Source organism: Heptranchias perlo, chromosome 21, assembly GCF_035084215.1.
Source record: "Heptranchias perlo isolate sHepPer1 chromosome 21, sHepPer1.hap1, whole genome shotgun sequence".
NCBI classification, from domain to species: Eukaryota; Metazoa; Chordata; class Chondrichthyes; order Hexanchiformes; family Hexanchidae; genus Heptranchias; species Heptranchias perlo.
In genome coordinates this window covers 16,186,500-16,308,395 of record NC_090345.1, presented here as the reverse complement: position 1 = coordinate 16,308,395, position 121,896 = coordinate 16,186,500, and the positions used below count along the sequence as shown (strand labels likewise).

At 40.5% G+C, this 121,896-nt stretch overlaps 2 protein-coding genes across 2 annotated transcripts; both read right to left on the bottom strand.

Moving 5' to 3' along the window:
- Positions 1 to 1,221: 1,221 nt before the first annotated feature.
- Positions 1,222 to 72,197, bottom strand: atp6v1ba (ATPase, H+ transporting, lysosomal, V1 subunit B, member a). Its single transcript, XM_068002143.1, has 14 exons — positions 72,056 to 72,197; positions 55,826 to 55,881; positions 55,034 to 55,132; positions 46,639 to 46,732; positions 43,733 to 43,810; positions 41,540 to 41,679; positions 32,901 to 33,002; positions 25,268 to 25,365; positions 22,845 to 22,968; positions 8,093 to 8,243; positions 6,983 to 7,065; positions 5,751 to 5,855; positions 4,627 to 4,756; positions 1,222 to 4,331 (listed from the first exon to the last, which is right to left on the bottom strand). Exons 1-14 carry the CDS (start codon positions 72,171 to 72,173, stop codon positions 4,189 to 4,191), a joined length of 1,521 nt encoding a protein of 506 aa, XP_067858244.1. The 5' UTR covers positions 72,174 to 72,197; the 3' UTR covers positions 1,222 to 4,188.
- A 22,930-nt stretch (positions 72,198 to 95,127) lies between these two features.
- vax1 (ventral anterior homeobox 1) lies at positions 95,128 to 101,037 on the bottom strand. The gene is made up of 3 exons (XM_068002711.1): positions 100,797 to 101,037; positions 97,758 to 97,945; positions 95,128 to 96,381 (listed from the first exon to the last, which is right to left on the bottom strand). The coding sequence occupies exons 1-3, from the start codon at positions 101,035 to 101,037 to the stop codon at positions 95,896 to 95,898; spliced, it is 915 nt and encodes a 304-aa protein (XP_067858812.1). The 3' UTR covers positions 95,128 to 95,895.
- Positions 101,038 to 121,896: the final 20,859 nt, after the last annotated feature.

The following is a 121,896-nucleotide window of genomic DNA, read 5'->3' as shown; positions in this document are numbered from 1 at the left end:
TCAAGAACTGTATGCTTGATAGACCTCATTTTCCTGAATCATAGAACACATAAAATCATTCAGCCCATCATGCCTGTGCCGGCTCTCTGAAAGCACTATCTAATTAATCACACTCTGCTGCTGTCCCCCCAGCCCTTCAAATCTTTCCTTTTCAAGTACTTATCCAATTCCCTTTTGAAAGTTACTAACGAACCTGCTTCCACCACCCTTTCAGGCAGTGCATTCCAGATCGTAACAACTCGCTACATTAAATAAATTCTCATTTCCCCTCTGTTTCTTTTGCCAAATACCTTAAATCTGTGTCCTCTGGTTACCGATTCTTCTGACACTAGAAACCATTTCTCCTTATTTACTGTCAAAACTGTGCATGATTTTTTTTTTATTTGTTCACGGAATGAGGACGTCGCTGGCAAGGCCAGCATTTATTGCCCATCCCTAATTGCCCTTAAGAAGGTGGTGATTAGCCACCTTTTGAACGTCAGAGGGTGATTAAGGATCAACCACATTGCTATGGGTCTGGAGTCACATATAGGCCAGACTGGGTAAGGACGGCAGGTTTCCTTCCCTAAAGGACATTAGTGAACCAAATGGGTTTTTAACGACAATCCGCTAGTTGAACACCTCTATCAAATCTCCCCTTAATCTTCTTTGCTCTAAGGAGAACAATTCCAGCTTCTCTAGTCTCTCCATATAACTGAAGTCTCTCATCCCTGGTACCATTATATTAAATCTCCTCTACACTCTCTCCAAGGCCTTGACATTGTTCTGAAAATGTGGTTCTGAGAATTAGACATAATACTCCAGCTGAAGCCCATCCGGTGATTTATAAAGGTCTAGCATAACTTTCTTGCTTTTGTACACTCAGCCTCTATTGATAAAGCCCAGAATCAAGTTCACTTGCTTTGTAAGTATTTCACCTTATTTGGAGAATTAGACTTTGAACAAGTGTAACTTTGCTTGTGAGCGTATTGTCTTGCCATCATTGAATGAACTAACATAAAGCTAGCTGGCTAACTAACAGTAATGAGATGATGCTACAGTTAGTGTTCTGGAAGGATGAGATCAATTTGGCTGCAGGGCCTTCTTCATTCAAACTGATTCTTGTGAAACAGGTGCCAGATCAACCTGAACAGAATTATTTTAAACCAGTGGTGAACAGATGCTGGAGGTAATGCAGAATAGGTGGAATATCACACAAGACAGGACCAACAGCCATTGAAAAACATTTTTCAATATAAGCTTTACTAGTAGATGCTCTTCAGGAATTGGTCTACCACAAGGAGCAGGAAACCCTGCTCTCACATAGTAGCCTGTTAGTAGCCAGGCCATTAACTACACTATATACAGGTTTGGATGCAATATTTGACATCTCCGTCAGACTGATAGGCAATTGTTTGTCGGACCAATAGGTAATTACTGGTCATCTGCTCCTATCCTTTGAACTACACATCAGATCATAGGACACAGACACAGAAACCCTGTTGTATAGAAAAAGTTCTTGCACAGTCCAGCTGCTGTGGCTTCAGTCCTCCAGCAGAAACACAGGAGCTGTTCAGCAAAGCAAACATCTAGCTCCAGCCATCCTCTGCTCTTAGCCTCAGGGATTGCCTACTTTTTTTGCCTCTCGCAGATTATTAGATAACTGATAGTGGGTACGTGTGCTATTGGGAATGGGTGCCTAATCATGATGCTCCAGCCTGTGGGCCAGACTTGATGGACCTTTCTCTGCCCGTCAATTTTGTATGTTCGTATGAACCAGTGACAGTATGGATCTACGTATATAACCAATCTCTGAGCACACGGCACAATGTCAAGGCATTTTGATGTACATGCTCACTACATAGATTCCTCAGAAGCTACATCAAGCTAGGCAATAGTCCTGTGATAGATGCAAAATGAAGAGCATTTTTTTGTCAGAAGTTTTTTTTTGTGGATAGAGTTGGGTACTTGGCTCCATAAATATATTACTGTAGCTTTTCTGGTTGAATCTCAAGGAGCACTTGGGCTGGAACTTCTAAATGCAGTGATTTGAAATTTGACCTTAACTGCTGTAGTATTAGACAATACAATGAATGCCAGGTCATTCCCCAGTGAGGCAGAGGATACATTGTTTTCTAAGCACAGGGTTATAATGTCACATAACATACAATGTAGAAGTGTATACTGGGATCAGGTAGGAAGCAGCTGACTGGGAAATAGTAGAACATGTGAAAGTTACTGGAGTACTGATGCTATAAATTTAACAGCAGTGGGGAATTCCTGGAGTTTTTAAGCATTGTGGTGGTACTGGGCAATCATCCTTGAGCTTGGTTGGGAGAATTGTGAGCACAAGGGAATTGAGGAGTGAAAAGAAAAGGGGATCCTAGGATTGGATAACAATGCAGAGTGAGAAAGAGTTTCACACACGTAGGGGGCGGAGGGGGGTTAGTATGTGAGCACACAAATAAGCTCAAAAGTATACAATGCTGCATCTTTAAAACGTCAATAGATCACTCATAATTATTGACTATGTATATGATAATAATTATAAATGTTATGTTCTTTCTTTTAGAACAGTTAGAGAACATAATTCACATTTTTAACCTAAATTACTGATAAAAACCAAAACAAGCTCAATATTCCTCAGATGCTTCAGTCAATTAATTTTGGCATGAGTCTAAAATGTGGTAATCAGCAATGGCATAGAAACAAAGTCTAAACACTCAGGCATGCAGATTACATGTATATTTACAGCATTTAAAGTACCAGTACATTAAATAGTTGCATTATCTCAAACAACAGTGCAAAGGCAAAATTAGATGCACCATAGTGCTCCAAATCAGAATATCACAATGCACTAAATTAACAGTCTAGTTCTACAATAATCAATATGTTCACACAGTATGTTTTATATTATATCCACTGCAAAACAAATTGCACTATAGCAAAGTTTAACATTTTTTGATAAGGGTCTGGAAGTCTAACTTTTTATTTAATGTCAATTTAAGTTGCACATATATATGGAATAGAACAGCAGTGTACACACAAATTCAGTCCTCTACAATCTAGCTTTCAAAACAGAAGTATAGATAGAAATACTCAGTAATTTTGACACTTTTATTGATGAGGTTCAATGGGTAAAAGTTGGTTTTTAAAAGAACATTTAGTCAGAAGGAATGTAAACTTAGTGGAATATTATTTTCTTGTATAATGTACACAGATCAAAAGTTACACAAATTAATTTCGATCAATATTCAGAGTGTTATCTGATCTTCCAACACTGAAAAAATTAGAGTAAAATGTTAAAGTCCGTCATACTTACTTTTGCAATTTTCTACTTTTAATTGTAATCAAGTGGAATGCACCTCCATACCATATATTTTGGCACAATCAAATATTCAAGTCAATCATCAACTTTGATTCAAATAATTTTCAATGTAACTATTTTTCAGCACTATTATAGCTATAAACTGCAGAAGTTAAAACAATCCAATTTCTGAAGATTGATACATTAGGAAGCAAATGCAGGACACAGTTAATCTATTTGCTTATATTAATTAATTTCTCCATAATTGATCAAGAAAAAAAACTTTATGCAATGCCATGCCATCAAAACTTTCAGAGAGTTAATTATTTTTGAAGTGCATTCCTTATGTAGGCAAACACACTTTAAACTCGTGTGTTGATTTTTTTCCCGCTATGTTCTTGGTAACAAGTTGTACTAGAATAAATTTAACAAAATGTTACCAAATTTTCTGATTTTAAATTCCCTAATTAAGATAAATTACGCTTGGTTGGCCGATGCAAATTGTTACATTAAATCCTTCAATATCCAGTTTCTCTTACTTTTGAGATGAGGATGTGTGCCTTTTTGATCAGTTGAACTGATTGATCTCATCTCCAATGGATACGGATAATAAATCTAATTATGTTTTATTCACACATTGACAGAGAATGTAAACAAATAGATTTCAATCACTGAACTGATTTTTGAAAGTTTCAGCATTCTCACAGATCAACAAATTAAAATCCTTTTTGCAAATAGTTGGATTTTGTGGACTCCAATAATACTTCGATCTTTATATCTTTACAATACAAAAACATGGATATATGTAAACAATTGCTGGAGTGTGTAAGGTTTAGAATGCTCCATTACTAAATGTGCTCTTATAAAGTTTGAAAATATCTTCCACTCTTGAATTCGGAACTTTACTGATGCTTAGCAGAATCTCTTGGGTAAAACTCAGCCAGTATACTTTGAGGAATACGTTTCAACATCTCCTTAGGGAAAATTCGGAGCAACTGCCAGCCAATATCCAAGGTTTCGAATACGGTCCTGTTGTCATATGAACCTAAGTAAAGCAGAACAGATATTTTTCCCCTTATCTGGACTGTGGTTTGTGTGCTTTTATTTAAATAAGAAACATTAAATTACAACATATTTAAGTGCTAAGCATTATGCATTTAAAATGTCACTTAAAACACAATAAAATGCTCTTGCCAATTCTTTTCAGTTGATAAATATATACTATTCTAAAGCTAAATGATCCATACAAATTATGTTAAGAGTTAAATTAATTAATATTTTCGTGTGTGTGTGTGTGTGTGTGTGTGTGTGTGTGTGTGTGTGTGTGTGTGCACACATACCTTGTGCAATGAAGTTCTTCTCAAATTTCTGCAGAAATTCTAAATATAATAGGTCATCAGGTGTGAGAGCTTCCTCACCAACCACAGCCTTCATTGCTTGGACATCTTTGCCAATGGCATAGCAAGCATACTGTGGAGATAGAACATTTTACAGTCTACTCAGTAATGCTTAACTGAAATTGGTTGCTTAAGATATAAAAATAAACAAGTTAATAGAACATTAAAATCTAGATACAGCGAGGCTAGGTTTGAGTATTCCCTAACTTCAATGCCTTCACTCTTGAAAACAATTTTACAACACCAAGTTATAGTCCAACAATTTTATTTGAAATTCACAAGCTTTCGAAGGCTTCCTCCTTCCTCAGGTGAATGTTGTGGAAATGTTTCCACAACATTCACCTGAAGAAGGAGGAAGCCTCCGAAAGCTTGTGAATTTCAAATAAAATTGTTGGACTATAACTTGGTGTTGTAAAATTGTTTACAATTGTCAACCCCAGTCCATCACTGGCATCTCCACATCTTCACTCTTGAAGGCAGACTTAAACACTTAGGGGTGAACTTTATGCTTAATGTGGTGGTACCAGTCCTGGGGAAGTAGTTCCATTTATGTAACAGTACAAGTGGGAAGTACAGAGTTAGTCAGGCCATTCTCCTCCTACAATTTACTCTAACCTCTACCGTTCTTTTACATTTATGGACAAGTAACAAATTTGAGGCAGTTATGATGTGGACTCTCATTCACTGGAAACTAGGCCAAGACTGGTTAAACTCATTTTGCTTATTATGCCCACAGCTAGCATATAGTGGAAACTTTGATTTGAAACTCAGGTCCCAGAACTGAAAAGATAGTATTGTAACCCATTGAGCCACCTGCCAAGCAAGCTATTATGTAAAATAAATCAGTTTGATTCACCACACCGCACTCCCCCCACCCCAACAAAACTTAAATCTTCTTTAGCTGCATTAAGTGCTGCATAACTTTTTTAGAAAATTCAATTTTAATTCTTATTCTGCCACATGAGCAGCTCAAAAAGTAGCATGAAGTATTTGTTCAGTAATAAGCTAATATCTCAATTTTGAAACCACTGATTTTAGGCATTCATTTAACATTTTAAAAACCTTACCAGCTGATTAGACACATCAGGATGATCTTTCCGTGTCATACCTTCTCCTATGGCAGACTTCATTAATCGAGATAGAGATGGTAATACATTAATAGGAGGATAGATCTGTAATATAGTTGAAAATTTGTAAATGCATTTCCTCTCAAATAGATAGGAGTTTGATAAGAACAGTTTCTTCATTGAATAACTAGAGATATTTTTCCATTAGTATTTTAAAGACAACCTTATGGGGACACGTTCATGACAAGTATGTTGTTGTATATAATAAGGTATGTGCCATAGCATGTATCCTTTAACAGCATAAAATATTAAAGTCAGAAGTGTTCTCAAAGCAGAATCACAGCCTTTTAAAAATTAGAGTACTATTAATTTTTACACAATTGCATCTCCTCTTTTCAGCCATGACTTGAACACTTGCTTCCTTTAGCTAGGTGTGTCCAAGTGTCTGTTTCACTATAGGTTATCCATGCACCAAGTTTCATTTGTCCATTTCCTCCAACCCAAAAAGAAGTTTAAGCCAACCCATGTAAAGGGGAAAGGAGTTGCATGCAATCACAAAAAAAAAGAACTTTAGCCACGGTAGCAATGAAGTAGCACACAATATAATTATACCTCTAGGCAATCAATACCACCGCAAGAAAAAATTATTAGCTCCCATAAAGTCATCTGTTTAAAATATAGAACAAAATAATCTCAAGATTTCAGGCATCCTGAAGAACATTTCAGCTCTTCCCACATTCTTTGCAGATGTTCAAAGAAGACCTCATCAATTACAGTAACTGGCATTTGTTAATTATCTTAAATGCCTTCACTTCCATTTCAGCTAGATTTATACTATGCTCTCTGGCAACTCAAATGGACACGAAGTGGCCTCCTAAAGGGACCACCTGAAGGGATTCTTGCACCTTAGGGCTTAAGAATTCAGAAGTCTTCTGAGTCACATTCCTACTTTTGCTCACCCAGAACCACTTTTCTAGAGGCTAAAGTAGCAGTATAAATCCAGGCTCAGATAATTATTTGTACAAACTCTTTGGAATAAATGCAATCTGAATTGTACATGTGAAAGAATTTCTAGTATCCATCTAAATAGATTTATTTAAAGCCATAATTATAAGCTTCTAAATTTATGGATCCATAATCTGAATACCACTAAATCAAATTTCTCAAACTTGTGCATTGCTTGCAAACCCCTTTTTAAAAGGCACCTTCCAACTGATTACTGTGCATCTTACCTGTCTATTGTGCAACTGACGGTCAACATAGACCTGTCCTTCTGTGATGTATCCAGTTAAGTCAGGAATAGGATGGGTAATATCTTTGAGGAAAAAAAAAGTAATAATATTAATTTACTTTTCAATAGCAAACTGGCATTGAATGCACACTTCTATTTAATTTGATAAAGAAAATTAATTTGAGATAAAACGGTAAAGTGGCATGATTTTGTGTCAAATCTAATATAAAAAATCATACAGCACAGGAGGCCATTCGGCTCTTCGTGCCTGTGCTAGCTCTTTTAAAGAGCTATCTAATTAATCCCACTCCTCTGCTTTTTCACCATAGCCCTGCAAATTTTTCCTCTTCAAGTATATATCCAATTCCCTTTTGAAAGTTACTGCTGAATCTGCTTCCACCCCCTTTCAGTCAGTCCATTCCAGATCATAACTTGCTGCGTAAAAAAAATTCTCCTCATCTCCCCTCTGGTTCTTTAATCTTTAACCTTAAATCTGTGTCCTCTGATCACCAAACCTCCTTGCCAGTGGAAACAGTTTCTTCTTATTTACTCTATCAAAAGCCTTCATAATTGTGTTCACCTCTATTAAATCTCCCCTTAACCTTCTCTGCTGGAAGGAGAACAATTCCAGCTTCTCCACTCTCTCCAGATAACCGAAGTCCCTCATCCCTTGTATCATTCTAGTAAATCTCCTTTGCACCCTCTCCAAGCCCTTGACATCTTTCCTAAAGTGTGGTGCCCAAAATTGGACACAATACTCCAACTGAGGCCTAACCTGTGATTTATTAAGGTTTAGCATAAACTCCCTGCTTTTGTACTCCATACCTCTATTTATAAAGCTCAGGATCCCGTATGCTTTTTTTTAAAAAAGTCTTAACTTGTCATGTCACCTTCAAAGATTTATGTACGTGAACCCCCCAGACGTCTCTGCTCCTGCATTCCCTTTAAGATAGTACAATTTAGTTTATATTGCCTCTCCTCATTCATCCTTCCAAAATGCATCACTTCACACTTCTCTGCATTAAATGTGTGGCATTATCTTAAAAACTTGTAGGCTATCTTTCAGTCTTGTTTTTATAAATCAAATAAAAAATACACCCTTTTTACTCACCATCATTAGGCATTGTAAGGATAGGAATCTGTGTGATGGACCCATTTCTGCCCTCAACACGCCCAGCTCGTTCATAGATAGTAGCCAGATCTGTATACATGTAACCAGGGAAACCTCGACGACCAGGTACTTCTTCTCGAGCTGCTGAAACCTTAGATATAAAAGATGAACTACTTGTATACATTGTTAATACCAAATATTAATTTACAGAACCACTTCAAGCTGCTGCTTGATGCCATTAATATTCACTGTTTAAACAAAAAGGACAAGTGATAAAATCTTGATATTTGAAGCCTACTTATAATGCCAACAACCTTGGAGTCCAAAGTAATAAATCATATGCATACATATTTTTATATATACATACACATTTTATATACTAAAACAAGGCCAAAATTCCTGGGGTGGAAGGAGGGTTAACTCGGGCTGATCGCCTGCAGGGATGGGTGGGAGGAAGGGGCACAAATTTGGTAGCAGCAGTCGAGACTATCAACTTTCTGCCCCATTAAAGATGGGTCCAAAATCCCAATGGGGGGGGTGGGGGGGGGTGCACGCAGTCAAGTTTTCCATTCATGCCTCTACATCCACATTCTCAGGCTACCCCGTAATTCTACCCTGAGAATACAAGGTGCCATTCTGATTTCCCAGCACTTCTTTGGGGAAGGCACATCTGTTACACCTCTACAGGTGTAGGTCTCCTAGCCAGAATATTAAAATTACCCCATCTCCAGGATTTGGACTGGGTCAATGCCCTTGGAGTCAGCAGCTGGAAGTCCTGTCCTGCCCCACTTCAGGCAGTAGAATGGCATCCTAGCAATCTAAGACCCCAAATGTATACCCTGTTAACCAGCAGTATTAAAATGGGTGGGAGAGATTAAACTCAGTGAATTGCTGGACATTCAGTTCTGCAAACATCTACTCTACTCCAATGATTGCTTTATATTCTATGTCACTTCTGAATCAGAAGCTTTTGGGTTTAAGATCCCTCCAGGACTTTAGCACAATGTAGGCTGACACCAATGCTTCAATGCAGCACTGAAGGAATTGTCAGGGGTGTTGCAATTTGGATGAGACAGAGAGCATGCCTATCTGTTCAAAGAGGAGCAAGGAGTTTTCCTGGTGTCTGAGCCAACATTCCTCCCACAACCACCACTACACAATTTCAAATTTGCTGCTTATGAGATCTTGCTGTGGTTAAATAGGCTACTGCACTTTACTACAACAACTTTCATTTATAGTCAGAAAATCAGGACAACATTTAAAGTAATTCATTCAACATGAAGCTCCATGTATAGTGGCAGAGAGGACATCACATAGCTTGGTATAGATTCCAACTTATGTCCTTCCTGCCAAAATGCAACGTTCGGCATAGATTAAAACTCTTGTTTAAAAGGGGGGCCGGAGAGTGTGAGCGCAGTGCAAAAGGAGACTCTAGCGAGGTGAGCGCAGTGCAAAAGGAGAGTCCCGCGAGGTGAGTGCAGTGCAAAAGGAGACTCTAGAGAGCGGGAAGAGAGTCTGAAAGGTGAACGCAGTGTAAATCTAAGGCAAGTCATGGCAGCAGAGCTCGCACCCGTGATATGCTCCTCCTGCACTATGTGGGAAGTCATGGACACTACCAGTGTCCCTGGCGACCATGTGTGCAGGAAGTGTGTCCAGCTGCAGCTACTGGCTAATCGCATTTCGGAGCTGGAGCTGCGGGTGGATTCACTGTGGAGCATCCACGATGCTGAGATCATCGTGGATAGCACGTTCAGTGAGGTGGTCACACCGCAGGTAAAGATTACGCAGGCAGAAAGGAAATGGATGACCGCCAGGCAGAGTAAAAGGACTAGGCAGGTAGAGCAGGAGTCCCTGGAGCCATCTCCTTCTCAGATATACCGCTTTGGATGCTGTTGGGGGAGATGGTTTATCAGGGGAAAGTAGCAAGAGCCAAGTTCGTGGCACCACGGGTGGCTCTGCTGCCCAGGAAGGGAGGAATAAGAGTGGCAGGGCTATATTGATAGGGGATTCAATTGTAAGGGGAACAGACAGGCATTTCTGCGACCGCAAACGTGACTCCAGGATGGTATGTTGCCTCCCTGGTGCTAGGGTCAAGGATGTCACGGAGCGGCTACAGGACATTCTGGAGGGGGAGCCAGTAGGCGTGGTCCATATCGGTACCAACGACATAGGTTTAAAAAAAAGGGATGAGGTCCTGCAAGGTGAATTTAGGGAGTTAGGAGATAAATTAAAAAGCAGGACCTCAAAGGTAGTGATCTTAGGATTACTACCAGTGCCATATGCTAGTGAGTGTAGGAACAGGAGAATAGACCAGATGAATGCATGGCTGCAGGGATGGTGTAGGAGGGAGGGATTTACATTCCTGGGACATTGAGACCGGTTCTGGGGAAGGTGGGACCTGTACAAGCGGGACGGGTTACACCCAAGCAGGACCGGGACTCGGGGGAGGGGGGGGGTGTTTGCTAGTGCTATTGGGGAAGGTTTAAACTAGAATGGCAGGGGGATAGGAACCTGAGCAGGATCAGAGGAGGGGGAAACAAGGATATGAACAAAAGACAGAAAGGGAAGAAGCAATAGTGGAACACAGAAAAAACAAGGGCGAAAAACAAATAGGGCCATAGTGCAAAATAAAACTAAGATGACTAGCAATCTTAAAAAGACAAGTCTAAAGGCATTGTGTCTAAATGCGCGGAGCATTCGCAATAAGGTAGATGAATTAACTGCACAGATAGATATTAACAGTTATGATATAGTTGCGATTACAGAGACATGGCTGCAGGGTGACCAAGAATGGGAACTGAACGTCCAGGGGTATTCAATATTTAGGAAGGACAGGCAAAAAGGGAAAGGAGGTGTGGGTAGCATTTTTAGTAAAGGAGGAAATCAATGCAATAGTGAGGAAGGATATTGGCTCGGAAAATCACGATGTGGAATCTGTATGGGCGGAGCTAAGAAACACCAAGGGGCAGAAAACGTTGGTGGTAGTTGTCTACAGGCCCCCAAACAGTAGTGGAGATGTTGGAGGGCATTAAACAGGAAAATTAGAGACGCATGCAAGAAGGGTACAACTATAATCGTGGGTGACTTTAATATACATATAGATTGGTCAAACCAAATCAGCAATAATACTGTGGGGGAGGAATTCCGGGAGTGTGTACGTGATGGTTTTCTAGACCAATACGTTGAGGAACCAACTAGAGAACAGGCAATCCTAGACTGGGTATTGTGCAATGAGAAAGGATTAATTAACAATCTTGTTGTGCAGGGTCCCTTAGGGAAGAGCGACCATAACATGATAGAATTCCTCATTAAGATGGAGAGTGAAGTAGCTGAATCCAAAACTAGGGTCCTGAATCTAAATAAAGGAAATTATAAAAGTATGAGGTGCAAGTTGGCTGTGATAGATTGGGGAACTTTACTAAAAGGGATGATGGTGGATAGGCAATGGCTAATATTTAAAGGACGTGTGGAATTACAACAATTATTCATTCCTGTCTGGCGCAAAAATAAAACAGGAAAGGTGACTCAACCGTGGCTTATAAAAGAAATTAGGGATAGTATTAGATCCAAAGAGGAGGCACATAAAATTACCAGAAAAAGTGGCAAGTCTGAGGATTGGGAGCAGTTCAGAATTCAGCAAAGGAGGACAAAGATTGATTAAGAGGGGAAAAATAGAGTATGAGAGTAAACTAGCAGGGAACATAAAAACTGACTGTAAAAGCTTCGATAAATATGTCAAGAGGAAAAGATTAGTGAAGACAAATGTAGGTCCCTTACAGTCAGAAATGGGGGAAATAATAATGGGGAACAAAGAAATGGCAGAACAATTAAACACATACTTTGGTTCTGTCTTCACAAAGGAGGACACAAATAACCTGCCAGAAATGTTAGGGAACCAAGCGTCTGGTGAGAGGGAGGAACTGAAGGAAACCAGTATTAGTTAAAAAAGTGCTAGGGAAATTAATGGGTCTGAAGGCTGACAAATCCCCAGGGCCTGATAATCTACATCCCAGAGTATGAAAGGGAGTGGCCCTGGAAATAGTGGATGCATTGGTGACCATCTTCCAAAATTCTATAGACTCTGGAACAGTTCCTACAGATTGGAGGGTGGCAAATGTAACCCCACTATTTAAAAAAAGGAGGGAGAGAAAAAACAGGGAATAACAGACCAGTTAGCCCAACATCAGTAGTGGGGAAAATGCTAGAGTCTATTATAAAAGATATGATAACAGAACACTTGGAGGGCATTAACGGGATTGGACAAAGTCAGCATGGGTTTATGAAAGGAAAATCATGCTGAACAAATCTACTGGAGTTTTTTGAGCATGTAACTAGTAGAATAGATAGGGGAGAACCAGTGGATGTGGTGTATTTGGATTTTCAGAAGGCTTTTGATAAGGTCCCACACAAGAGGTTATTGTGCAAAATTAAAGCACATGGGATTGGGGGGAATATATTGGCATGGATTGAGAATTGGTTGACAGACAGGAAACAGAGAGTAGGAATAAACGGGTCTTTTTCCGGATGGCAGGCAGTGGCTAGTGGGGATGCTAGTACCGCGGGGATCAGTGCTTGGGCCCCAGCTATTCACAATATATATCAATGATTTGGATGAAGGAACTAAATGTAACATTTCCAAGTTTGCAGACGACACAAAGCTGGGGTGGAATGTGAGCTGTGAGGAGGATGCAAAGAGGCTCCAATGTGATTTAGACAAGTTGGGTGAGTGGGCAAGAACATGACAGATGCAGTATAACGTGGATAGATGTGAGGTTATCCACTTTGGTTGTAAAAACAGAAAGGCAGATTATCTGAATGGTGATAGATTGGGAAAAGGAGAGGTGCAACGAGACCTGGGTGTCATTGTACACCAGTCACTGAAAGTGAGCACTCAGGTGCAGCAAGCAATTAGGAAGGCAAATGGTATGTTGGCCTTCACTGCAAGAGGATGAGAGTACAGGAGCAGGGATATTTTACTGCAGTTATACAGGGCCTTGGTGAGACCACATCTGGTGCAGTTTTGGTCTCCCTATCTGAGGAAGGATGTCCTTGCCATGGAGGGAGTGCAACAAAGGATTACCAGACTGATTCCTGGGATGGCAGGACTGACGTATGAGGAGAGATTGGGTTGACTAGGCCTATATTCACTAGAAGAATGAGGTCATCTCATCGAAACATATAAATTCTAACAGGACTAGACAGACTAGATGCAGGGAGGATGTTCCCGATGGCTGGGGAGTCCAGAACCAGGGGTCACAGTCTCAGGATATGGGGTATGCCATTTAGAACCGAGATGAAGAGAAATTTCTTCACTCAGGGTGGTGAACCTGTGGAATTCTCTACCACAGAAGGCCATGGAGGCCAAGTCATTAGATGTATTCAAGAAGGAGATAGATGTATTTCTTAATGCTAAAGGGATCAAGGGATATGGGGGAAAGGCGGGAACAGGGTACTGAGTTAGACGATCAGCTATGATCATTTTGAATGGCGGAGCAGGCCCGAAGGGCCGAACGGCCTACTCTTGCTCCTATTTTCTACGTTTCGTTGAAAACCCAGTGCGCTAATCCAAGGCACCACCTCGTTCTTTTCCCCATTACAAATGTACACAAATGTAAGTCACTCTTTATTCAAATTTCAAGCAGCAAAACAAAACTTCGCCAGAACTCAAATATAATTAAACATGTAAAGTCTAAGAACTGAAAAATTAAAAAGGTTATTTCATGATCCACCAAATAGAAACAAAGAAAGTTAACGGCAGATCATTCAGCCCATCGTGTCTGTGCCAGTCAAAATAGAGCTACCCAGCCTAATTCCACTTTCCAGCACTTGGTCTGTAGCCTTGTCGCTTATGGCACTTCAAGTGCATGTCCAAGTGTGATGAGGGTTTCTCCCTCTACCATCCTTTCAGGTAGTGAGTTCCAGACTCCTACCATCCTTTTGGTGAAAACATTTGTCCTCAGCTCCCTTCTAATCCTTCTACCAATCACTTTAAATCTATGCCCCCTGGTTATTGATCCCTCTGCTAAGGAAAATTTTATACACCGCAATTAAATCACCCCTCAGCCTCCTCTGTTCCGAAGAAAACAATCCCAACCTATCCAATCTTTGCTCATAGATAAAATTCTCCAGTTCTGGCAACATCCTCGTAAATCTCCTCTGCTCCCTCTCTAATGCAATCACATCTTTCCTGTAATTTGGTGACCAGAATTGTACTCAAGCTGTAGCCAGGGAGAATCAGAACATGATGGTCAGAGCCTCTGCTGTTTCCTCCCTTGCTTCTTTTTACAGCCTGGGATACATTTCACCTTGGCCTGGTGATTTTTCTATAATCAAAGATGCTAAGCCCCTTAATACTTCCTCTCTCTTATATTTATCCCATCCAAAATTTCACACTCCTCCTTAACTACAATCTCTGCATCGTCCCTCTCTTTTATGAAGACAGACACGAAGTATTCATTAAGAACCAGACCCACATCTTCTGCCTCCACACACTGGTTACCTTTTTGGTCTCTAATAGGCCCTACTCTTTAGTTATCCTCTTGCCCTTTATGCATTTATAAAACATCTTTGGGCTTTCCTTAATTTTACTTGCCAGTATGTTTTCATGCCCTCTCTTTGTTTTCCTAATTTCAACCCTGCACTTTCTATTCTCCTCTAGGCTTTCTGCAGTATTGAGCTCAGTGTCTGACATAAGCTTCCCTTTTTTGCCATATCTTACCCTGTATGCTCCTTGTCATCCAGGGGGCTCTTGATTTGGGGTTCCCACCCTTTTTCTTTGTGGGAACATTTACCCTGAACCCCTTGAATGCCTCTCACTGCTTTGACACTGATTTACCTTCAAGTAGTTGTTTCCAGTCCACTTTTGCTAAATCACTTCTCAGCTTAGTAAAATTGGCCTTTCCCCAATTTAGAACTTTTACTTCTGTTCTATCTTTGTCTTTTTCCATATCTATGCTAAATCTAACTGAATGATCACTACCACCAAAATGCTCTCCCACTGTACTTCTTCCACCTGCCCAGCTTCAGTCCCTAAAACTAAATCCAGAACTGCGTACTGGCTAAAAATGTTCTCCTGAATGCAATTTAAGAATTCTGCGCCCTCTATACCATTTACACTGTTTGTATCCCAGTTCATATTAGGGCAGTTGAAATCTCCTACTATTATTGCCCTATTGTTTGTGCACTTCTCAGAAATTTGCCTACATATTTGCTCTTCCATCTCCCTGACTGTTTGGGGTCTATAGTACACTCCCAGTAGTGTGCCTGCCCCTTTTTTGTTATTTAGCTCAACCCATATGGCCTCATTTGATGATCCTTCTAACATATCATCCCTCCTCACAGCTGTAATTGATTCTTTAACGATTATTGCCACCCACTTCTTTTTTTTAAATCTCCCTCTCAATCTCGTCTGAAAACCCTGTAATCAGGAATGTTGAGCTTCCTTTCCTGCCCCTGTTTAAGCCATGTTTCAGTCATAGCTAAGATATCATACTTCCATGTGCCCTCAGCTCATCTGCCTTATTCACTATAATCCTTGCAATGAGGTATATACCATTAAGCACTGCCAATATTTAATGTACTTCATTTATTCTGCAGAGCCTGAGTTACTACACCTCAGTAATATTACACCGTGGAATTACTAACCAGTTATGAGCAAATTCCAGTTTCCTTTACATAATTGAAAAAAAAAATCAAAAGTTTGACCAGGCACATCTGATGTAACCAGGTCAAACAGCATTAAGTCCAGGACTGATTCGCTGCAAAACAGGTCTTATTTCTTTCCCCCCCAGTTAGATACATTTTTTTAAAAAGTGAATGCTGACTTCAAAATAATGGGTCAGTAGATGCAGCAACAACTTGCATTTATATAGCGCCTTTAACATAGTAAAATGTCCCAAGGCACTTCACAGGAACGTTCTCAAACAAAATTTGACACCGAGCCATAAAAGGAGATATTAGGACAGGTGACCAAAAGCTTGGTCAAAGAGGTAGGTTTTAAGGAGTGCCTTAAAGGGGAGAGAGGTAGTGAGGCGGAGGAGTTTAGGGAGGGAATTCCTGAGCTTAGGGCCTAGACAGCTTAAGGCACGGCCGCCAATGGTGGAGCGATTAAAATCGGGGACGCGCAAGAGGCAAGAATTAGAGAAGCGCAGAGATCTCAGAGTTGTAGGGCTGGAGGAGGTTACAGAGATAGGGAGGGGAGAGGCTGTGAAGGGATTTGAAAACAAGGATGAGAATTTTTTAAAAACGAGGTGTTCCCAGACCAGGAGCCAATGTAGGTCAGCGAGCACAGGGGTGATGGGAGAATGGGACTTGGTGCAAGTTAGGATATGGATTGCAAAGTTTTGGATGAGCTCACGTTTACGGAGGGTGGAAGATGGGAGGCCAGCAGGAGAGCATTGGTATAGTCCAGTCTGGAGGTAACAAAGGCATGGATGAGGGTTTCAGATGAGCTGAGGCAAGGACGGAGATGGGCGATGTTATGGAGTTGGAAGTAGGCGGTCTTGGTGATGGACCAATGTGTGGTCGGAAGCTCATCGGAGTCAAATAGAATGCCAAGGTTATGAACGGTCTGGTTCAGCCTCAGACAGTGGCCAGGGAGAGGGATGGAGTCGGCGGCTAGGGAACAGAGTTTGTGGCAGGGACCAAAGACAATGGCTTCGGTCTTCCCAGGGAAAAATGCACAAATTTTTACTAAATAGAATAATGAAACAAGTTAAACAGCAATATACAAATAAAAAATCACAATGCATGTCAAACTTGTCTATCCTCTAAAAGTAGTCATGCAGATAATCACCTTCTACTAACAGTTTACTAAAACTTACTGAAGAGGCTGCTCTGCATCAAGGTCAACGCTTTTTCAAAGTTTTGTTAGCAATCAATTGCATTTAGTTTGAACTATGCAGTAATGGATATGATCCTTCCTCCAGACAACAGCAACATTCATGTTATGTCCACAACCATCAGTGAATAAATGAAAATACTCTACAAGCATCTTAGCTGAACAAAAATGGATTTTCTTGAATGACCTCTTAAGCTTGGATAATAGTGTTGCACTAAATTGGTTTTCCATACCAAAATTGGTTTTGGAAGCAGTGTGGGCCCGTTCAACATAAGGTCAAAGAGCAAATACATCTAACAATAAACTAAATCCAATCTCCACTTAATAATTTCCATTAAATAAGCACTACAAACATTAAGCGAATTCCGTCTATCACTGTTTGGAGAATATACAATCAAAAAACTATGAACAGTACTCGTTACATTCATGATAGAGCAGAGAGATTTTCTCAGTCTGTTACCTGAAGTGAAATTCAAGTTAATAAATAGCGACAGGAAAAGTTTTCAAACTGGGGTCTTTGGACTCAGGGTTCATGTGAGGAGATTTCTGTATTTGTTGACTTACAGGAACATAGGGTGTGATTTTAGCATGGAGCCAGGAACTCAGCATGTGGGTAGATGCTCGTGTGGGAACCCGGAAGTCAAGTGAGTGCGTCGGATTCTGCGTTCAGGAGGGAAAGGAGTCATGAATCAGAGAGGAGGGAGGGAGAAATCATGGGCTGTGGATTAGCTTGTTGGGCCTGGATGATGCACTCATGGTCCTCCTGGCCCACAAGCAGTGCAGTAAAGGCACAAATCTCATGGATCCAGCCCTTCTCGCCTGCTTTCACCTGACATGAATCAGAAGCGATGGGAAGGTTAAATTCGTTTTACCTTTTTAATAGACAAGAAATTAAGTGTCTCAACTATCACAATGAGGTACATTGCCCATTTGACAATCCACCCGCCGGCATTAAGTGGGGACGGGACTGGAGTTTCAGATGCGCGCACAGCCAAACGCACCTGGCATTGGAGCCAGGTTGCAGTCCCACTTCAAAAAAAAAAAATTTTTACTTCCCACCCGCTCTTTGGGGTTAAAATTACCCCCATTAATTCTGTTGCTGTAAACAAACATTTTCAGAAATGATTTTTCTCCTGCAATTGAAAATGTCTTTTGGAAGATAGAACGGGGGGTCCTTAAGACTGTTAATATTTGCACACAGAAAAGTTTGCAAATCATTGATCAACAGGACACAAACAGCAATTTAGATACTTCCTGCAATCCTCCGGGACATGAAACAAAATAAGCAATTTCAATTAAAAAATTTTAGGAGCTCTAAAGATGCACGACTTGTACTCCAGGACTGGAGAATAGTGCATGGTATCCTGATATACAAGGTCACAATATAAGATTGGACGAAGACAACCCTTCAGCCCATTCGATCTCATCCTTCCAGAATACAACCCTACCTAGGTGTTTATTAAATAAGTCCTGTGTCCTGGCCTCAACTACCTTTCTTGGCAATCTATTCTAGCTGCTGTTAACTATCAACATAAGGAAATATTTCCTGATGTTTGTATTAAATTTGCCATTCACAACTCTGATCCTTTGTCCTGGTATAGCAAAAAAAAGTATAATTTCAGTTTACTTTTCTATCCAGTTACGCAGCTTGTCTCAAAGATAGAAATGTCAGCTAAATCAAGTCATTCCTAACTCTCCCTTCCAACACAGGGATTTGAACTCTGCAAATTTTGCAGTATAACTATTTGCTTTGTTTATTGCCATCCAACATGATTTCCCACTTGCCAACCATCCATTAAGTACACACCACCTATATTTTTCTTCCAATACACAATTGCATTAATCTGAATCGAACTTGATTTGTCACCAATCAATCTAGGTGCAAAGTCTATCTTTGTAATATTACAGCTACCTTCTGAGTCAACTATCCCTCTCCCTAGTTTGGAACCATCTGCAACTCCGATTCCAGGTTCATTTGCGCATGTAAGGAACAGACAGGGTCCAAGCACAGACCTTTGGGGCACCCTACTCAGCACCTCCCCCACTGTGACCTAGCTCCCCATTCAACTTCCCTCGGCTTCTTTCTCCTGTGACTCGGCCAACGTTGTCTACCTCATACGTTGCAGGAAAGGATGCCCCAGAGCATGGTACATTGGCGAGACCATGCAGACGCTGCAACAACGGATGAACGGACACCGCGCAACAATCGCCAAACAGGAGGGTTCCCTCCCAGTCGGGGAACACTTCAGCAGTCATGGACATTCATCCACCGACCTTCGGGTAAGCGTACTCCAAGGCGGCCTTCGAGACACACGACAACGCAAAATCGTCGAGCAGAAATTGATAGCCAAGTTCCGCACCCATGAGGACGGCCTCAACCGGGATCTTGGGTTCATGTCACGCTACACGTTACCCCACCAGCAAACAAATGTTATCTGTTTTTAATATAACGGGTCAGTTGCTGTCTTTTCTATGTTTCTACCTCTCTATCTCTGTTTTTTTTTTGTTTGTTGTTTTTTTTGGTGATTTGTATATTCTGAGACCTTGCAGGTAACACCTGTCTGTCTGCACACTGATTGCCTTGGCAACGGGCAGTTGAAAAAACTGTCTGTAATCACCAAGCATTGTTCTGTGAATTATAAATGCGATTTCATTTCGAGGATTTCATTTCGACATCGTTCACCTGAGGAAGGAGGAAGCCTCCGAAAGCTTGTGAATTTAAAATAAAATTGCTGGACTATAACTTGGTGTTGTAAAATTGTTTACAATTGTCAACCCCAGTCCATCACCGGCATCTCCACATCTTTCTCTTTAACCAGCTGTTAATCCACCTTTGAACATGGACCTTACTCTAGGAACACTAAATCATATGGCTTCCCTCTTCCCCCAATATCAATATGTGATGTCCCCTCCTCAAAAGACCGGGCCCCTTACTGATTACATTATTTGAAAATTAAAGGAAGGAGGGTAATTGTGGTATAACAAAATTTTCCAACTGACACCAAGCTGTGTGGCTAGGTGATTCCTATAAAATAAATTGATAGCTCTCAAAAAGAACCAGTTAGGTTAAGCCATGACAATATGGATAAATGCAAGGTTACATACATTGGAACAAGAAACCCAAATCATGCATGAAATGTGCAAGTATGCATTAACAATGGCTGGAGGGAAAAAAATTCTGGTGTAAATATTTACTGAAAGCATTCAATATGAAGCTATCAAGTCCAACTTCAAAACTTAGAGGCATTTTTAAAAAATTTGTTCATGGGATGTGGGCATTGCTGGCGAGGCCGGCATTTATTGCCCATCCCTAATTGTCCGAGAAGGTGGTGGTGAGCCGCCTTCTTGAACCGCTACAGTCCGTGTGGTGAAGGTTCTCCCACAGTGCTGCTGGGAAAGGAGTTCCAGGATTTTGATCCAGCGACGATGAAGGAACCGTGATATATTTCCAAGTCGGGATGGTGTGTGACTTGGAGGGGAACGTGCAGGTGGTGTTGTTCCCATGTACCTGCTGCTCTTGTCCTTCAAGGTGGTAAAGGTCGCGGGTTTGGGAGGTGCTGTCGAAGAAGCCTTGGCGAGTTGCTGCAGTGCATCCTGTGGATGGTACGCACTCCAGCCACTGTGCGCCGGTGGTGAAGGGAACGAATGTTTAGGGTGGTGGATGGGGTGCCAATCAAGTGGGCTGCTTTGTCCTGGATGGTGTCGAGCTTCTTGAGTGTTGTTGGAGCTGCACTCATCCAGGCAAGTGGAGAGTATTCCATCACACTCCTGACTTGTGCCTTGTAGATGGTGGAAAGGCTTTGGGGAATCAGGAGGTGAGTCATTCACCACAGAATACCCAGCCTCTGACCTGCTCTTGTAGCCACAGTATTTATATGGCTGGTCCAGTTAAGTTTGTCAATAGTGACCCCCAGGATGTTGATGGTGGGGGATTCGGCAATCGTAATGCCATTGAATGTCATGGGGAGGTGGTTAGATTCTCTCTTATTGGAGATAGTCATTGCCTGGCACTTGTCTGGAGCGAAAGTTACATGCCATTTATCAGCCCAAGCCTGGATGTTGTCCAGGTCTTGCTGCATGCGGGCTCGGACTGATTCATTATTTGAGGGGTTGCGAATGGAACTGAACACTGTGCAATCAGCAGCAAACATCCCCATTTCTGACCTTATGATGGAGGGAAGGTCATTGATGAAGCAGCTAAATATGGTTGGGCCACGGACATTGCCCTGAGGAACTCCTGCAGCAATGTCCTGGGGCTGAGATGATTGGCCTCCAACAACCACTACCATCTTCCTTTGTGCTAGGTATGACTCCAGCCACTGGAGAGTTTTCCCCCCGATTCCCATTGACTTCAATTTTACTAGGGCTCCTTGGTGCCACACTCGGTCAAATGCTGCCTTGATGTCAAGGGCAGTCACTCTCACCTCACCTCTGGAATTCAGCTCTTTTGTCCATGTTTGGACCAAGGCTGTAATGAGGCCTGGAGTCGAGTGGTCCTGGCGGAACCCAAACTAAGCATCGGTGAGCAGGTTATTGGTGAGTCAGTGCCACTTGATAGCACTGTCGACAACACCTTCCATCACTTTGCTGATGATTGAGAGTAGACTGATGGCGCGGTAACTGGCCGGATTGGATTTGTCCTGCTTTTTATGGACAGGACATACCTGGGCAATTTTCCACATTATCAGGTAGATGCCAGTGTTGTAGCTGTACTGGAACAGCTTGGCTAGAGGCACAGCTAGTTCTGGAGCACAAGTCTTCAGCACTGCAGCTGGGATGTTATCGGGGCCCATAGCCTTTGCTGTATCCAGTGCACTCAGCCGTTTCTTGATATCACGTGGAGTGAATCGAATTGGCTGAAGACTGGCTTCTGTGATGGAGATATCGGGAGGAGGCCGAGATGGATCATCCATTCGGCACTTCTGGCTGAAGATGGTTGCAAACGCTTCAGCCTTGTCTTTTGCACTCATGTGCTGGACTCCGCCATCATTGCGGATGCGGATGTTTGCAGAGCCTCCTCCTCCCGTTAGTTGTTTAATTGTCCACCACCATTCACGACTGGATGTAGCAGGACTGCAGAGCATTGATCTGATCCATTGGTTGTGGAATCGCTTAGCTCTGTCTATAGCATGTTGCTTCCACTGTTTAGCATGCATGTAGTCCTGAATTGTAGCTTCACCAGGATGGCACCTCATTTTTAGGTACACCTGGTGCTGCTCCTGGCATGCTCTTCTACACTCCTCATTGAGCCAGGGTTGATCCCCTGGCTTGTTGGTAATGGTAGAGTGAGGAATATCAAGCCTCAGAGGCATATATTATACAATAGATTTATTCTAACTTTATACAACTTCTTGAAAAACCATATTTACAATATTATGCAGAGAGAAGAATGGTTCCTGAACGTATCTTAATTTTAGACGGTCAATAGTGAATCCATTTTTATCGGAGAAAAGACAGATTGAGGGAGAATGCAATTCAAGTATTTAAAATGCTGCACTGGAACCAGAAAATGTGGGCTTCACAGCTATATTGATATCCTGGATTTTTACTTAGTTACCTTTGGGGAGTGGAGGTCAGTGAAAAATGTAATGCTTTAGCAACTTTGAAGCTTTATTTGTGGTTGTTACCTCTATCAGAAGATAGAATGGGTTGGTCAATGACAGGGCAAACTAAGTAGACTCTAGAAGAAACACACTTGATCATGGCTTTTCCTCATTCCATTCTTTATAATATTCCTAGGTTATCCCCTCTCGGTCTCATGAGCTGCATTTATGGACAGTTACACTCATTCAGCAAAAATCTTTATATCAGATTAAATTATATTTGATGCTTTGCCTACCACTGAACATCTTATAAATGACATTGTTCCTTTATACAAGATAAACATTCAGGGAGAAAACAAAGAGCACGTACCTCTCTCAAAGCCTCTGCATAAGAACTCATGTCTGTTAAAATAACCAACACATGCTTTTCACATTGGTAGGCAAGGTATTCTGCAGTAGTCAGTGCAAGACGAGGAGTAATAATACGTTCAATGCTGTTGAAAGAGACACCTACCCATCAGTATTCAGATCAGTACTAGCCTCAGAATGTAAGTATTTCAACATTTTTTTTTAATGCACAGTATTTCTATTGTGGTTGAGCTAGTTAAGATCAAAAACACATGCTCTGCACCTTCATGGCTAACCATTCTGTCGATTCATTCATTTTAATCCCAGTTCAAAATTTGTTCCATCAGGATGGTCAATTTTCTACAGAAATTAAATTATCAAAAAGTCTTAGTTGGCAAAAAGCAGATGGTTCAGCAGTAAGATTATCGGTTGTCAGATTTTAAAACAGATTATATGTGATCAGCACACCTTTAACTGTAATGCTGTATTTGTAACTTATCTAGTTTGATTGAAGAATTAATCTGCAATCTTCTAATTTTTAAGTCTAATTTTAAGCTTGTCAGCTTCTTCTGGTTCTGTGATTATAATTTAAGATAAATAACCTGCTTTCATTATCTACGCATCTTAGCACTTTAAAACCCTAAATAGTCGTGTTGTCTCACAATCTTTTCTCGAACAAAAAAGGCTGAACTCTGGCCCAGAATCATCTGTCACTCTTAGCACAGAATCAAAGAAATTACAGTACAAGAGACTGCTATTCTGCCATTTAATTTATGCTTCTTAAACTCCTTCAGTACATTAATATCCCTTTGAAGGCATAGTACCCAAAACTATAATTTTCTAAATGTGGTCTTACCAATGAGATATCAAGGCTAAAATAACATGTTTTGATGTTATAATGAAATGCCCCTCAGATGCTCCAAGTACTTAACCAGCTCTATTGATAATACATATTGTGTAAGGCCAATAATCATACCAAATCTTTTTCTTTTCTCAATAATTATGCTTGCATATTGCACTATTTTCCATTTGTTGTGTTTTTACTATTTCTTTTACCTAGTTATTAATGGCTGTAGACTATAAGCTTATGCTTTGTGTAGCAATATTCACCATCCTGAAGAGATTATGGGTAGTGTAGCACAAGATTACTTTGAATTCAGTAGGTAAAATGAAAAAGGAAAGAACTTGCATTTATATAGCGTCTTTCAGGACCTCAGGATGTCGCAAAGTGCTTTACAGCCAATGAAGCGCTTTTGAAATGTAGTCACTGTTGTAATGTAGGGAAATGAGGAAGCCAATTTGTGCATAGTGAGGTGTCACAAACAGTAATGAGGTACATGACCAGATCATTTGTTTTAGTGATGTTGTTTGAGGGATAAATATTGGCCAAAACACCAGGAGAAATCCCCTGCTCTTCTCTGAATAGTGCCATGGGATCTTTTACGTCCACCTAAGACGACAGTCAGGGCCTCAGTTTAATGTCTCATCCAAAAGATGACATCTCCAATAATGCAGCACTTTCTCCGCACTGCACTGAGGCTTCAGCCTGGATTTTGTGATCAAGTCTCGAGTGAGGCTTGAACCCACAACCTTCTGACTCAGAGGTGCTACCACCTGGGTGACACCTAAATAATAACAGATAATAAGCAGGGTAATTGTTAGTCCTTGAATATATACTTCAACGTGGACAGAATAAAGATTTCAGATCATAGTTGCAAAGACCTGCTTACATGAATTGCTGTTAAGACAGTTGAGAGAAGATGATTTGACAGGATGTAATGAGGATAATGGAGTGTTTTATACCAATAGTGCGATGATATATAGCAATTACATAAATTTCCTAATCAAACATTCAATGTAGACATGTACACAAAAATTGTTTTAGATTAACAGTTTTAAAAAAATAAGCAAACCATGTACATTATACAAGTGTCCAAACATGGAATGATGTTACACGATTAATAGAGGTCAACTCGCAGGACAGCAAAAGTAGTCCCTTTAATTGGAAAGTTGCAAGAATTATAAAAATATCAAGCTGCAATAGCTTATCTGCAAACTACAGTTTCATTTGAATGTTTCTTTACAGATCGTGAATGCCAGTATTTAAGTTTTTAAAAATGTATAATGGAAAAAGATGCATTTGTCAGATAAATTCAGTGATTACTCTGATAATGACATTTTCCAAATAAAATGGCAGGAAAAGGGATACTCTTTTGTAAATTGATAGTTTTTGTAGGCCAAGGCATGGATGACTGATGAGTATCAGTATATCTGCAATTTCCTCAAAAGCATGTTTATTCACTGGCTGTAGCACCTGTGTTGCAAAAATGTGCTATTTTCATGAATTGCAGAAGCCTGTCTAATTCATACACACAAATACACTATTTTGGTTTAACTGCTGCAAACTCATTTCCATTTCCTGATTTGTTATTTTGAGTTACTTACGTTGGGTCATTTGCAAGATTCAGAAACAGACAAACGTTGTCCATTGATCCATTTTCTTCAAAGTCAGACTTGAAGAATCTTGCAGTTTCCATATTAACCTGTTATACAGAATACAAATGCTCAAAACAATCAACCCAATTTGGTTACCCATATATTAATCATAAACGTATCTAATGTTTAGCTCAAAAACAGAAGATAAAGGCATATAGACACTTAAAAAAGGGCAAGGAACCCAGTAAAGATTCACTGCATAACGGGGCACTTGAAGTGGCCGACAAAATGTCACATGCTGGGGATTTCTTTACAGAATCACTAAACCAGAGAGGAAGTGGAAGGATTAGAGAAGGGCAAACGTAATGTTGATTTATAAAAAGGGGTATTAAAATAGTTCGTAACGACAGACCAGTAAATCTGGCCCTTGGGTAATATACTGGAGGACATTCCATTGGAAAGAATAAATGAAGCTGTAGAGAAATATAAAATAAGGGGGACCACGTGGGTTGGCTTTATGGGAAATGGGTTACTTTTGAAAAATTTATTGGACTTCAAAAAAAAATGGACTTGGCAGGCATAGAGAGAAAAAAAGACTTCTTTATAATGCCTTTTGTGGCTCTCAAAAAATATTTCAAAGTATTTCACATACATTGAATGACTTTTGAAATATATTAACTTGTGTAGGTAAATGCAGCTGCCATTGTTTGCACTGCAAAGTCCCACTGGTAGCAATTGGATAAATGACAAGTTAATCTGATGATGTTGGTTGAAAAAGCAATGTTGACCAGGACACTGGGAAAGCTCCCTGCACTTTGAATAGTGCCATTAGATCCTTAATCTCCACCTGATCTAGTGAAACAGGAAGATAGGGCCTCAGTTTAACACCACATCATAAGGACTGCTCTTCTGGCAACTCATTAGTCCCCTAGTACTTCATTGGAAATATCAATCTAGATTATATACTCAAGTCCCAGAATGCAGTTTGAACCCACAGATTCAGTGGTCAAAATATCAACAAATCAGCCAAACTGACACATGGGAAACTCAGTAGATGTTACATACTTGGATTTTAGCATGGCTTTAGACAGTGCCAAACAAAAGATTGATCCACAAAGATGAAAGGAATGAAATAGGGAACAGAGGGTTTCTGAAGTGGACCATAAATTGGCTGAGAAGATCAAAAGATAGTTGTGCATGGAGTCATGTTACTACATAGACGTAACTAACATGTTACATGACAAATTGGAAACTTGTCCATGTTAACGTCATAAGAATCTTTATACTATATTTGTATTAAAGGTTGGAGAGAGTACGATTTTAAATTGATTACTGTAATTGATTACACAGCTTCTATATATTACAAAAGAATCCACTGTGACAAAAATGAAGCACTTTTGTCCAAGGTGTAGCACAGTAGTGTTTTTTAAAATTTAGTCTCCGTAAATGCCAACTTCACTCAGAAAAGAAAATGGATCCAAACCTTTTACACATTACTTGAGTGCAATTATTCTCCGTGTACAAATGTATCAAGCAAGCTATGCAACCACGAACTCAGTATAATAACATCAAATGAGCTGGGATCTCTATGATTTCAGCACCAGATTCACACATTAGTACTGGTGTGTGTCACAGCATGCAGCAAGTTCCAGAGGAGCATTAATACTACAGACCAATAGAATGCTGCTATCGTGAGCAAGACAACACTTAATGGGCTCGATTTTAGCACCCGCGATCGGGTGCGTTCCTGGCTGGGGGGCTACGAAAATCAGGGATTCCCGGGGCGGGTCGGGAGCCCGGCTCCAACCCGCCCCATTTCCGGGTTCCCCACTGACGCGCTGACATGCGCACGCAGCCCCCACATGTGGGACTCCCGCCGGCAATTAAAGCCGGCAGGATGCCACTTAAGGTATTTAAGGTCGTTTAGAGAACTGATTAACGTGATATTTTAGGAGGGGTGGGATTTTGCAAACAACTGGAACTGTTTCCTGTACTGGGGGAAACACTTCCAGTTCAAATGGACGTGTTCACCATCAGCCCGTGGCAGCTGCAAAGGTCCATTTGACAGGTCGGGGTGGGGGGGGGGGGGGGGGGGGGAGAGAGACCCTCATTCATTGCTGGAGGCCACTCTGTCACTTTGGACAAAGTTTGGCCTCCACCACCCTCCTCCTAACAACAAAATTCACCAACTTGCACACTTACCCCGGTGTCCAGACGCATGTACCTACCTTGCGGACCCCCTCAGATGTACATCGTCCGGATGGGGGCCGCCGTAGCTACACTCATGACCTCCTCGGAGGGCGAACAGCATCACCAGCCTCACCGTCTACCTCTGACACGTGGAGCTCCACAACACAGTGCTGTGACACATCCACCTGCACAGCAGGAGGGAGGGCAACCAGAGAGAGAGATGCATCGCAGAGGGCGCTACCCTCGCCACAGGGTCCACAGACCGAGGCTCAGCTTCCTGGACCTCTCTGAGCAGCAGTGCACACGGAGGCTCAGAGTCACTCGACATGTAGTCGTGGACATCTGCAGCCTCCTTCATGCCGAGCTGTTCCCGGCTGGCCCAAGCACCATCATCTTACCTGTCGCTGTCAAAGTCACCACTGCCCTCAACAACTTTTCCATCGCATCCTTCCAGGGTGCCACCGGGGACATCGCCGCGTCTCTCAATCGTCTGCACAAATGAGCCCTGGAAATACACCTACACCCACTCTGCAGTGACACAATGGGTGTCATCAGTTGTGGGTCTTCATTGTGATCCTCAGGAAAGGGCATTATTGCACAAACCAGACAAGATTCGCAAAGACGTGGCAGTAGTGGTGCCAATATATGTAATGTGAGTTGATCAGAAATTAAGTAAAAGTAAAAACCATGACACACCCTCAAACACCCTTGTGCATCCCCTTCATGCTCACGACATGTTTGCCTTACGCTGCCTACTGCACATATGTGATGCATGCCCTGTGTCTGCAGCACAGGTAGTGGCAGGTTGAGTGAGGCTGACCGTGAAAGAGATGCATGAGAGGGTGAGTATGAGATAGAGCCATGAGATTGTATGAGGATTGGGTTGAGTGGTAGTAGCGGGACGAGTACTGACGAGGTGGGTAAGTGCAGGTAAGATGACGATGAGGTTTGAGTGGGTGTGAGGAGTGATGTGACAGGGTAGCATTGGCTGTGCAGAAGGAGATGTGGGGTGGGGGCGGTGATGTGGCAGACGGAATGTCGGGGAATGAGTCAGTGTACTCACTTTGGCTGACCTACTTAGGTCATTGCAGCACCTCCTGCACTGTATGCAGGTGGGTGGTATGTTGGTGGTGCAGGTGACCTCCTCTGCCACCTCAAGCCAGGCCTTCTTGGTGGCAGAGGCAGGCCGCTTCCTCCCGCCCGCCGGGGGGGGGGGGGGGGGGGGGGGGGGGGGGAGTTCTCGGTCCTCCCCACCCCATCCAATAAGAGCTGGAGTGAGGCATCAGTAAACCTGGGAGCAGCTTTCCCCCTGGGGTGCTCCATGCAGTAATTTTTTCTATTTCTTGCAGTAGTCAGTCAGTGGAGGACTGCCCCTTTAAATAGAGCTCCTCCAGCTGACAGACCTTACTGCGCATGTGCAGTCCGCCCGCCGCGCAGCTGAGCAGCGGGGAACCCGGAAGCAAAGGTAAATGGATCCAATCAGCCTGTGATTGCGCGTGGGGCAGACTGATTTCACCGGGCGCGTGGGTATCGTCCGTCCCCCCCCCCCCCCGCCGCAAAGGTAATATCGGGCCCAATGTGTCTCATTCATGTCCGTATCCTTATCACAATAGCAGATTTTTTGCCGTTTCATGCAGTGCAGTATCCCTCCCTCCTTAAACTTGCAAAATTTTGTTCTTTAATCCAGAGGCAATAATGCAATATTTCATTATTCCTCCTCACCTTGCCTAATTTATTTCAAGGACAAGGGTGATTTTAAATTATACAGCAGTTTAAGCAGGAATTTTGGGTGTGGGAATAAGAACACATATTTCTCAACACAAAAGATCTGGCAGCCACAGCCAAAATCAAAAAGCTATAAGTGTGGCAGTTTTCCAGGGCAAGAATTTCACATCAGTAGTTGAATTTAGTTCAAAAGAATATGCCAAACAACTCAGGTTGTAGGCAGGATCTCTATAGATTTAAAAAGCATTCAGTCCTTCCAATATATTTCATATAGTACCAAGAAAGTTCTTTCAAAGAGATTTTCCCCCAGAGAGATGGACGACACATTTAATCATTATTTAGTCATAGATGGTGCTTGGTTCATTATCTTCCTTTAGTAAATATAAAAATTGTACACCATTTTTCTTCGATATGGACACATTTTTATTCTACGGTTCCTGCATATTAAGTTCTCTGTAGGTCACAGCTGTAACACAACAATAACCTATACAACAAAACCCTTGGAGCTCGGTCTTAACCTTCCAAAATAACCATCAGACTCAAATTATTTTTCAAGAGCAAGAACACCCAATTGGCAGTGAAGAGGACTTTGATGAACTGTACTTTTACTTCAAATTAAAAGCGAAGTTCAGCAGAATTTTGGAAGCCAGCTGCACCTCTATCATTTATATCCAAGATCATTTGCTTACATCCAACCATCTATAGATGTAAAGCAACATTTTCTGCTCTTGGAGATAAAGACCAAGAAGGAGAATCAGCTCTATTAAGTTTACAGCAACAGCCACAGACTCCTACTTCTCAAAGCTAGTTATTAACAATTAAAGGTCAAATCTTTTACCAAATCAGATGGATGCTCAGTTGCTGAGTATATTCAATTGTAAACAATTTTACAACACCAAGTTATAGTCCAGCAATTTTATTTTAAATTCACAAGCTTTCGGAGGCTACCTCCTTCCTCAGGTGAACGATGCGGAAATGAAGTCCTCGAAATGAAGTCGCATTTATAATTCACAGAACAGTTCTGTGAATTATAAATGCGACTTCATTTCGAGGACTTCATTTCCGCATCGTTCACCTGAGGAAGGAGGTAGCCTCCGAAAGCTTGTGAATTTAAAATAAAATTGCTGGACTATAACTTGGTGTTGTAAAATTGTTTACAATTGTCAACCCCAGTCCATCACCGGCATCTCCACATCATGAGTATATTCAAGACTGAGATGGATGGATATTTGGACACTAAGGGAATCAAGGGAAATGGGGATAGGGTGAGAAAGTGGAGTTGAGGTAGAAAATCAGCTCTAGGGGCTGTATGGCCTACTCCTGCTCCTATTTCTTACGTTCTACGTCAATCACAAGCATTATTCTGAACGCTTAAAACTTGACTGCTTTATTCTAAATGTTACACTGAAATGTGTTTTATATTCTTATGGCTAAACCTTTGTACTTTTGAACGTGGGTCTTCATGATCCTATTCAGTGCTAAAGTGTCTTTGAACTGGATAAAGGATGAGCACCATTATGCTAGAAAATGGCACACAGTTCAAATTTATTATGCCAGATGGGTTAAACTCATCTGTCGGCTATGGTGAGCAGCCAAATCAGTTAAGGATACATTTGTAACCATTAGTGCTGGTAATATACAGGCAATAGAGGCCTGATTAGGAAAAATATGGTAGAACATCACAAAGTTTTCCCAGAAGCTGCAGCTGTATTATTTTGTAGAGAAGCTCAAACTTCAATATGAACCCCCAGTGAGAACCATTTTGTGGATGGAAAAGTATGCAACAATGTTTATCTATACTTTAAAGCCAACGATGTGATGTAACTTACTCCATTTAAGGAACTATAGTTAACTTGCTTTGAACATTTTTCTTTATATGCAAATTATATTGCTAATTGGTTGGGAGATAGGAGACAGAGAGTGGGGATAAAGGGAATGTACTCTGATTGGAGTGATTTAACAAGTGGTGTTTCCCAGGGATCTGAACTGGGGACTCAGCTTTTCACCAAATATATCAATGACTTGGATGAAGGAATAGAGAGTTGTACACCCAATTTTGCAGATGACACTAGTTGTACATCCAATTTTGCAGGAGGCACAGTAAGCTGTGCAGATGGGAGAAGTTACAAAGGAACAGGGACAGATTAAATGAGTGGACAAAACTGTGGCACATGGAATTCAAAGTGGAGAAGTGTGAGGTCATCCACTTTGGATCCAATAAAGACAAATCGGAATATTTTCTTAATGGCGAAAGATTAGGAACTGTGGAAGAGCAAAGGGATTTGGGTGTCCAGGTACACAAATCACTAAAAGGTAGTGCTCAGGTACAAAAAGTAATCAAAAAGGCTAATGGCATGTTAGCCTTTATCTCAAGGGGACTGGGATACAAAGGGGAGAAAGTTATACTTTAGTTGTACAAAGCATTGGGTCAGACCCCATCTGAAGTACTGCACCTCAGGAAGGATATAATGGCCTTGGAGGGTGCACAGCGCAAATTCACCAGAATGATACCAGGGCTTAAAGTGTTAAATTATGAACACAGGTTTCACAAACCTGCCTTGCATGCCCTTGAGTTTAGGCAGTTGAGGAGTGATCTAATTAAAGCTTTTAAAAAGGATAAAAGGGATTCAATAGGGTAGATACATAATAAACATTCTCTCTGGTGGGGGAATCCAGAACAAGAGGGCATAATCTTAAAATTAGAGCGAGGCCCTTTTAGGAGTGAAATCAGGAATCACTTTTTCATACAATGGGTTGTAGAAATTTGGAACTCACTCCCCCAAAAGGTTGTGGGTGCTGGATCAATTGAAATTTTCAAGTCTGTGATTGACATTTTTTTATTAGCCAAGGAAATCAAGGGATATGGATTAAAGGAGGATAAATGGAATTGAGGTACAGATCAGCCATGATCTAATTGAATAGCGGAGCATGCTCGAGCGGCTGAACTGCCTACTCCTGTTCCTATATGCATATTGATATAAATGCAAGTTGTTATTGTTTGATTAGTAAATTCTGATGATCAAAAGTAAGTTTCAAATTGAAATTTAGCTGTCTCAGTCTTCATCTATATTAAATCTAAATCCGTATCAGTCATGTGTCAGGACTGCCTATTCCATATGTGTATGATTATGCAAGGTCACTGTGGCTGATTGTGATGGTTTAAAAACTGAAGAAACATTGAATACAAGATTTAGTAAAATTTCCAAGTTACTGCAGCATTACCAAAATGTATGCTGATTTAACCCTATGGTCTTACATTTTTATAGTATTTAACATGAAGGTGAAAAATGTTGAAATTCTATCCTTGTCAGATGACAAAAAATATTCAGTAACTTGCCATTTTTTATAACTTCATGAATTTGTATATATAACTATATAACAGATGTGTTAATTTATGTTACTTTTACAATGAAGACTGAGAGTTCTACTATCAGATCGATCATCTCATTTAGCCACAGCACTGCATGCTAATTACTGCTCTTTCCATCTAGATTACAAGCTCCATTCTGGTTAGTTTGGCAGGATTCAAGACAATGTAAACCAAATCCCTCCCTTCACATGACAATCTACTGACCTTCAGTGCACAGGCAATTGTGGACCACCAACAGCTGCAGCCTGGGGAGCTGTATCTGCCACTGTACTCTTTCATCGTTAATAGCAACACAGTTAATTGGCACACCAATTAACAAGATCTACACAGCTATAGTCCTCTTTCTAATTCACTTACACCCATAGCAGCAAACACAATGGCAAAATTCTCTGCACTGTAGTCCATGACATCTTTGGATTTTTGAACCAGGCCAGCTTGACGACAGATCTGGGCAGCAATCTGGAAAACAATTAAAATATGTTAGCAGATTTATGTTCTATAGGTAGCACACCACCCCAACAATATTTTTTTTGACTGTGTGAATGAGAAAGTTTTCAGCTTGTTTTTTTTCTTCCATTTTTTGTACTTCAAGTTGAGTGAAACAGTCTTCTATGAGACCACCTCTATCCCTGTAAAGATTTATGGGCACCATGGTATGTACTCACACCTATTAGCTATGTAGTATATGTTCTAGGCAGGACAAAATCCTGTTCTAGCATAGCTTTCAGAATTTACTAACAGCTTTTAGTCCCAATCAAAACAAAGCACAAAAAAGGCTTGAAGTGCTTAAAAAACAAAAATAGAAGCCTGCCCTAAACTGAATCGTGCTTACCTGAGCAGCTGATTGTTTGTTTAATAGAGGCCAAAAAAAAAATGCCAACTGTTGACATATTGGATGTGGAAGCATTACTGCATTTTATTTTTTTTGTCATACAGGCAAAGAATGTCTCCTTCTATTAGAGATAGTTTTGAAAAGGACATTATTCTTGTACAATGATTTAATAGACATTACTAACTCAACCAAAATGTTTTCTCAGCGATATTTTAGGCCTCTTAATCCTAACAAAATTGAATTACAGTAGTTTTTTTTAAAAATTCATTCATGGGATGTGGGCGTCGCTGGCAAAGCCAGCATTTATTGCCCATCCCTAATTGCCCTCGAGAAGGTGGTGGTGAGCTGCCTTCTTGAACCGCTGCAGTCCATGTGATGAAGGTACTCCCACAGTGCTGTTGGGTAGGGAGTTCCAGGATTTTGGCCCAGCAACGATGAAGGAATGGCGATATATTTCCAAGTCAGGATGGTATGTGACTTGGAGGGTGCAGGTGGCAGTGTTTCCATGCGCCTGCTGCCCTGTCCTTCTAGGTGGTAGAAGTCGCAGATTTGGGAGGTGCTGTCGAGGAAGCCTTGGCAAGTTGCTAAAGTGCATCTTGTAGATGGTACACACTGCAGCCACAGTGCGCCAGTGGTGGAGGGAGTGAATGTTTAAGGTGGTGGATGAGGTGCCAATCAAGCAGGCTGCTTTGTCCTGGATGGTGCCGAGCTTCTTGAGTGTTGTTGGAGCTGCACTCATCCAGGCAAGTGGAGGGTATTCCATCACATTCCTGACTCATGCCTTGTAGATGGTGGAAAGGCTGTGGGGAGTCAGGAGGTGAATCACTCGGCGTAGAATACCCAGCCTCTGACTTGCTCTTGTAGCCACAGTATTTATGTGGCTGGTCCAGTTAAGTTTCTGGTCAATGGTGAACCCCAGGATGTTGATGGTGGGGGATTCGATGATGGTAATGCCATTGAATGTCAAGAATAGGTGGTTGGACTCTCTCTTGTTGGAGATGGTCATTGTCTGGCATTGTGTGGCGTGACTGTTACTTGCCACTTATCAGCCCAAGCCTGGACATTGTCCAGGTCTTGCTGCATGCGGGCATGGTCCACTTCATTATCTAAGGGGTTGCGGATGGAACTGAATACTGTGCAATCATCAGCAAACATCCCCACTTCTGACCTTATGATGGAGAGAAGGTCATTGATAAAGCAGCTGAAGATGGCTGGGCCTAGAACACTGACCTGATGAACTCCTGCAGTGATGTCCTGGGGCATCATTGTCCAGAACATCCAGTAGTTCTGGAAACCTTTCAAAAGTTTGAGTTTAGCTTATTTTTGTATGAGTGCTTATAGATTCAAAGTAATACAACTAGTAGGCACATAGGGGTTTTAAAATAATAACTGCAGCCTAAGTGAGGTGATCACAAATCAGATTCAAATAAAATTAGTCATTAATATTTCATACTGGCACTTTTGTAGATTTGTGATGGGCCCACAATCAAAAGAATTTCAGTGTTTTACAGGAAATCTTGTTAAATCCTCCATGGCTGTGGTGCATTTACCCTCCTTGACCTCTGCATCTGTTGACGTGGTCGCCAACACCATCCTCCTCCAATCCTTTTTCCATTGTCCAGCTCAGCTATACTGCCCTCGCTTGGTTCCACTCTTATCTATTCAATCGTAGCTAGAGCATTTCCAGCAACTGCTTCTTTTCCTGGCTCTGCACCACTACCTCTAGACTGCCCCATGGATCCATCCTTGCCCCGTCCTCTTTTTTCAACTATATGCTGCCCCTTGGTGACATTATCTGAAGACACGGGGTCAACTTCCACAAGTACGCTGACTACATTAAGCTCCTAACTCTTCACTGTAACTCTCAACCCTTCAGCATTTTTAGACTGCTTGTCTGCCATCCAGTCTTGGATGAATTGCAATTTCCTCCAGTTAAACACTGGGAAGTCCAAAGCCATCATCTTCCCTTGGCACAAATTCCATACCCTTGCCACTGATTCCATCCCCCTCCTCAGAGACCGTTCACGGCTTAAACCAGACCGTTCACGGCTTAAACCAGACCGTTCACGGCTTAAACCAGACCGTTCACGGCTTAAACCAGACCGTTCACGGCTTAAACCAGACCGTTCACGGCTTAAACCAGACCGTTCACGGCTTAAACCAGACCGTTCACGGCTTAAACCAGACCGTTCACGGCTTAAACCAGACCGTTCACGGCTTAAACCAGACCGTTCACGGCTTAAACCAGACCGTTCACAACCTCAGCATAACTATTTGACCCCAAGCTGAGTTTCTGCCCCATATCCTCCCCATCATCCGTCCCACCTCAGCTCATCTTCTGGAATTCTCATCCATGCCTTTGTTACAGGTGTGGAGATTGGTTCTGTCAGAATAGAATGTGAGCATTGGCTGGGCAATTGGGCAGGGATTGGTTTTACTAGATCCCTTCCCAATTAGCATAGTGAGCAATCTTCTCCCTTGTCCTTTCGGCCAGGCTAAAGCGCTTCATTTTAATATTGAACTTCACTCCAATGCCATGTCCAACACAGTCTATATAACCTGCCACAGGTAACTTTAACAAGAGATAGATATTGAAAATATCTGTTTAGTAATTTGTGTCACAGCCACAAAGGAGAGGTTAGACAGAGGAAGGAGAGACTTACAGAAAGTGAGACAGAAACAAAGAATGATATACATCACAGTGATCAGTAGACCAAAAAAAAAGGTAAAGACAAGGAGTGATATAAAAAGAATCAGAGTGGGAAAGAGGCAGACAGTGTTACAGGAAGAGGGGAATGGTTTTGTCTGTAAGCAAAGTCATTGGAGATTTTGTCTATATTAGAATACATTGTGCGTTCACTCGTTATCTTACTGCGAGCAACAACACAGGAGACCAGTTAGTAAAACTGTTATAAGTTCTTACAAAATAAGAGTGAACTGTTTAGGGATGTTGCATTCCAGATCATAACTTGCTGTGTAAAAACATTTCTCCTCATCTCCCTCTGGTTCTTTTGCCAATTATCTTAAATCTCTGTCCTCTGGTTACCTACCCTCCTGCTAGTGGAAACAGTTTCTCCTTACTTACTCTATCAAAACTCAATGTGCACAAAAAACCCCACAGATTTTGGGTTGACATGTAGAAGTAAAAAAAATTGCAAGTCAGAATTGTAAAAATAGGGAAGAAGTCTTTGGAGGGAGGAAAAAAAGTGGACAACCACATGTGCAGGAAGTGTCGTCAGTTGGAGGAGCTCAAGCTCAGGGTTTCGGACCTTGAGCAGCAGCTGATGTCACTGCAGTACATCTGTGAGGCTGAGAGTTTTGTGGATAGCATGTTTCAGGAGGTGGTCACCCCGCAGCTTAAGAGTGCAGGCGGAGAGGGACTGGGTGACTGCCAGACAGACAAGGAGGACCAGACAGGTAGTTCAAGAGTCTCCTGAGGGCATCTCACTCTCTAACCATACTCAGTTCTGAATACTGGTGGGGGAGAGGGTTCCCCTGCAGAGTGCAGCCTGAGCCAAGACCAGAGCACCATGGGTGGCTCAACTGTATGGGGGGGGAGGGGGAGAGAAAAGGGGAGGAGACAGGTCGGGAGAGCAATAGTGGTAGGCGATTCCATAGTTAGTGGAGCAGACAGGTGTTTCTGTGGCTGCAGGCGTGATTCCAGGATGGTATGTTGCCTCCCTGGTGCCAGGGTCATTGATGTCATTGAGCGGCTGCAGAACATTCTTGGGGGCGCGGTGGGGGCAGAGGGTGAACAGCCAGAGGTCGTAATCCATATCGGGACCAACAACATAGGTAGAAAGAGGGATGAGGTCCTGCAGGCAGAGTTTAAGGAGTTAGGAAAAAAGATTAAAAAGCAGGACCTCAAAAAGATAGTAATCTCCGGATTACTCCCAGTGCCAACTGCTAGTGAGAATAGAAATATGAGGATAGAGCAGATGAACGTGTGGCTGCAAAGGTGGTGTCAGGGCTTTAGATTCCAGGGGCATTGGGACCAGTTCTGGGAGAGGTGGGACCTGTACAAGCCGGACGGGTTGCACCTCAACAGGGCCGGGACCAATATCCTTGTGGGGAGGTTTGCTAGTGCTGTCAGGGAGGGTTTAAACTAGCTTGGCAGGGGGATGGGAACCAGTGTGGATTCAGATGGGATAAAGTCGGAACTGGAAATGGAAGGCAGAAAATTAGTGAGTCTGGAAGGCAGAGGGAACTAAGGTTAGAAAACAAACAGAGGAGTTTGGCGGTCCTTAAATGTATTTACCTCAATGCAAGGAGTATAGGAAATAAGGCAAATGAGCTGAGGGCACAGATAGACACATGGCAGTATGATATCTAAACCATTACAGAAACATGGCTTAAAGAGGGGCAGGACTGGCAGCTCAATGTCCCAGGTTACAAGGTTTTAAGATGCAATAGAGAGGGGGATAAAAAAGGAGGGGGTGGCAATTTTGGTTAAGGAAACAATTACAGTTGTGAGGAGGGATGAAATTTTAGAAAAAGAGCATCAAATGAGGCCTTATGGGTTAAGCTCAAGAACAAAAAAGGGGCAGTCACACTACTGGGAGTGTACTATAGACCCCCAAACAGTCAGAGGGAGATAGAAGAGCAAATATGTAGGCAAATTTCTGAGAAGTGCAAAAATAAGGCAGTAATAGTGGGGGATTTCAACTAACCTAATAGTAACTGGGTTACAAACAATGTGAATGGTATAGAGGGCATAGAATTCTTAAATTGCATACAGGAGAATTTTTTTAGCCAGTATATAGCAAGCCCAATGAGGGGGGGGGGGGCAGTTCTGGATTTAGTTCTAGGAAATGAAGAGGGGCAGATGAAAGAAGTAGCAGTGGGAGAGCATTTTGGTGGTAGTGATCATAATACAGTTAGTTTTAGCAGAGTTATGGAAAAGGACAAAGACAGAACAGGGGTTAAAGTTTTCAATTGGGGAAAGGCCAATTTTACTAAACTGAAGTGATTTAGCAGAAGTAAACTGGTAACAGCTACTTGAAGGTAAATCAGTGTCAGTGGGAGAAAGTCAAAGGGGTGATTCAAGGGGTTCAGGGTAAACATGTTCCCACAAAGAAAAAGGGAGGGGCTGCCAAATCTAGAGCCCCCTGGGTGTCAAGCAGCATTCAGGGTAAGATAAGGCAGAAAAAGAAAGCCTACGATAGTCACTGGGAACTCATACTACGGAAAGCTTAGAGTATACAAAGTGCAGGGGTGAAGTTATAAAGGAAATTAGAAAAGCCAAGAGAGGACATGAAAAAATATTAGCAGGTAAAACCAAAGAAAACCCAAAGATGTTTTATAAATATATTAAGAGCAAGAGGATAACAAGGGAAGAGTAGTGCCTATTAGAGACCAAAAAGGTAAACTGTGTGTGGAGGCGGAAGATGTGGGAATGGTTCTTAATGAATACTTTGCATCTGTCTTCACGAAGGAGAGGGACGATGCAGGGATTGTAGTTAAAAGAGGAGGAGTATGAAATATTGGATGGGATAAAGAGAGAGAAGTATAAAGGGGATTCGCATCTTTGAAAGTGGATAAATCACCAGGGCCGGATGAAATTTATCCCAGGCTGTTAAAAGAAGCCAGGGAGGAAATAGCGGAGGCTGTAACAATCATTTTCCAAACTTCACTAGATACAGGCGTAATGCCGGAGGACTGCTAACATTGTACCGTTGTTTAAAAAGGGAGCGAGGGATAGACCGAGTAATTATAGGCCAGTCAGCCTAACCTCGGTGGTGGGCAAATTATTGGAATCAATTCTGAGGGACAGGATAAACTGTCACTTAGAAAAGGCACGAACTAAGTTGGGGGGGGGGGGGGGGGGTGTCGTGTCTGACTGACTTGATTGAATTTTTCGAGGCGGTAACAACGAGGATCGATGAGGGTAGCGCAATTGATGTAATCTACATGGATTTTAGCAAGGATTTTGACAAGGTCCCACATGGCAGATTGGTCAAAAATATAAAGGCCCATGGGATCCAAGGGAATGTGATAAATTGGATCCAAAATTGGCTCAGTGGCAGGAAGAAAAGGGTAATGGTTGACGGGTGTTTTTGCGACTGGAAGGCTGTTTCCAGTGGGGTGCCGCAGGGCTCGATACTAGATCCTTTGCTTTTTGTGGTATACATTAACGATTTGGACTTAAACATAGGGGGCATGACTAAGAAATTTGTGGATGACACAAAGATAGGCCGTGTGGTTGATAGTGAGGAGGAAAGCTGTGGACTGCAGGAAGATTGCAACGGGCTGGTCAGATGGGCAGAAAAGTGGCAAATGGAATTCAATCCGGAGAAGTGTGAGGTAATGCATTTGGGAGAGCAAACAAGGCAAGGGAATACACAATAAATGGGGGGGTACTGAGAGGTGTAGAGGAAGTGAGGGACCTTGGAGTGCATGTCCACAGATTCCTGAAGGTAGCAGGACAGGCAGATAAGGTGGTTAAGAAGGCTTATGGAATGCTTTCCTTTATTAGCCAAGGCATAGAATATAAAAGCAGGGATGTTTTGCTGGAACTGTATAAAACACTAGTTATGCCACAACTTGAGTACTGCGTACAGTTCTGGTAACCACATTACAGGAAGGATGTAATAGCACCAGAGAGGGTACTGAGGAGATTTATGAGGATGTTGCCAGAGCTGGAGAATTTTAGCTATGATGACAGATTTGATAGGCTGGTGTTGTTTACCTTGGATAAGAGGAGGCTGAGGGGTGATTTGATTGAGGTGTACAAAATTATGAGGGGCCTAGATGGAGTGGATTGGAAGGACCTATTTCCCTTAATGGAGGGGTCAATAACCAGGGGGGCATAGATTTGAAGTGATTGGTAGAAGGATTAGAGCGGAAATTAGGAAAAAATCTTTCACCCAGAGAGTGGTGGGATCTGGAACTCACTGCCTGAGAGGGTGGCAGAGGTAGAAACCCTCAACTCATTTAAAAAATACCTGGATGTGCACCTGAACAGCCGTGACCTGCAGGGCTACGGAGCAAATCCAGGAAAATGGGATTAGGCTGGGTGGCTCGTTTCTCAGCCGGCACGGACACGATGGGCCGAATGGCCTCCTTCTGTACCGTAAATTTTCTATGATTCTATGAACAGGCATTGGGAACAATTTTTTTCTGGGATAAAAAGTGAACAGATGTTTGAAAACAAAGATTGTGTGGAACACATTCAGAAATAAAAGATCTTGGGAAATAGATGTTTGGGGAAAAATCAATGTGAAAGAAAAAATAAAGAGTAATAGGGCCTTAAAAAAAGGAAATAAAAGACACAAAACAGAGTGAATAGATTTAATAAAAGTAGGGCCATGAATCAAAACAAAAGCCAGCTAGCCAATGGCAGGTAAGTATATAGTATGGATTGGTGCCACCTAGCCAGGAGGTTCTGCTAGGCGGCCTGAATCATTAGCATTGAAACAAATAGGGAAAATAAGTAACCAGGTGTGAAAAAAATCATGACACAGGAAGTGTAACAAACAGAAGTATGTACAATCTCAAGGCTTTTACTGTCTATATAAATAGATATTTATAGAAATAAACTAATTACCTTATCCCTTTAAGGGCCGATGACACTTTTAGCCAAATGTAGACTGAAGAATTTAGTAATACTTTTTTTTTTAAAAAGTCATTAATTCACACTAGGTATATTTCTACAGGCACTAACTGCCCTCAAGTACCCTGTGCACATGACTACACAGCCTAGAAGATTGTTGGCAGGATATTTAACCATGGGAATGAAGGAGGAACATCAAAACTTAGCCAGAGCTTGTAATCCAGATGTCTATGTATGTGCAGTTTCCACTGAGACAGTGGATTGTGATCAGCAGTGGGAACCCTGACAATTTATAGTCCTCCCTAAATCAAACCCAGAAGCAAACTGGAGCATCACAATTGCTACTCTGATTCAGATCACAGACTGGGGACTTAGTTTCATAGTGGGCAGCAAACTTACCAACTGAGCTTTTGGAGAGCTATTGAAAATATATATTTTATATATATACACACTAGTGTTACTGACATATTCCATACAAAAACAGAAATAATGGAGCAGAAAAAGTTGAACAACAGATGTCAGTTAAATGGTTAAGCAACCTCACCCCAATAAAATATTCAGTGTTAACCAAGCCTACTATCTATGATGTGTCCATTGAAGATTTTTACCAACCTCATTATGTGGCAAACCCGCTGCTGAAAATATCGGAATTTTCTGTCCTCTAGCAATGCTATTCATACCATCTATTGCCGAGATTCCAGTTTGGATCATTTCTTCTGGGTATATACGACACTGTGGATTTATAGGCTGACCTAAAATGCAATCCAAGCAAAAACGCTCTTTATACAAATTAGGAATGATATTAGCAGTAGCATTATATTGTGTTTTATGGTGGAATATGTGACCAATTCAAGCACACTGCTTAGTCTTGTACTCTCAATTTGAGATACCCAATTCAAGTTTACTCTAACTAGAATCTGTTATACCATTAGAAAACAGATTCCTCACTTTGAGAAATTTAACCAAGTGCCTGCAGAGCACTATTCAAGTTCAGGTTTTGGCAACTGACTGGGATCACGCAGAGCTGCAGTAGTTGGCTGGCTCATATTCTACAAATGCAAGCTTTTACCACAGAATTATTAGGATTTGAAAAATACCAGTAGATAGCAGCCAACACAGCTTCAGAAAGTGACCTGACTTTTTTTTGTGAGGAAACAATATTTCAAATGAACTTTGATGCCTTTGAAAAAAGTTCTGCACAAAAGACAAAATTTAAAGCAATAGGAAATGGATAACAAATTGGTCAAAAAGAAAGCAGTGAGAGTCTTTGTTACAGGAATGATGGAAATCTTGATTGGAATGCAGGGACCCCAAGTTTTATGTTCAGAAAATGAATGCAAATTGAAGGGGGTGCGCAGTATTGCCTGATGCGGTAGCCAAGGACTTACAAAGCAAATTAAATAAATTATGTAAGCGGGCAGGATGGCAGATGAAATTCAATATGGATAATTGCAAAAAACTTCTCAATGGAAGAATAAATGAGCGACATACTCTATGAATGGTGTTGAACTAGCCAAGAATGAAGTTGAAAGAGATTGAGAGGTATTAGTAGACTTCGCATTTCATGTGTTCATTCACTGAAGCAGCAGAGTAAATAGAATGCTAAACCAAATAATATCAGTCAAAGGACCTCATTCTAAAACAGTATAGTTCTCTGGACAGACTCACCTTGACAAAACGGTGTCCAGTTGAAGTCACAAACATAGCAAAGACATGCAGCCTCAGAGGCAATGCAGAAGATCCATCAAGCTGTTCCCACACAGCGCAAACTCATGCAAAGCTCTGAATAGGTATTTAAGCTTAAATGACCCCCAATCTTCTACAGACATGTTGATCGATTCAATCAAATCGATTATGGTAGTACAACCAGCACTTCTAGCATCCTACCACTGGCACCAGAGAACAAAAGTTGGAAACCAGGCAACCATTCCTGGTTACTACCAGCAAGAAAATCTAATTTGAAAATAGACAGTTTTGCTGAGATCAGTGCTGCAGAGGCTGTATTCAAAATGCACTCTACTCACTGACACAATATTGTGTTTAAACAGGTAGATTCCTCTGATGATGCATTTATACCTCAAATGTATTTGGTTGTAACAAAGAGGTGAATCCCAAGCCCTGCCAGCAGTTTATTCGCTACTTACATGTCATTTATATCTCAAAAAAAGTAGCTAAATGAATCCAAAATACATAGTTTACTCCTGATAATTTTTGAATTAGCCAATAATTTGAATTAAGCAATGTAAATAATACAACAAAATGGAGAATTTAGTGCTAAAAGAATTGAATTATCAGATAATTTGAATTAAGCAACTTTGAACTGAGAGTTGATTGTATTGCTGGGATGTGACTTTAGGATTAAAAATTCAGAGTTAAGGAAACTCCTTAAGATTAGCTTGAAGATTTATGGATTAATTGAAATTTTCAGAATACAAGCACAAAAATTAATTTTTCTATACATTTTTGGTTTTCTTTGCAGTATAAATTTCTTAACTTAAAAAGTGTGGCCTAAAAATACCTCTCCAGGCTGATCAAGGAGCATCTATAAACTGATCATTTCAGTGCATGTTATTCTCCCAAGGAATCCACTCACTGCCTCGCACCAATTGCCAACTGAGATCAGGATTTGTGTATGCAGAATTCAACGCCTACAACTTACTCTCCATAGTGGAGTTTTCCACACTAATGCACTACATCAGGCCAGGCCACATTTTCTTTCATAAAGATTGGAATATTAAATAGGTGAATTTTCAGGAGTTCAACCCATAATTCTCTCAAAATTTTTGTTTATGACTATCAGCTTACCCATAATATCCAGATAATCTTCAGCCAGTACTGTAGGTCCTCTGTCAATGGGTTTCCCTGATCCATTGAATACTCTACCTGCAAAGTAGCACTGCTATTATTACTCATCAATAGCAAAATTACAAATATTATTTGATACAGATGTATTCTTGGTGGTTAGGTAATTCACACTACAGTTTTATGAAGTGTAAATCGAATGTCAAGGCCCAAGTCAACGTTCCTTCCCTCTGGTGTCGTGTCAGGCCCTAACTTCAAATTCAGCCTATGTTCACAGTGCAGCTGCAGTGTTGTTGCAAAGCAAAATGGCTATGCATCAATACTACAGTTAGTGTGAATGCACTCAACATTGTTGAATTCAGTTTCTTAATATACTCTCAACCATTAATAATATCTGATTTCAAACTATTCTTGTGTTCAAGACGCTTTATTGCAAAAACAAAAATAACAGTAAAGCCATGCAATTTTAAGATATATATTAACCTGGACAGTAAAAGGACCAGTAATAGCTCAAAGGCAAATTCAATAGCAACTCCAGAGCCTCTCTTTTCAGCCTTGTTGTCCACTGATTTTAAAACCTATATTTCATAAACTAAAAAAAGACATAACAAAAAGTTCTCACTACTGTCAATGAAATTACTTTAAAATAGGGGCTACAGACTCCCAGTTACCCAAGAAGGGACCAGAATCATAAAATCAGACCATTTGACCTGTCAATTCTCCATTTCTGCTTTATTCCACATGAGCCACCTAGTCCAATCCCACTCCTGCTCACTCCCATGCCCTTTAATATTCATCTTTTTCAAATAAATATCTAACTCTCTTAAAGAGATGGATTCTGTTTCAACAATAGACTGTAGCTGAGAATTCCACATTTGCAGCTTTGATCAGTGGAAACATTTACTGAACAAAAACTCCAGCCCACTGGCGTCACACAGCAGAGACAACTATTCTCATGAACATAAGATGAAAATTGATCAGTTTTAATGTCTACATTGTTTGCATAATCGAAAATGTTCACTTTGCTGCTGCCACTTCTCTTTTTTTTATAAAAAAAGACACTTCTAGAACCCTCCAAGTAATATTTTGTTAGAATTCAAATCCAACCAAATAGGTGGAGACATCCCTCATGTAATTAGCTTTCCCACCTTTGAAGCTCCTTCCAGTGCAATTCTCCTCCCTAGTTCTTAAAATGGTGAGCAAGAAACAAGCTTCAAAACCAAAAAATGGTTTGTTTCAGCCACAAATATAAAAATGTAATTTTATTCAAATTACTGTTTAATTTGGAAAATCCAGAAGATTTCAAATACTGTACAATATTTCTAATTCCAATTAATCGTTAGGAAATTTAAAAATAGATTTGAATATTTTGCTTATAAACATGGTATCACAGCGTAAAAGTCATCTTTTAGAAGCTTTCAAACTATTATAAAAATGGAATGCAGATATTTAAAACATTAACATACACAACAAAATTAAATATAAATGAAAAAAAGAGTACTAATACCTGGAGTTGACCTATAGCCTATTATTTCTCATTAAAAGACTGCAATGCATTAAAATTTTAGAAACACAAGAGTAATACCCTTCACACTTCAATGATAAATTTATAATATAAATCATGAATTCCAAGTTAATTCCAATTTGGCATGGGCTTAAACAGATCAGAGAATTAAATGCGTGGCCCAGGGTTGTGTGGAAGACAGGGGTTTCGATTCATGGGGCATTGGCAACTGTACTGGGAAAATAGGGAGCTGGTCCATTGGGACGGGCTCCACTTAAACTGGGCTGGGACCAGTGTCTTGGCGAATCAAATAACTAGGGCGGTAGATAGGGCTTTAAATTAACGGCATTAATAAACGGGTCATTTTCAGGTTGGCAGGCTGCCACAAGGATCAGTGCTTGGGCCTCAGCTATTTACAATCTATATTAATGACTTAGATGTAGGGACCGAGTGTAATGTATCCAAGTTTGCTGACGATAAAAGCTAGGTGGGAAAGTAAGCTGTGAAGAGGGCAGAGAGAGTCTGCAAAGGGATATAGGCAGGTTAAGTGAGTAGCAAAGAAGGTGGCAGATAGAGTATAATGTGGGGAAATGTGAGGTTATTCACTTTGGTAGGAAGAATAGAAAAGCAGAATATTTTTTAAGTGGTGAGAAACTATCGAATGTTGGTGTTGAGGGATTTGGGGGTCCTTGTACACGAACCACAGAAAGTTAACATGCAGGTAACAGCAAGCAGTTAGTAAGGAAAATGGTATGTTGGCCTTTGTTGCAAGGGGGTTGGAGTACAAGAGTAAGGAAGTCTTGCTGCAATTGTACAGGGCTTTGGGGAGACCACACCTGGAGTGCTGCGTACAGTTTTGGTCTCCTGACCGAAGGAAGGATATACTTGCCTTGGAGGCGGTGTAAAGAAGGTTCATTAGATTGGTTCCTGGGATGAGATGGTTGTCCTAGGAGAAGAGATTGAGTAGAATGGGCCTATACTCTCTGGAGTTTAGAAGTCTGAGGGGGCTTGACAGGGTAGATGCTGAGAAGTTGTTTCCCCTGGCTGGAGAGTCTAGAACTAGGGGTCATAGTCTCAGGATAAGGGGTCAGCCATTTAGGACTGAGATGAGGAGAAATGTCTTCACTCAGAGGGTTGTGAATCTTTGGAATTCTCTTACCCAGAGGGCTGTGAATGTTCAGTCGTTGAGTATATTCAAGGCTGGGATCGATAGATTTTTGGACTCTAAGGGAATCGAGATATGGGGATTGGGCGGGAAAGTGGAAATGAGGTTGAAAATCAGCCATAATCTTATTGAATGGCGAAGCAGGCTTGAGGGGCCGTATGGCATATTCCTGCTCCTATTTCTTATGTTCTTGAAGGCTCCTGGCAGGCCAGCTTCCTAAGGAAAATAAAATCTACTTACCAAGCATATCTTCGGACACAGGTGTGCGAAGGATATCACCTGTGAATTCGCAGGCTGTTTTCTTTGCATCAATACCTGATGTCCCCTCAAACACCTGTGCAAGATGAAAAAGACATGGAGGTACATTTAAAATGCCCCAAATTCTCTGGTAAGGGGAATAAAAGGCATTGGATAATGCTCGCTATATAATTATAGCTATGTGAAAATGGTACTACAGCGACACCTGTAAATTAGGGACATCTATGGGACTTGCATCAAGTGTCCTTTGTTTGCCGGTTTCCTTATTTTCAAAATGGTAATTGTATGTATAGTAAACTGGATGAGCCAAATATCCTGAGATGGCTATATTTCCTGCAGCGTTCCTTCTTTTGTTCACCCTCATCTGGGATCATGGTTAATTCTGAAGCTCAGCCAGCGAGATGTGATTTCAGTTCATTTTCCGTTCGTTGGGTTTCCCAGTTCATTGCCATCCTGGGGTCCTTTTCCATTGAGGGAGAGATGTCATGATCCTGGGATCTGCTATGTTGGCAGCCTGCACAGGGAGAGGCAGCTGCTATAGGGCCGGAGTGCCTGAGAGATCCCAGCCAAATTGGAGTCCTGCAGACTCCTGTCCGGGAACTCCTCCCTCTGTGTGCTGCAGCTGCTAATGTTTGATGAGCTAGGGAGTGGGCAGGGGTCTATTAGCAGCTCATCAGTACCTGACATACTGGTGGAATGAGACGTGGTGTTGCCCAGTGCAGTTTCCGGCTTTCGTTGTGGAATGGGGAGTTCTTTACCCAGCATCCATAGTGGTAGAGAAACTGCTCTATCCCTGGTATAGAGCCGTGCAAGCATTCAATCCCAGAAATAGAGTGGTTTCTCAGCTGCTAAGGATACTGGGTAAAGAGCTTGCCATTCCACAAAAGCTATTTCCATCACCCACTGCTGCCTCATACTGACCTGCAGGTCCCGTGTTTTACGTTGTAAATGAGTGTACATGAGAGTGTCCATGGTTTCAAAGTGCAGCTTATATCTGTTACAATGTAAGTTATTTGGGACTGTCATTAAGTGTCCATTTTTTGCAGGTGTCTTGGTAAATACTATTCAAAATGTAAAATCTACCATGGAATTATTCATGGTGAATAAAACTGTTTTCTGTTGCAAAGGGAGGTGGCTGCTGGGGTGAGAAGTCAGAAAGTAATTCATATCTCCAATGAAAGGATTTGAAAGTAGTTAGTAAGACAACCCCACCAGCATAATGAAGTGCTTTTGATTTTATTTTCTAGAAAATAAATCAGTATTTTCCCTAATCTTTACAGGCAAGCAGATAGAAAAAATAAAGTGTTGCATCTCTTTTCCTTTATTAGCCATCCATTTAGATAATGTTTTTTAAGCTAAGGTCAAGAACTATATAAACAATAAAATATTAAACTGATTCGCATCCATCTTTCTTCACAAAATATCTCGAACAGGTTACCAAAAGGCGCTGCTTAAAACAGGTTTTAAATTCAAGACTTTTATACAAAACCTCCCTCCATACTTGAATCATGGTACAATCTTTCCAGAACTTGCCACTGTTTATATGAATCCAACTTGCTGTTGAGTTTGGAGATAAACATTTTGACAAAGGGTCTTCGCTCTTCAAAGATGCTGCCTGATCAGAGTGTTTCCAGCATTTGTTTTTTTTCAGATTTCCAGCATCTACAGTTTTTTTTGTAATGGAGCTATACTTGTATTCAACTCTACTACTGCACTTACCCACTGTAGTTGGTCAGCTAGTACACAGTATATATAAATTTTGCTTTCAAAATATCAGAAAAGTTCAGTTCAAGCTTTACCTTGTTTGATTTTTCTTTAAAACAGTTGCATGCACTGCTCCCCTGGAGGTTTTCATCTATGGCAATCTTCCATTGGTAGAGTGAAACAGGAGTCTTACAAAAATGCCATTCACCATTAAAAGAAGATCCTGGGAGTTGTAGACAAACCTGCCACCTTATTGAATTTCTGTAGCCAAGTATGATGGCTCTGGACACTCCCATGAATTTGACTCCAGCTTTCCCACAAGCACGGTAAAATATTATTGGGAAGCATTTCAAACAGAAAATGCAAGTATAATTTTCTTACAAATTTTCGAAATTATGTTTCTATATCTTACAAACAAATCCAGCAGTAAATGTTGTTTAGCGCAGAACTTGATAGTGGCAAAAAGGATTAAAGAAAGAATATATTTTAAATAAGAGCAAATAAAAGGTGCACTGCCTTGGTATTCCGTTCAACTGAGCTGAGCTTTGGATCTCACAGCTGCTCCACCAATTCTGCTTACTACCACATCCTAAATTCTGCCAGTCTCTACCCCATCTCAAAACTCCAACTCAAGAGCCTTCACCAACGTTTTTGCATGACCATAATCAATTACTCCAATGCACTCCTTGCTAGGCTCTCATTGTCCACCCTCCAAAGTTCAACCTGTCCAAAACAAAGCTGCCTGTATCCTGTCCTGCACTAAGTCCAGGTTATCCATCCCCCCCCGCACCCCCCCCCCCCCCGACTAATGCATCAAATTGAAAATCCTTGCCTTCAACTTCAAATCTCAAACGGCTTTGCACCTCCCTCGGTCTGCAGCCTCCTCCAACCGTAGATCACATCCTGCACCCTTCAGTCCTTTAGTTCCAGCCTCTTGTGCAGTGTCCCTTCTTCAACCTACCATTGCTTGGAAAGCTTTCAGTCACCTCAGCCCGACTCTCTAACTCCCTCCTCAAATCCATCTACCTCTCTACTTTCCTGTTCTCTTAAAAACCTCCTCAAAATTCATTTTTTCAACCTATACTTCAATCCTTTCCCCTAACCTCTCTCCCGTGGCTCAGTATCTGTTCCCTAAATATTCTTTTGTAATGCACTTTGGGACGTCTTGTATATTAAAGGTGCTATTTAAATGAAAGCTGTTGAGTTAATTGGCTTGTTTCCTTTTAAAAAAAACTGGTAGCTACATTCTACTGTTGATAATCAAATTTGTGAGAATTTAGTACTAAAAAAAATCTAAATTATAAGATAATGACTGTATGCTGACTCTTCATTTCTGATTCATAGCTTTTTGATCTTCATAATTGGTCATTTTGACTCCCAAGTACTATTTGCAGATTACGGTCTATACCTGTTCACTTGTAATTTATTTTCAATCAATCAGGTTCAAGTGTAACAGAAATTTGTATATGGATGCCCTTGATATATATTTCCCGTGGCATTGCTCATGGTATGTCGGATGACATGCTGTTTTACAATGATATGAGTTTTATATGATGCGATTAATATATATTATGCTGGTACAGTAGAGTCAGGTCTGTTTAAAGCCACAAAGTCTAATTATTAAGTAAACAGAGGTTCAGGTCAGAGTTTAATTGTTGTTTGGTCAAACAACTTTGTACAAATTAATTTGTGGCCTGAAACTGACCAACACCTCAGAAGCACCCAGAATTGCAAGACTGTTTTACGGGTGTGATGTACTCCTTTTAAAACATACTATCTGATTTCATGTATTGCTGTTCACAATGAGTCAGATAACCTATGTTAAATAAATATAAGGGAGTTATACCATGCAACACAATGTATTATTGGGACAAAAGATTTTCAGTGTCTGCAGGAATTTAGGTGTCCATGTACACAAATCACTAAAAGCTAGTGCACAGGTACTAAAACCAATCAAAAATGCTAATGGAATGTTGGCCTTCATCTCAAGGAGGTTGAAATACAAAAGTGATGAAGTTGGCTTGGCTTGTATTCCTTTAAGTTTAGAAGGTTAAGGAGTGATCTAATTGAGGTATTTAAAATGATAAAGGGATTCAATAGGGTAGATACAGAGAAACTATTTCCTCTGGTGGGGATTTCCAGGACAAGAGGGTTCAATCTTACAATTACAGCTAGGCTATTTAGGAGTGAAATCAGGAAGCACTTCACGCAAATGGTAGTGCAAATCGGGAACACTCTCCCAAAAAAGGCTATGAATGCCGAGTCAATTGAAATTTTTAAGACTAAGATCAACAGATTATTGTTAGGCAAGGATATTAAGGGATATGGAGAAAAGGTAATGAATGGTGGAGCCATGGATCCAACAAATTGACGGAAAAGACTCGAAGGGCTGAATGGCCTATTCCTATGAATCAGTTAAAATACAAATCACATGGCATTCTAGGATTTTTACTGGTGTTTTGAGGATCAAATTCAGCAAATGTTCACTGTTCTACAAAAACTGAACAATCTGAATGAGTGGGCATGGGAAGAAGAGGAGAGTGAGAAAGAAATGGGGGGGGGGGGGAGGAGGAGAGAGAGAGAGAGAGAGAGAGAGAGAGAGAGAGAGAGAGAGAGAGAGAGATCACAAACTAAAATTTATACTGCACCTTCAATGTAGCAAAACATCTGAAGATGCTTCACAGGTGGGTATCAGATCCAAGCACAAGTAGAAAAAAAGGGACTAGAGGAGCTGCTATCTATGTGATAGTTATTATGAAGTAATTTGAATGTGGAGATTTATGTAGCAAACCTAAGGAGATCTACGGATTGCTGCAGAAATGAAGTTGATCAGCACTGAAAGAAGAGGGTACAGGTAGATTGCAAGGGGTGAGACTATGAAGGGATTTGATGACAAGAATTTTAAATTTTATGCGGTGGCAGACAATGCCAGTAGAGGTTGTCAAGATTGAAATTTTGTGAGGGTTAGAATGTGGCAGATAGGATGTGGGCAACAGGAGGATGGATTTATGTAGGTTGGAGCTTGGGAGGTCAGTTAAGGAAGGTTCTCCTAGAATCTGGAAGTGACAAAAATGAATTTTTCAGCATCACCGGGGGGTGGGGTAGAGAAAATTGATGTTTCGGAGGTGGAAGTCAGCGGTGTTGATGGTGGATTGGATGTAGGGTTTGAAGCTCTGAGGATCAAGCAAGATACCAAGGTTGCACACCCTTGGTTTGAGTTTCAGTGGGCACCCAGAGAGGGGGGGGGGCAGGAGAGTGGAGATTACAAACTAGGGTGCAGAGATTCTGATAGGGGCCAAATAGAGTGGCTTGGTCTTGCTGAAATTGTGCAGCAAAAAATTCCCATTCATCCACAACTTGATGTCAGGCAGCATCCGACAACACAGCAACAGCAGTATAATCAAGGCTGGCAGTCGAAAAGTAAAGCTGGGTATTTTTGGCATACATGTGAAATCGGAACTCAAGCTTATGAATAATAGGGTAGAGTTTCCGCTTGTTTTGCGCCCACATTCCAGCGCAAACGGCCGAACCAGCGCAGAAGATCGGGAAATTTTAAATGCAAGTGAGTTACATCGAAAATACTTACTTTCGAGTTTTCCGCAATCTTTTACGCTGGTTTAAGATTCAATTCGTCCGGATCAGGCCCCACCCACAAAACTGCCCATGCCCCCAGGTCGACATTGCGAGTTTCCGCCGATTACGCTGGTTCGGGAAGGCTCTTCAAGTTGCGCTCATTTTCTTAGGCGCACTGGTAGGCACGTTTTAAATGTTTTTACATATCAAAAAATATTTAATTTACTAAGAAACTGAGTAGTGTACACCAATGAAACTAGTAAATGGTCCAGTATAGTTTTTTTTTAAAAAGTAATTTTCAGTGATTTAAAATCAGGTTATCACAGGTGGAGGAGACACTTATTAAAAATGCTTATTTTTTGTAATAAACCCATTTTCAGTTCTATTAATAAAACTGCACCACTCTAATACAATGAATTTTTTTTTAATGGAAAGAAAAAAATTACATTCTATTACGCTGTCCGGTTGCACTGATTCATGGAAGATTTTATGTTTGTGATTATGCAAATGCATTTTGGCAGAAACTTGAACTGTAACTTAACCAGTGCGATTTCGGGTGCATTCTGGGCCCAATTTCACGATTGCGCCCAAAGCGGAAACTCTACCCCATTGTCCTGAAGAGGCAACATACAGATAAATAATAGGAGTCCAGGAATGGAACCTTGGGGCACATCAGAGAAGCAGCCATTGCAAGAAATGTGCTGGCGATGTTGGAACAGATAAGAATGGAAACAATAAAAGGGCAGCGCCACAGAGGGGGACCATGAAGGAGGCACGGTGGAAGATGATTGTATGGTCAACTGTCAAAGGCCACTGAGAGGTCAAGGAGGCCCACTTATATGAATTAATTGAACAAAGTTCATGCTATAGTTTGTACTAGAAAATTGACAAATTACAACATGCTTGCATTTATATAGCGCCTTTAATGTAGTAAAAGGTCCTAAGGGTTCACAGTAGTTTTATCAAACAAAGTTTGACACCAAGTCACATAAGGAGATATTAAGACAGATGACCAGACGCTTGATCAAAGAATTAGGTTTTAAGAAGCATCTTAGAGGAGGAGAGGTAGAGGGGTTTATGGAGGGAATTCCAGGGCTGAGGGCCTAGGCAGCTGAAAACACGGCCATCGACGCTGGGGTGAAGGAAATCAGGGATGCACAAGAGGCCAGAATTGGCGGAGCACAGAGATTTCGGAGGGTTGTAGGGCTGTAGGAGATTACAGAGATTGGGAGATTTGAAAACAAAGATGAGTATTTTTAAAATTGAGGTGTTGCCGGACCGGAAGCCAACGTAGGTCAGTGAGCACAGGAGTGATGGGTTAACGGGACTCGGTGCGCGTTAGTATATGGGCAGCAGTGTTTCGGATGAGCTCAAGTTTACGGAGGATGCAAAGTGGGAGGCTGGCCAGGAGAGCATTGGAACAGTTTTTGGAACCCAATTGCTCAGTTGTGAAAGGCTACCTGTAACTCTTGAATTCAATTCCTGATCTTGGAGAGTGAGTTGATCTTAGTTGGGATGATAGTAAAGGGCACTGCCATTGGCCTCAGCACTTCTGGAATTTGGTGGAAAAAATCTGCTCAGATTTTGAGGCTACATTTAGTGTCGTTCAGCACCCAATTAGAGAAAGGTCATTTAAGCAACCAACAGAACACAGTGTAGATTCACCAGGACATTGCCAGGAAACTATAGTTATGAGTTGAGACTCAACTATGACTATTTCCACTGGAGCAACAATAGAATGAATAGGGAAAAGGCCCTTTCTTCTGGTTAGAGTCATTGATGAAGGGCAGCAATTTAAAATTGTCATTAATAGAATGAGGAGATTGATTAGAAGAAATTTCTTTATACAGAGGATTGTTGGAAACCTGGAATGCTTTAGTATAGAGTGGTGGAGACACAGGCCATTCTATCAGAGGAAATTTGGATACAATTTTGAAACTGAGAAAGATGCAGAGCTATGAAGAGAGAAGCAATAAAATTAGTTTTGGATTTCTCTAGCACAATGGATCAAATGGCCTCATTCTGTGCCATCAACCTCTATGGTTCTATGTCTAGGCTTCAGCAAGGTATCAGAGGGTAACTGTTGTGGAACCAAACTCTTTTGAGTCAGTATCTTTAGGACTGGAGGGGCAAATAAAATAGTCTTGCAGAACACATTTGGTAGTGATGTTTGAATTTAAGGTCAAAACTCTATTGCGCAGCGCAGCAGCATTCAACAATGCAAAATAATGATGTGTACAAGCAAATCCAGCATAAGTCCAAGGAATGGATACAGACACTAGCCTGTATTGGTGGGCTCCCCAATCACTTAGTGAATGTGCTGTAATATTAATCCATGCAGACAAGGAGGATTTCACTTTCTGTAACTGATTTTACATTGAATTCACTATTCTAACTTACACTTCCTGATTCTGTGCGCACGCTGCTTATTAACATGCTTCAATTTGATTGGTTAAGAGGATATACAGCAGCTTGCCCCATTCACACGGGTTCCAGATGCCCGGGAGAGGGCGCTGCACTGGATCGAGGGCCCGACAAGAGGAGCTTGCAGTTCAAAACCCATGAAAAGTCTATGGGCAATTCCAAGACTGACGCGCGGCGGTCACTGTTCGTTTGCCACTCAGAGCAAAATCTGGCCCAATAATGTTGAATATAGATAAGTTCTTCATGCAAAACCAGACAAGCAGAAAAAAAAGTGAATACAACTTCAGAGTAACTTTTTTGCCCCACTCATGAATTCAGGCATTGGAAGACTGCATCAAATGCTGCCAAAGCAATTCAAAAAAGTATGGATACATTCCTAATTCAACAGGAGATAGGAGGGCATGGATTTAGTACTAACACAATTTTGTGTTCCAAGTATTATTTTACATAAGTTATTCCATGAATTAGGGATGGGTTGGATTGCTACTTCAAAACTAAGGTTTTATACTGTGGAGATATTTACATTTTAGGAAAAATTCTAAGTTTTCAACACTTCATTTTCCAAACCAGTTGTTGAGAATTTTAGCAATAATTGGATGATCTAGTTACACCTGGTAATCAATGAATTTACTGAGCATTCATTCCAACATTATACAATTTCAATACAAACTCCTACCTGTACTATAGCCTTAGTGCCGCTAACTTCCAGAACCTGTCCACTTCGGATGGAGCCATCAGGAAGTGTCAGATGCACAATCTCTGCATATCTTGGAAACTAACCGCAAACAAACAAAGCCTTTAATGTTTTAACTGAGAAGTCATATGAATCCAGATAAAATACATATCTTCTCTAAACACAGTTTTAATCCAATATTAACATTTTATAGTCCCAATCCATTCCCACAGGGCTGAGTGAATTTATTAAAAGCACATACTGTACATTATATGCACTGCAGACTGTATAATTGAACTATTGTAATGTTGTTTTGGAAAAGTTGCTCATGATATTTAGATCAAGAAAGAATTTCACTTAGATTTGTTATGCTTTGGTCAAGTTAAGGTTTGTACAATGCTGCTGTTCCAATTTTTGTAAATGCCAGGTCTCTACTAGATCTTGCTCATTCCACCTCATTCCCACAGATTTTCTACTCTAAACACAACACTTGAACGCATGCTGATTCAAACATGTTCATTAGTTATTTGCATTTTTATTGCTCAACACCGTATAACTTCAAATGAAAAAGCACATTTTACTGAAGCATTTAAATTTAGATTCAGCAGCAGTATGACTGATTGAATGGACGGAGGTGCTAATTAGGAGTTGTTTTATAAGCACTCTATTGAAATCCTGATCTCAGCACAACCTTTCTTGGCAAAACATTTTAGTTATTATTTTGTAGGATTCAAAATTATACATATGGTTGGCATTCAGAATTACCCACATTTAAGTTTTTATAGTGATAAATACCTTTACTTGGTCCAAGATCACCAATGGTCCATTAACCCCAGACACAGTCTTATAAGCTATTAAAAATAAAATTCACAGTAGAATCAGTGCTTTATTCAGAAATTTATTCATCAAATTCAATGCAAAATATACAATATAATAAGCAACAGGGTCACTATCTAATGCTTTTATAAATGTTAGACTGCAAGTTAAATTAAATGCAGTTGATGCAAATATACACAATTCATGAACATGTTATTTACATTTTCACTGTCTTTTAATGCAACATACCACTTCTCCATAAAACTTTTTTTTTAAATTGTTGCTGTTCTGTTTACTAAGGGATTCCCCTTCCATATCAGCCTCGTTAGAGATTATTTTTAATGAAACTGAAGGAAAATGAAGATCAGTAGAATACTTCCATTGCTGGTCAACCTCAAATATTAACAGAATCACCATTTGATGGACTAGGCACAATGGCATTACTGTTGTACGGGTGGTCAACTATCACTGAGACTCACTGAGTTGTAAGAAAAGCACATTTTTTGCAGCATGATTTTGATACATTACCAAAGTGTGCAAAATTGCCTTATTAGTTTTTAACTGCAACTTTGGACAGTACTCTCAGGTGACAAAGCAATAAAGGGAGACACACACAAGCTATTACCTTGCCCTTTTTCCTTTACATGGGAAAATATTACCCATGCAGACACAGGAGACAATTTGACTATGTTTGACATTTGTTTCTGATCAGCCTTCTCTCACATCTGTGGTGGCTGAAGTAAGGACTGCATTGTTTCGATAGGCCTCTATCACGCTTTGCTTTTTGTGTAATCCGTCAATCTCTTCACCGATATCAAAGCTGCAAGGAAATTAGAACAGACCAGCTCTACTGCAGTGCACTAAAGCTTAGCGGGGTGCATCCACTATGCAACTAATTAGGCTGCAGCCAACAGAATAAACCTGTCAATGTTCGCTTGCTGTTTCCCACACACCTGCATTTCATTCACTAATAAGCAAACATCGGGAGAGGCAAGGCAAATTGCTCAAGCATGAAAACCATATAACAGTGTTGCAATCAACTACAGTATTTCTAGTTTCCATTTAGGAGTTGCAAAATGCTTAAACTAAGACTTATTCTGGAACCAGACAATCCACCCAGTTACTTGCTGGAAAAGTAATATTGCTAAATCTTCTAAAAATAGTCCTAAACAGAGAACATTTATTCTATTAATAGATCATTTTTGAAAAGCTTCAGGTTAATCATCTCAAGTGGATCTTTCATCTTTATAACATTCTTCCTACTCTGCCTTGGACATTTTTTTTAAAGCACCAATTTGCCAGTACAGAGACCTTCAGTACAACCACTCAATAATGGACAATTGAACCTGAACAATGACTAATGGGAAAAAAGTTAACCAGGTATTGCAGCAAATAGGGAAGGGGTACCATTTTTAGCAATAAACTTAATTTCAGGTCATTGAATGGTGAATTTGATATATTCAACTACACAATTGAGATAGCTAAATATATGTTTTTGGATTGAGTTACATTGCATAGTACAGTAATTGATCCAACTGTCTAAAAAACAAAACCTTTGATTCAGACAAAGCCAGAAAGTAACTCTGAATACAGCAATTTCAATATTTTGCAGATAAGGCATCATTGACACCTTATTATACAAGCTTTTTAAAAAATATATAATTGAATTATTTAATGCAATGAAATGATATGTAATTTACCAAGTAGATTAGTAAATTGGAATAGCTGGTGTAAAAAGTATCCACTTTAATGCCATGGTTAATATAAAGAAAGTATTTTGTATTACTTTGAAATTAGACTACGTTTTGACTCTTTGCACAATTTAATTCAGTACAAGTTTTTTTTCCATAATCCATCAGGAAGCACCATTTCAATTATAAATAAAAACTCTCTCCACCCCTTCCCCACTTGAGCTCAAGTACACAACCCCGTTTAACATGCAGCTCCTGAGCAGGTCACAAGGCCGCCTGTTCAGCTGCCAGCAGCTTTTGTGTACAAAGATGTTAATTGGTTCTAATCCCTTCATAGAAGCTGTTTTGGTAGCCTGACCCAGCACCCTGAAGGACACCTTGGTGTGAAATACTAAGGACCCATTCAAGTAGGAGTGAAAGAAAGCAGTGTGCATTCCAACACATTTGATTTAAAAGGCTGGAGGGTACAGCATCATTCTAAACTGAATAAATCTTACAAGTTGTGGTAACAGTGAAGTATGCTCTCATCAGAGATGTAATCTACTAAAAGAGTGCCTAAACTGCAACTTATTTTCAAAATTATACAGCCAAATTAAAATATGTTACATATTACCTAAATCGAAACTAAACGGCAATACTGAGTCAGTTCAGTTTGTATACATAATAGCAAGATTAGCACGATTGAGACTAGGTAACCTAAAACAGTCCTTAAAATAGTCCTAGTGTCAGGTCTGTTTCGCTTTTTCCATTATTTCCCCATGCCACACAAAAAAAAAGCCAAAACATCAAGCATGTGGTTTGACTAGACCCTATGGTGCAAATATGCTGTCTTCCTCTCTTTTCACGTCCATCTCACTTATTAAGAGACCCGAAGAGACTCACTAGCAGATTCTTTAATAGTCTTTCCCTGCGTTATTCGGTTTGGTAAATTTAGTATTTTCAGGGTTAGCTAGCTGGCTTGCATACATTTAACACCTGACTAACTAGGCAGGATACTGATTTATCTGAGTGTACAGCTTTGTAATATTTCAGGGTTCTATTTTACACATATTCTCTACTAAGATGCTAACTGAACAGTAGTACTGTACTGAAATCATACTATTGAAGCTATGCTTTATTAGTGTCATTTGGTTGTGGCATTTGCCTTTTAAGTATGTAATTTGAAATATATGAACAGTTTCCTTATATACGTGGAGATTAAAAACTTAAATTCGAGAATTTTTTTTAAAAAGTATTAACCCTAAATCCACCATCAGAAACTGATTTCCAGTTAAAGCCGAGCAAGAATAGAAGGCAAGTAGGCCAAAACTAACAGTTTAATCATTGCTTGCACTAATGTGGTGGTTTTAGTTCCATAGCACCTTCTACATGTGTTACATGTAAGGAATAAGTTATTGTGTATGGATCTGTCCTCGTAAAGGAAGCGATTTTTCAATACTATTCCATTTCTGTATAAAGTTACTTGAAAGGGTGAAAGATCTTTTATTAGCATTTTTCCAAAATTGCACATAAAGGGAATTTCAACTTTCTATTCACGTGTAGTACTGTTTTGACCTATAAAGTAACTATATTCTGTGTCTAGGATGTGTTTGGTGAAGTGAGTAACAAATTTGATGTACATTTTATTATGTGGTGGTTAAATCTGACAAAGCTTAATTTGTCCAGTGTAATTTTTTTGTTTTACTTGTGTAAACCGCTCCAGTGTTTTGGTATTTTTACGGGGAAGAATTTTAGGAAAAACAGCTTTATATAGACATTTTCATCTTCAGTGTGTTTGGTGCAAAATGATGCATTAGCAGCTGGAGGGGGATGGGGTTGTTTTAGTCAAGTTTTATTATCCCTCTGTATAAACTTTTTCCAAATTGGGTACAAATTTATCAGTTTATCTCAGGAAACATAGTTCAAGTACAAAATTGAAATTGAAAATTAATTTGATTCTTCCAGATTACAATCTGTAAAACATTGTATATTTCCAATTCAAATGCATCTGTTAAATAACAAAGACTTGCATGGTGAAATTTCTACTTAATACCCTGACATCAGTACATTGAAATAAAAGGAAGCACATTACTACTACCTCTTCCTTGGCCAATTTAGTTGTGAAATACATTAATGGTGCTGTGGCAATATCCTAATCCACCATAGTGATTGATCACATGTAGCTTACTTCTGAATCTCAAAAATTTTTGGTATTAGAGGAATTGTCTCTACATTTTCAAAATGCTTAAAAAGCACTACTGCAAAAGTGCAACTGGGAGACTTGCTGCTAAACTATTTAAAATTGTCAATTTATTAAATGAAAATAAAACATGAATAGGTTGCAATATGCATATATTATAGAGAATGTTGATTTCCATGCCTTGGATTATTGTTTCTATGAAATAATTTCCTTCATACAATATGGACGTAATGTTGAATGTTGGAAGATCATTCCTTCATCTGCAGTGCTCATGCATTTAATAAACTGAAAGCAAACAATGAGCATGCTTTTACTTTAAGATGCATTGAATTAGCTGTTGTAAGATATCTAATTCACTCTAGACCACAAACTACAAAACAACAGGACAGGAAGCACACTCAGCCTGTCTACTGATTCACAAATGTAATCTTTCTTCGTTTCAGTGATTGCAATTAGCCTCCTAAGAACATTCTTTCAAAGTTCTTTTCCCTGAAACCCTGAAGTAATCAAACAAATAATCTAGATCCGCCTCAGCTTAGAGTCAGAAGGTGTGGGTTCACTATAATATATGCACATTGCAAGTCTTGACTGATGCTTCAGTGCTATGCTGTCAGATAAGACATTAAATGGAGGACCCGTTAGCCCTCTCAGGTGGATGCAAAAGATCCAACGGCACTATCCGAAGAGCAGGGGAGTTCTCCCAGTGTCCTGGGCAAAATATTTATCCCTCAACCAACATCACTAAAAAGAGAGAGATTATCTGGTCATTTATCTCACTGCTATTTGTGGGACTTTGCTGTGCACAAATTGGCTGGTGGGTTTTCCTACATTACAACAGCAACTAAACTTAAAGTACTTTGTTGGCTGTGAAGTGTTTTGGGACACTGCGGTCGTGAAAGTCACTATATAAATGCAAGTTCATCTTTTCTGTACAAGGTTGTTTTGGTTTCCATTCTCTGTACTTTTTTTTAAGTGCTCCTTTACATAGATGTAAATTAATGCACGTGCTTGTACATTTCACAATAGATTACATTTTCAATATTTGTACAATTTCAAGCATTTAGTCATGGAATTAAGTTTTCACTCCTTCAAATCAATCGGGGAAAACAGACAAAGACAAAGCAGCTCAAATCATTTCACCCACCCACTAAATGATTTCAAAATAAGAGTCAAGAAGCTGTGGAGGATTAATTAGATCCAGTTTCAATACAAGTCTGTTAGTTATGAATAACTTTATCCTTGCATTATATATATCCTATATAAATGCAAGTTCTTTCCTTCTTGGGAGTTAATATATGGGCAGCATAGGAACAGAGTAGGCCATTCAGCCCCTCAGGCCTGTTCTGTCATCCAATTCTGTATTTGTTGATTTAGTAAAATGTTGTTGTATACAAACCATTTTCTGCAAGAATAACTGCTCAAAAGGAAAGTAGTGTGATCATTGGCATTTGCCAGTATTTGTAGGAAGTCCCACCCACATTGTCTGACCACGAATTTAAGACAGTGATTTGCACTGTTTATCCTTTATAAGCACATGCAATTATGAAAGAATTTACTTCTTGTAACTGCATAGTGTGGTACAGGTAGAACACAGGTATCAAAGATGAGGATCATAAGACCTAAAAGACGCAGTGAAGGCGAGTGTCTATGTCATCTGTTAAAGCTCTTACATGGAAACATAGCAGATTCGCCGAGCAGCAGTGCAATATAAGCTACCCAAAGCTCATCCATAATAAATCAGTTTAGCACCTTAAGCAGGAAGTGAGACTCTTGACCCCAGATAAAATACAACTCATCCAATAATTTAAATGTTGGATCAAAAGCTTGTGAGCTAAGAAAGACACCAGCCAATGATTGCAATAGAAACCTTGGTGATCCAGGATCTAAGTAACATAGGACTATTGCTCTAAAATGCTTTGACTTGCATGATGTGCACTCTCTCAAAAGCCCTGCAAGGATTGGATAGAGGTGATGCAGTCAACCAAGAGGAAAGTCTTCTGATCTCATGGGTATAAGGTGATCTGGCCTCAGCATCCATAATCATCTGACAACCAATGACCTAACTTTGAACTAAGGCCAGATCGCCTATCTATGGCCACATACTTGCAGTCATTTATGTATAAATGGGAACAAGATGGGCATGGTAAGGCAGTATGCGTGACCTAGCAACAGCCAGAATAGTGAACACTCCTTAATCAGAATAAATGTCAGATTTTCCCTTAACTTTCTAGCTCTCTCATTTCTCGTGTGGAAGGATGAGGGCAGTCCCAATAAAATAAAATTTCACGTTACTATCCCATTGCTAATTTTGCCAGATTTCTTGGCCCATTAGCCACAGTCCTGAAGGCTACTTAGAAACACAACAAACTGTTCTATTTCGCATAGGACTACTTTTAGTGGACCTGAACAAAATTGCTGCCAGAAACCTGCCCCTGCTGTAACATACACCACAGTAGGAAATAACAGAAGTGAGGACCTTATTAGGAAAGCTGCTTCTTGGAAACTCCCTCCTGTACCAATTACTTTTTAATGAACCTTCTACTGAATTACTTTCTTCAATCTTATTTTCTTAAACTTTTGTCTGATTACACCCTTATGAAGTGCCTTGGGACATTTTTCTGCATTAAAAGGTGCTATATAAATACAAGTTATTATTACACGTGAACCCGAAGCAATATAATGCATAAATGCACATTGCAAATCTCAAAAATCATCTTCAAATCTCATCTTTTTTTCTACACTTCTTACCTGGTTTGTTATATAATTTTTATAAATGTAGTTTTAATAACTTCAACGAAGTGAAAAAAGTTATAACATAAAAGAACTTTCCTCTCACATTCCAACACTCTTGCAGAGAATGCACCCAGGCACCTATGTTCCTTATTCCAGGCACCAAATCACATGCTACATAAGGAAAATAGGGGGAAAAAATGGTGTTCAATATCCATCAACTAATTAATGAATAATTTATATTCACAACTCAATTCCATTTCCATCTTGACTGCACTGTAAGTTATACAGCAAAGAACAGCCAGATCTAAACTGAAGGCTTTTCATTTATGCTACAATAGACATCTAAATTCTGCATTAAGTAAAGCCAACAATCTTCTCAATTATGCCATACGATTTCAGTGAAATCCACCCTTATTCCAGCGAAATGACGTGCAAAGTAGAACTGACATAATGAGAACATACTAGATTACAATAGGAAAAAATGACAATCACCCAGTCTATTTATTCTATCGACAATACGTGTTACATATTGTCGATAGAACGTGTGTCGAACATAGGTTAAGACTCCCACAATTAATCCTTTTCAAGTGAATAAAAAAGTTACATTAACAGGAACAGAATTCACTATTTCACAGAAGCATGAATAGATATATAAGTATTTCCCCCCCCCCATAAAGAGGCTGCATTCCCAGGGCAAATTGAATTTTATTGTACCTTTATGTAAGATGTCTGCATGTACTGCAGCATGTCCTTGACTACTGCTGATTTTAAAAATCAGGATTAGCTACCATGTGCGCAAGTCACTTAACCGGCAGGAGATATCTTCCCCCACCCATCCCACCTCCCAATTTTCTCTCCCTTTCCTCTCCTGAAGATGTTGTCTTCTTCATGGGGTACAGTTCCATGGATGCAATCCAGTACCTCACCCAGCTGGCTGCTATTCATGTGTGAACAGTGCCAAGCTATTTGACTATTCCTGCATTGGAAAGGGGTGCAGAGGAAGAAAAAAGGAAGTATTGCAGTGAGCCCAATCTTCAGGTGTCTATAAATGTGCATTTGCAGAAGGGGTCATGGAACAACAATCAGGGAATGAAAATCCTGCCGATTTCCCCCTCCCTCCAAGGGTGCCGAAGGCACTTGTAGCAACCTTATGGTTACTCCAATGAAATTATCTAATGCAGCACAGTTCAAGGATCAAGCTTAGGATGTTCCTGGTCTGTATGGCTCAGCTGAACACTGAATAAGCTCGCCGCACTGAAAATGATTACTTGAATGTATGTATAAATAAAACTTGCCACAATACTAAAGGAGTTTTTGGTAGCATACAAGAACTTGACTAAAATTTCCAACTTAAACATTTCTTACATTGAAGCCATCTTCCCTTGGTTCCAAAAAAAGTGTCACATTCTCAAAATCGTACTTCTTCCCAGCACCAGTTATAAATCCCTTAATTTCTCTGAAATTAATACATTCTAGACTTAATAAAAAATACTTTGGTAGATACCAAGCATAAGATAAAACAGCAACACGTTTGCAATATGTTTTTAAAATAATTTTCCTGTCAAACTGATTTCCTAAATTCTAGGGTAAATAGTTGTAATACAAAGTGTTCAATTCAGGTTCCTCTAGTTAGCAATAATTTCACACATGGCTGTTTTAAAAATAAAATGGGATTGGGTGGCACAATGCCCTTTCACCTTTGAGCTCAAACCTATCACAAGCAATAGGATGCAATGTGTCATTCAAGGATTCAAATTGCCTTAATTTATTTCAAAGAATAAACTTTATTCTGCATTTGAGTAGTTTACACTTGACCTTCAATTTAAAAGTGTTGCCCTCATGTTTAAATCCCTCCGTGGCCTTGCTCTCCTCTGTAACCTCCTCCAGCCCTACAAGCTTGCATTGCCCCCACCCCACCCCAAACTCCCTATTCCTCTGGCCTCTTGCACATTCTCCCTCCCTTTGCCCCATCAATGTTTGCCATGCTTTCAGTCACCAAGTTTCACTCTCTAGAATTCACTCCCTAAATATTTCCACCTCTCCTCCCTTCACACCCTCTGTAAAACCCACCCTTTTAACCAAGCTTGGCATCCATTTACTCATACCTCTGCAAAGTTTGTGTGTTAAAGGCACTATGGAAATGCAAGTTGTTATTAACCTCAAACTGCCCAATAGAATGTGGTGGCAGCAAAGTAAAAACATCTCATTCTTCTGCAGACTTCTTAACTTTAGCACAAAAATTCAGTAATTTGTTTGAAATAATCAAAGTAAACCACCTGTTATTGGCGAAAAGCAAAAAAAATCAATTTTCTCAGACACTCCGTTTCCCTCAACCAAATAATCTCACCCTCAGAATATAGATGGTACATTCTTTCCAACTTCTAATGTACAACAACATCCTGATTGTTCTGTCCTCCTTAGATTCAGAGGGTCAAAGAGTGGTGACTTCAAAGAATTTAGGAGGAGAGGTTAGAAGTACTATTTATTTCAACATAAAAACTGCAAAGTCATGTAGCTTTGTTAGAAGTGGATAAATGCAACATTTAGAAGTTCTCAATATTATCAAAACTACGCCCCTCCAGGGACTGGCACATCTATAACCAATTTCACATGACGATATCTGGAGCAGTTTCCAAATGAAAGAGATAAAAGTGTAAATGGGAGAAACTGAGAAAGCAGCAATATGAAAGCACAGAATGCACATTATTAGAACACTGTATTTCAATACCCAGGAGGGCAACTACAAAAATAAAAATTCTGAATTAGACAAATGCACATTTGTAAAGATTTTTTTAAATCAAGTTCAATATTTTTCAGTTTTTCCCCCAACCCTCCCAACTTGCATTCATATAGTACCTTTAACACAGAAAGCACCGAAGCCTCGTCACAGATAGGCATGAGGAAAATCCATGAGCTCCTCAAACTTCTTTTGGGTGGAGGAGCAGGGGAACGGGGCTAAAGGAGGCAGGCGGCCGCAATGATACCTGAGGTTATCTCTGATCTCCAGGAAGAACATAAAGTTGTGTGTAGTTTTGGTAGAGAAGAGTGAGAAATGGATGAGCATGATGTGGTCAAGCCAAATCTGGCATAAGGTGAGGTGAAAGTAACTGCCCTTGACATCAAGGCAGCATTTGACTCTGTGTGGCACCAAGGAGCCCTAGTAAAATTCAAGTCAATGGGAATCAGGGAGAAAACTCTCTGTGGCTGGAGTCATACCAAGCACAAAGGAAGATGGTAGTGGTTGTTGGAGGCCAGTCATCTCAGCCCCAGGACATTGCTGCAGGAGTTCCTCAGGGCAATGTCCGTGGCCCAACCATCTTCAGCTGCTTCATCAATGACCTTTCCTCCATCATAAGGTCAGAAATGGGGATGTTTGCTGATGATTGCACAGTGTTCAGTTCCATTCGCAACCCCTCAGATAATGAAGCAGTCCGTGCCCGCATGCAGCAAGACCTGGACAACATCCAGGCTTGGGCTGAAAAGTGGCAAGTAACATTCGCGCCAGACAAGTGCCAGGCAATGACCATCTCCAACAAGAGAGAGTCCAACCACCTCCCCTTGACATTCAATGGCATTACCATCACCGAATCTCCCATCAACATCCCGGGGGTCACCACTGACCAAAAACTTAACTGGACCAGCCATATAAATACTGTGGCTACAAGAGAAGGTCAGAGGCTGGATATGCTGCGGCGAGTGACTGACCTCCTGACTCCCCAAAGCCTTTCCACCATCTACAAGGCACATGTCAGGAGTGTCAGCACCTCCCAAACCCACGACCTCTACCACCTAGAAAGACAAGGGCAGCAGGCACATGGGAACACCTCCACCTGCACGTTCCCCTCCAAGTCACACACCATCCCGACTTGGAAATATATTGTGGTTCCTTCCTCGTCGCTGGGTCAAAATCCTGGAACTCCCTACCTAACAGCACTGTGGGAGAACTTTCACCACACGGACTGCAGCGGTTCAAGAAGTCAGCTCAGCACCACCTTCTCAAGGGCAATTAGGGATGGGCAACAAATGCTGGCCTTACCAGCGACATCCACATCCCATGAACAAATAAAAAAAGATGCTTAAGCCAGTTGTGTCCAAGTTTGTGCCACTCAGACAAGAGGGTGAAGACAGGGGCCATACCATGGACAACAACAGGAATAGGAGATAGTGATGGTTTCATAGAGGTGTGAGCATTGAAGGAGGAGGTGACAGTGTGGGTGAAGAAATCAAAGAAGTTCAATATGTACTGTGGTGACTGGAGGACCAAAGGAATTAGAGTATGCAGTGGTAAACAACTTGGGAGAGCCCCCACCCACCCCGTGGGCAGATGGTAAAAGAGGGTTTAAGGAGGGTACAGAAACGTGGATGGTGAAGGATAACAGGAAGTGCTCGAAATAGCCTTGCAATAATCACGACCAGGAACAAAGACATGAGCGATGGTGAGGGAGTATGGATAGGGGCACTCGTACGAAGGATGAAATCAAGGTAGAACAGGAGGGCAGTGAATTCAGAGAAAGGTAGGCAAGGGAAGTTGAAGTGGAGATTGAAATCATCACAGGTGAGAAATTGCTTGGTGTGGAAGCTGAGGAAAGTAAGAGGTGAGAATATCTCAGGGAGCTTGGTTAGGTAATAGATGACTCCATTCCCTAGCCATCAACTTGAACCCTCTCCCCACTGTCTGAGGCTGACCACAAATCCACTCCATCACCAAGTCCGCCTACTTCCACCTCCGTAACATTGCCCTTCTCAGCTCCTGCCTCAGCTCATCTGCTGTTCAAACCTTCATCCATGTCTTTGTTACCTCTAGACTTGGCAATACTGATGCTTTCCTGGCCGGCCTTCCATCTTCCACCCTCCATAAAGTTGAGCTCATCCAAAACTCTGCTGCACATATTCTAATTTGCACTAATTCCCATTCATCTATCACCCCTGTGCTCGCTGACCTACATTGGCTTGTGGTCCGGGAATGCCTTGATTTTAAAATCATTCAAATCCCTCCACAGCCTCGCCCTTCCCTATCTCTAACCTCCTCCAGCCCTACAACTCAGATCTGTGCGCTCCTCCAATTCTGGCCTCTTGCGCATCCCCGATTTTAGTTGCTCCAACAGTGGCGGCCGTGGCTTTAGCTGCCTAGGCCCTAAACTCGAATTCCCACCCTAAATCTCTCTGTCTCTCTCACCTCCTTTAACATGCTCCTTAAAACCTACCTCTTTGACCAATCTTTTGGTCATCAATACTAATATCTCATGGCTCGTTGTCAAATTTTGTTTGAAAACGCTCCAGTGATGGGATGTTTTACTACATTAAAGGCGCTATATAAATGCAAGTTGTTTTGTTGTAGTAAGGAAAGATAAGAGAGAGGTGAAACAAAGTGAGATACTCAAAAGAGAAGGTGACAGAAGAGTAAGGGGAGAGGCCAAAGTGTGTTTTGAAGATAATGGCCATGCTGCTACTGTTGGGACAGGGAAAACAATGGAAAATATAACCTGGCATGGAGGGAAAGAGTTGCCACCATGAGCTATGTCTGCAAGTGAGCAGAGGTTCTGGTGAGAAATACAGAGAGGCATAGCATTATTCATCCTTCAGCAGAGCGGCAATGTTGATGGGGAAAAGAGCACAGAAAGGAGTTGGCGAGGTTAACCCTAAACAAGTGCATTGGGCAGTTTGGGTGGTGGGAGTAAAGAGCAATTAGAGTTGTTGCTCATGGAGAGGGCACAGTAGGTGCCATAACAGGCCCAAGAGGATGCCGAGGAAGGCAGAGAGAAGCCACGGGCTCACTCGTGATAGTCGAGACTGGGGCTCCGCAGGAAGGAAGGGAGGCAGAAGAGTAATGAAGTGTGAGGGTAAGAATCAGGGGGTTTGATATAGGGAGGGGGAAAATGATAAACAGTGGCATGGCTGGTTAAGGGGAACAGGAGGAGATGCGAACAGAACAGATGCTTTGTGTTTAACTGCCTCCAAATAGAGCTGTATAATGAATAGCTGCAGTAGTACAGGTATCATCACTGTTTATTAAACAGGCTTCACAGACAACACCACTCAATACAACACTATTTTCCTTTGACTGTTGAGTATAATTTAACATTAGGAAAAGGAAGAGAAAGTAGTGGATTCTGCTTCCTCTATTTCTCATTTCCTTTTTGACCACTTTTGAAATTTACAGCTTAGAAGTCACAGGAGTTAGTTTGCATAATAGTGAAGAAGTCTTCCCAGAAAGGCATTGTATGTAATGAGAATAAAATTACAAGTTTAGCAGTGCAAAAATGCTTATATCCCACATGCATGCTGTATGCTGTCCTCTAGCCAGAAGACTAAATGTGGGCTACAGGATCCTCTACAGATGCAATCAAAGTAACTTAGTATTGTCCAACAGAAGTCACCTTGTCAAGCAAGTTAGATCTGGCCATCAATTTTTCCTTGCTCTCCATAGATGGCACACTCCACTATTAGGCACTTCATTCAGTGGTTGAGGCCAGAACACTGGACTCATTCAAGAAAGAGACACGGTAATCAGAAGAGGTAGAGTTGGTATTCTGGAAGGATGAAATAATAAAATGGAATGAAGGGCCTTCCTCATCTGATCTCATCTTATGACAATTTTGCATTTCAAATTTTATTTAATATTTATGCTTACAGTGGTCCACAGTTCAGCAAATTTCATCCCATGAGCTGAGGAGCCACAGGAATAAACTTGACACACAAGCATTTATACCAGCAAAAAGATAGAAACTAAATGCTTACCTATTTTTGAAAGGCAGTCCCTCACTGCACTTGCTTTTGCCACAATATCAATTTGCAGAACAATTTTTTTTTACTTTTCTGCTCTATGTACAAATCTTTTGTATGTAGAGCAGAAAAATTGTAGCATCATATGTGAAAAGGGCTATAACTATGGCTGACATCTGACAAAAATTTCCCACACTGCATCAAGATTTTAAAGTTGAAACCTAATGGGATGCTAGAAGAGTTTCCATAGGCCACTTCCTTCAAGAGCCAAATCAGAGGCCCTTCAGATCAGTCACACCTTACAATTTACCTGTTGGTTGATAAAGATTGAACAAATGATGCCCAGAACTGGAAGATCTAGAAACCACTTTTACCCAGACTGCCCCTCAGATCCACTGAATAAATCGTGGAATTTTACAGCATAGGAGGCTATTCAGCCCATTGCATCTGTGCCAGCTCTCTGGAAAAGCCGTTTAGTTCCATTCCCTTGATCTTTCCCCATATGCTTTCAATTTTTCTTTTTCAAATATTTATCCACTCCCCTCTTAAAAATGATTATGGATTCTGTAGCCACCACTTTTTCTGAGACACCATTCCAACAACTCTATGTAAAAGTTCCTCCTAAGCTCACCCTTCATTGTTTTTGTGATAATCTTAAGATATGCCCTCATTAGGCTCCAGCTGTAAGAATAGGCTCCAGCAGTGGGAATAGTTTTTCCCAATTTGGCTCATTAAAAGCCTTCAATTCTGAACACCTCTATCAGATCTCCTAAGAGCCCCAGTTTCTTTAGTCTCCCCTCAAAACCAAAGCCTCATCCTTGGTATTATCTTAAATGAGCCTCTTCTGCACCCTCTCCATAGTCTAGTCACACTCTTGGCAACAGTTGCATCAAGGAAGTGAATAAGCATACTCACCTATCTCATTGATGCAACATTCAAGTGAACTATGCCAACATTACCATTTTGAACTTCCCCTTCCAATGTGAACACAGTCCAGAACCTTTAAACTAAATTAAAGCCAGAGCTTCCTCAACTTTTTGGAACTACCAAATAACAGAAGTAGGTTCTTCAGTTTCCAATTTAGTAACATCCATTTTCTGACTTGCAAAAGCAGATATTTCTAAATCTCTATGGCCAAAAGCTCCTCCGAATACCAATTTCTTGCTATCCCACCAAAGTCACTGCTCAGACTACTGGGAGATCCTAGTCACATCTTCACAATAAGAATGGAGAAGTTCAGTGAGATTTTTACGTAGTGGCTGTTGGAAGATCCCAGACATCTCAGTTTCCTGTATCTCTGCATCTTTCAGAGAAATGCCACTCACCTAGCTGGATATAGTCTTTCAATGGACTTCCCACTAATATTGGGGTGTCAACAGCTGGAAGTTATTGTTAGCATCCTGAAATCTAGGGTGGAGTCAGAAGACTTTTTCTCCCCCCCAGCTTCTTGCTATCCTCCTTGACAGAATGTTTTAGCACCTAGTAGGAAATCTCCCTCTTACAAATTAACAGTCAGAATGACCGAATCCATTCTAGAATCGATGTCCTCAACATTCAAAGAGATGGAACCAGTGACACCTCCAGAATATCACTGGTGCTGTACTACAGTTTGTCGTGCTTAAGCCAAGACTTCCTGACAGAAAGGCAAGCACTACTGCAGGTACACTTAAATCTCAACATTCGCAAAGTTTCAAAATGTCTCCATATGAAACACTACTAGATTGTATCAACCAGAACTCTGTCCCTCATTATGCATCAAGTAACACCTAGAATTAACCATTATTTGCTCAACCAAGATTGTTAAATTATGCATAGGAAATCTAATCTGCCCGATAATACAACAGTATAATATCTCCAAGGCTATGTTCCTGGAAACAACCAGGGTTACTTTTAAAAAAAGACATGCAATCTGGTTAAACAGCTCCACATTGTAATGCCATCCTTTTTTCTCATTAAATTTTGAAATGTAGCTATACTTCCAAGATCAATTCTGCTTACAACATCATAAATAAAACAGCTTAAAATTGGTTTTGGAGCAGTTTTCAAAAAAAGTGGATGGTGCCAGTGCACACATAATGTCTTTTATCATATAATCTTAATACTGTGCTCAGATATGATTTTTAAAGCATAACAAAAATAAATGTAAGATGTCAGAAGCTTGGGAACAGTGACATTAATTTAAGTGCACCCTCTGAAACATAGCAATGTTAGCTGAATATCCATTGGTTTATAGTCAGTTAAGCACTCCTCCACACAACTACTGCAATAATACTTTTTGAGGAGATAATCATGTTAAAGTCAAAGGGAGATATGAAGCTTGGCTTAAGTTCTGGCTTCATTCGAGTCACATGATTGAATCACATGAAGCTTTGGAGTGAGCCTGCAACACACTAGATTGGATCAGATTTCCGGAATATTCGAGATCAGAGAGCAGACACTGGGTGATAAAAGTAATTGGCAAGAACAAATTATGACAACTGAATAATCTGCAGAAAATGACACTTTGAAGCTTTCAGAAGGCGTTGGATCAACATGATGTCCCTCCCGGACACCGAATAGGCAAAATAAATTAATTTAAATAAACACGTCACCGACAACGTCCAAAAATATATGGGAAAAAATGTCCCTAAAAACGACAATAATTTGATGCAAATAAAAAATGCGATTACTATCTCCTCTGAAATGTAACTATTGCTTAAATTCTTTAAATGAAACTGTTGAAAGCGGAACATCTGCTCTTATAAATAAATATAAATTAAGCTCCCCTCCGCCCGACATTTACAGCTCATAGGCTGCACTCTGAAGGCCGACTTCAACAAGCCTAAAGATTTCAACAAACATCATCGCTTCCTCCCGCCGAGTAAACATTTACTGAGCACATACTCAGCCTGGGCTGTGAGCTGTAGTTTCTCGCCGCCGCCTGTGCATGCTCCCTGGCCGCGTACTGAGGTCCATTGGCCACCGACGCTCGCTCCACCATCATCGACATCTTCTCGCACATAGACTCTCTGTCACGTGACCCGCTACGAAGCGCGTACCCCATGGAACCACGGGGGCGCGCCCCACGTCACGGCGTCCTCCTCCCATTCGTCGATTCACGTGCGCGCGCGCGAGAGAGAGAGAGAGAGAGGTCGCCGTGTACACGTAAATTCTCAATGCCGCAGCGTGTACTATAACCAGAGATGCCCGATGGAAATCGCTGACTAGCAACAGGTGTTGCTAGGGCGACACGGCTTTAGCCACATACAATAATGTTAGTAGAAAAGGCCTTACATACTATACAGGTACTTAACTCAACTAACATCTACTTCCCAATTCCCCCCCCCCCATTCAGTGCAAAACTTTGCAGACTTTCTCTTTCACCAAAGTTTGAAATTCTGGTATCAGACCATAAGAGATAGGAGCAGGAGTAGGCCTTTCGGCCCCTCGAGCCTGCTCTGCCATTCAATGAGATCATGGCTGATCTGATTTTTTTCCTCAACTCCACTTTCCCACCGTTTCCCCATATCCTGTGATTCCCTTGCTGATCAAAAATGTGTCTAACTCAGCCTTGAATGTACTCAATGACTCATCCTCCATAACTTTTTGGGGTAAAGAATTCCAAAGATTCATGACCCTCTAGGAGAAGAAATTCCTTCTCATTTCTGTCTTAAACGGGCGACCCCTTATGCTAAGACTATGCCCCCTAGTTTTAGATCCCCCCCCCATGAGGGGTAACATCCTCTCAGTATCTACCCTGTCAAGTCGCCTCAGAATCTTGTATGTTTCAATAAGATCTCCTCTCATTCTTCTAAACTCCAGTGAGTATAGACCCAACCTGTTTAATCTTTCCTCATAAGACAACCCTTCCATACCTGGAATCAACCTAGTGAACCTTCTCTGAACTGCCTCCAATGCAAGTATGTCCTTCCTTAAATAAGGGCACCAGAACTTTACACAGCACTCCAGGTGTGGTCTCACCAGCACCCTATATAGTTGTAGCATGACTTCCCTGCTTTTATACTCCATCCCCCTAGAAATAAAGGCCAATATTCCGTTTGCCTTCCGGATTACCTGCTGCACCTGTATGTTGACTTTTTGTGTTTCATGTACGAGGACACCCAGATCTCTCTGTACCGCAGCATTTTGTAGTGTTGCTCCATTCAAATAATATTTTGCTTTTTTATTTTTCCTCCCAAAGTGGATGACTTCACATTTTCCCACATTATATTCCATCTGCCAAATTTTTGCCCATTCGCTTAACCTGTCAATATCCCTTTGCAGACAGTTTGTGTCCTCATCGCAACTTGCTTTTCCACCTATCTTTGTATCATCAGCAAATTTGGACACAAGAAACTCTGTTCCTTCATCCAAGTCATTGATATATATTGTAAATAGTTGATGCCCCAGCACTGAGCCCTGCGGCACCCCACTAGTTACAGATTGCCATTTTGAAAATGACCCTTTTATCCCGACTCTTTGTTTTCTATTAGTTAGCGAATCCTCTATCCATGCCAGTATATTACCCCCAACACCATGAGCTTTTATATTGTGCAGTAATCTTTTATGTGGCAACTTATCGAATGCCTTTTGGAAATCCAAATATACTGCATCCATTGTTTCCCGTTACTTCCTCAAAGAACTCTAATAAATTTGTCAGACACGATTTCCCCTTCATAAAACCATGTTGACTCTCCTTGATTGTATTATGAGTCTCCAAATGTCCTGCTACCACTCCCTTAATAATGGATTCTAGCATTTTCCCAATGACAGATGTTAGTCTAGCTGGTCTATAGTTACCCGCTTTCTGTCTCACTCCCTTCTTGAATAGGGGTGTTACATTTGTGGTTTTCCAATCCGCTGGGACCTTTCCAGAATCTAGTGAATTCTGGAAGATTACAACCAATGCATCCACTATCTCTGTAGCCACTTCCTTTAAGACCCTCGGATGCAAGCCATCAGGTCCATGGCACTTGTCAGCCTTTAGACCCATTAGTTTACCTAGTACTTTTTCTCTAGTGAAAGTGATTGTTTTTAGTTCCTCCCTCCCCTTTGCCCCTTGATTTTCTACTATTATTAGTGTATTATTAGTGTCTTCTACTGTGATGACAGATACAATATATCTGTTCAATTCCTCTGCCAGTTCCTTGTTTTCCATTATTATTTCCCCCGTCTCATCCTCTAAGGGACCAATGTTTACTTTAGCTACCCTCTTCCTTTTTATATACTTGTAGAAGCTTCTACTGTCAGTTTTTATATTTCTTGCTAGTTTACTCTCATAATTTATTTTCTCCCTCTTTATTATTCTTTTAGTTATCCATTGCTGGTTTTTAAAGTTTTCCCAATCTTCGGGCTTACCAGCAATCTTTGCCATGTTGTATGCTTTTTCTTTTAACCTGATACCATCCTTGACTTCCTTAGTTGGCCATAGTTGGTTCACCCTTTTTGTGGAGTCTTTCCTCCTCACAGGGATATATTTTTGTTGCGAGTCATAAAATATCTTTTAAAATGTTTGCCACTGCTTATCCACCATCATACCATCTAATCTGTTTACCCAGTCCACTTGAGCCAATTCCGCCCTAATTCCTTTATAATTGCCCTTATTTAAGTTTAATACAGTAGTTTCACTGTAGTACAGTAGACCCAAGATCCTCTCTCTCAAACTGGATGTGAAATTCTATCATGTAATGATCACTGCTTCCAAGGGATCCTTTACTTTGAAATCATTAATTAATCCTGTTTCATTACCCATTACCAGATCCAAAATGGCCTGTTCCCTGGTTAGTTCGCCGACGTATTGGTCGAAGAAACAGTCCCCTTAATACACTCTAAGGACTCCTCCTCAGGGCTATTTTTGCCAATTTGATTTGTCCAATCTATGTGAAAGTTAAAATCGCCCGTGATTATTGCATTACCTTTTTTACAAGCCCCCCTTATTTCCTGATTAATATTTTGCCCTACAGTGTAGCTACTGTTAGGGGGCCTATATACTACTCCCACCAGTGATTTCTTTCCCTTGATATTTCTTACCTCCACCCAAATTGATTCGACATCTTGATCTTCTGAGCCAAGATCATTTCTCACTATTATACCAATTTCATCCTTTATTAACAGATATCAATTGATCGGACAGAACACATCTTAGTGCAGCTTCTAAGTTTTTGCTGTCGGCTAGTAACCTGAGACGTCAGCTGCTGATACACACTGGCAGGAATGACTTTTGAACTAAAGTAACCTGAGTTCAGTCCTGGCCTTGGCTGGCTGGAACCGGTTTGAATTAACCAAGTTTTGTGAAAGACAAAGGAAATGTGATAAGACACAAGTCCTTATTTAGAAAAGGAGTAATGAGGTAATGCTACTTAAGTCCTTGGGACAGAGCCAATGAGGAGAAGACCCAGGCAAAAGCGAGCAGGCCTAAACCAAAGGGAGAGAGACAGCACAGCTTGAAGAGATAAGATTCGGAATAAGAATGAAGGATCTGAGGCGTGGAGCCAGAGCGAAGACTCCGGAGACCAACCATCGCAGAAGTGGAAGACCCTACGTCAGGGATGTAGAGACGACGTCGAGAGAGAGAGAGAACGGAACGCCTGGCCAGCTCTCCTTTTCGGGTATTATCCTTTATATTCTGTGACCACTCAGGGAGTGTCAGAGAAACCTAGTGGGTGTGCGTTTAGATCTTAGTTTGGGTATAAGACTGTATAACCTGGTGTAAACTGCATGCCTATATCTAACCAGACGTATAAGCTATATGTATATGATCTAACGGCGTGAATAAAGTGAATTGAGAGTTAAGAGAGAATTGACTCTTCTCCTCTGTGTACTAAGCCAGTAACCGTAACCGGTGACCTCCGGTCAACATTGCCAACAGTTGCTATCGGTACTTTGACTTCACCAGGGTGATTGCTGTGCATGTAGACTCACACAACCAGATGAGCCAGACCTACCCCATCTCTTCATTCAGTGGTTGGATGCTGCTTGCCCTTTGCCATGACATGTCCTGTTGGAGATGTTCATTATTGGTTGGGCATGCTTTCTTTTTCTGGCCTGAAGTGGTGACCATGATGACAGCTCCCCTCTCTATGCAATTTTGTTGATGGTGCTAAAGTCCTGCATTTTCACGCATGTTACACACCATTTAAGTACATAGCCTATAAGCAATAATCAAGGAAGTAAAGCACACACAATGATCAAAAAAACACTCGCACACTCTGCTTTTCATCTTACCATTTTTCCAACAAATGTACTAAAAGGTTAAAGTGCTTATGCATATCCCATGCAAATATGAGTATTAAGATCACATGCCCAACAACGGTGTGTATTACTCATTTTTTATTTACTAATCAAAAATGCAATTAGCAACATCTGGATTCCCAATTAGTCATATGTGGCTAATGTATCGAACAACGTTGCTTTAGGCAATGAATGTACAGTGTCTGCCTGTGCTCCTAGAAAACCAGGCTGAAGTTTTGTTTTAAACTCCCAGTGTTCCCGTTGGTTCACAGTTTCTCCAGTAAATAACCAAACCATAACAACTACATATATTGATATAGCACCATTAGTGGGAAGACCCAAATATGGGAGAATGGACAACAAGGAAGACTTAAAAGAGATGACCAAAGATCAAGTGGAAGAGATCGGTTTTGAGTAGGCTTTTAAAAGTGGGGAGAAATAGAGCAAGGCAGAGATAAGGACCAAGAGAATTCGAGAGTGCAGGGGCATGGCTCTACTACTGATGGAGTAGAGGGGAGAGGAGAGTCACTGTAGACTAGAGTGGATAGATCATAGGGTGCAAGTGGGGATCATTGGACTGGAGGAGATTGGAACGGTAGGGTGGGGAGAGGCCACACACGAATTTGTTGGCAAGGATGAGTTTGAAATCATTGCATTGGAGCACATGGAGCTAGTGGAAGGCAGCAAAGACAGCATCAGTGTATGACCAGGATATTGTCTAAAACTCCATTAATTGAATCCAATCCCAAACTAATACATGGTTTGTGTAGGTTGGAGCTTGGGAGGCTTCAAGGAGCGCTTTGCAAAAATCGAGCATGGGTGGGAGTTTCAGCAATAGTGGGAATGATATAGGAATGATGGTGGGTGATATTACAGAGGTGGAAATAGGGAGTCTTGCTGTGAGATAGGATGTGGTGTTTGAAGCTCAGTCCACCATCTAACAGGACACCAAAGTTGCACGGCAAAATTTAGCCTGAGCGAGCAACCAGAAATGGGTGGAGTTGGGGACTAGGGTGTGAAACTTTCTGTGGAAGCCAAACAGAATGACTTCAGTCTTGCCAACGTTAAAGTATCCACACCTTGATATCAGATGGACAGAAAGCAACAGTCGGGGGGGTTGGTGGGGGGGGACTTGGGGCAGAGGTAAAGCTGTCATCAGTGTATAATTTGCATTTACATAGTACGTTTGACAAAGAAAATATCTCAAAGTGCTTTACATAGGGAGGGAGATGGAAAAACTGTATAGATAAAAGAAATAAAGGAGCAGAAAAACAAATAAAGGAGCAGATGGTTCAAGAATTAGGAGAACTGACCAAAAATTTGGTTGAAAAGACAGTTATTGAGAAGGTTTTTATAGATAAAGAAGAGTGGAAAGGTAAAGTGATTTAGGTAGAAATTTCCAGAAATTTGACCCTGTTAGTTGCGAGCAACTCGAATAGATGATGAGGAGACGCAATGAAACAAAACCAATTAGAATGTTGGGATAACGAGCCAGAACAGTTGACTATAAATTTACAAAGATTATGATGAGTCTTTATAATGCACTGGTCAGACCACGATAATTTGGTCAACAATGCATTGGAGATGATGTAGCTAAGAGTAACATCCCCAACTGTAAAGGGGAGGAGTTATGAGTAAAAATTACAAGAGCAGGTCAGAGGCTGGGTATTCTGCGGTGAGTGACTCAACTTCTGACTGCCCAAAGCCTTTCCACCATCTACAAGGCACAAGTCAGGTGTGTGATGGAATACTCTCCACTTGCCCGGTTGAGTGCAGCTCCAACAACACTCAAGAAGCTCGACACCATCCAGGACAAAGCAGCCTGCTTGATTGGCACCCCATCCACCACCCTAAACATTCACTCCCTTCACCACCGGCGCACTGTGGCTGCAGTATGGGCCATCTACAGGATGCACTGCAGCAACTTGCCAAGGCTTCTTCGACAGCACCTCCAAAACTCGCGACCTCTACCACCTAGAAGGACAAGGGCAGCAGGCACATGGGAACACCACCACCTTCACATTCCCCTTCAAGCCACACACCATCCCAACTTGGAAATATATCACCGTTCCTTCATCGTCGCTGGGTCAAAATCTTGGAACTCCCTACCTAACAGCACTGTGGGAGAACCTTCACCACATGGACTGCAGCTGTTCAAGAAGGCAGCTCACCACCATCTTCTCAAGGGCAATTAGGGATGGGCAATAAATGCTGGCCTTGACAGTGACACCCACATCCCATGAACAAATTTTTAAAAAATTAGAGAAGGTTCTGTAGTCCAAAGAGAAGAAAATTAGGAGGTGAGCTCATCAAGATATATAAAGTATTATTATTAAATGGCATGATACAGAATCCTAGAATATTACTTCAAGGTAAATGAGACCAGTTGGACACAATAACAATGTAATTTAGTAAAAGGAAAATTTAAAACACATCTTAGCAAAACCTTCTCGACTCAAAGAGTGGTAAAAGTTTGGAATAATCTTTCAGGTAAGATGGTGGAATCAAGGACTTTAGGGGAGTTCAAAATACAATTGGAGCTGGGCTAGATATGTTGGAGTACTAGAGGGATGAACTGAGTTCTCAGTTGGTAGCACTCTCGCCTCTGAGTCAGAAGGTCGTGGGTTCAAGTCCCACTCCAGGGACTTGGGCACAAAACCTAGGCTGACACTTCAATGCAGTACTGAGGGAGTACTGTGCTGTCGGAGGTGCAGTCTTTCGGATGAGATGCTAAATCTGTCTGCCCTCTCAGGTGGACATAAAAGATCCCATGGCACTATTTCGAAGAAGAGCAGGAGAGTTCTCCCTGTTGTCCTGGCCATTATTTATCCCTCAACCAACACCTCAAACCAGATTATCTGGTCATTATCACTGCTGTTTGTGGATCCTTGTTGTGTGCAAATTGGCTGCCACGTTTCCTACATTACAACAGTGACTATACTTCAAAAGTACTTCATTGGCTGTGAAGCACTTTGGGACATCCTGAGGATGTGAAAGGCGCTATATAAATGCAAGCCTTTCTTTCTTTCTAAATTAGTCAAATGGGCTTTTTTCATTGTTGACTTAATCTGATGTTCTTAAATCAGTGATTTCTCTTAGCTGACCACATGTTCCAGTAATCATGGTAAAACAAATGACAATTAAACCTCTAGTTCAAAGCTGGGAGATGTACTGAAATAGTAAATAATGTAATTCATTGTTGAGGTTGTGTCTGTCATCTCATCTGGCTGAACAGTAAACAAATTTCCTTAGGCATTCCTAATCACATTGGAGGCAGAGCACCTGCATGCCTCTCCTTTAGAAAGAGATGGGATCTGAATATTGAATTATAATTTTCCAAATAAGCTTTTAGTGGAATGTTTGGTTCTAGCATTAGTATTATTCAGCAGCATGAACAGTTAGATTGTGACCATTGTTGAATCAAGCATAGATGGGAAATTTGAGAATGATGATAAGTCTCCAGCATGCTTTTTCTTATCAAGGTTCTACAGGCTGTTTTTCCCCAGAACAACATTTAATTAAAAGAGATATGCTTATTTCATTCTAATGACACCGAGTAGCAGGATCTAGTCCTTTTATTTTGTTGCACCCCAGAGACCAATCCTCAGTACAGTCAACATGAACAAGTTCCTCAAGAAGTTCAAAATGATCAATTTAACTGCAATCTTTGAGGCATTGTGCTCAGGACAGATATCTCCAGAAGTAGATATATTTGATACCCTAGCTAGCCTTGAGGAGCTGGCTTGATTACTGAATCAGCCAGGCTGACTTCTCAGCAATTATTACTTCTCAGTCGTAGAAACTTGTAAACTTTGCAAGTGGCAAAATGGTGACAAAATTAATCCTTAATATTCTGAAGTGTCTGGTTTGGAAATGCTTGCACAACTTTTGAATGCGGGAAATGAACAGGACTCAGAATAAAACAGTATATGTTACAGTAATTTACAAACAAAATACATTTTAGTCACAGTCCCCTAGCCATCTCTCTATCCTTGTGACTACATTCCTTTTATTACTATGTACCTTAATTTTCTTAACAATATCTTGTGTGGCACCTTATCAAATGCCTGCTGAAAATCTATATACACAACACCCATTCCCATTGTCTATAATGATTTTGAGAAATGACTCAGCTGGTGTGTCCTCGTCTAAATCATTTAAATGATCTAAATCATGAATGATTTAAAAAAGGAAGCATAGCGTGAGTCACTTCTGATTAGAACAAGGGTTCTCTACTCTGCAGGCAGCCTTTGAGCAGCGTAGAACATCAGTGGCATATGCAGGAGAAAACTCAGATATACAGGAAGTATCTCAGGAATGTTTCCACTTATGCTGTTGGGGCACTGTTGACCACACTCCAAACCATGACAATAACTAACTTCAGTGCCCTTGGAAATAGAATTCAGAGAACCATGAGATTGAAATTCTAGCAATTTGTGGTAGGGCACAGTCTGTACTCAAGCAGAGCAGCGATGGCATAAACATGAGGACTTGGCCTTCAGTTGACACCACCTGTCCTTGCCTCCAGCTGTCTCTGAAGCACATGATTGCAGTAAGACAGGCTATTCCTGGTGCATGCAGAATCATGTGAGTTTGGTAGGTGGCCAACTGAATCACAAACAGCCCCTCAGCAGATCTCTAAGGAGATCACTACGGCTAATCCTTCCAGCAGTGCATCACATAGGAGTGAAAGAGTAGAAAGGCTATAGTGCACTCGCTCATGTATTACATGGGGAACATACAGCAACACATCAGATTAAGCACACAGTAAACCTTCACTATTATTTTCAATAAAGGCACAATACATCACTTTAAACTTTTAGTTGCTGTTTTCTTCTAACTAACTGATATCCTGTGGCATTTCTCACGTAAATTCAGCAGAAAGAGTCCCTTTGGTGCCTGTGTTCATTGTCTTGTTGCTGTTTTTCTCTGTGTGTGTGTTTTGCTTTGGTTGTGCCTTTTTTGTCATGTTCTGTTTTCCTTTTCTCTTTTTCATCATTTTGTTTCTGTTTTCTTCTGCTTTTGTTCTTCAATTGGAGGGGGAGGGTGGGTGGGTAGGAGATGCGTAGAGAGAGAGGTATGGGCATGGTGACAAGTGCCAGGAGTTGGGAGAGTGGAGAGGTAGGGAATGAAATTGGGACTGGGAATTTTGGAGGGAGGTATGTAGTGGTAGCATGAGGTAGTAATGGGTGGGATAAGGTTGAGGGACAGTGATGATGGTGTACAGGGGGTGGGAGCGGGGTCGGTGGGGGGGGAGAGAACATATTGGCCTAGAAATTCGATTAGGCCAGTTTTCAGGCACTAAATGGGGTGCAGGGAACAATCACTGCACTCAAAGAAGGAGACTCAAGGATCGCGAGAATTGGCCCTTGGGCCTCATCTAAATAATCGAGACGAGCCTATAGTACCTCCACAGGCAGCTCGCCCAACAGAATAATTGAACTTCGGGCCAACTGCCACACTGGCAGCAGCCCTCAGATAAGTCCCGAGGTGGGGGGCAGGAGGGGGCTGATTGTAGCCAGCAGGAGTGCAGTGGAGCCAGGAAGAGTGCTTCTGTTTCTCCTGGCTCCACAACGTTTAAAAAAAAATTAAACTTACCTTTTTGGTGGCAGCCACCAGTTAGGCCGCATCCACGTCTAGAAAACCTGAGGCCCAATCTCCCTGAGGGGTCCTAAAACAGGAATTAGGCCCCTTATTAGAAGATGCAAGGGCCTAACGCCTGTTTTAGGCAGCTGCCCCAGACGTCTGAAAAATGGCCCAACCTAATTTCTGGTCAAACGTTTTTCAAGCTTCCTTGGGGCACAGGACATTAGTCCTCAAAATTGGGCCTCGTGGACCTGTTTTACACCCATACAATGGATGAAATGAAGTCCAATTTCTAGCCCATTGAGTGCATAGGCAGATGAAGGAATGGATCAGGTTGTAGGTTGGACTGGGAGGAGATGGGGATTGGGGAGAATAGTGTGAGCAGAAAGCAAAATTGGGAACCAGTAATTTGTTTTTAAAGTGCTTATAGGACTATAAATAAATTATACTGCCATAAGCACTTTGCAAAGAGAGGAGAGAAATCTTATCAGGATGTGAGGAGGGGCTGAGATGGAAAGCTGGATAAGTGTGTACGAAGAAGGGTAGGTTGAGGCACGAGCTGAAGGGGAGGCTAGGTGAGAATGGAAGAGGAACAGAGAACCGGTAAAGAAGTGTCTAAGGTGAGAGATGAGGTGGGGTGGTAAGTGAAGAAGAGTGGGAAAGCAGTGAAGATGAGGGGTTGGGGCAAAGGACATTGAGGCTGAGGGCAAGGCTGGAATAGATGTCCCCTTAGCTTGTTTGTAATAATGGTTCCCAGCAGTAAATGGGAACAGCAATTTCTTTTTAGTGTTTATAACACTATTATAAATAATAGCACTATAAATAACTTAATAACAGAGAAGAACCCAGGTGGGCTTGCATGAGGCCAGTCTGGATGCTGGGCAGGAAAGAGGCTAGTCCAAGGCCACATCATGGAACAGGAGCCATTGTACCACAGAGAAGGAGTCGGGGCCAGGACGTGTAACCAGGTCGTAGCTGCAACCTTGTGAGACCACATGCTGAACTGGCTGGAAAGTCAGACCAAGTGGAGGCCGCTACAGGCAAGAGAAATGGAGCTACAGAATGGAGCCAAGCCACATGCTGGGGTCAAGTTGGGAAGTGAGGCAGTTGTTACAAACTGGATGGCCAGTTGTTGAAGGATAGAATACTAGAGCCTGGTCTTCAGTTGCTTCCAAGCCTTTATTCATAGAGATCCACATTACCCCCACCACGCCCCAGATCAGCTCTCTTATACAAGAGAGTTCCCAATTGATACGCACTACCTGAATACAATTAACACTAATTGATATAAATCACATGGATACAATTAACAGCAGTGACTCGGACCGGGTCTTGTGGGGGAGCTCAGATGGGCATGGGGAGGGGAGATGAACCAGAGGCCACAAAAGGCGGCAGGATAGCAGAGCAGGAGCAGGAGCAGCAGAGAAAGGTAGGGAGGGAAATTGGGAAGCTGAGGAGTTGTAGAGGTCAGAGGGATAAGGCAGGGAGAGGCCACAAAGTCCAGTGGGGCACGGGAAGAAATTCTAATGTTGAGAAAAGGCTCAGGAAAGGAAAATAAAATAAAAGGAAAACAAATGAATATTACATTTAAAAATAAAGGGAAAAAAATCAATTAAATTAAAATTACTTACCTTCAGATTGGGCAAAAACCACAATGGTGGATGGACCTAGGCAAGTCCATCACAGTGGTGCAAGGCTGCAATTCCATTGTGACAGGAAACTGTTTGCATACAGGATTTCCATTATTGCACATTGACACACATAATCCCATTATAAATATTTACATAGGCAGTTTCCATTGTAAGTGGTGACATAAAAAGCATTACAAGAAATATCAACTCTGGAAAGGAATTGTGCACATAAGCACAAAATATCAATGTTTTCAATATAAAAACCAGTAATTAAAAATGATTATTGAAAAAGGAATGTCCAATTAAACATAAAGCTGGACCTCAAGGAAAGAACTCCTTAGACAATGCCTTCAAATCCATGGAATTTCATACAGTGGCTACTGACTTTCTGCTAGCTCCATGCCACCTTGCTCAATCTTCTGCTCTTCCTGTGCCATGGCTTGTTGTTTCTCTGCCACAAACAAGCGTGTACATCTTTGCAAAGATGCACACCACTACCAAGCTGCCAACTTTCTATTGTAGAGCATCAATGGTGATCCAAAGATTAAAAAGGTTGTTTGAGCACACCAAACATTTGCCAATGACATTCCTACCTCTGGAATATTTAATTGTGGGCTCTTTGTTAATGGATGTGGAGTATAGCGATGTCATGAGCCTTGTTTTGAGCCTCATCTCTGACAAGCCATGATTCTTGTTAAGATATGGGTATTTTGGGCAACCTCTGGAAACCATGCTTTACATGTATAATTCTTTGGCAGTGGTTGCAAACAATTTGGACTTTCAGCAATTAGTATTCTTTTCTGAAATGCCGTGAGATATTGCACAGTTGCTTGAATGGCCACAGAGGTGCAGTCGGTGATGCCCTGTATCCTTTGAATGCTACACCTTTTGTGGAAACTCTATCTGCCTCTTCTGTTGCTTTGACATTCTGGTGCTTATTTCATTATACTCATTAGCCTGTCACAGCACATCTGTGGGATTGGAAATGCAGCATTCAGCCACCAATTGACTGATCCATGTCAAGACTCCTAGAATGAACCCACGGCAAACATGTTGAGTACTGAAATGAAAACATAAAATGCTGGAAATACTCAGCAGATCGGAGCATATGTGGAGAACGAAACAGAGTTAATGTTTCAGGTCGATGACCTGTCATCAGACCATCAGTTTGCTTTTGATTTAATGTTGAGTATGGCATTACTTTTACAGTTAATGATAGTTCAGTGCTGATATTTCTCCTTGGTTCCGTGTCTAGTTCTAGGAGATTACGTAATTCTGATAATAGTTTCATTAGTGAAGTGTAGCCTTTGCACACATTGTTCCTCAGTGAGATCAAGGTAACTCTGTTGCCAATGATACACATGCTGCCTGGGACAGTAGTGGATCCTACTGGTCTCACTGCTATGATCTCAGCCCTCCTTGCCTTCATGTGTTATGCTCTACTCTGTGCTTGACCTCTGCCAACTTTCTATATTACTTTAACAACACTTATATAGCAGGCATCATTAATGTGATGCACACTGGAAGGCAATTATAAGTAAATTTGAACTTTCTCCACTTATTGTGTTTAACAGCTCCTGACATTAGTGTGCATTATTTCAGATTACTCTTCCCTGTAAGAATTTTAAAAGCATGGGGGAAACTGTGCCAATGCTCTGTTCATGCTAACTCACAAAAATACACCTAGCATATGCATGATCTCTAATCCAAAGTAGAATTTCACTCTCTATGCGTGAAAATTCCTTCTAAATTGCTAAATTCAGACATCATTGACTACTGATGATACTCTGGGTATGTATCACTGAGATGGAAATTAAAGTGTCAGCACAGAGAGAAATATGTTGTTGTATACTGACAACTTGGTTTCAAATACTACAGATGTGTTCAAAGCTCATGTAACAATAAATGCCAATGACTGGAAATTTAGGTATGTCTGAAGATGGCTGAAAATCCAGCTTATAAAGGTTTCCTTGCGGAAATTGCAAATTCAACACAGGATATACATGGAAAGCTACAAAGCTATTTGGCTGGGCTATCCTAAGTACCATGTGGGTAAATGTGTGAATGGTACTTAGCCATTCAGACCAGAAAACTTCCCTATACTGGAATGAATAAGGTGATCTCAACCTGGGCAGGACTAGGGCACTACAATTAGCCTTAGTGCCATATGGAACATAATGACCCATAGGTTTTGCATTACATCTTAGTTGTGCAGTAGCAGTAGGCGCCAGAGTTAATGGCACAGCTGAAATGACAGTTTATTGCTGATTTTTGGTTATATGACAATTTAATCAACATTGGACTTATTTCTACCTGATATGGAGACAAATGTTCGCAGCAGTGGAAAAGTATTGTTTTCCTGACTTGGTAACTCCTACTCTTCCAACATAAACTTGCTGGCATCGTGAATTGGTCTGCATGATGATACCAAATTCCAATTAATGGTCATTCACTCATGAAACCTCTTGTGTAAATATTATCACACATCAAGAACATAGAGCTCAATGACAGTTGCAGTCAACACTGACAAAAATCATATCAAAACAGAATGAAAATACCAAAAAAGGGGGAATATTAGGGATTCAGTGATCATTATAACTTGCTTACATGTCATTCTTGTTGTGTCTGACACAATGAGAACCTTTCAGTAAGATTACTGCATGGTAATGACTACCAGGCATCCATTCTTATATCTACACTTTAATTTATAGATTATATTTGACTGTAGTACATATGTAAAAGCAATTTATGTTCACTTTCAAAATGCTGCACACTGACACAAAGTTAAAATATACAGGGATAGATTTTAATTCCAAGCATGGAACGGGCAGAAGACCCAACACATTTCATGGACTAGGCCTTGTTACCAAGCTGCCGGTGGACTGCCACCCTGAATAGGCATCCTGGTGCAGAGCGGTGGCTCTGGGCCGGCACAATATCGGGTGACATGGAGATCGATCCAGTTGGTAGGCAGGTATGTCTGGGGAAGCAGATGATCACAGAAGTGAGGGGAAAGGGGGGCTTGGGGCAGCAATGAGCCAATTTATTCATGCGGAGCCTGGAGTAGTACTTCTGCTCCTCCTGGCTCCACAAAAATAATTATTCACTTATGTTTTTAGGGCCTTTTCCTCTTTACCGTCCAGTTTAACTGGGTGGAGTGTGCACGACTCATGCTCTGCTTAGTTGTCCCTCTAAATTAAGGTCCCATGTAATGAGGCTCCCAGCTGATGCTGGTGGGCACCTGGGCTGCCCATCAGAAAGCCCCAGAAAATACGGTGGTGCAGCGGTAAAGGGGCAGTAAGTGATGCACAGCAATTTTAGCTCCCCTACTGCCCCATTTCCGCCAGGTGAGGCAAATTAAAATCAATCCTACAATATTTACCAGTGTATGGCTAGTGCCTTCATTGCAACTTCTTTAAGTTGGAATTTTAAAAATCCATTCCACAAGCATTTTTATGGCTATAAGCAGTGCTATTCTATGTTCAGTCAATTTGAGGTGCGCTTGGAATATAGCAGCATAGAAAATTACTATTTTCTCTTCAAAATAGAGTACAATATAAGAAAGACTTTGCAGCCATAATTTAACAATACTTATCCCACTACAACAGCCGATTAGGAGGCAGGCAGCCCATTGACTCAAACCCATTATCACCTGGTTGGGTAGCCAGTGCTGTAATAACTCGACTATTCTTTCACCAAGATATATTTGTCAAATTTCAGAAATTCTGACTTAATGGTGATGAACTTTAGACAATTACATAACAATAATGTTTTCATTTACATTTAGCTGAATTTTCAATAAACATCCTCTTAATTTAATGCCTCATGAGTAAATTTGCATAGACTAATTAATACTAATGAATATATCCTAGTTAGAAAAGAGTGTAAAATGGAGCCAGCAATCAAACTTAAATTGCTTCAGGTTTGGAGGGCTGATTATTAATGCCACCTCCAAAACTCATTCTGAGTCTGTTGAGATTCATTGGTGTAGAGATTTCATTATGTCATGATGTTTGCATGGTGACATCATGAAGCATGTGTACAAAACAGTAATTTTAATTTTGGAGGGATTAAGCTTATTTTTAACATTATCCCCAGGAAAGACAATAAACTGAGGAATGATTTTAGGTCTGATTAAAATATTTTCTTCCGTTGCCCTGCTCAATTTTATCCTTTACGACTCGAACCACAGAAGCCTGCATTCAGAGTTCAATCTGCAATCTGCAGATCAAGGGGTAGAAATTGGTATGCATTGTATCTGTTTTTTGGAGGTAAAATGTGTGCAAAGCATCCCAATTTAGCAGTGGGTCATCTGGGGAGGCCGCCTTAAACAGGTGTTAGTCCCCTTGAATATGTTATTGATGGGCCTCACACCACTCAGGTTTTCTGGATATGGATGCAGTCTAGCCAGCGGCTGCCACCGAAAAGGCCGGTAAAAATATATTTTTTTTACTTTTAATGAGGAGCCAGTGCTCCACCCGTTTCCACAGTACTCCTGATGGACACTGCCAGCTGCGATCTGCCCCCTTCCCGCTGTCTTCCCCCACCGGGACATACCTGAAGGGCGAGCTGCCTCTGGAAGTGCAACAGCTGCCAGCAACTCACCCGGCATCTTTGGAGGAGGCCCGGTGCCCAATTTTAGGCCATCCTCGGACCTCTCTATTCAGATATTGAGTCTGGGCCCAAAGACGGACCCTGATTAATTTCTACCCCAGGTTCTCAAGCCACAAGGTGCTAGAGATTAAACTTTGGGTCTGTGGATTATTTTGATCCAAAATTAACCCTATTTATACAATGTCTTTAGTAGTGGAGCAAAGTGGGGCACTAAAGATGCTGTGTGAACATATCCAGAAAGGGCACTCTTGGGCTCAGGGCTGATAACAATTATACTCATTCTTCTTCATGGTTTCATGCATAAATGCAGGTCAAAGACTGATCTGCCACAATATCAATTTTCCAAACCAAGTCATTAAATTTGCTGAAAAATATAGCCTTTAGAGCTGTCTTTCAGACAATGAAGGCTATAAAGTAGAGGGTGAAGCCAGGAGAAAGAAGGTAAGTGAAAGATGTTAAACTTAATTTCTTGAGGGGAAAATGTTAGCAAAGTTAGCATAGATTAAATAGGATAATAATAAATATAAAGTTAAAAAATACAGATAGAACATAAAAGAGAATGAAAAAGGTTCTGCATGTCCATCAGACAGTATGTTTACATTAGAAACTGACTGATACCCGTTTGATGCAGGGCCCTTTATACAGAACAACTTACACTTATATAGCACCTATAATATAGTAAAAATCTGAAGGTGCTTCACAAGGGAGAGAAGGAAGGTGAATTTGTACACTGAACAGGAACTGGGAAGAAAAGTTGGGAGGGAAATAGGGAAGGAATTAGAGTTTTCTTCCCTAAGACCAGGAAATGTATGTGCAGGTTGGCAAGAACCAAAGCTTAGGGCCTCCCAAGTATATGACGGGGTACTGCTGGAGTTAACTGGCTACAACAGTGCAACTTACCAGCACAGTACACTGATAAGCTTTCTGCTGCTTGTTCAACTAGGATAGGAGAGTCCAAGCTTTTTGTCTTCATGGGCCCCTTAAGTGTATACCATGGAGCCTCATGAGTCATATATAGGCCCCAAAAAACTGTTGCCATTCGGGTGAATCCCTGCTGTATGCTGAGCTGGAGACTGCTGCAACAGTTGCAAGCTCAGCCAAGACTCAGATACACTGATTCCCACTCTTAAGAAGAGTTTCCTGTATAGTATTGTGGAGGCAGAGCCTCTGCCTGCCCCTACAAAGCCATTGACATAATGGGGGCAGGGCTGGGGCAGGGACTCCCTAAATTGGGAGATCCCACTCCTAGCCCTCAGTTGGGACCTGGCATACAATTGGCAAAGGTGCACCCACTCTCAGCAGGCATTCTTGGCCAAAAGAGTCAAAAGTGAGACCAGAGCTAGGGCCTAGACTCTTGAAGATGAGCGGGTCAGAAATTTTTGGGAGGATTATGAAGCGGCTCCTTTTGTAAGAGGGCCAATCAGGATACCCAGATTGTTTTTCTGGGGAGTATGGCTGGCCAGTTACATTTCTGGGATCTTTGATGAGGGGGTGATTGCAGATTTGCCCCAAACCGCCAAAGGCCCATTCCTGTAAAGTCCTCCTCCTGATCCCACAAACCTCTGCAGGGTCAGTGACAGATTTCTGCGATGGTCACAATCCTGGTGTAACTGTCAGGATCGGTATCCCCATGGATTTTCTAGGCCATTAAGTTAAACACAATGCTCCTTTTAATGTGCATATATCTGAAGTTGCAGGTAATAACAGATTGTGATGTTCTGATTTAGGATTTATCAACTTATAAGGTATCAGCACTAAGAACAGTCCTTTCTGCACCTTCAGGTCAATGCAGTTCAAACAGGTAAAATCAGCTAGTAAGAAATATAAGCATCAATAGAATTAAGCTGCCATGGAAGAGATTGCCAAAGCTCATAGGCTAGACATGGCCCTTGGGCCATAGTTTGGACAAAACTGAACTAAGTCCACCCTTCCCATTAGATCTTTGCTTGCAGCATTGTCTGGAGCTGATTAGAAAGAACCCCAGACCCCAGTGACAGGCCTACTCTTCCAGGTCCTGTGGGACCTGGAAGAGTAGGCCTGTCACTGGGGTCTGGGGTTCTTTCTAATCAGCTCAGACAATGCTGCAAGCAAAGATCCAATGATTGAATGGTCAATTATCAACAGCACTCTGGAGTATTATGGATCTGCCTTACTGAGTATCACTAATGAAATAATGACCGTGTTTTTATATGGTACTTTAGGGAGCAATATATTTGTGAAAATCACCAACTAGCCCAATGGAAGAGCTAGTTTTTTTGTATTTTCAATATGATTTCAGATTTCTATAGGGATACTGTGCAATTGTAGTTTGAACCATTCTTTGCCAATTGTCCCTTTTCGTGTTCACAATATATGGCCAACTGCACACCAGCCTCAGCAAACAACAACCTAACTTTGTAGGATTGTGAAATTTTAATATGAATTAAAGGGATATGAAAGGAGATAGTATAGTCTAGTCTGGCTTGGATCCGGTGTTCTTTAAATAAACGTGCATATAAGGCAGCCTGCTTGGCACAGTGAGTTGGCATCTAGGGATCCTTGATTTGAATTCAGTCCATGCTGATAGAATGAAAGTTTCCCCTTTCCACTGGTTGAAAGGATCCTCTGTGAAATAAATTTGTGCCGTCTCAACTCATTTCCTAGTGGGCGTGGACTCACAGCACAAAACTACCCCTTAATTTGGCACTAAATTGACAATCTCATTCAGGAGACCAAAAGGGATGGCTGGTTTGGCAAATGGAAAGATCACACTGACATCGTACAGGAGCTCTTGTGAGGCTTATTCGGGTAAAGCTGCCATTGGGTGCCCAAAATAGAGAAGTATTCCACTTCCCAGCACCAACAGCCATCACCTTGATAAGCACAAAAATGCCAATTGATTTACAAATAAAATTCCTCATTGAAAAGTGCACACATTTATTTTGCAAAATGTTCTTAAACAGAAAGTCAAAAGTATGCGAATACCACCATTACAATTGATAAAACATGTTTAGGGAATGTATACCACATAGCTGATATAAATCTTGAGGTGGATGTTGGAAACTTTTATGTGAATCTCCACTCAGGAACTATGTTTATTTTTAAAAAACTATTTGCTTATGTACTCAGAAACTGATTTATTCCAAGGTCATCCTACTGATTTGAATTTCCTATATTCTCCAATTCCATCACAACAATTTACATCAAAACATGTCCAATTACCTAATGTTATTGCTGTCAGTGCAATATTCGTTACCAAAATGCCGGCCCTTTTGAGCAGATACGTAATAATATTCAAGGTAATTAAATGTTACATTGTAAGGTTTCCGGATATCTTAGCTCAATGTTAAGTATTATTGAAAGCATCAGTCAATATAGCAGTCTCCATTGTAAAAATCGCTTTGATAGAAAAGCGTTTGCCTGTCCATAATCCGCTGGTTAATTATTAAATAGCAAACAGTATTATAAATCTTTCTAATTTCGAAAAGGCATAGGCCGGGGGAAATAGACTTGTTTCTTCTAAATACAGTGTAGAACCAGCAACAAAGGTAGAAGCGGACGTTCCCATGGGTTAAGACAAGTTGGCGATACCTATATTTTGTTCCTAACAATCACATACCGAAACGTTGTAGTAGCCCATTTTACGTTTCAATTTGATTTTAATATTTACCTAACGAAATTCTGACAATTTGATTAGAATAAACGTTAGCGACCAAGATGATTTTATCGCTTCACAAAGTTATAAACTCCTGACGATATGGAATACACGGTAATGTATACTTTTGCTAATCACAAAAACTACAAGCATGGCGTAGCGTTTGCTTTCAAATAGGCTGCAATTTAGAAAGAACATTTAGAAAAATGGAGTTGGAGCTTATGGTTTATAATATGGCAATAATGCCAGGTGATTAGATTTCCTTTTCAAACGTGTATGCCCCTGTTTAGTACCTGTGGGAGTACGACAGATTTGAGACTTTTACGTCTTTACAGTTCAGTTCAATCTTTTTCCAGTTATATCGAAGCATCTTCTTTGTCTGTACTTTCCTTGTTATTCACGCGGGTCCAGTCAAACTGTTAACAAATATAAAGCAGTTTTATTCAATATTACCGAAAAAATGGTACATTTTAGAGGAAGTGATTTTTAAAACATATTTCACATTATATTTGTATAGTCAAATAATGGAGTAGCACGAAACAGATTTTGTAACGGCATTTCGTCAGAAATTAAACACTTCCGCTACATTAAAAAGCTAGCTGTCTGAGCAAAGTTGAAAGTGAATTATATATTAATGTAAACAAGGACTTTTCAGTCTTTGTCTCGGCCCACTCTCGACCACGTGTTGCTGACTAGTTATGGTCAACATAATCGACATGTGTTTTTATTGGAACCTGGATTATTTGAATGTAAGCTTGTAAACGTATAAATTGCCAGTAAACACTGTGAAACCGACAGCGCTGTAACTCCCCCGAGTTTCACTCATTCCACCAAAGCCTCCAATTTCTTGTTAAAATGCTAGGTTATGGGGTGTAGGCTTGTGCGACGAAGCGTTGACATAGGTCAGATCTATCCCAGCTCCATCAGATCACGGGTAGACGAGGTTGATTTGCAGTTTAGGGTGTTTATTTGGCAAGCTATTAGTCGAAGAGCAAAGCAAGACTGAGAAACTATATCGTAAAGGAATCTTATTGACGTATTAGTTAGAGATTAATGGAATTTTTGGTGTGCGACAAGGTTGCAGAAGTTGTAAATCGCGCAGTTATTTTAGAAATTGCGTAATATTCCATTTAATGCAGGACTTGAATCTCTCCAAATTTTGGGTCACACCATGTTCCTGGCCAAAACTACCTTCAAGCAATACGATTTGTCCACATCTGAAGTAAACAATCGTCTGAAATGAATCAACATTAATGCGAAGAAACAGGAGCCCAGATGGAGAGGGCACAGCACAACCTGGACGCCTCACACTGTCACAACTCGGCTATAAATAGCTTAACAAAACATCTCTTCCGCTGTAACAGAAATCCTGACCAACTCCACTTCTGACTTTGCAGATACTTTAAACTGAATTCAAATATTAAACTATTCAAATAGTCTCGGAGCCACAGCTGGTGTGGAAAGAACATTATTTTGATCTGTATTATGACCCAGGCAACAGGTGTTTTCTACGTAGATAAAATGAAAAGGAATTACACGGATTAACTGCATACATAATCATTTCTTTATCAACCCCTTTTTAAACTGCTTTATTTTCCCCCCTTTGATTTGTCTAACTTCAATTTGCTAACAAAAAAACCCGGTTTCAATTAGTTTTAAAATGTCCCGGAGTTATCATGACTCTTGGACGTTGCCTCATAAGAACAATGGGATCATATGGAACAGAAGATTAAAACATGCAAACTTAATATTTAGCTGTAATTTTATTTCGTTTGCAAAACAAACCCCGAGGAGCAATAGAAAACGATGATTACAGATCATGTAGGAAATGGGAAAGAAAAATACTACAGACTTTAGTGATTTGCATTTTGTGAATAATTTAAAGCTCTTTGTAAAGACCGACTGCTCGGTTTCAATGTGTAGGTGGACTACAAATATCTGGTATAATTTTAACCTGTCTCATATATAGCAATAGCACTTCGAATCAAGGACAAAAAGGAACGCTCTCTCTAGAGTAGCCTCGATACTACTGCAGGGACCTCCATTTGTTTGAAAGAAGTCTGCTATTATTTCACATTCACAAATATAGATATGTGACACATGTAACACACACTTGATACTTCCCGGATGTTTATTAAACTGAGGTGCTGGGAACGGTCTGTTATAATCCGGCGGGTCTATAATGCTTTCTGCAGCTATTTTGTGCAATTACCTAGGGTCGATTTCGAAAGCTCAACTTCCTTTTCAAAACAACTGCAATTAAAACATACCTCGCAAACAAAAATAATTTAAGTATAATTCTGTCCAATTTGGATACATTTGACAGTAACGTAAAATAGGTTCTGTTTCTTGTAATTTGACCCTTGTTTTAATAAAGTTTTTTGTTTAAAAAACAGCAATGTTTTATTTATTCTGAGAACAAAACAATAATATTTGTAGCCGTTCTTAATAGTTGTGTAAAACCTCATCTACCAATGTTTGTATCCAATAATTTGAAAGCTGCAGGAACATTAAATGGCGTGCTGGAAATTCGTAAATGTGGTGATTAGCACAGGAGAGTGACGTCAGATACCAATGAGTCAACACACAACGAAAAACACTAATTTTCAGAAATATGATTGCTTATTAAGCTCATATTGAATTGCTCTGATTTTCGATATAGTTATACATAGAGAATTTACATAATATTGAGAGTTTTATATATTATGTACATACTAAATATACATGAAAACGTTTTATTTGAATCTATATTTGTTATTTACTTCAATGGCCATGACCCTTTTATACGATGTGTAAATCATTGCTTGCAATGAATGCTTTCCCACCTTTATTTAAAACAAGTGGTCCAGCAGGTTATTCTTTGATTATATGGTTATATTCACTTATCTGCGTTAGCAACAATCATTTTGGTTGCCACTTTATACTGAAAATAATATCGCAATTTCCATTATGTAGTTAGGAGACATGATGATTGATAATGAATAAAAATAAGATTATCACATGCTTCCTAAATTATTATAATACAATGGGACAATGTGAATGAACAGCCGAAAATGACATCCACTATTTTTGTTTTTTTAACCTCAGAAGCACATTTACTTCAGGTCTGCCCTGTTTTAAAGATGCCTATTTGAATATATTTTATACAATTGTGCAGACTATCCGAGTCAAGCATGGCCTAGGCAAATCACAAATAAACTATATTAAATGCCAAAAGTGTGTTTTTGATCGGAATGAGAAACCACAGCTGTTAACATTTCAGGGTCACATATATTTTCACTCTTACCACATGCAAAAGATAACAAACGACAAAATACAGATCATGTTAGTAGCAAGGGTTTTCATTTGTCTCTATTAAACTTTAAATACACTCACCGTCTTTCCATTAAACCATTAGTCTATTAATTACGGACGTTAATCAATAATTTACAATAAAATACAGTTTCAGATTTTACCTCTTTCAAATTATTATACTATAATAAAAGCTATACATCAGAACATCTGGAGTTTGGTGGCACATGTTTAAAACAATATACACTTTTTATACAAGACCAGACACTGAACAACCTTCATTCATGACATATCTAATAGAGCTAGAACAGGCAACATGAACATCGAATACTTTTTTTGTACCTTCAGAAGGAACCAAGCTCTTTAAAAAAAGTATCCTTTTTTTGTTGGCTGACTTACCTAAGCTGCAATTCAAAAATATCCAAAATTATAGTGTACAATTTAACAGGTCAAAAAAAAAATCGACGTTCTTAAAAAAAAGTTGCCTGCGTTATTTATGAACTCGCACGTTACCAGAGCCGTGTACTGTGATCTCGTTAGCATTTAAAGGGCTGCAGCGTCCACTGTTTTAAAACTGATGTTTGAATAGTCAATTTCCCCACAAGTTGACAGGTAGATCGTTGGAAATGGACTATATATGTATATATATAATATATAGATTTGTGTGTATGTATATGTTACGTGAATGTTAATTTCAATATTTTTAAATTCAGCCGACACAGGTCAATAGACAAGATCTTGTCTCCTGAAGATTTCTGTCAGTCCATTATTTTTTTGTCCATTGTTTCTCTTTTGCCATTCCTGGAATAGGGCTCGAAAGCGGAAGAGCTCAAGTATCTAGCAGATAGTTCCTGCAAGTTCCCCGTCAATGATCCGGTTACAGTTAAGGGCGAAGCGAGCCTGGTGGCTACCGTCCCAAGAAGAGACGGTACCGGCATACTGAAAACGTTGTGTCCGGGATGGGTGGTGGTCAATGTCGGGGTTCCTGATGTGCCCACCGTGAGTGACGAGGTGCCCAGTGTGGTGCCAAGGCCGACTACGGGGGCAGGCAGTGCCGATCCCAGGGTGCTGGAGGCGCAGGGCAGGAGACCAGACAACCCAGGCGGGGACAACAGCCGTCCTTGCTCCAGGAGCCGTAATACGCTGCATGTGGCCGCCGTCTCGGAAGCCGTTGACCGAACGTCGGAATCTTTTCCTTGGTCCTTTTTTTGCTTCGTGCGTCGGTTTTGAAACCAGACTTTCACCTGTTTTTACAATACACAGTACATCACATAAATACACGCCAATGATGTCAGGCAGTCTTTAACCTACTTTAGCGTTTATTCGCCATATGAACTTAGGCCGATATTTCAAAATAACCCTGTGACAAAATGTGTATTTCTTCACTAATCTCGTTGTTACCGACCTAAAAGGTGACTATCCTAGAATATGTGCAATGCAAACACACAATCTCACTTAATCACACATAAATTGAATTAACAATAGATTTGTAAACCTAAATACAAACTGAGAAATTTGATACGAAAATATGCCTTTTTATTTCTAATATTTCTAAGTGGTGCGATTATCTACAACATAATAATGTATCAAGTCATCACTATTTGTTGCTATTCAATGCATCGTAAGTATTCTAATAATAAATATGTATTTGGGAATCATATTAGATTCTTTTTGAGACCTCAGTTATGGTTGTAAAAGTGGGTAGGCTCATTTCATATCACAATGTATTTTTACCAGTGCCCGATTTTAGCGTTCGGTAAATATGAACAAATGTTCCCGAGAGATACGGCCAACGTTCACCTTCATGCATGAAACATAAATATGTTTCTTGATATTGAACACAAAGCTTTCTAGAACGTATTAGCTATGCTGACCCCGTGAACTGTAACACATATTTGAACAAAATTTCTGATGTATGAATTAATAAATGTAAAAACAAAATGATTTTTAAAAAATCTACACGAAACACCATGTTAAGATTACAAATTCTAAACAAGCATAATTCGAAAAACGTATTTTTTCCGGTCCTCAGAGAAATAGCGCTATTCAACTATCATTTTAAGAAGTTACAGCTTTGCGGTCATAAAACATTTGAACAATTGGCCTATTGTTAAATACCTATAATATTTAGAATCCAACTCATGCAGATATTTTGGAAGAATGAATGGAATTTTGTGAACAACTATGCGAAAATAGCAAATATAGAGGTTTTATGGTTAGGCGAATCCTTCCCGAACGTGTCGCTAACTGTACCTAAAGCTATAAATATTCTTTCATATTTTAACAGTAATCATCCTTGTTGGTTAACACAGGCCCCGCATTTTAAGGCTCAAAACTCTTTTAAGAATCTCGGATAAGCTATTCAAGTCTTGAAGCAGTAATAACTAAAATAAGAGGATGTTCAAATAAACTGTAGTTATTCTTCACCAGATCTGCAGATTCGGAAATATTAGCACATATAAGATTTTAAAATGAATTGTTTATATATTTTTTTAAAAAACGTTTAATCAAAGATGTCCATCCCAAACCTTTAGGGAAATGTAAATCTCAACCTATAACGCAACAATAAATAACTACAGCACTGTACAATCTTCAATTTATAAATTACGTCTATGTCTACCTGAGTTTCTGACAAGTTGAGCTGTCCAGCCAATTCCGTTCTCTCGCGTCCCACGACGTACTGACAGCGTTGGAACTCCATTTCCAAACGATATAGCTGCTCAGCCGTGAAAGACGTTCGCGTGCGTTTGGGCCGATCAAGATCCAGCCCTTTGGGTAGAATGATTTCTCTTATAGATCCCTTCGCATCTGCATGATTGAAATGCAGTTGCCAGTTATTTTTCAAGCAAAGCAACAACAACAACATGAATTTATACAGCACCTTTAGCGCAGTAAAACGTCCAAAGCAATCCATATGAGTATCAAAATGTGCCTAAGTAGTCCAGCACTACAGGTCATACAGTTAGGTTCTATTTTGGTGGTTGAAGATAACAATCTGCGCATTCATTACATTCCAAACGTTATGTGGCAGGTTAACATTCTACGTTTGTTTTAAAATAACATGTATATATTGCTGCGTTAAACGGGGGTAGGACTATCTGTTTTCACCGTTTTGCAAATTAACAAGATCAAATGTAACTGTATTTGGCGATTTAAATTCAAAGAACTCCAACAAAAATGAGCCAAAATAGAGCGGCTTATATGGCAACTATTTCTGAAGCACTCGGATGGTCACCTGGATTCTAAATTATTTGTAAACTTGATAACTGCAAACCTTTGGTAGCGTTACATTTCTGCACAAGGTTGTGTAGATCGCCAAATTCCTCTCAGAGTAAAAAGCGCAGATAATTCACAGTTAAAAAAGGAAATGTGAGTGCCTTATTTTATTGAAAATGCAAAATTATTATTAAACTGGAATTCTCAGTCAAACGAAAAGTATAGATTGATCAGAGAGTTAAAGCTTTCAATTGCAATTTGTTTTGGAATAGTCAACTGCTAATATTTTAGTTTTATGAATATATTGCGAATTAATTCTTTATCTTTGTTTGGTTAATAATCACAATGTGCACTTACCCCTTAAAACAACCAAAGGGTACGTTTAAAAAAAGAAATCACATAACAGTAATTATATTTATTTATTAATGGGAAAACATATTTAGCTGCAGGAGGTTTGCATTACCCACAAACTTTGATTTGCACAAATTAAAAGTAAAATTAAAATTCCACTAAAGTCACGAGAAAATAAATCGTAATTAGCAAAGAATGTCTGGTTTCTGTAGTTCAATGTGTCCATAACTGAAACTACCACAACCAGATAAAGTATGTGTTTCTGTTCAGGGTCACTCCGGTCCTTGGAGTGCTGCGCCTGAAATTCAACCTGACGCCTGTCTGGGGGCCAGTTGGTCACAGAAGGATTAACGATTGTTTATACCAGGCACTGCTTTACAGTTTCATTACATTTCTTCAATGTTAGAACAAAAGTTTAGCACTTACAATTACCGAACGTCGCAAACATAATTTTTAAAGTAAAAACATATAACTAAATATTTGACTGTTTTGTTCCCATTTGCAGTATTACATTAATTTTAAACATGGGGTGATTGTTTTATTGGTAACTATACTTGTAGTAAAACAGTAATAAAACGTGTTATCCGCGTTACTGACAATGTAAATAACCACACGACCTTCAACCATGAAAACGACTAATAAATTAATAGACTAATAAATTAACACCGGTTAAATTTTTTTTTAAAACAAGCACTCAGCATCAAGAAGGCGCGGCTTCCGGACAGAAATTAAACACAAACATTAACCACAGCCTTCCAATGTAGAGGTGGGGTAAATCGTACTTTTACAATTCGTACATAATACATTTTTAAAAATTAGGAACATCGAGTTACTTGAGTGTGCATTACTACTAATGAATTTAAACGAATGGTTTGTAAACAATGAAAAACACTCAGCATGTTTATGTATATGCATTGTGACTTCTGTAATCCTTAAACGGAGCCTGCCATGACAATAGCAAATTATATCGCACAAATATTTCTTAGCTGCATAGGTACAAATGAAGAGAACCCACAATTTATTTTGATCTGAGCTATGCAACTGGGCGTTTTTAACGGCCTCTAAGCCTAGTTCTGAGCACAATACACTTTGGTGTATAAATGCTATTTATGATGTTATGTTTGCAACATAATAAAGGGTAACTAGCATAAGCTGAAATATATTTCCATTATATTCACAAACTGTAATCAGGATCATGTTGTTTCTAACCTAAAATCACCGCCCCAGTAGTGCAGGGATTGTTACTTTTTTCGTGATGTCCTTTAATGCAATATTTGAGTTATTCCCACCCATTCATAAAACGACTGCAAATATCTGATTTTTTATATATTAAATGATAAAGCATTGTTCCAAACAGCCATTATAGAGCCGTTGAAATAATGATGATATTAAAATCGAGTACAAGTCTTATATTTGGACTGTCAATTGTTAGTCTTGTTATGAAGGGAAAGAACATTTAATCTACCTCCCATGAATTGTCTAGGCACTTCTAAAATCGTCGTACCCGCCAGAGACATGCACGCAACTTACTTTCATTTAGCATAACTTTTTTTTGTCTGTGTGAAATAGTTCTACAAAATTCAAATATTTAAAATCTATAGGAGTGGCACGCTAAACACAAACAGTGTAAAAAAAAGGAAGAAAAGGTCAGCTGGCTAGAACCAGGAATAATTTTTAATAGGAATTTTCAGAGCCCAAAGGAGAGACAAAGAATAAAAAAATAAACGAGCACCTCTTTTGTATTAAATAGTGGATTAGTTCTTCGACACATTACTGTTTTGCAAATACCGTGTATGCATTGATAAGTTTGTATTTGCAAAAAGCCGGAAATGTAACCATAAACAAGTAAATACACGTAGCAAATTGTCCTCAATAAAAAAAAACTGATACATTTGCCCAGAGAGCGTCGAACTTTACAGTAACCGCAGATCATGTTCGCTTCCACGCTATTTTTTAAGGTACATGACAACGTGGTGTAAAACGTAAAATCTTGTTTTGCATCGTGTCTGGGAAGCTCAAGCTGGGCCAAAGCAGTGGGACAAGTCAGTTTAAAACTCAACAACAACAGGGAGGGGAAAAAAACCGCGCTCACCTCTTACAAGAATTCGTCTACAATAGTCCGGGTCAGTAGTACTAGATTTTGTTTTATTGCAGTCATCGGAGACTGCAGAAGCTGAGAAAGTCTCCTGCTGGTCCTGCATCAAAGAATTCCGAAGGTTTCCGTGAGAATCCCTTGAATTCGAACTGGTTTCCTTCCCTTCTCGGAGTCCATTCTTTAAACCTCTGCTCGACTCAGCTTCCATTATTGGTTCTCGATTGCATCTGACTTCCATTGAGGACTGCTGATGAAACGTAATGCAAAAAAAAAGAAAATTGCAAGGCACAATAATTTTTTTTTGGTATTGCACAAAAAATTGTCCCGGCTGCTGTATTCTCTTTAAAGTTCGTTTTTTTTTTAATCGACGAAGATCGTTTCCGAATGCTCGATTGAAATACTGTTTTATCCGATGGCCGTTCTTTTATGGTTGTCCAGCTTGAGATGCCAAATGATCAACACTACGCTACATAGTGCTTTAAGCCGCAGCCTTCCAGATTTACTGTTGTGAGAGATCTACAAATACCAGACACATAGTACGTACACTTGCCGTTTCAATTGATTATGGGTAATTTTACGGCCCGACATTTACGTTACCCCATGAATACACTGACTTGTTTGGATAATATATTAGGTCTTAATAGATGGTTTCTATGCTCGCCTTCAATCAGGCAGCTAAATACAGTAAACTGATTGGTCTCAAATGCGAAGAAAAAATTACGCTTGTCAGAGAGTTAAGAGTTTCAGAAAAGTTCTGAGCAGTTTGATGGTGTAATATTAGCGCCGCAAGCAGCCATCTCTAAAGCCCGAACTCCTTTGAGCTTGGTGTCCCTTGAACTGAACGTTCAGAGCAGTGAGACTGAGACACCTTTAGGAACTACCCAGAGAGAGAGAGAGAGAAAAATCTATTCAAAATATATCCACAGGAAACAGCTAGTCCGGAAAATCCTAACTAAAGATTCTCTAAATGAAAAGTTTCACCTCAGTTATTTCATTGTCAGTGCAACAATATATTTGGTGCCTCGAATGGACAATAATCCAATAAGACCATTGATTACCCGACAATGAATCAATTCAAGTAAATGGATGGCTGCTTGGAGCACGCTCCAGTCCTCCTTGTCACCTCGCGGGGCAGAAGCCCTCTTCACGCTGCTCTTCGCATTCATTCTTTTATGGGAAATGGGGAAAAGAGTGAAAGATGGCAATTATCTAATTGGACTATTAACAAACAATTCTCCGAGTGTGGCTTGCATGGTCGTGTTTCGTAGGGCGGGGTGAAAGGCCACATGTCGGACTAAACCCATTCATAGGAACTCGGGCCGTTTTAGGAGCTCGAATGGAGGTCTCTGCCTGCCAGAGGCTCGCAATGGAAGCGCAGAACAGCAACATTAAGAATGCCCGCGATCTCCATGGTGCTGCCTTCTAAAAAGAAATTCATGTCGGATTTCTGAAAAAAAAACACAAAGATAGACCCCTCATTGTCCTCTTATTCCTTGTTTCAGCAGATAGCTTAAACCATATTAAGTATTTGCTCTCATTTATCTTTAGTTTGTACATACCCCAATCTGACAGGGTTTAGCTTATCATTTTAATGAGACTGTATGATTACGCAAAGAGAGGACGATGACCTTAAAAAGGGACATTTCATTCTCTTGTAGTCAGCATAGAAAATAATTTAATTGGGATTTCCTTGTTTTCGAGATTAAAATCAATGAATAAGATAGATAATCGCGGCACTAAATCCTTTCTGGTTAAATAGTTGTTTATGGACAATAAAATAAATACCATGATAAAAAAAAGTTTTCATTCTCTGAATTGTAAAAGTTGGGTGCCAGTCGCTATTGGAAGGTATGTCTGCAGTGAGCTGCGGATTTGCGATGGTTATGGTGTGCGTTACAAAGTGGCTCGCTGGACTTTATTTTCTTCGAACAAGCAAAATATCTTTGAAGTTCTTTGCACGCAACAGTCAGAAATCTACAACCTCAAGCAGCACAATGCAACTCTATATTCTTGTAAATAAGAGAACAACACACTCATTAAACTTCAAGCTTTCTTGTTTGACACTCAATGAAAATAAACTTTCTTTTCCCTGAAAAATAACATTTCCAGAAATATTTTATTTTCCCGTAATTTTACACACGCTACAATACTGTTGTGTACTAATTTGATATTGTTTCAATCTGCCAAGGATACAGAATATGTCTGTCACCTACAAAGACTGTGTATCAGATTTGTAGCAACACCGGCTTATCTTGTAATTCATTCACCTTCAAGCAAGCGTACGAGTATTTAGTACAAGACAATCAAAATAGTCGAGAACAACAAACGCATATGATTTTTATGTACCCGTTTTCAACAAATGAATACAATGTTTTTTTTAAATTCTAGGCAGCGGCGTGTTAGAATCAAAGACGGAATAGGGCATGCCATATAACAAAATTAATGAAGACAAACACTAGTCGATTTATCTGTAACAGTTTTGGGCGAAACGATTCTTGTGCAATATTTACGGTAAAATGCACAGTTTGGAATAGTTGACCATCTTAATTTGACATTTCCACATTGGTTGCAAATGTACGCCACAAGCATTAACGTTACTTTAATAGTGCACAATACACATTATATTAAAGCCTCGGGTTTACAATATTTAAACCAGATGGAAAGCGCGCTCTTGAGAAAGCTCAAATTTGTTGATGCAATCTAGTGGCTATCTTGGTTAATTGTACTGTGGCCAAAATGCACCATAAAACTAGTTATAATTCAAAGTATCAAAGAACAATTATTAGACAGCGCCGGACACTTAATATCATCAATACAAAAAGGAATGTTGCAAAATGTTAATCATGTAGTCAACTGCACTGAGATTTATGGATCGCCATTGTCGTGTTAGTCTTTGTCAGTACAAATTCTTAAATCAGCTATAGTTTTTCAACCCAAATGCTGTGTTCAAAAGTTTGGGAACTTTTTGGTCCCTTCATCAGCGGTGTCTCCTGTCAGCCTACTAAGTGCCACTTGTGTACGAACCTTACTCTCAAGTGTGCTTAGTAATTACTTTGTATTAAGCACATTGTCTTTGTAACGACACCGTCCTCAACTGATTTAAATTACAAGCCCAATACGGACGGATTTATAAAAAGTGAAACACAATCTTACATTTATGCACAAATCCAAACAATTAGGAAAACTGGAAGTTTTCAATGGCGCAAATACGAAAACGAGATACTTTTTGTTTCTTTTCCTTCCAACGGATTATTGAAATACACCGCAATGGGGAATACCTTGACTTCCATCATAAAAAAGGTGGGAAAATAATTCCCTCATGGCAATTGTGATGCACGCCCTTAAATCTTAACATAGGAAAATATATGCATTTGATTTTTTTCTTTTGTGTGAGTTAAAATAATTTAAACTGGAAAAGAATTGCTCTTATGTCCTGCATATTTAATTCTTATTTTGCACTAATCACAGGTTATTTGCGTTTTTTCCCTACATTGGTATACGATTTTGGTAATTTTGCGTATCGAGCAAGTACTGATAGTAGCTTGTATAAAATTATATCGTGAACAATGATAAGTTGGTTACACATATTTCCAGGAAATGCGTCCAATGTATTTCAAACTAATAAATGTATTATGAACAGCCGGGTGTTGCCATAAGCTGTAGATATAAATAGACAATCTGCGAATTATAAAGAGTTTAAAAATCCTGAAGTCACAATCTGTCTTGAATTCAGAATCTATATTTCTGATTACAAATAACACAAGTCTGCAAACATGGCATACGATAAAAACGGATTTTAGTTTTTATCTTGCTAGCAGGTTTTCAACGGTCGATGTATATAGTTCAAGTGAATGAATATACAGTATATCCGTCTAAAGGTATGAATGCTGTATTTATTCACAGATCTGTTGGGGTTTGAGAACATTTGCTCAACAAAACACGATTTTCTATAAGAGCTCTTACAATTCAACGTACAAACAACAAAGACCAATATATCTTTTGAATGTTGTCTCAATCATGTACCATTAATGCGTTCTCCGTTGTCTACCAGTTCTCTGTGGACTAAATTGTCCATCATTGCACAGTCTTTAATCACACTTGCACATAAACATATTTCTGTATTTGTATTATTGAAATAAAAAAAGTTAATATGGACTGAAAACATGGTACATTACCAATCAGAAACAAAGAGCAAAAATGCGCCACTTTTATCCATGAGGAAAGTAAGAAACTCAACTTGTCTGGTTCTGACGATTTTTTCTCCACGGTCAATGCTGAGAAATCTTGATTCTGTTATAAATCAGCAGCGACATCCAGTGGATACTATCTCGACCATTAATTATTGAGCCGCCAAGAATGCATTACAATGATAGAAGCTACTTCAAGAGCAACATTTCAGTATTCCTTATCTAGTTACATATTCAAGAATATTTGAAAAGGAAAAGCTTTTAATATAATATTCAATGTTATAAAGTATCCTTTGTAAAGGAAAAAAAAACAAGTGTAATCTAAAAATTCACAGATGTGAATCGATCATCTCGCTCAAAACTAATGAACTGTATTGGGCAACTGTCAACAATTAAAACTACAGGGGTACATGGGACAATTATCTTTTTACTTCTGGCGCTTGAGTTCAAATCTAGTGTAAACAAATGAGATAAAATCTCCTTTCTTTTACATCAGGTATCATTTTAATTTTAGTCTCTGTTAAGCCTTAATTTCTCTTGTAAACTCGGACTTGCACCTAATCCCATTATAGTTGAATTGAGCTCATATCAGTGTAATACTGGCAGTGTAAATCATGCACAATGTAAACACTCATAGGAAAGTGGAATAAAATGTATTCTATGAGATTTTCCTTCAAAGCATTTTGATACCAACTTTTTATAAATATAAATTGTGTCTAGTTTGAAATTAGTATCCAAACCCTATTCCCTTTGCCTACAGTTACAAATAGTGCAGTTTCATGCATACAGTCCAGGTCTGAGTAGTAGCATTTATTACTGATGTGCTTTACTATAATATTATTCCATTGTATTTTTAAAGTCTTTCAACTGTCTTTTGGAATACACTGTATGTGTTAAATACATACATTAATAAAAGTAGCCCCACTAAGAAATACAATGTTAATCAAATTAGTAGGAGGCATCTAGTAGCCTGAGAAGCCAATGGTAGATCATGCAGGGAATGTAGATGGGTTAACTGACTGCAATTATGAGCCTCAGGTGAAGTGGGTTCTTGGGCAGTCCCAATTCAGCTATACCAGAAGTGAACCAACAGTACAAAACCACCTTTACTTTGGTAGTAATTGTAATTAATTTGGTAATCTCACTGATAAGTATAAATGGGATAGGAAATGGCATTTGAGAAGACATATTTCTAGTGTAGGCTACAAGGTGTTTTGAACTGTGTTTAATCCATATTTGACATAGAAGTAGCTGGTACTGGCATTTGGTACAAAGGCAGAGAACTCCAGTGGTGTGAGATTATTTTCTCAAGGCAGTAGGATACCACTTGCCTAAATTTAATTTGGACAAAGCACACCTGAATTACACCAAAAAGATTAAAATCAAAGCACTTTGCATTGATTCAAACTTTGTAGTAAAAGTAGCCTATTTTTTTCTGTTCATATCACTGTTTCCTATAAGTATTCATTTGTTCGCAGAGGGTTTTCCTCCTTACTTGAGCACAATGGTTAAACAGAATTAAGCATTATGTCCCATATCAGATCTCGTACTATTTCTAGATTAGATCACAATCCCTCAATGTCCAAAAGAAATATACTATAATGTCATCTACTGTTGTGCTATCTTCTTGACTATCTCCCTGCTTTGATATGATTTGGAGTAATTATGTGAATTACCTTTAGTTTGGCCCATAGATTCACCAGAATGATACTGGGGCTAAAAGGGTTAAATTATGAAGACAGGTTGCACAGACTAGGCTTGCACAGACTAGGCCCTTCAATATAGAAGATTAAAGGGTGAACTAATTGAAGTGTTTAGGATTTGATAGGGTAGATAGAGAGAAACTATTTCCTCTGGTGGGGGAGTCCAGAATAAGGTGGTATAACCTTAAAATTAAAGCTAGGCCGTTCAGGGGTAATGTCAGGATGCACTTCTTCACACAAAGGGTAGTGGAAATCTGGAATTCTCTCAATTCAAAATTTTAAAACTGAGATTGATAAATCTTTGTTAGGTAAGAGTGTTAGGAGATATGGAATCAAGGCAGGTAAATAAAATTGAGATACAGATCAGCCATGATCTAATAGAATGGCGGAACAGGCTCAAAGGGCTGAATGGCCTACTCCTGTTCCTATGTTCCTAGATCTTTTTATCCTGTAAACTACTTTACTTTGTCACTTGAGCTCCAAACCATGTTCTTTGAATATTAAGATAGAGCTCAGATGTTCTTTGCGGGTTAGAAAGCCAAACTTTACCCAGGGCTACAAAGTCCGACTCTGAATCTCAGATCGTAATTTGTTTTTAACCAGGTTGCAGGTAGTTTAAAATGAAGAGTATGTAATTGTTCCTCCATCTAGCTCAGTGCAAGATCAATGGGTAGATACATTTTTCATTCATGCAGCTATTTTGATTTTAGCCTAGTTTCATTAACAACTAATTGGTATTGTTAATGAAGGCAATTAGGAATCCCCATCTCTATCTTGTAGATGTAGATTTCAAAACCATATATCCCCCAATTCTTGTTTGAAGTGTACACAAATCACTCAATAGAGCAATTGAGGTGGGGGGGGGGGTGTTCTCACTCCTGAGAATACCTTGGATAAAGCTACTTTAAAGCTCCTCATGCCTTGTTCCCTCTGTGGCTAGGATATTATTTAGAATCCACAATTGAACTCTTCCACTAAGACACTTACTATGCTTTTTCCATCCTACTGAGATCATTTTCATCCATTAAATGAAATTGCCTTTGTTATATATTTGTCCTTCTGTGGGAGGAGATCTAAAACATATATGTGTTCTTGGGACTCATGTACTGTAAGCTTTCAGAAGTACCCACATCTTTATTTGATACTTCGTCCATGATTAGTCCAGTAAAAATGTGAGTGAAATTCCCATTTATCCCTCATTGATCAGCTCTTTCTTTTCATGCTTCAAAGTACCAAAAATTGCCATATTTTTTGACTTCTATCAAAAATTCACATTATCTGTGAAGAACTCCACTCTTGTGTGGAGTTTATTCTTTGGTGTCCAGTATGATCTTACACTTGGTTATGTGGGCACGCTATTAGTATTATTTGGAAGTGAATTAATACCTTCCATTTGAATGATCAGCCAGATGATGTTTTCATTGGTGAAATTATCAATTCTTTGTGCTATGTTTATGTGAGAAGTCTGGCAATGCCCTCAAGTTATTCATCTTCAAGATATAGCTTTAGATTCCATCCACAGCTATCAGTGGTGAACAACCATGAATTTCATCAGCACTCAAAATACCATGAACACTTTCATCATTTGGCTGTAGATATTCCTCTCTGCAGCTCTTCAGTAACATTTGTATATGGCTTCTATAACAACTTATCAAAAGATCATTTTATTTCCTACCAATATGGTAATACATCCTCTGGAAAGTATCTAATTAATCTTTAATAGCGACTACACTTTTTGGGGGAGAAAGAGGAAATGATGCTAACTATGTACATTGATTTTCTGAAATATTTTTTGTAATGTTTCTTCCATGCAATCTACAGTTTAAGAACATAAGAACATAAGAAATAGGGGCCATATGGCCCCTCGAGCCTGCTCCATCATTCAATAAGATCATGGCTGATCTTCGATTTCAACTCCACTTTCCCGCCCGATCCCCATATCCCTTGATTCCTCTAAAGTCCAAAAATCTATCTATCTCAGCCTTGATTATACTCAACGACTCAGCATCCACAGCCCTCTGGGGTAGAGAATTCCAAGGATTCACAACCCTCTGAGTGAAGAAGTTCCTCCTCATCTCAGGCTTAAATGACCGACCCCTTATCCTGAGACTATGTCCCCTAGTTCTAGACTCTCCAGCCAGGGGGAGCATCTACCCTGTCAAGCCCTCTCAGAATCTTATATATTTCAATGAGATCACCTCTCATTCTTCAAAACTCCAAAAAGTACAGGCCCATTCTACACAATCTCTCCTCACAGGACAACCCTCTCATCCCAGGAATCAATCTAATGAACCTTCGTTGCACCGCCTCTAAGGCAAGTATATCCTTCCTTAGGTAAGGAGACCAAACTGTACACAGTACTCCAGGTATGGTCTCACCAAAGCCCTGTACAACTGTAGTAAGACTTCCTTACTCTTGTACTCTAACCCCCTTGCAATAAAGGCCAATGTGCCATTTGCCTTCCTAATTGCTTGCTGTACCTCCATGCAAATGTTTTGTGTTTCTTGTGCAAGGACACGCAAATCTCTCTGAACATCAACATTTAATAGGTCCTCACCATTTAAAAAATATTCTGTTTTTCTATTCTTCCTGCCAAAGTCAATAACCTCACATTTTAACATTATACTCCATCTGCCACCTTCTTGCCCACTCACTTAACCTGTCTACATTCCTTTGCAGACTCTTTGTGTCCTCCTCACAGCTTACTTCCCACCTAGCTTTGTATCATCACCAAACTTGGATACATTACACTTGGTCCATTCATCTAAATCATTAATATAGATTGTAAATAGCTGAGGCCAAAGCAATGATCCTTGCGGCACTCCACTAGTTACAGCCTGCCAACCTGAAAATGACCCGTTTATCCCTACTCTCTCTGTTCTGTTCGGTAACCAGTCCTCTATCCATGCTAATATATTACCCCCAACCCCATGAGCCCTTATCTTGCGTAACAACCTTTTGTGTGGCACCTTATCGAATGCCTTTTGAAAATCCAAATATACTACATCTACTCGTTCCCCTTTATCTACCCTGTTAGTTACATCCTCAAAAAACTCGAATAAATTTGTCAATCACGTTTACCCTTTCATAAAACCATGTTTAGCCTAAATATTTTACCAAGCTCCGGGTTTGCTAACAGACTCTTGTTCCTCTTTTCACTTACACATAGAAACAGCTTAGGTGACTGTAAGAATACGGTTTAAAACAAACATTGAAAATAGGAGGGCAAAGGTCTGCATCTCTTTGAGGAAAACAACTTACAGAAATTCAAGAGGTCAGTGAAAGAGTGTTGAGGCCTTAGAATAGTGAAAATCAGTAAGATTCAAGGGACAGGTTGTCCTAACCTAGTATAAACATATTAAGACCTGATAACGGTAAAAGGTTACATAAATGCTAAGACATTAAACAATCCTCCGTTAACAAAGTTGGAATAGAAGATAACACCAGCAGTGCTTACATACAGAACGCAGCTGAATAGTATAAAGATAGGGCATGTTCCCTCCCAAAAGTTAGAGCTCTCAAGAAGGGATGGTCGGAAGTCCATTGCCACAGGCAGTTCGCGAAGGCTAAGTCTGATCAACTTGGGTTCGGCGGACAGGTCAGGTTGTTTTGATTGCTTGTCATTAATGTCATCCATATACAGTTGTATTATAACCATAATACTGTTGAATGTAATGTTGAAGACAGCTGCAGTGCAACTCTGTTGTAAGTCAATCTATTAAGCTTGCTATTTTAGAACCACTCAGGCTAGCATCGGGCAGAGGTTATTGTCGATGGATTAACAACCCATAGTTGTGACAGTAATGGGAGAAATCTGCTAACAGTGACAAAGTTTTGTAAATCACTATTAAGTTGCATGGATTCTGTTGTACACAACAGTACAATGCTTGCACCTATGCCACCACATGCATGGGGCTTGCTGTTTATGCATTGCTGTTAACTGCATCACCCAATTTGCTGACAAACTTTGTCCTAAAGGTTGACTGCCATCCTTGCCTTAGATGGCCTTTATGTTCCATAGGAATACATTAATAATCTCCTGTGATAGTATTCTTCTTACTCACAATATTTACCTTCCTTTCATTCAATTTGATATGATACACTTCCTGTGATTATGTTTCTTAAGAGAATTTTCGTGGTGTAACTGTTTAATTTTTTCTTGAATATCATTTAGTATTTTTGAAAGGCAATTTTCAATGATTTTGCAGCCAGTATTACCTACTGGATGGGCTACACATATTAAACAATGTTTCTAACAATTAGCAGTTGGGCAACAATGTCATTGGGGCCTAGACATTGCCCTACAAAGATACATTAGATCACCAACCAATCAGAACTCCATGCGATATATCAAAAAAATCCTTCACTAACAATACTTCATAAATCAATAAAGCTTCAGTAAAAGAATTATTCCTTTAACATTGCACAGAGAGGAAAATATACCCTAGATCTCCCAAGAAAAGTAACACAATGATCTCAAGCAGGCTCCATGTAGACTGGTTTTGTCCATCTCATACATTGAGATGGACAAGCCAATCTACCAGTAGCTCTATGTTAGCTTATATAAATGTTAGTTGTGTTTTTATCTCTGGTTCCATTGTGTGGGGTTAGTGACTGCCTAATGCTATTTCATTCCACCATAATGGACTGTATGCATTATGTTGCTGTATTTCTAGAAGTGGCTGAACCACTTCACAAAAGTCTTCCAGTGACCTCCTTCTTTGAATGAAAAAGAACAGCACTTCTCCAGATTTATAGAGCAGAGGTTTTGTGTTAGCTGTGGCTCAGTTGGTAGCCCTCTCATCTCTAAGTCATGAAGGTTGAGGGTTCAATTCTTGCTCCACTACCTTGAGCACAAAATCTAGCCTGACACTCCAGTGGACCACTGAGGGAGTGTTGGAGGTGCTGTCTTTTGGATGAGATGTTAAACTGAGGTCCCGTCTGCTCTCTTAAGTAGATGTAAAAGATCCAATGGCACTATTTTGAAGAAGAGCAGGGGAGTTCTCTCCAGTGTCTTGGCCAATATTTATCCCTCAACCAACATCACTGAAACAGATTATCTGGTCATTATCACATTGCTGTTTGTGGGACCTTGCTGTGTGCAAATTGGCTGCCTTGTTTCCTACATTACAACAGCGACCACACTTCAAAAAGTAATTTATTGGCTGTAAAGCGCTTTGTGTTGTCCTGAGGTCGTGAAAGGCGCTATATAAATGCAAGTCTTTCTTTTATAAATATATTTCCTGTTTAATTTTTCCAGTTTCCCTTTCAATTCCTCTGTTCTGATTTGCAGGTTATTTCTTTTTGTATGTAATATCAGTGGATAACCCATTCATTCTTGTTTGCAGCTTAACTGCTTTCAATGGCAGGATGTTATTTTCATTCATTCATAGTTCATATGTTTTTGTTTGCATGCAGTTACATTTCTTTAATATGCCCTTGGCCACCTTTGGCGCTCAGCACAAAACTATTGTATTCCATTTTCCATTTGGGCTTATATATTTTTCTGAGTCTTCACATAGATGTTAGTTGTATTCAATGAGTTGCTGCCAAGTCTCAGACTGGGTTTATCATAATTTCCCTGTTCCTGTAACCTCGACCTCCCTCCCTTCACCTCACCATTGGCGACGGTGCCTTCAGCCGCCTAGGCCTCACATTATGGAATTCCCTCCTTAAACCGCTCATTCTCTCACATCCTTCTCCTCCTTTGAGACCCACCTTAAAACCCACCTCTTTGGTCACCCCTGCTACTATCTCCTTCTTTGGCTTGGTGTCCATTTCTTTGATTATGCCTCTGCAAAGCACCTTGGGACATTTTTCTACATTAAAGGTGCTATATAAATGCACGTTGTTGTTTTTGTTTATAAATTATTGTAAAATGCATGGGTGGTACATCATGTGGGAAACATATAACATCATAATACATATTTTATATATCCCTGGTAATGTGCACACTTATTAAATAAAAATAGACAGAAAAAATGTTTTTTGGGATTCAGCCAACATTATATATCTTTGGGATGGGATATTAAATCCATTTCTTGGTGATACAAGACACTTGCAAGGAACAAATAGTCTCCAATATAAAGAACAGTGGATAGTCATGTTATATTGTATTAGTTAACAGACTGCAGCACCCTCTACTGGATTTCACTTACAATACAGCATATCACTAAATATCACAGTCAATACAAATGCTCTTAAATATTCTTAAATATAATTTTTAAAAAATTGTACAAAGCAAATTTAGCTATGAACTAGCATTTGGTCAATAAATAATTATATCCAATACTGTAATTGTTTAATATTATCATTAATCACATCTTATGTTTAAAATATTATTCAGGTTTGTAATCTGAATATAGAATCCAGCATTCAAAAGATCAATAAATCGTATCAATTACTTAGATCACGACTGGTCAAAGTCTAACACTATTTCTATAGTAACACCTCATCAAAGTGGAGCTGCAATACTGGGCACAATTTCACTTGCTATTAATAATCATGCACTTCACAAAAGTTTTTGCATTGTTTTATTTTATGTGTGGTAATGGTGATCATCAGTAACAATAAATACCAGTTAAATGTAATGGGGTAGATTCTCAATTTGCCGCCCAGATATAAAACTGGCTGATTGGCCGCTCGTTATAGAAACTGTCCAATTTTCATTTCCCGTGATTTCAATGAAAATAAAAATCAGGCGGTTTCTATAACAGGCAGCCAATCCCTAACGTCACTTTTATGCCTGGGCAACAACTTGAAAATCTATCCCAACATCTATCTGTGGGGTAATTATATAACTTGCATCATGGTGCAATGCATTCTTGAACCACCATACAGTGCACTGCAATGTCAACAGCTTAACAAGAACAGAATTATACATTTGGGATTAATCTACTGCCCCACTGGAAACAATGTGAAATATCCACTTAACAGTGGAAATATAGAAGCAGCAACACAGACGAAAAGAAAACTAAAAAAGATTACTAATTAATACAGATTTTTAAAAAAAATTTTAAGGATCAGAAACCTGCTGGAGGTGTCTCAATTTTAAACCTCAGAAAAGCCACTCTACATCAGTGTTTCCTTTCATTTTTAGGAATTTTTTGTGTGTACAAATTATTGTGTTTGTCAAGGTGAGGGATGTCAGTGCTGCTGGGGAATAGAACACTTTGCATTTTCAGGCACCCAGGGTCAACATCAAGCATTCGTTAGTCATATTCATCATGGTTAGGTGTAGACTAAAGCCATCTATATTCTGACCCAACAATGTACTTTCTATCAATATTTTGTTATTTTATTACCTAGCTATGAAATGACAATGGGAGTAACATCCAGAAGTAGTTAGGAATATTACAGATAGGCAATGTTTGATTTGTGTTCACAGAAGTTTTTTTTAATTACTGGGGATCATAATAATCTCCTGTTAGGATTTGTTACACACTTCAGAAAAGATTAGGTTTAAACTTTTGAACTCTATTATTGAGGGTAAATAAATGAGATAAGCAAGCACAGAAATTGCATTTTTATCTTTCACAATCAATGAGGTAGTTTTAATATATAAGTTGCCACCAGAATTGCCACCTGATGTTTCGAATGATAGCTGAGTGCAGACAGCACTCTCTGCGCTGTTGATTGGCTGCACACATCAGCATGGGGCCCTGATAGTGGGAGTGGCTAGCACTATTTAAAGGCAGCCTGCACCTCTTAAAGGGGTGGAGCACTCTGGCTGCAGGAAGTGGTGTGAGAAGTGATTCTTGGGCTGTGATACTTGGAAGAATGGCTGCACCTGTGAGAGCGTGGCACCCAGGTTCTCAGATGGTGCACTAGAGGCTTTGGTGCAAGAGGTGGACAGATGGAGGGGCATCCTATATCCCCAGAGGGGAAGAGGCCCTCCAGCCATATGCTCAAGGATAGGCACGCCTACACATCCTCATCCCCATGGAGGAGATAGTGCTGGCCATCATTGGAAGGACCATCACTGAGGCCGTGGCCACTGGCGGCGCTGGGGTTATCAATGATTAGGGTCTCTGCATACTTAATCCTCCTTTTCGCTTCCCACTTCTCCCTCATCCCACAATCTTTTCTGGCTCACGTGCTGCAAATAGTGTAAGTACGCATGTCTTACTTTCTCCTCTCCCCGTACTACAATTCAACCCGTGTCCCATTGTCATTGCAGATAACAAGGAATTGGAACCCGCTCAGTCAGAGGAGGCAGAAGAAGACGACAGTGATGATGAAGACACACCGTCACTCGATCTTACATTCGCAGCCACCAGCTCAGAGACTGACACTGCGCATAGTTTAGAGGCTAGGTAGAACTAGGAATGAGGTTCTGCTGAGGGAGTTTGAGCAGCTAGGGTCCAAATTAATAAGCAGAACCTTAAAGGTAATAATCTCTGGATTACTACCTGAGCCATGCGCAAATTGTCATAGGGTCAAATAGATTGGAGAGTTAAATGCATGACTCAAAGAATGGTGTGGGAGACAGGAGTTTCGACTCATGGGGCACTGGCACCAGCACTGGGAAAAGAGGGAGCTGTTCTGTTGGGATGGGTTCCACTGGCTGGGACCAGTGTCCTGGTGAATTGAATAACTAGGGCGATGAACAGGGCTTTAAATTAAAAAGGTGGGGGGAGGGTTCAGGTAAGGGTAAATTTATAAATCTAAAGAGAAAAGTCAAGGCCATAGAGGAGTATAGCGATTTGGGTAAAGATAAGCAGAGTGTGTCAGGAAGGGACAGAGAGTTTAGTGGTAATAGTGCATCAATGAACAAGGTCAAATCAGGGAAAAATAATAAAGTTAAAATTAAAGGCACTTTATCTGAATGCACGATGCATTCATAACAAGATAGATGAAATAATGGCACAAATAGAGATAAATGGGTTTGATCTAGTAGCCATTACTGAGACATGGTTGCAAGGTGACCAAGGTTGGGAACTAAAAATTCAAGGGTATTTGACTTTTTGAAAAGACAGACAAAATGGAAAAGGTGGGTGGGGGGTAGCCCTGATAATACAGAATGATGTAAAGACAGCAATGAGAAAGGATCTTGTCTTGGAAGAACAGGAAGTAGAATCAGTATGGGTGGAGATAAGAAATAACAAGGGGCAGAAAACACTGGTAGGAGTAGTTTATAGGCCCCCTGACAGTAGTTATATTGTTGAACAGAGTATAAATCAAGAAATAAGAGGAGCTTGTAACAAGGGTGATGTAATAATCGTGGGCAACTTTAATCTTCAAATAGATCAAACTGGCAAAAGTAGTTTGGAGGACGAGTTCATGGAATGCATTTGAGATAGTTTCCTAGAACAATACATCATGGAACCAATCAGGGTACAGGTTATTTTAGATCTTGCCTTGTGTAATGAGACAGGGTTAATTACTAATCTCACAATAAGGGATCCTCTGGACAGAGTGATCATAATATGGTAGAACTTCACATTGAGTTCGAGAGTGACGTACTTAAGTCCGAAACTAGAGTCTTAAACTTAAACAAAGCCAATTGCATAGGTATGAGGGGCGAGTTGGCTACGGATGATTGGGAAATTCGATTAAAAGAGATGACGGTAGATAAGCAATGGTGAACATTTAAAGAAATATTTCATAATTCTCAATGAATATACATTCCATTGAGGAATAAAAACTCCATGGAAAAGATGACCCATCTGTGGTTAACTAAAGAAGTTAAGGATAGAATTAGATTAAAAGAAGAGGCTTATAATGTTGCCAAGAAGGGTCGTAAGCCTGAGGATTGGGAGAGTTTTAGAAACCAGCAAAGGATGACCAAAAAATTGATAAAGAGGAAGAAAATTGAATATGAGAGTTATCTAGCAAACTAGCAAGAAATATAAAAACAGATTGTAAGTGTTTCTACAAGTATGTAAAAAGGGAGAGTAGCAAAAGTAAACATGGGTCTCTTAGAGGCAGAGACAGGAGAAATTATAATAGGGAATAAGGAAATGGTAGAGATGTTAAACAAATATTTTGTATCTGTCTTCACAGTAGAAGACACAAAAAACATACCAGAAATAGTGGGGAACCAAGGGTCTAATAAGAGTGAGGAACTTAAAGTAATTAATATTGGTAAAGAAAAAGTACTGGAGAAATTAATGGGACTAAAAGCCGACAAATCCCGTGGACCTGATGGCCTCCATCCTAGGGTTCTAAAAGAGCTGGCTGCAGAGATAGTGGATGCATTGGTTGTGATCTTCTAAAATTCTCTAGATTCTAGAATGGTGTGGGAGACAGGAGTTTCGACTCATGGGGCAATGGATTGGAAGGTAGCAAATGTAACACTGCTATTCAAGAAAGGAGGGAGGGAGAAACCAGGGAACTATAGGCCAGTAAGCCTGACATCAGTTGTTGGGGAAGTGCTAGAATCTATTAATAAGGATGTGGCAACGGGACACTTAGAAAATCATAATATGGTTAGGCAGAGTCAATATGGTTTTTTGAAAGTGAAATTGACAAAACTAATAGAGTTTTTTGAGGATGTAACTAGCAGGGTAGATAAAGGGGAACCAGTGGATGTAGTATATTTGGATTTTCAAGAGGCATTCAATAAGGTGCCACACAAAAGGTTGTTACACAAGTTAAGGGCTCATGGGGTTGGGGGTAATATATTAGCATGGATAGAGGATTGGTTAATGGACAGAAAACAGAGAATAGGAATAAACGGGTCATTTTCAGGTTGGCAGGCTGTAACTAGTGAGGTACCGCGAGGATCAGTGCTTGGGCCTCAGCTATTTACAATCTATATTAATGATTTAGATGAATGGACCAAGTGTAATCTATCCAAGTTTGCTGCTGAATCAAAGCTAGGTGGGAAAGTAAGCTGTGAGGAGGGCACAAAGAGTCTGCAAAGGGATATAGACAGGTTAAGTGAGTGGGCAGATGGTGGCAGATGGAGTATAATGTGGGGAAATGTAAGGCTATTCACTTTGGTAGGAAGAATAGAAAAACAGAATATTTTTTAAATGGTGAGAAACTATTAAATGTTGGTGTTCAGAGGAGTTTGGGTGCCCTTGTACATGAAACACTGAAAGTTAACATGCAGGTACAGCAAGCAATTAGGAAGGCAAATGCTACGTTGGCCTTTATTGCAAGGGGGTTGGAGTACAAGAGAAAGGAAGTCTTGCTGCTATTGTACAGGGCTTTGATGAGATCTCACCTGAAGTGCTATGTACAATTTTGGTCTCCTTACCTAAGGAAGGATATACTTGCCTTAGAGACAGTGCCACGAAGGTTCACTAGATTAATTCTTGGGATGAGAGGGTTGTCCTATGTGAAGAGATTGAGTAGAATGGGCCTATACTCTCTGGAGTTTAGAAGAATGAGAGGTGATCTCATTGAAACATATAAGATTCTGAGAGAGCTTGACAGGTTAGATGCTGAGAGGTTGTTTCCTTAGGCTGGAAAGTTTAGAACCAAGGGCATAGTCTCAGGATAAGAGGTCGGCCATTTAGGACTGAGATGAGGAGAAATTTCTTCACTCAGATGGTTGTGAATCTTTGGAATTCTCTACCCCAGAGGGCTGTGGATGGTCAGTCGTTGAGTATATTCAAGACTGAGATCGATAGATTTTTGGACTCTAAGGGAATCAAGAGATACGGAGACGGGTGGGAAAGTGGAGTTGAGGTTGAAGATCAGCCATGATCTTATTGAAGGGCCGCATGGTCTACTCCTGCTCCTATTTCTTATATTCTTACAGAGGAGGGATCTGCATGTGGTGAGACGCCGGTCACAAGTTTGCAGAGCCAGGGCAGGGGAAACGGATACCGCAGGTGCCAGTTCGCCAGAGGGCGAGGTTGTGCCACTAGTTCTGCTGCCAAGGACTCAGATGAGGACTTCGATGGGCCAGGCTACAGAAGAAGGCTGATGGGCATATACAACCAAATGCTTGGTGCACTGGAAAGCCTGCCAGAAAGCTTGCGCACAATGTCAAGGTGCACAAAGGAGTCCAGCTCCAACTTGGCACAAGGCTTTGTGCAGAGCCTGGAGCCCATTCTTTCCCACATGGAACGAGTGGGCACCTCCATCAGCACACCTGTGGAACCCACCATGATACAGTGTCTGATAACCAATGTAACAGCTTCCATTGCAGCACAAACATCTGCTATCAAAGGTCTGACTGCTGCAATTGGAGCGCAGACTGCTGCCTTGGAAGCTCAGACTGCTGCTATCATGGCTCTGGGTTCCACTGTGGAATGGCATCACAGAGCATCACAGCAGTCCAGTAATCTGTTCTCCAGCAGATCACCAGGAGTGCTGAGGCGCCGCCCCAGGAGAGTGGCAGTGGCGCCATGGAAAGCGAACCTGCTGCCCTCTTTCAGGATGACAATATTCCTGCTTCCACCGCTGCCACTCCACCAGTGCTGTTGCCTGTCAGCCAGCCAAGCCAGAATGCTGCAGCCCAGGCCGAGATGATGCAGTCTGCAGCCGGGCCCTCTCGGCCCGGAGCTGCTCGAGGTTGTCCTCCAAGGCCATTTACACTCTCCTCAAGGTCAGCAGCCTTCCACCACCCATGCTCCAGCCACTGGGGTTTCACCTCGTAGGAGCACTAGGAAAGAAAAAGGCACATGAATGACAGGCACTAAGGGAATGCACAAGGGTGAAAAATCTCATTTTGTTTACGTCATTTCAAGAGTTAATTCATAAATGTGGATTTGAATTTGCATTTGGTGGTGGTTTTTATTTCTGCGATGAGCTGAGGGAGGAAGCAATCATAAGGAAGACTATTCGATGGTCATGTGAGAGATAAAGAACATGAGTGTGGGATTGTTGGTGAATAGGGATGTGTTGTTGAGGTTACTGGTATCGCTCATTAATCATCTGATCACGCAGAGCCCTGGCAGACAGGGCCTGTCTACCTGCCTCTTCCTCCTCTCGCTGCTGCACTTCCTCCTCCTCCTTCACTTTCTCCTGTGATTCTTCATCCTCCTCTGCCTCTTCCTGTTGCTCAGGTTCTCACCAGATAGGTGGTGGTAAGGGCTGTTCCCTCATCATGGCGAGATTGTGCAGCATGCAGCATACAATGGCAAATCTTGATACCTGCACAGCTGAGTACTGCAGGGCTCCTCCAGAGAGGTCCAGGCAGTGGAAGTATTGCTTGAGGATGCTTATGGTGTGCTCTATGATGCTCTGTGTGGCAGCATGACTCTCGTTGTAGGCCTACTGTGCATGTGTGTGTGCATTCCTGACTGGAGTCATGAGCCATTTCATGAGGGGATAACCTTTGTCGCCCAGTAGCCAACCTTTGACTTGCTGTGCTGGTTGAAATATAGGTGGAACAGACAACTGCCGCAGAATGAAAGAATTATGACTGCTACCAGGATAGCGGCATTGACCTGCATGATGCGCTGTGTGTGGTCGCACACCAGCTGCACATTGAGGGAGTGGAATCCCTTTCTGTTCATGAATATGGCCAAGTTCAGATGTGGAGCACACATGGCAATATGTGGCGGTCAATGGCACTCTGCACCATGGGGAAGCCTGCAATACAAGTTAACGCTCGTGCTCGCTCATTCTGCTTGTCTCTGACAAGAGGGAATGAGAAGAATCTATTTCGGAGTGTGTACAGAGCCTCCGTGACCTCCTTTATACAGCAGTGCGCTGCAAACTGTAAGATGTTGCTTATATCTCCAGCAGCAGTCTGAAAAGAGCCAGAACCATAACGATTAATCGCCACGACTACCTTGACAGTCACAGGCAATGCTGTCCTTGCCCTGCTTTGAGGCTGCAGTCGTGGCGGCAGTGGTTGACAAATTTCAGTCATGACCTCTTTTGTGAACCGCAGCCGTCAGATGTACTGGTCATCGCTGAAGTTGCACTAAGAGAACTGGTCCTTGAAGACCCTCCTTGGATATGGCCTCCTGTAGAGTGCCCTGCTCCTCCTCCTCCTCCCTCTTCTAGCAGCTTGTCCTGCTCTGCGTGGCCTCTCTTCGTTCTCCTAGTCACGTTCAATTCCTAGAGGAAGCCCAAGCAGGCCACCCATGTCTGGAAGCAACTTTTCTCAGCAATATATTTAAATGCCACTAAAAGTACTGCAAAACCAGCCAGACCACTCACTATAGAATACTGAAACTTTATCCAAGAATAGGGAATGTCCAAAAAATCGTACTAGCAGCCAGAATAAATAATCCAGCAACTAGCCTGTAAGTACTTCATGATTCCTTTAAACAGCACTGGTGGGGGGTCCTTCATGCTGTTTAAGTCCTGTTCAGCTGTGCAAGGTAAACTCAGGGCGTTGGCTGGAGCATGGAGTTCCAATATTTCACCGGCTGCTTCAAATCAGCGTTGCATACTGATTTAAGTCATCATCACCCTACTCTACATGCTACCGGCGGTCAATAGGTATGTGCGCACAAACCCCTTTACCAAGATGGCATCCTGAACACTTCACAATGGAATGCTCTCCTGGCCGGCCTCCCATCTTCCATCCTCCATAAACTTGAGCTCGTCCAAAACTCTGCTGCCCATGTCGTAATTCACACCACGTCACGTTCACCTATTCACCCCTGTGCTCACTGACCGACATTGGCTCTCGGTATGAGAATGCCTTGATTTTAAAATTCTCATCCTTGTTTTCAAATCAATCCTTAGCCTCGCCCCTCCCTTTCTCTGTAACCTCCTCCAGCCCTACAACCCTCGGAGATCTCTGCACTCCTCCAATTCTTGCCTCTTGCGTATTCCTAATTTTAATCGCTCCACCACTGGTGGCTGTGCCTTCAGCTGCCTAGGCCTTAAACTCTGGAATTCTCTTCCTAAATCTCTCCGCCCCTCTACCTCTCTCTCCTCCTTTAAGGCGCTCTTTAAAACCAACCTCTTTGATCAAGCTTTTGGTCACCTGTCCTAATATTTCCTTTTGTGGCTTAGTGTCAAATTTTGTTTGAAAATTGCTCCTGTGAAGCGCCTTGGGATGTTTTGCTATGTTTAAGGCGCTATATAAATACAAGTTGTTGTTGTTGTTGTTGTTGTTGTTTGTGTCACTGTGCATCTGAGAAAGAACACAAAAACAAAGATAGCAGATAAAGGGTCACTTTAAAGGAGAGAATTCCTGGAAGGACTGTAATATCACTCAAGTAAGGGGAGGAGGTCAATAAAAAAATGTCCTGCATTTAAATATTGTACATAAACAGGAAATATTTTAGTATCAATATGTCCTGTGCAGAACTGTTGGCGAAGAAGGAAATCTGCCAGTTGCCT

What these genes read in the sequence shown, in the direction of transcription:
- atp6v1ba (XM_068002143.1), bottom strand. Translation starts at nt 72,173, where the DNA reads ATGTGCGAGAAGATGTCGATGATGGTGGAGCGAGCGTCGGTGGCCAAT. An exon ending in TGATCTTGGACCAAGTAAAG is followed by an intron (nt 55,133 to 55,825) that starts GTATTTATCACT and finishes GTTTGCGGTTAG; the next exon opens with TTTCCAAGATATGCAGAGAT. An exon ending in TTGTGTTTGCTGCTATGGGT is followed by an intron (nt 25,366 to 32,900) that starts GTAAGTGAATTA and finishes TCTGTATAACAG; the next exon opens with GTTAATATGGAAACTGCAAG.
- vax1 (XM_068002711.1), bottom strand. Translation starts at nt 101,037, where the DNA reads ATGGAAGTCAGATGCAATCGAGAACCAATAATGGAAGCTGAGTCGAGC. An exon ending in TAGACGAATTCTTGTAAGAG is followed by an intron (nt 97,946 to 100,796) that starts GTGAGCGCGGTT and finishes TCAATCATGCAG; the next exon opens with ATGCGAAGGGATCTATAAGA. An exon ending in TCAACTTGTCAGAAACTCAG is followed by an intron (nt 96,382 to 97,757) that starts GTAGACATAGAC and finishes TTGTAAAAACAG; the next exon opens with GTGAAAGTCTGGTTTCAAAA.